Source organism: Bufo bufo, chromosome 1 (assembly GCF_905171765.1).
Source record: "Bufo bufo chromosome 1, aBufBuf1.1, whole genome shotgun sequence".
Taxonomy (NCBI): Eukaryota; Metazoa; Chordata; class Amphibia; order Anura; family Bufonidae; genus Bufo; species Bufo bufo.
The window spans coordinates 170494472-170638650 of record NC_053389.1 but is presented as its reverse complement, the minus strand read 5'-3'; the positions used below and the strand labels follow the sequence as shown (position 1 = coordinate 170638650).

The window sequence follows — 144179 nt, the reverse complement described above, 5'->3', positions numbered from 1 at the left end:
CCTCTTATGGTGGCTAATCTCCTGGGAGAACAAAAGCATCAGTCAGAAAAATTCAATTTGCCCCATCCTTCTTTTCCCCATCATCTGTGTGCGGGTCAGGAGCCTCCTATACACATCAGATTGTCAGATCGTCCCAATTAAAACAGGGAGCCTTTAGAGGCAGTACAACCCAGAGTGGGAGACAAGTTAAGTGAATAGTGAGTCCTCCCTCCTCCTTCTGCGTAAAAAAGACATGTAACTATTATAAATGGAGCAGCAAGTCAAACACGCGTATTGCCTTTCCATTCATCCTTATGGGACCTGATGGAAACAACTGAGCTCTGTACTAGACATTCTCTCTCCGGCAGTCTCATAGAGATGAATACAGTAGCAATGTACATGCTCGACTTGCCACTCATTCATTTTGGGAGGCCCTGCAGGGTACCAGGCGCCTGTTCTCATGATGGGTGTGGTCCCAGCAGTAAGCCCAATCTAATAGTTATCCAATGGAGAGGAGATAACGTTAAATTATGGGGATAGCCCTTTAGGTTGATCCGTTTCTTAAAAAATTTTGTATCCCTTCTGACCACGACTTGAACCGAGTCAGCAACGCTGTGTCCATGGACTAAGCGACATGCAGGTTGCTGTTCGCAACAGTAAGTAGTCGAGCATCTGTGAAAAGTAGTGGCACAGCAGCCACAAGGACTCATCGAAGCATAAGGAATCATCTAACTAAGTCGCTGGTGGCATATAGGCAGAACAAACTCCCCTTGAGACCCACAGCAGCATAGGCAAAAGCCAACAGTCACTTTGGCACACCCCAACTCTGGTGGAACCACAGCCATACTGTGTGACCCAAATCCATGGGTATTGTCAATGTTCAAAAAATATAAATAATGTTTCTTCAACCTCAAAAGTTCTGCGTCATTACAGAGGATACCTCCTTTACATGGGTATCATCCCGAGAAAGTATAACGGTGGCCAAGTTGCTTGTCAACCAGCTTTCCTGGAACAGTAATAAATGCTGATTGGAATTTTTATCAACTTGACAAGAGTGGAGACTCAAGGACTGATATTTATCGGGTTACAGAGCCTAGAGAGTCGGTGGCTGCATTGGCTCCTGTGTGCGTGCAGCCTCTCCTGGAAGTGATGAGGCATACTGCGGCTTGTGACTCTGGATAAAATGCCTTTGTTTTCCTACATCCCCGGCAGCGAGAACTATTCATACTGTGCTCAGTGATGGGGAAAATGGGAAATCATTGTAAAACATCGAGGAGCTGGGGAGGTGCATTCTCTGCTGACAGCAGATTCCAGCATGATCAGAGCGGGCCCAGTATCACCCTGCATACACAGTGTACCCTAACACCCTACATACACAGCGCACCATATCACCCTACATACACAGCGCACCATAACACCCTACATACACAGCGCACCATAACACCCTACATACACAGCGCACCATAACACCCTACATACACAGCGCACCATAACACCCTACATACACAGCGCACCATAACACCCTACATACACAGCGCACAATAACACCCTATATACACAGCAAACTATAACACCCTACATACACAGGGCTCCATAACACCCTGCATACAAAGGGCTCCATAACACCCTGCATACACAAAGCTCCATAACACCCTGCATACACAGGGCTCCATAACACCCTGCATACACAGGGCTCCATAACACCTGTGGGGATTTTCTCTGGTAGACAGGCTTGCGGACGCAGTATAGAGGCAACGACAACGTCTTTAACTTAAACAGTTCAGTGTTTTATTCACACATAAGGAAAGTGACAACAAAAAGTCAGTTTCAAAGAAAAACAAGTCACCTTGAGTCTGGTGTTTGTTCACACCAGGCAGCAACACATAAGTCCTTGGGTGAAACAGAAATCCACGTGCTTTCATCCAAGCAAGATAGCAGGCTTTAATCCCGGCCCAAACTCTGAGGCCCCAACACAGAGACTGGCAAAGCTCCGCTGTCAGATGGAGGATAATCCACACCCAGCTGAGACTGCTGGCTGGGTTTTATATCCCTAACCAAAACCCGGCCTGGAACGTGGGGAACAGCCACCCACCCTGCACTTTGGCTGCTCCCAGTAAGAGCCGGCCCATATCAGCTTTATAGCCACACTAAATAACTAATAGTGTCAGTCAGCACTAGCTGCCGCTGACACTTAAAATTACCATCTCTTACCTCACCGAGGCCAGGAACCTTGGTGACACATATCTTCCGCCAATGACGGCCCCTTGCGCTTTTCTACACACCCTACATGCAAAGCACTCCATATCACCCTGCACTATAACACCCTATATACACAGCAAACCATAACACCCTACATACACAGCACACCATATCACCCTGCATACAAAGCACACCATAACACCCTACATACACAGCGCACTATAACACCCTATATACATACACAGCGCACCATAACACCCTAAATACACAGCGCACTATAACACCCTATATACAGTACAGACCAAAAGTTTCGACACACCTTGTCATTCAAAGAGTTTTCTTTATTTTCATGACTAGGAAAATTGTAGATTCACACTGAAGGCATCAAAACTATGAATTAACACATGTGGAATTATATACATAACAAACAAGTGTGAAACAACTGAAAATGTCATATTCTAGGTTCTTCAAAGTAGCCACCCTTTGCTTTGATTACTGCTTAGCACACTCTTTGCATTCTCTTGATGAGCTTCAAGAGGTAGTCCCCTGAAATGGTTTTCACTTCACAGGTGTGCCCTGTCAGGTTTAATAAGTGGGATTTCTTGCCTTATAAATGGGGTTGGGACCATCAGTGGCGTTGAGGAGAAGTCAGGTGGATACACAGCTGATAGTCCTACTGAATAGACTGTTAGAATTTGTATTATGGCAAGAAAAAAGCAGCTAAGTAAAGAAAAACGAGTGGCCATCATTACTTTAAGAATAATTGGGAAAACTTTGAAAGTAAGGGCTATTTGACCATGAAGGAGAGTGATGGGGTGCTGCTCCAGATGACCTGGCCTCCACAGTCACCGGACCTGAACCCAATCGAGATGGTTTAGGGTGAGCTGGACCGCAGAGTGAAGGCAAAAGGGCCAACAAGTGCTAAGTATCTCTGGGAACTCCTTCAAGACTGTTGGAAGACCATTTCAGGGGACTACCTCTTGAAGCTCATCAAGAGAATGCCAAGAGTGTGCAAAGCAGTAATCAAAGCAAAAGGTGGCTACTTTGAAGAACCTAGAATATGACATATTTTCAGTTGTTTCACACTTGTTTGTTATGTATATAATTCCACATGTGTTAATTCATAGTTTTGATGCCTTCATAGTCATGAAAATAAAGAAAACTCTTTGAATGAGAAGGTGTGTCCAAACTTTTGGTCTGTACTGTACATTCACAGCGCACCATAACACCCTACATACTGTAGGAAGGCGCAAGGGTCCGTCATTGACGGAAGGTACGTGTCACCGAGGTTCCTGGCCTCGGTGAGATAAGAACCGGTAATTTTGTGTGTCAGCAGCAGTTAGTGCTCGCTGAGACTGTTTGGTTGTAAAGCCAATCCGGGCCGGTTCTTATTGGGAGCAGCCAAAGAGCAGGGTGGGTGGCTGTTTCCCATGTCCAGGCCAGGTTTTGGGCTGGGTTTAAAAACCCAGCCAGCAGCTCAGCTGGATGTGGTATGATCCTCCAAGTGATAGTGGAAATGTGGGAGCTCTATGGTTTTTGGGAGCTGAGGAGATTCGCCATACTGCAAGGCTGAGAGCTGCATGAGAGCCGCCTGCTGGGAGTCAGGCGCCCTAAAGCCTGCTGTGGTCTGCCTGGTGATTTATGTTATTTTGGGAACTCTTGCTATGTGAACTAACACCAGGACCCTGTAAAGCATTGTTTTTCTTTTCTGCCTTCTCTGTGTGAATAAACACTGGACTTTTGTTTTTTCAACCGTGGTCTTGCCTCTGTATTGCGTCTGCTTACCCTGCCTACCAGAGCAAATCCCTACAATACACAGCACACCATAACACCCTACATGCACAGCACACCATAGCACCCTAAATACACAGCAAACCATAACACCCTACGTACACAGCACACCATAACACCCTACATACACAGCACACCACAACACCCTACGTACACAGCACACCATAACACCCTACATACACAGCACACCATAACACCCTACATACCTACACAGCACATCATAACACCCTGCATACACAGCACACCATAACACCCTACATACACAGAAAACCATAGCAGCCTAAATACACAACACACTATAACACTCTACATTCACAGCACACCATATCCCCCTACATACACAGAAAACCATAACACCCTATACCCAATGCACCATATCACCCTACATACACAGCGCACTATAACACCCTATATACATACACAGTGCACCATAATACCCTACATACACAGCACACCATAACATCCTGAATGCACAATGCACCATAACATCCTGCATACAAAGTGCACAGTGCCAAAGTACAACTGAAAAGTACTTTGCATTTTAATTTCTCATCTGTGTTAAAGTGGTTTCCTGGGTTGCATCAGCAGCCTATAAAATATTCATTTATGGAGGTAGTTATAATTTTGTAATGTAATCCAGAGGAAAAAAATCCAGAGGAAAAAAAGCAGTCTGGTTTGAGAGCTGCACTCAGCGTGTAGCTATAGGGGTAGCAGGGGAAGCGGCTGCTTTGGGGCCCGAACTCAGAAGGGGCCCACCCAGGAGGAGAACTAAAAGATTTTATTGTCAACAGTATTATACAATGACATTATATACAGTGACACTGTAGGAAATGGACGGAGCGCCTGCCGGGTCTCGTTTGAGAGACTGATCTTGACTAGCCTCAGGAGTGGGGGTTTTTGAACGGCATGAGGAAGGGGTTATGAAGAAGTTTTGGGGGGTGGGGGGCCCGTTCAAAAATTTGCTTTGGGGCCCAGTCATTTCTAGTTACGCCACTGGCTGCACTTATACAAGCAGACAAACAGCGCGAGTTTGTGAGCATTCGCGTGTTTGATTTCAAGTGTGTGTTTGTATTAAGTGTGTGACTTTAGATTACTTGACTTAAGATTCAGGGACTTTTGGAGGGGACTACAGTAAGTTAGATTCTTATCACTGCACTATATTGTATTTTTTCTCTTTTCTTGCGTAATCCCCATTTAGTATGAGTTCCATTATTGACAGCGCAGTCCAGTGCACATCTTGTCTAATGTATGCAGTCCTGGAATAGCCGTTTGAGGGTGCATATCTTTGTTCAAAATGTGAGCAAATTGCCCGTTAAGAATCGCACATCGTGTATCTAACCAGGCGAGTTTCAACACTGAGAAGCGTTGACAATTTGGAAAAGAGTTTGCTTTTTAAAACTGTCCACTGTTCCTGCTGTGACCACGTCCTGAGGAAGTCTATTCCACAGATTCACAGTTCTTACAGTAAAGAAGCTTTGATGCTTCCGGAGACTGAACTTTTTCCTCTCCAATCGGAGGCAGTGCCCCCTTGTCTTTTGAGCGCATTTTACATGTAACAGGTTTTCACCGTATTTTTTGTATGGCCCATTTACTGTATATATTTGTATAGGTTAATCATGTTCCCCCTTAGACGTCTCTTCTCAAGAATAAATACATTCAATTCTTTTAATCTTTCTTCATAACTAAGACCCTCCATGCCCCTTATCATTTTAGTCACTCTCCTCTGTACTTTTTCCAGCTGCAGAGCGTCCTTTCTATTACTACCAAGATGCATAACTTTACATTTGTCCACATTGAACCTCATTTGCCAGGTTGATGCCCAATTACTCAGAGTGTTCAAGTCAGCTTGTAGTTTATGGACATCTTCCATAGACTGTACAGTACTACATAGCTTAGTGTTATCTGCAAAAATAGAAATGGTGATATTAATCCTGTCCTCGATATCATTAATAAATAAATTAAATAATAAAGGGCCCAGCACTGAACCTTGGGGTACACCACTTATAACCCGGGACCATTCTGAATGGGAATCCTTGACCACAACTCTCTGGACACAGAGTTTTCAATCCAATTACAAACTATACTTTCCAAGCCTATAGACCTTACTTTACCTATTAAAACGTCTATGAGGGACAGTATCAAAAGCTTTTGCAAAATCCAGAAACACTACATCCACAGCCGCCCCTCTGTCCAGGATAGTACTCACCTCCTCATAAAAACAAATCAGGTTAGTCTGACAACTTCTGTCCTTGGTAAACCCATGTTGGTTATCACTTATAATATTATTTACAGTCACATACTCCTGTATATAGTCCCTTAAGAGTCCTTCAAACATTTTTCCCACAACAGAAGTTAAACTGACTGGTCTATAATTAATCCTTAATCCTTTTTTAAATATGGGCACCACGTTTGCCTTGCGCCAATCACTTGGCACTGTACCAGTACCTAGAGAATCTTTAAAAATTCTAAACAGGGGCACAGCAATGACTGAACTGAGCTCTTTAAGCACTCTTGGGTGTAATCCATCTGAACCCGGAGCCTTGTTCACATTTACCCTATTTAAACATGTCTTGGACTATATCTACAGTTAGCCAATTGAGTATATTACTGGATGTACTAACAGCCCCAGCACCACAGATATCAGCTCCTTTCTCTTCATTTGTATATACAGAGCTAAAAAAACCATTTAGTAACTCTGCCTTTTCCTTATCTTCATTGACTACCCCTCCTTTACCATTATTTAGTGGACCTACCTGCTAAGACCTAGGTTTTTTACCATTTATATATTTAAAGAGATTTTGGGGATTTGTTTTGCTCTCTTTTGCTACCTGCTGTTAGTTTTGTATTTTTGCTAATTTTATCTCCTTTTTACAGATTTTATCTAATATAGGGTTGGATGTCGCACAAGGATATCTGAAACCCCAAAAAGAGGTGCTCATTACCTATCAAGAACACTCACTCGATAAATGTGTTGTAAGATAAGAAAGAATGTGGAACAGGGCACTCTCAGAAATTTCAGACCATTAGGAGATGCAAGAACTGTGTATTTTTATTTTATTGTTATACTAAATATTGTAAAACAATGGACCTCACTCTAAAAACATATATAAAAAATCATATATAAAATCTGAAATTTTAGTTAGTAGCAACAGTCGATATATCTAAATAGTAGCATAATAAGATCGAATTGATAAATAGCAGCAAAAATGATCGAATAAATAATACACAGTCCCAATAGCAATATATCGATGGTATTGAAAATAGGGCCAAACTGCAATAAATCGGAGGTCAATGGTAAATCCACTATTGAGATTTCAAAGTTCCTTAACTTATTCCACCAGAACCAATCCGTCCTATGAATGTTAATTAAAGTAGATTTAGTGTAAAACTCTCCTGAGCAGAGCGGCGTCCCACTCAATCAGGATGAGTAGCGGCGTCCAGCTACTTTACAGCTTGCAAGCGATTATTGAGTTACCTTTAATCCGGCTTCCATCGAATAAGACTTTACCGAACCTTGGGATATTGTTGCTCCCTGCGTTGTGCCAGTAATGTTGTCGCACTACGGTATCGGAAGTTATTTATTCTAATGAAAACCACGCTGGCGGGCTGCTGTTCAACACGTGGGCCAGTGATGTCCCGGTCCCTTTCTGTGTTGGCCGTCAAATCATGCAGGTCACTTTCGAAGATGATGGATCCCACTTATTTCGGGTCGGTTTCGGAAGGAAAACAGTAAATATGAGTTAAAGGGGTTTTCTCATCTCGGACAATGGTGGCATATTGCTAGGATATGCCCCCATTGTCTTATAGGTGCAGGTCCCACCGCTGGAACCCGCACCTATATCAAGAACGGAGCCCCGAAAGTGAAGGAGAGTGCACTGCGCATGTGCAGCCGCTCTCCATTCATTTCTATGGGGCCGCCGAAAATAGGCGAGCGCTGGCTTGGCTATTGCCGTCTGCCCCATAGAAATGAATGGGAGCATGGGCCGCGCATGCGCGGCACGCTCCTATTCACTTCTATGGGAGAGGCAGGGATTAGCGCTTGGTGGTGGACGGACCCCGGGATATCTAGGGTCCTCCAGCCACAGCGCTCCCCGCTTCGTTCTCGATATAGGTGCGGGGAGCGATATGCCACCATTGTCTAAGATGGGAATACCCCTTTAAGATTTAGACCCTGTCTGCTGTAGTTGGAGGACTATCTAGAATCAAGCCAACAACACACAAGGAAAATCTATCAAACCTTAGTTTCTTCCCTCTTGTCTTAAATTCCGATTCTTTAACTCCACTTATTCAGCAGCCCACTTAGAACAGCAAGCATTAGGTAGAGCAAGCTCAGGGTGAGTTTAGTGGTGCAATTAATAGCACCTGGAAGCACAAGCCACTCCCCTTAACCAAGCAGAGAAAAAAAATGGGTTTAAATGGCAGTATCAAAGGAGCGTCCTTAAAAATGATTTTAGGGATTTAGGTCAAAAGCTTAGGGCAAGGACCTCAAAGGTAGTGTTTTCCAAAATACTACCTGTACCACGAACAACACAAGAAAGGCAGCGGGAGATTAGGGAGGTTAACAAGTGGCTCAAGAACTGGTGAGGGGTTTGGGTTCCCGGAGAACTGGGCCGACTTCTCTGTTGGCTACAGGCTCTATCGTAGGGATGGTCTGCACCTCAATGGGGAAGGGGCAGCTGTGTTGGGGGAGAAGATGGCTAGAAGGTTGGAGAAGTGTTTAAACTAGGGACTGGGGGGAGGGTAAATACGTTATAGGATGGGAAGATAGTGCAGATAGAGACTGGGGCCAAGCTAATGGGACTTGGGGAGGAATGGAAGGAGGGACTAGAACAGCTCAGAAGGAAAACTGTAGGGTAAAAAATATACATAAACCTCTTAATTGTATGTATACTAATGCCAGAAGCCTGACTATTAAAACTGGTAAACTAGAATTAGTGATGTGTGAGGAGGACTATGACATAGTGGGAATAACTGAGACATGGCTGGATGATAGCTATGACTGGGCAGTTAATGTACAAGGTTACAGTCTGTTTAGAAAGGATTATAAAAACTGGAAAGGGGTTGGGGTCTGCTTTTATGTAAAGTCCTGTCTAAAGCCCACAGTCCGAGAAGATATAAGTGAGGGACATGAACATGTGGAGTCACTGTGGGTAGAAATAAATAAAGGCAAAAACAATAATAAAATACTAATAGGAGTTTATTATAAACCACCTAATATACCAGAGTCCACAGAAAATCTACTACTAAACGAGATAGACGAGGCGGCAGATAATAATGAGGTCGTTATTATGGGGGACTTCAACTATCCAGATATAGACTGGGAAACCTGTATATTTCATAAAGGAAACAGGTTCTTGGCAAAACCCAAAGACAATTACCTTTTCCAACTGGTTCAGGACCCGACTAAAGGAACGGCCATACTGGACCTAGTATTAACCAATAGACCTGACGGAACAACAGATGTGCAGGTCGGGGGACACCTGGGAAATAGTGACCATAAAGTAATAACCTTCCAATTATCATTCAAAAGAGTGTTTCTTCAGAGAGGAACAAAAATAACAGACTTCAACTAAATTTAGCCAACTAAGAGAGGCCATAGGCCTAACTAACTGGGACAAAGTCCTCAAAAATAAAAATACAGCCACAAAATGGGATATTAAAAAAACAAACATATTTTTAAAATCTAATTGTGAGAGGTACATAACTTATGGGAATAAAAGGTTAAGGAACAAGAAAAAAACAATGTGGATAAACAGAACTGTAAAGAAAGCAATAAATGACAAATAGAAAGCATTTAAATCACTAAAACAGGAGGGTAGCACAGAAGCACTGAAAAACTATAAGGAAAGAAATAGAATATGTAAAAAACAAATAAAAACAATAATATATGAGAGACAGTATCTGGGTTTACAACAACCTAATAAGTTAAGGACTTTTGCAAAGAAAATTGCTAGCTGACATCTATTCAATAGAGCTGGCTGCAAACCGCTGACGTAACCACTCAGCTGACCGCAGCAACACAGATACTCTTCCGGTCACATGGGACGCCACCTCCTGTACCACGTGAGACGCAGCAAGAGACGCCAGGAACCCAGGACGCCGCAGCGGAGAGAGACGCCGAGGGAGCATCGAACCACGTTCATACCAACGCCATCCAGGACCGGATCATCGCCCGCACATACCAGGGTACTGCGAACACAGAACTTTTTACAGCCGCTCTCTGAGACCCACAACTAATGGGGTAGGACTGTTTCTTAATTTATACGGCTGCTAATACTTTACCCAGGATCCAAGAGGAGGACATCAATACCTATGTTACCAACAGTTTTATTTTATATAGCTTATTTTACTTAGGTTTTAATATATTTTACATACTGTGCACATTTAAGTATTTTAAGGAAGACCTCTATACAGATTGACCACCTGTATAAGCAGGCAACCCACACCACAGAGTGGTATACATATAGTCCAATTGACTACCCATATCTTAACATTACATCAATTTGTGGCAAAGACATTACTGAATTGAAAGACTCAGTGGTGTATATTTTATATGCAACTAATAATCCTTTATGTACCACACCTGCATTGATATAAATTGATTACCTATATACCCAGCCATTTGAGTACCCTCCACCTCCTGAATCTTCTATAGTGTATCCAATATTTTGGCAATAGGTGCTGCCATTTGGAGAGAGCACCAATCCGTGAACTGCTGACAGTAGAGCCTCTGTAACTCCCTATCTACAAATATTCAAAAAGGGTCCAAATACAGAGCCCGGAAACTATAGGCCGGTAAGTTTAACATCTGTTGTGGGTAAACAATTTGAAGGTTTTCTAAGAGATGCTATCTTTGAGTACGTCAATGAAAATAAGCAAATAAAGCCATATCGGCATGGCTTCATGAGGGATTGGTCATGTCAAACTAATTTAATCAGTTTCTATGAGGAGGTAAGTAAAAAACTTGACAGCTGCAAATCAATGGATGTTGTATATCTGGACTTCTCCAAAGCATTTGACACTGTATCACATAAAAGATTAGTATATAAAATGAGAATGCTTGGACTGGGAGAAAATGTCTGTATGTGGGTAAGTAACTGGCTCAGTGATAGAAAACAGAGGGTGGTTATTAACGGTACACACTCAGATTGGGTCACTGTCACTAGTGGAGTACCATGGAGTTCAGTATTGGGCCCTATTCTCTTCAATATATTTATTAATGATCTTGTAGAAGGCTTGCACAGTAAAATGTAAATTTTAGCAGATGACACTAAACTGTGTAAAGTAATTGACACGGAAGAGGACAGTATAGTGCTACAGAGGGATCTGGATAGATTGGCTTGGGCAGAGAAGTGGCAGATGAGGTTTAACACTGACAAATGTAAGGTTATGCACATTGGAAGGAATAATGGAAGTCACCCGTACATACTAAATGGTAAAACACTGGGTAACACTGACATGGAAAAGGACCTAGGAATTTTAGTGAACAGCAAACTAAGCTGTAGAAACCAGGATCAGGCAGCTGCTGCCAAGGCCAATAAGATAATGGATTGCATGAAAAGGGGAATAGATGCTCGTGATGGAGTACTGTGTACAATTCTGGGCTCCTGTGAACAAGGCAGACATAGCAGAGCTGGAGAGAGTTCAGAGGAGGGAAACTAAACTAATAACGTGAATGGGTGGACTACAGTACCCTGAAAGATTATCAAAATTAGGGTTATTCACTTCAGGAAAAAAGATGACTGAGGGGAGATCTAATAACTAATATAAATCACAGAAAAAATGCACCAAACGGATATGCCACTGACTATACTGGCTAGTCATAAATGCAGATATTAAAAGCTGAGACTTTCGCCAATATATTCCTGTCAGGAAAATATCGGAGCCCTTCATGCACCACGTCACGGTCACTACGCTAACTATGGTGTGAACAAAGTCTGAAGGTGATGTAATCCAGCTCACAGCCAGGCTTCCACACAAACGCCTAGCAGGACAACTAGTGCAATGTGAACAAAGCCAGACTGTAAGCCACACCCATATCAGACCATGTGATGGAGGTTACCAGGTGCAAAAGAGTGTTTGAATGCCAGGTAAAGGCACATACACTACATATAAAACAAGACAAAAACACAGAAATATAGTGGCAATTCTGGAGGAACTGCTCAACCCCTAACACTGTAGCGTGTTTTTCATTGGGGGAGCAGCCCCACCGCATGTGGACCGCAGCAGACGACTATCCTTAGCAAAAAATGCATACGGTGGAGGATGTCGGCGCGGTCCACATGCACCACAAGGGCATCCTACACAAAACGGAGCATTGTACGGATGAAAATATAATCATATAAATCACAGAAAAAATGCACCAAACGGATATGCCACTGACTATACTGGCTAGTCATAAATGCAGATATTAAAAGCTGAGACTTTCGCCAATATATTCCTGTCAGGAAAATATCGGAGCCCTTCATGCACCACGTCACGGTCACTCAGCATGGCAAAGGGTCCTACCACTACACTAAAAGTCTCAGCTTTTAATATCTGCATTTATGACTAGCCAGTATAGTCAGTGGCATATCCGTTTGGTGGATCTTTTGCTCCTGGGAGCTTCCATCACATGGTCTGATATGGGTGTGGCTTACAGTCTGGCTTTGTTCACATTGCACTAGTTGTCCTGCTAGGCGGTTGTGTGGAAGCTTGGCTGTGAGCTGGATTACATCACCTTCAGACCTTGTTCACACCATAGTTAGCGTAGTGGTAGGACCCTTTGCCATGCTGAGTGACCGTGACGTGGTGCATGAAGGGCTCCGATATTTTCCTGACAGGAATATATTGGCGAAAGTCTCAGCTTTTAATATCTGCATTTATGACTAGCCAGTATAGTCAGTGGCATATCCGTTTGGTGCATTTTTTCAGTGATTTATATGATTATATTTTCATCCGCACAATGCTCCGTTTTGTGTAGGATGCCCTTGTGGTGCATGTGGACCGCGCCGACATCCTCCACCGTATGCATTTTTTGCTGGGGATAGACGTCTGCTGCGGTCCACATGCGGTGGGGCTGCTCCCCCAATGAAAAACACGCTACAGTGTTAGGGGTTGAGCAGCTCCTCAAGAATTGCCACTATATTTCTGTGTTTTTGAGATCTAATAACTAAGTATTAATATATCAGGGGTCAGAACAGAGATCTCTGCCATCATCTATTTATCCCCAGGACTGTGACTGTGACAAGGGGACATCCTCTGCGTCTGGAGGAAAGAAGGTTTGTACACAAACATAGAAGAGGATTCTTTACGGTAAGAGCAGTGATACTCTCTGCCTGAGGAGTTGGTGATGGTGAGTTCACAAAAAGAGTTTAAGAGGGGCCTGGATGTATTTCTGGATTGTAATAATATTACAGGCTATAGCTACTAGAGATGGGTCGTTGATCCAGGGAGTTATTCTGATTGCCTGATTGGAGTCGGGAAGGAATTTTTTCACCTTAAGTGGTGAAAATTGGCTTCTATCTCGCAGGTTATTTTTTTCCTTTCTCTGGATCAACTTGCAGGATAACAGGCCAAACTTTTTCGGCCTTATAAACTATGTTACTATGTTAATTACATAATAACATAGTATATAAGGCCAAAAAAAGACATTTGTCCATCCCGTTCGGCCTGTTATTCTGCAAGTTGATTCAGAGGCAGGCAAAAAAAAAAAAAAGTGAGGTAGAAGCCAATTTTCCCCAATTAAGGAGTGTGACGAATACCATACCTCGTGCCCGATTGGCGTCGCCTACGTCGAGCTCACGAGACACGGTATGGTCACAGGTTACCAAAAACGTGACGTTACGCCCTCCAGAGGAGCAGGTAAGGTCAGCTTGGTACAGTTTGCACATACACCTCCTGTCTACGCTGGCACAGAGAGGCAACAAGCTGAGAGAGCCTTTTCACGGCTGCAGTGAAAACAGCGCTGTCTCAGCTCGGACAATCTGCCACCAGCTTCTCGTTTAATATAAGCCTGGTCCGCTAACGGTATTATATAGGGTGAGAAACCAATCCGCGGTAGCTTATAACTAGGCCAAAACACGGACGTGGGATTCGTGATCGAGATACAAGACAGCACAAGATTAAATTATATATTTAATGGCCGTAAGGGCACACTAGATATAACACAATATACACAGAGAACATATACAGTGGTCTGAGGTTACAGATACTGGTTATATGGGCACAACAGGGTAAAGCAGAGTAAAAGTCAGTTACCGGGTAATATGAAAGTTCCTTTGGGTTGTGAGGTGTTCTTGGCTGTAGTCACATGAAGGGCCGTGATCTCAGCTAGTTCCTGGGTCCCCCTAAACACATTACACGATGTGACCCTTCTTCAGAGAAAGACACCGCCCGCTGGCTTGCATGGGCTTATGACCTGTAGCCGGCGCTCCCCTCCCCGCCTATGGGTAGGGTCCACGCCTCCTTCTCTGGTGCTGGGAGCAAATGACCCATAAAACCCCTTAGGGCTCATAGCCGCAGACCAGAATGTCGCGGGAAGATGGTTCTGGGCCCAATTGATCCGCCAGGGTTCCGGCTACAACTAGAGTCCAAACATGGTACCGGTATTTGGTTTCAGTGGGGAGATATGGATATCTCCTTTCCCTGGCACCCCCCCCCCCATCAAACAAAGACCATGGGCACGTACATTGTGGCCACCAGGACACAAATATGTATCCGGTTTGCGCCTGCGATGGCCGGGCGATTCATAATTCCTTATGAAATGTAAGTGCCAACATGTCTGAGAGGTAGCATTGATCCTGGCAAGGGCTGATACCTCCTGCTGGGGGGTTTTCCTGCAGGATTTAGCTTGCCTCCAAACTGGCTGATTGAGGTGTGACATTTTCCACCTGGGGCCTCCTTGAAGCCTGGACCCCTGGGGCTTTCTTCCTTGCTAGCTGACAATCAGATGGCTGGGGGGGTGGGAACTTATTTTGCATGTACACTGATGTACATGCCAAAAGGTGAATCAAATGACAATCAGGGCTGCCAGTGACGAATAATCCATATTCCTGACAAGGGGAAAAAAATTCCTTCCCGACTCCAATCAGAATAACTCTTTGGATCAATGACCCATCTCTATTAGCTATAGCCTGTAATATTATTACACTCCATAAATACATCCAGGCTCCTCTTGAACTCTTTTAGTGAACTCACCATCATCACCTCCTCAGGCAGAGAGTTCCATAGTCTCACTGTTCTTTTCTATGTTTCTATGTGTACAAACGTTCTTTCCTCCAGACACAGAGGATGTCCTCTTGTCACAGTTACAGTCCTGGGGATAAATAGATGATGGGAGAGATCTCTGTACTGACCCCTGATATATTTATACATAGTAATTAGATCTCCACTCAGTCGTCTTTTTTCTAAAGTGAATAACCCTAATGTTGATTATCTTTCAGGGTACTGTAGTCGCCTCATTCCAGTTATTACTTTAGTTGCCCCCCTCTGTACCCTCTCCAGCTCTGCTATGTCTGCCTTGTTCACAGGAGCCCAGAACTGTACACAGTACTCCATGTGTGGTCTGACTAGTGATTTGTAAAGTGGTAGGACTATGTTCTCATCATGGGCATCTATGCCCCTTTTGATGTAACCCATTATATTATTGGCCTTGGCAGCAGCTGCCTGACACTGGTTTTTACAGCTTAGTTTGCTGTTCACTAAAATTCCTAGGTCCTTTTCCATGTCAGTGTTACCCAGTGTTTTACCATTTAGTATGTACAGGTGACTTGCATTATTCCTTCTCATGTGCATAACCTTACATTTGTCAATGTTAAACCTCATCTGCCACTTATCTGCCCAAGCCTCCAATCTATCCATATCTGACATTTTACTGTGAAAGTCTTCTACAAGATCATTAATAAATATATTGAAGAGAATAGGGCCCAATACTAAACTCTGCGGTACTCCACTAGTGACAGTGACCCAATCTGAGTGTGTACCGTTAATAACCACCCTCTGTTTTCTTTTACTGAGCCAGTTACTTACCCACATACAGACATTTTCCCCCAGTCCAAGCATTCTCATTTTATATACTAACCTTTTATGCGGTACAGTGTCAAATGCTTTGGAGAAGTCCAGATATACGACATCCATTGATTCGCCACTGTCAAATCTAGAACATACCTCCTCAAAGAAACTAATTAAATTATTTTACCTTTTTTGCTCCTATCTTCTGTTCTGGGCTGTGGTCACATGACCACGTCCAGGCAGCGCTTTCTTATTTCTTGTGATGTTATGTCCATGGGCGTGTCAATTATTGGGGAGTGTCTATGTAACTAGCTGGGTGGGAGGAGCTATAAACTAGCTGGGTGTTGTTAGGGGTGATGCTGGAGCTACGGCAGAGAAAGGAGAAGTGCATCATGGGGATTGGTTTGGATACAGTAAAAGGAAGTGCTGTATACGTAGCAGGAGAGTCCAAATTGAAAAAAGAAAGCATGGGGAAGATGTACATGAGGTAAAAAACTATATAACGCAAGTATATCTGATGAAAACCATAATAATCCCAGAAAACCTCTTTAAGATCTCAACTTGCTCACTTTGGAAGCAGTTGCTGGGATGGTGTGAGCCGAAGAACGGCTGGCACAGAGTCGGAGTGCTCTAAGGCTTGCCAGGGGCCTCTTTACTCAAGTCAAGCAGAGTGATTAGACTTGTGGAGCTAATGCTGGGCATCTTCCTCATCACTACATGTGCACGTTCATGTGAACATATATGTATGGGAGGATCTTGAATGTTTGGCAGACAGCTATCTAATGTGTATGGCCATCTTTAGAAGGGCAGTAGAAGTCCAGAGGGTTCGGGTGCCTTTACATGTGGCAGATTTTGCTGCAGAAATTTCTGTGACTGAAAATCATTTCCATTAATCTTAATGGGGTTGTTTTGGTGGGAAGCACATGGATTTCTGCAAGCTGCATTCAGATGAATGTAAGTGGTTTTCAGTCGCAGAAATTTTCTCAATAAAATCTGCCGCGTGTGAAGCCAACCTTGTTGTTGGGAGACGAGTTCAAACAATACAGAGTCATCCCTCCTGAAGGTCCAACTGTGAGGGTACCTCTGAATAGGGTGTATATATTGCAGATTTTCTGCCATGGAGTTGGAGCTATGAAATCCTTGAGATGGTTTCATGTCTTTTTTCCAAAATGCTGCGATTTTTTTTTTTTTTTATATTTAAAAAACGCTGCCACCAGAAGTTTTGTTGGCCAATAGGAAATTATAAGACAACCCAGAAACACTACTTTGAAGTTGCAGTGATGTTTTAATACTTGCATACCCTTTACTTCCACTGGTAAATTGTTGTAAAATACTTGGACAGGAGACAAATTTGTGCTACTGTTCTCTACTGATATGTTGCAATAAACCTGCAGTTGTATATAATGTTGGAAAACTTTTCATTTTATCGACATAAAATCCACATATGCACCCAAAATTCTAATCATTAGCTGCATTCAGTGAAAGCTGGAAGCTTTAGGGACTTGACAAGTTGTTTTTTTGTGTTTCTTGGAACAGCAAAAACGTTACGTGCTGACACTTCCTCTGTATAAAGGTCCACACCCGCACCCCTTATCTGGAGTCACCGCTATTATATCCAGTCCTCCTGCTAGTTTCGTGCTCTTATCAGCCGTGGGCACAATACTAAGGATTAATTTACTAACTAGGGATATATATACAGTACAAATATATATATATATATATATATATATAGGAAGTAAAAAATAGCCAGCAGCACTCCAGGAAATCAAAGGCAAACAGTGGTTTATTAGACCCAAAGTCAAGCGACGTTTTCGACAGCTTGTTGCTGTCTTTGTCAAGCATAGTGCACATGTGACACAAACGTGGTTTAAATAGGGATGTCAATCCACAATATATTAACATCAATCAAATACATTATAGTATAAATATACACCGTATAATCTGAAAGTGATTACCAACTATACATATATTGAAGAGCCGATATCCGGCAAACATAGTGCATAAAAGGTAGTAAAACATTAATATAACATATCCTGTTTACTGTGAAAAAAAACATAATTGGTGCAGGTGATTGTGCTAATGAAGTGAATTAAAAAACTCACTGTCCGGTGGGGAACTGTATGCTGCATGGATCGTGTGCAGTGGCGTCCCAGTTCTCACACTGCGCATGCGCGAGAACGGTAAGTCTCGCGATAGCCGCGATGGCCAAAGATTGAAAAGCAACCTATACCAAAATGGCCATTGCGGTCTCACATGTATTGTGCGCATGTCCGGTAAGTGCTCGGTGCCGCCCAGCAATCACTACACTAACGTAGTCATAGAAACAAGTAGCTACAAAACAATACAGATAAATGCTAACAGCAGATTATGCAATCAGAAAGGAGCATCGGCGATACTGACCACCGGTCCACAGGGCAAAGCCTGTGAGACCAGTGGGCACAGCGCCAAGCACCACTACGATCGCAATTGAGATGCAAAAATTTGCGAGATGGTGCATCACTCAATAGTGACGGTTCAGGATAAGAGCCATCAGTACAGGAGGGAGAGATGAACATTTATTCATTTATTAGAATGTCAAAAAAAGAAAAAATGCTAATACAAATCTACAAAAAATTAAGCAGAACATGAATGACCCATTGCAATCACGATATATGACGTGCCATACAGCACCCCAATCACGGCAGTGAAGCTGAAACGAACCTAAAAACAAAAGAGAATATTTTAGCATGATTCTCATACAAAATTATACTTGATTATGTGTATATACATGTGCTTTGAACCCACAGCAAGGAATCGGGATATAGCAATCACAAGAGAGAGACACTAATTGTGAACAGTATAGAATAAACTAGTCACACCTTAAAGTCCACGTTAAGCCCATTGGGTCTCAACGTTTTCAACGTGTAAATCCAATACAATTCTCGTTTTTTGAGGAGAGCTTGTCGGTCTCCCCCCCGTCTCCCTAATTCAATTTGCTCCAAAATGCGGAATCTCAAATCGTTCTGTGTGTGTCCCGCTTCCTTAAAATGTTTAGACACGGGTAGATCTAATTTTTCCTTTCTAATAGAGTAACGGTGCTGGTTCAACCGTGTCTTTACATCCCACGTGGTCTCACCAACATACCACTTCCCACACGGGCAGGTAAGCTGGTAGACCACGTAGGATGAATCACAGGTCAGAAATTGTGTGATTTTCATCATCCCATTCGATGCCGGATTGAAGAATGTATCTCCTTTGATCATTAATTTACAATTTATGCAATGGTAACATGGGTAGTAACCAGTGCGAGTGGAGCCACACATTGTTCTCACACTCGCTCTGGTGCTACCCACGTCTGCCCTCACCAATCTGTCACCCAAATTCCTCCCTCTCCGATAGGAAAACAAAGGGGGAGTTTGGAATTCAGCGACAAGGGGGAAACTATTCCCAATCAACTTCCAGTGTCTCCGAATGACGCCCGCAATTTGTGAGCTGTCAGTCGAAAAGCTGGAAATGAAAGGGATACGTGGAATTGAAGGATCACTCTGGGACTTGGTGATAGTGGATTGAATCTCAACTTTCTTGATACTATCCCTAATTAATTTCTTAGGATATCCACGTGTGGCAAATTTATTGCCCATTTCCTCAAATCTAGTATGTCTCACTTGATTATCCTTAACTATCTGTTGTACCCGTAGGAACTGGCTGAATGGTAGAGACCAGATCATGGAACGAGGATGATGGCTATCATAACGTAGCAGAGTGTTCCTATCAGTAGGTTTCACAAATAAATCTGTACTCAAACCTCGTCCCATGATCCGGACCTCTGTGTCAAGGAACTGAAGTTTGTCATTAGACTGGACCATGGTAAATTTCACAGTAGGATCAACCTGATTAAGAAATGAGTGGAAAGCGAGGAGGTCCAACGTGTCGCCCGTCCACACCAAGAAGATATCATCAATATAGCGCCACCACCCCAGAACCTGTCTGAAGTGGTGGCTGCCATAGATGAATGACTCCTCAAGGTGGGCCATGTAGATGTTTGCATAAGTGGGCGCCACGTTGGACCCCATCGCGGTTCCACGCATCTGAACAAAAAAATCATCCTGGAAAAGAAAATAGTTCTTTGTCAGAACAAATCTTAGCAATGTAAGCAGGAAAGTACGGCATGTCATGGAATATTCTGAGTTGACAAGGCACATCTCTACAGCCTGTAGGCCGCGCTCATGGTCGATCAACGTGTACAGACTGCACACGTCGAACGAAACCAGGATCGCGCCCACAGGAATTTCAAGATTATCTATCTTGGATAGAAAGTCACCCGTATCTCTAATAAAGGACTTAGTAGAGGAAGCAAAACGGCCCAACATTCTATCCAAGAAAATGGCGACATTATAAAAGAGGGACTCTCTGCCGGAAACAATTGGGCGACCCGGGGGGGCGACACCCCCTTGTGGATTTTAGGCAGGGTGTATAACAAAGGCGTACAAGGCTTATCACGATACAAATAGCAAAACAATTTATCATCAATAATATCTGCCTCACGGGCCTGATTTAAAATATCACGTAGTTCCCTTAGCAGACCAAATTTGGGATCCTGTGCTACTCGTTTATATACTTGTGAATCATCCAGTTGGCCCTGGATCTCCCAGATGTATTCGCTGGTGTCCATGACCACAACCCCACCACCCTTATCCGCAGATTTGATGGTGAGGCTGTGGTCGGAGGCCAGAGAGCGCATCGCGGTGATCTCACTGCCGGTGATATTAGCAAATCTGAGGTCATTATTTTCAGAAGCACGTTTTAATTCGTCGAGGTCCCTCCGTATGGCCAAAGAAAACGCTTCAATAACAGGGTGATCTATAACAGGGTTGAAGTTGCTTTTGACATACAGCCCTGTATTGCTCAATGATAACTCAGTTGGCCTGTCTCCTTCACATCTCATGACCTGGTTCTGTGTAGAGAACCAAATTTTGAGTTTAATGCTCCGCAAAAATCTGTGTATGTCAAGCTCTATGTTAAACCAATCAGTCTTGGACACAGGACAAAAAGAGAGACCCCTGTCCAAGACGGATTGCTGTGCATCGTTCAAGACCAAAGAAGAAAGGTTTACCACTATGTCCGTTTTTTGTTTACCCCCTTCTGGGGTCTGAGATTTTTGTTCCTGTCCTCGCCATTTTCTGTGGCGTTTACCGCCCCTCCTGGTTCTATGGGATCCATGCCCAGTCCTAAAAAAGATTTTGGTAGTGTTGCTTGTAGATTGGATTCTCCCCGTTCATGGCTTTTACTACGAGGTTGAGATTGAGGTCGTGTGTGTCTTTTATCCGAGGAGTAATTCTGTCTTCTATCACCTCCTCTAGAGCTCCTAGGGTCACGTTGCCATACATATACAAAACCTCGTGTATAGTCCTCCATGTCGCGTGACCATTTTTGGCGTTTCTTGTCTTGCAATTCACTTCTTAGTTTATCAAAGTGTGGTAGACAAGACGCAATGTATAAAGCATAATCTTCAGCTGACATTAATTCCTTCAACGCCACTGTAACTTTCTGTAGAGCATCTTGTATGGATGTAATCTCCTTCTGCAAGAACTCAATATTGAGCAATATCATGTCAAATGCAAATTTGTTACATATGTGGGAAAATCTGGTACAAAAATCGACATCGTTTGGAAATAAATCCGGTCGCAACTGCGACCTCATACCACGTGGGATCCTGTGGTTTTGGTGGTACTCACACAGCGTAATCATGTGGAGCTCCAGATTGATGAGACGCTTGGAATCATACTCAAAGCGTTTCTTGGTGTCCAGTAATGAGGGCGTGAACAAAAAGGTTGTGTCTCTCGCTGTGCGTTGCAGAATCCTCAGTTCGTCCTCCTTGCTGTAAGTGAAGACATCTGGGTCGAGGTTTTCAAAAGGTGTAGCCATATTAGGTGCAAGGCGTCCTCCGGTGCAGAAAGAAAACTTGGAAAAATGAGGAGGCAGCATTGAGCACTACAGGGCTGTATGTCAAAAGCAACTTCAACCCTGTTATAGATCACCCTGCTATTGAAGCGTTTTCTTTGGCCATACGGAGGGACCTCGACAAATTAAAACGTGCTTCTGAAAATAATGACCTCAGATTTGCTAATATCACCGGCAGTGAGATCACCGCGATGCGCTCTCTGGCCTCCGACCACAGCCTCACCATCAAATCTGCGGATAAGGGTGGTGGGGTTGTGGTCATGGACACCAGCGAATACATCCGGGAGATCCAGGGCCAACTGGATGATTCACAAGTATATAAACGAGTAGCACAGGATCCCAAATTTGGTCTGCTAAGGGAACTACGTGATATTTTAAATCAGGCCCGTGAGGCAGATATTATTGATGATAAATTGTTTTGCTATTTGTATCGTGATAAGCCTTGTACGCCTTTGTTATACACCCTGCCTAAAATCCACAAGGGGGTGTCGCCCCCCCGGGTCGCCCAATTGTTTCCGGCAGAGAGTCCCTCTTTTATAATGTCGCCATTTTCTTGGATAGAATGTTGGGCCGTTTTGCTTCCTCTACTAAGTCCTTTATTAGAGATACGGGTGACTTTCTATCCAAGATAGATAATCTTGAAATTCCTGTGGGCGCGATCCTGGTTTCGTTCGACGTGTGCAGTCTGTACACGTCGATCGACCATGAGCGCGGCCTACAGGCTGTAGAGATGTGCCTTGTCAACTCAGAATATTCCATGACATGCCGTACTTTCCTGCTTACATTGCTAAGATTTGTTCTGACAAAGAACTATTTTCTTTTCCAGGATGATTTTTTTGTTCAGATGCGTGGAACCGCGATGGGGTCCAATGTGGCGCCCACTTATGCAAACATCTACATGGCCCACCTTGAGGAGTCATTCATCTATGGCAGCCACCACTTCAGACAGGTTCTGGGGTGGTGGCGCTATATTGATGATATCTTCTTGGTGTGGACGGGCGACACGTTGGACCTCCTCGCTTTCCACTCATTTCTTAATCAGGTTGATCCTACTGTGAAATTTACCATGGTCCAGTCTAATGACAAACTTCAGTTCCTTGACACAGAGGTCCGGATCATGGGACGAGGTTTGAGTACAGATTTATTTGTGAAACCTACTGATAGGAACACTCTGCTACGTTATGATAGCCATCATCCTCGTTCCATGATCCGGTCTCTACCATTCAGCCAGTTCCTACGGGTACAACAGATAGTTAAGGATAATCAAGTGAGACATACTAGATTTGAGGAAATGGGCAATAAATTTGCCACACGTGGATATCCTAAGAAATTAATTAGGGATAGTATCAAGAAAGTTGAGATTCAATCCACTATCACCAAGTCCCAGAGTGATCCTTCAATTCCACGTATCCCTTTCATTTCCAGCTTTTCGACTGACAGCTCACAAATTGCGGGCGTCATTCGGAGACACTGGAAGTTGATTGGGAATAGTTTCCCCCTTGTCGCTGAATTCCAAACTCCCCCTTTGTTTTCCTATCGGAGAGGGAGGAATTTGGGTGACAGATTGGTGAGGGCAGACGTGGGTAGCACCAGAGCGAGTGTGAGAACAATGTGTGGCTCCACTCGCACTGGTTACTACCCATGTTACCATTGCATAAATTGTAAATTAATGATCAAAGGAGATACATTCTTCAATCCGGCATCGAATGGGATGATGAAAATCACACAATTTCTGACCTGTGATTCATCCTACGTGGTCTACCAGCTTACCTGCCCATGTGGGAAGTGGTATGTTGGTGAGACCACGTGGGATGTAAAGACACGGTTGAACCAGCACCGTTACTCTATTAGGAAGGAAAAATTAGATCTACCCGTGTCTAAACATTTTAAGGAAGCGGGACACACACAGAACGATTTGAGATTCCGCATTTTGGAGCAAATTGAATTAGGCAGACGGGGGGGGGAGACCGTCAAGCTCTCCTCAAAAAACGAGAATTGTATTGGATTTACACATTGAAAACGTTGAGACCCAATGGGCTTAACGTGGACTTTAAGGTGTGACTAGTTTATTCTATACTGTTCACAATTAGTGTCTCTCTCTTGTGATTGCTATATCCCGATTCCTTGCTGTGGGTTCAAAGCACATGTATATACACATACATACCCGTATGTTTAATCAAGTATAATTTTGTATGAGAATCATGCTAAAATATTCTCTTTTGTTTTTAGGTTCGTTTCAGCTTCACTGCCGTGATTGGGGCGCTGTATGGCACGTCATATATCATGATTGCAATGGGTCATTCATGTTCTGCTTAATTTTTTTTGCATATAATATACTTTGTTTATTGATATATCGTTCATGTGTTTTGTTGTCCATTGTGCATCGGAGGTCCACCCATCCAGCTTCTATATATTTATATAATTTTTTTTGATATTTGGATTTGTATTAGCATTTTTTCTTTTTTTGACATTCTAATAAATGTGCGAGATGGTGGCGCACCCTGATGAGGGATTAATGATAGTCCGAGAATACCTCCCGGTGACGTTCATCTCTCCCTCCTGTACTGATGGCTCTTATCCTGATCCGTCACTATTGAGTGATGCACCATCTCGCAAATTTTTGCATCTCAATTGCGATCGTAGTGGTGCTTGGCGCTGTACCCACTGGTCTCACAGGCTGTGCCCTGTGGACCGGTGGTCAGTATCGCCGATGCTCCTTTCTGATCGCATAATCTGCTGTTAGCATTTATCTGTATTGTTTTGTTGCTACTTGTTTCTATGACTACGTTAGTGTAGTGATTGCTGGGCGGCACCGAGCACTTACCGGAGATGCGCACAATACATGTGAGACCGCAATGGCCATTTTGGTATAGGTTGCTTTTCAATCTTTGGCCATCGCGGCTATTGCGAGACTTACCGTTCTCACGCATGCGCAGTGTGAGAACCGGGACGCCACTGCACACGATCCATGCAGCATACAGTTCCCCACCGGACAGTGAGTTTTTTAATTCACTTCATTAGCACAATCACCTGCACCAATTATGTTTTTTTTCACAGTAAACAGGATATGTTATATTAATGTTTTACTACCTTTTATGCACTATGTTTGCCGGATATCGGCTCTTCAATATATGTATAGTTGGTAATCACTTTCAGATTATACGGTGTATATTTATACTATAATGTATTTGATTGATGTTAATATATTGTGGATTGACATCCCTATTTAAACCACGTTTGTGTCACATGTGCACTATGCTTGACAAAGACAGCAACAAGCTGTCGAAAACGTCGCTTGACTTTGGGTCTAATAAACCACTGTTTGCCTTTGATTTCCTGGAGTGCTGCTGGCTATTTTTTACTTCCAATTTATTGGACCTAGGTGCTGGTCCACATCGGCCGGACGTGCACCCCTTGTTTACACAGTGTGCTGGCTCCTCATTTTTCCAAGTTTTTATATATATATATATATATATATATATATATATGTACATACACATCAGATCTTCAGAGAGGAGCTTGGCAGCTGCTGTGGAGCGCTATGTAAGATCTATGCCAGGTTCCCTAAATATTCCAGTTGTATACTGGGGGCCGAACCTTCTGCTATCGGATGTATACCCAGGGCACCCTCCACTATCAACTGTAAACTGGGGGATCAGGAGACCTCGAAATAGGTGATGGGTTCAAACATTTGTAGAACATTTTACTGTACATTGATGAAGCTATGGTTACATAAAATCTGTGACCCATTAATGTGAGGTGTTGCCCCTCCACGATGAGTTATTACTCATCACTCACCCCTTTTATTATGCTCTGGGGGATATTACTGAACGCTGACATGGGTCTATGTGGTCTCCACCTTCCCACACAACTTCTGCTGCATATATGAACATGTTCAGTATGAAATGTCATGAGCCATGGAAGTGACTATTCAGGATGCTGCATTTCCTGTGACACCTGGTGATGTCACAGGTGACGGCTCGGAACCCTCCCACTACCTGCATCTCATACGTATTTCAGTTCATGCCTGAGTCACCTCCTAGTAAATACAGACACGTCTACAAGCCAAAGTTTCCCTACCCGAAGCGTCACCTCCCCACCCTGGTTATAAATATCTCCACCCTTCTCAAGATCTTGTAGCCTCAGGGAAGGTGGACTATTTAACTTCTGTAATAACTGCAGTTGAGGAGTCACATGTAAAGTTGGCCATAAATTTCTGATAGCTGTCAGCCGAACAAGTGTTAAACCCACAGCTGACTCCCATATACACATGTTGTCACGGGGAAACTCCTGTCAAGACCTTTCTGGTGGTGGCTTATTTCCGGTGAGAAAAAAGAAAAAAATCTTTACTCCAACATCTGCCATCAAGGGGAGAGTCAGGATATCCCTATACACATTAGATGGTTGACAGAGCTGCCAAAATTGGTTGGTTCAGATGACACCTTGTTGGTTCATCTGGGTTGTATGGCCTGAAAAGTTTTATGAATACAGTAGTGCTGGTGTTAGGGATATGTTACTAGCAAAACAATCTTGAGCCTGCACTGCTGCTCTGGGTAGCAACGCTAATGCAGAGGTTCTACTTCCGCTATTGGAGCAGTGACTGTGTGTGCGCTGCTACACTTAGATATGAATCCATTCACTCATATCTACATAGCAGACCGAGAAAAGTCATCAGTTGAGGTGGGTTGTGGTGTTATTAAGCCCATTCACACGACCATATTTTTGGTCAACATTTTATGCGGATAGGATGCGCAACCGTATATCTATTCAGTAGCCCCACAAAAAAGATAGAATATGTCCTATTCTTGTCCATTTTTTGGACAAGGATAGGCATTGTTACTGCAAAAAAGAAAAACTATGCAACATGGACGTCATCCATATTTTTGGTGGATCCGCGTTTTGCAGACCGCAAAATACCCATGGTCCTGTGAATGTATAACAACACATGACATCTGTGAGGCAAAAAGTTCATCATGCATTAGTGCCTACACTAAGTACTGTGCTGTTATTTTCCCCATTAAATTGCAAAGATCATTCAGGAACACTCGACCTTGTTCTGGGGCTGGAGACGTTGCAATCAGTGCTTGCTCTCTGCCTCTCAGTTGCCATTATGTTTAGAGGATAATCAATCAGCTGCTATTGAGGAAATATCGTCACCTTGGAGTGAACCTTCTATTCTCAAGACACTTCTTATACACAGCCAAGGCCTCAACTATACCCAAAGCAGAACCTCAGACCTCACTGCACCTCCCCCTCACGGCCTGATTTTGCAGAAAGATAGAGAGAAAAAGTTACCGGATAAAAGGAAAATCTATAAAGAAACTGAAGTAATGCATTTATAATTGAATATTCATACCAACTTACTGCCCACAGGTGCTGATTAGGGCAACTAAACCTGATCTGCCCAATCTGTCAGTGACCCCACTCTCACAGTCAAAGGTGCTGAGAACGCTCGTGTACACTTTTATACAGTATAATAACAAGTCATTTTTAAAAGTTTATTACAAATAAAGAATTTTTCACAATTTCTCTGTTGTGTATGAATTCCTCAGTTTTCAAGATTTCTGCTTTCGGTAATTAAACAGGAGTAATTATTGTGGCAAGCGCAGCACTATAAAGTGCCTTTTGCGCTGTGGCATTAGAAGAATTTTGGTATCTCTGACTTTTAGTTTAACCAGACTGTCTATTACTCTGTAATTCCTCTAGCGCCGTTCTATGGAAACACTAGGTTTAAAAGAGCACACCAAATGCTTGAAATAACTTCTTTATTAATTTCAACTTTTCTTCATATATAACACTGCCGCTGCAGATAGTCCATGTACATAACACGTGTTGAAACGATATCACAAAATGGCAGTATGCATAAGATGGTTCAACTGTTCAATCTTGTCATTTAACATAAAATGGTGGATATATTTCTCTCTTGAGTATCTGTACTCTCACTTTAAGTTATTTAAGCACTTTATGATCTCTCTGAGAGTTACAGTACAGACTAAAAGTTTGGACACACCTTCTCATTCAAAGGGTTTTCTTTATTTTCATGATTATGAAGGCATCAAAACTATGAATTAACACATGTGGAATTATATACATAACAAACAAGTGTGAAACAACTGAAAATATGTCATATTCTAGGTTCTTCAAAGTAGCCACCTTTTGCTTTGATTACTGCTTTGCACACTCATGGCATTCTCTTGATGAGCTTCAAGAGGTAGTCCCCTGAAATGGTTTTCACTTCACAGGTGTGCCCTGTCAGGTTTAATAAGTGGGATTTCTTGCCTTATAAATGGGGTTGGGACCATCAGTTGCGTTGAGGAGAAGTCAGGTGGATGGATACACAGCTGATAGTCCTACTGAATAGACTGTTAGAATTTGTATTATGGCAAGAAAAAAGCAGCTAAGTAAAGAAAAACGAGTGGCCATCATGAAATGAAGGTCAGTCAGTCAGCCGAAAAATTGGGGAAACTTTGAAAGTAAGGGCTATTTGACTATGAAGGAGAGTGATGGGGTGCTGCGCCAGATGACCTGGCCTCCACAGTCACTGGACCTGAACCCAATTGAGATGGTTTGGGGGTGAGCTGAACCGCAGAGTGAAGGCAAAAGGGCCAACAAGTGCTAAGCATCTCTGGGAACTCCTTCAAGACTGTTGGAAGACCATTTCAGGGGACTACCTCTTGAAGCTCATCAAGAGAATGCCAAGAGTGTGCAAAGCAGTAATCAAAGCAAAAGGTGGCTACTTTGAAGAACCTAGAATATTACGTATTTTCAGTTGTTTCACACTTGTTTGTTATGTATATACAGTCAGGTCTATAAATATTGGGACATCGACACAATTCTAACTTTTTTTACTCTCTGTATTCACTCTGGTGAAGTCTTCTCTTGATTGTTGGCTTTGAAACACATACACCTACCTCCTGGAGAGTGTTCTTGATCTGGCCAACTGTTGTGAAAGGTGTTTTCTTCACCAGGGAAAGAATTCTTCGTCAATGGATTTGAAATGAAACGAACAAGATGTGCTTTAACTGCAGACTGTCAGCTTTAATTTGAGGGTATTTACATCCAAATCAGATAAACGGTGTAGGAATTACAACAGTTTGCATATGTGCCTCCCACTTGTTAAGGAACCAAAAGTAATGGGACAATTGCCTTCTCAGCTGTTCCATGGCCAGGTGTGTGTTATTCCCTCATTATCCCAATTATAATGAGCAGATAAAAAGGTCCAGAGTTCATGTGTGCTATTTGCATTTGGAATCTGTTGCTGTCAACTCTCAAGATGAAATCCAAAGAGCTGTCACTATCAGTGAAGCAAGCCATCATTAGGCTGAAAAAACAAAACAAACCCATCAGAGAGATAGCAAAAACATTAGGCATGGCCAAAACAACTGTTTGGAACATTCTTAAAAAGATGGATCGCACTGGTGAGCTTAGCAACACCAAAAGACCAGGAAGACCACGGAAAACAACTGTGGTGGATAGTAACATAGTATATAAGGCCGAAAAAAGACATTTGTCCATCCAGTTCGGCCTGTTATCCTGCAAGTTGATCCAGAGGAAGGCAAAAAAAAAACAAACCTGTGAGGCAGAAGCCAATTTTCTCCACTTTAGGGGAATAAAAAATTCCTTCCCGACTCCAATCAGGCAATCAGAATAACTCCCTGGATCAACGACCCCTCTCTAGTAGCTATAGCCTGTAATATTATTAAGCTCCAGAAAAACGTCCAGGCCCCTCTTGAATTCCTTTATTGTACTCACCATCACCACCTCCTCAGGCAGAGAGTTCCATAGTCTCACTGCTCTTACCGTAAAGAATCCTCTTCTATGTTTGTGTACAAACCTTCTTTCCTCCACACGCAGAGGATGTCCCCTCGTCACAGTCACAGTCCTGGGGATAAATAGCTGATGGGATAGATCTCTGTACTGACCCCTGATATATTTATACATATTAATTAGATCTCCCCTCAGTCGTCTTTTTTCTAAAGTGAATAACCCTATGTCACGGAACCATGAACCAGACGTACAACAAGAGATAAGTGAAAATAAGAAGGCTTTATTGAAAATAAAGCTGTAAAGCAAAAGTCCAAACGGATGGTGAAACCGAGCAGAGTCTTTGCGAAGCCAGAGGTCAGGAACCAGAAGGGTAGTCAGACGAAGCCAGGATCAGGAACCAGCAGGGTAGTCAGACGAAGCCTGGATCAGGAACCAGCAGGGTAGTCAGACGAAGCCAGGATCAGGAACCAGCAGGGTAGACAGACGAAGCCAGGATCAGGAACCAAAGCAGCAGCAGTCTTAGAAGCATGTGAACACAAGAGGACCAAGTGTCATGGTCTTACCTTCTTGCTGTTCTCCTTCGTTTGACATGTGCTGGCGGCCATCTTGGTTTCTGGGTTTCTTGTAGCCTTCCACCCTGCGGCTCCTCCTTCCCACTGGGAGGAGCTGGATGCCTAGCTCATATATATAGGAGGTCTGTGGCTTCAGTTCCTTGCTTGGTCCTCTTGTGTTCACATGCTTCTAAGACTGCTGCTGCTTCTGGTTCCTGATCCTGGCTTCGTCTGACTACCCTGCTGGTTCCTGATCCTGGCTTCGTCTGACTACCCTGCTGGTTCCTGATCCTGGCTTCGTCTGACTACCCTTCTGGTTCCTGACCTCTGGCTTCGCAAAGACTCTGCTCGGTTTCACCATCCGTTTGGACTTTTGCTTTACAGCTTTATTTTCAATAAAGCCTTCTTATTTTCTCTTATCTCTTGTTGTACGTCTGGTTCATGGTTCCGTGACATTAGGACCAAGCCATGAATTCTGACGGTACAGGGCCATCCTCGCTACCCACGCTGGTTGCCAGACTTGATCAGCAGGATCACCTGTTGGGTCGGTTCGCTGTGGCGTTGCAAACCCTGCTTGAACGCACGGCTCATTTCGCTCCCGTTGCCGATGGGTCGGTTGTCGCTCCTGGGCTCGCTCCTACTGCCGCTCCGGTTGTTGCGCCAGAGTCTACCCCGACACCTGTTGTTGCGCCTGCGGTGTTTCGGGGTATGACCGGTTCTGCCCCTCTTCCACAGCGCTTTGGGGGAGAGCCAACTCAGTGCCGAGGTTTCCTTAACCAGGTGGGCATTTATTTCGAGTTGCTGCCACATGCCTTTCCTACTGAGAGATCAAAGGTGGGCCCCCCCCCCCCCCCCCCCCCCCCCCCCCCCCCCCCTTCCACTTCTTGATCTCGCTGCTCTCGGACAAGGCCTTGGCCTGGGCCAGCCCTTTATGGGAGAACAACAATCCGGTGGTTGCCGAGTTTTCCGGTTTTGTTGCTTCTCTTCGGAAGGTATTCGATGTGCCGGCTCGTGCTGCCTCTGCTGCGAAGCTCCTTATGTCCATCAGACAGGGTTCACGATCCGTAGCTGAATACGCCATTGAGTTTTTACCCTGGCAGCAGAGGTGGGCTGGAATAATGAGGCTCTGGTCGCTGCTTTCTCTCATGGTCTCTCGGATGCCTTGAAGGATGAGGTTGCAGCTAAGGACCTACCAGTTGAGCTCGAGTCTCTTATTTCTTTCCTGATTTTGATTGACACCAGACTCAGGGAGAGACCTTCCTTTAAGGAGAACCTGCGGAGGTCTTCTAACAGATTGGTGCCTACGTTTGCTGTCCCACCCGTGCCTCCCTCTCCTCCCACGCCTCCTGGGGATGACTTGTCTGGGGGTGAACCCATGCAGCTGGGGTTTGCTCGCCTGTCCGAGGGGGAGAGGGCACTCCGGAGACGGAGGGCCGATGCATGTACTGTGGTCTCGGTGGGCATTTTCGGTTGGCATGTCCGAACCGTCCGGGAAACGCTCGTACCTGAGATCCTGTCGGGGGCAGATCTTGGGTGGAGTCTCCTCGTCCCCGGTTTCCCGTGTTGACAAACCACTGATCACTGTTGTCCTCTCCTGGGTCGGGGGCTCGGTGACGACCCAGGAGTTGGTGGACTCTGGTGCTGGTGGTTTGTTCATTGATAGTGTGTTCGCTGCCGCCAATTCCATTCCTCTGCAGGCTCGAGGTTCCCCACTGGCTCTTGAGGCGATAGACGGCAGACCCCTTCTGCCGCCACACGTGACTCATGAGACCCTTCCAGTGGGGATAGCCATTGGTGCCGTTCACAGAGAGTCGGTCTGCCTCCAGGTTATTTCGTCTCCACACTACTCGGTGGTCTTGGGGTACCCTGGCTCCAGAAGCATAATCCGACTTTCGATTGGAGATCGGTCGAGATCCTCTCGTGGTCACCGCAGTGTGGGGCTAGTTGCATCCATGGGTCTGTCAAGTTGCTGTGTACTTCCTCGGACTCTCTGTTGCCTCCTGAATACGAGGAGTACCGGGATGTATTCGATAAGGTGCGCGCGGTTGCCCTACTCCGCACCGCCCATACGATTGTGCCATAGAGTTACAATCTGGTGCCGTTCCTCCTCGTGGCAAAGTCTATCCACTGTCGGTAGCGGAGAATGAGGCCATGGAGGAGTACGTGAGGGAGGCGCTTTCACGCGGACACATTCGCAAATCTTCGTCCCCGGCAGGGGCTGGATTTTTCTTGTGAAAAAGAAGGGCGGTGAGTTGAGGCCTTGCATCGATTACAGGGGTCTCAATCGCATCACGATCAAGAACGCTTACCCGATACCCTTGATTTCCGAGCTGTTCGATCGCCTTAAAGGGGCCACGGTCTTTACCAAACTCGACCTGAGGGCGGCATATAACCTGGTAAGGATCAAGGCGGGCGATGAGTGGAAGACCGCGTTTAACACCAGGACCGGTCATTATGAATCCTTGGTTATGCCCTTTGGGTTGTGCAATGGCCCGCAGTCTTTCAGGAATTCATCAACGATGTTTTCCGTGACCTGTTGCAGCAGTGTGTGGTGGTCTATTTGGATGACATCTTGGTATATTCTGAATCCATGGAGGCCCACATTCTGGATGTCAGACGAGTGTTGCAACGGTTACGAGAGAACAAGCTGTTCGGTAAGCTTGAGAAATGCGAATTTCACCGATCCCAGGTAACCTTCTTAGGTTACATCATTTCCGCTGAGGGGTTCTCCATGGATCCTGAGAAGGTTTCGGCTGTCTTACAGTGGCCCCAGCCCAGTGGTCTTCGTTCCCTGCAGCGCTTTTTGGGCTTCGCCAATTATTATCGGAAGTTCATCAGGGACTTTTCCATGCTGGCCAAGCCTCTCACGGATCTGACCAGGAAGGGCAGTAATTCCCAGGTCTGGCCGCTCGAGGCCATCCGAGCTTTTGAGGCCCTAAAGTCCGCCTTTGTGTCGGCTCCGATTCTGTCGCATCCCAACCCTGGGTTGCCCTTTGTCCTCGAGGTGGACGCGTCTGAGACGGGAGTAGGCGCCCTTCTGTCTCAGCGTAGAACACCAGAGGGTCCTCTGCTTCCTTGTGGGTTTTACTCCGGAAACTGTCTTCCGGGAGTGCAACTATCAGATTGGTGACAGGGAGTTATTGGCCATCGTGCAGGCCCTTAAAGAATGGAGGCACTTGCTCGAGGGTTCGGTGGTTCCGGTTCTCATCCTGACGGACCACAAGAATCTGACCTACCTTTCTGAGGCCAAGAGATTGACACCACGTCAGGCCAGATGGGCTCTGTTCTTGTCACGTTTTAATTACGTGGTCTCCTACTACCCGGTTCCAAGAACATCAGGGCGGATGCCTTATCACGGCAGTACTCCGAGCTGTCCAGGGAGGAGTCGATTCCGACTTCGGTCATACCTCCGAATCAGATCCTGGCCGCCATTCGCACCAGCCTGACCTCTCCCCTGGGTGAGCAGATTTTGGCGGCTCAATCTGGTGCTCCCTCTGGGAGACCCAACGGCAGATGTTTGTGCCTGAGGAGTTGCGCACTCGGTTGTTGCGAACCTACCATAACTCCAAGACCGCGGGGCATCCTGGAAAGAATCAGCTGTCCTGGGCTGTTTCACGTCTGTTCTGGTGGCCTTCCCTACGTTCCGACATCGCCGCATATGTAGCGGCATGCTCCGTTTGTGCCCAGAGTAAGTCCCTCGGCACCTTCCGTTGGGCCTTCTGCAACCCATAGCCACCGGGGAGCGCCCATGGTCACACCTGGGGATGGATTTCATTGTGGACCTCCCTGCATACGAGGCCATACGGTCATTCTCATGATTGTGGATCGGTTTTCCAAAATGTGCCACTGTGTTCCTCTCAAGAAGTTACCCTCTGCACAAGAGTTGGCCACGATTTTTGCCAGGGAGGTCTTCCGGTTGCACGGTTTGCCTAAGGAGATTGTGTCGGATCGGGGGAGTCAGTTTGTGTCCAGGTTCTGGCGCGCCTTTTGCTCCCAGTTGGGGATTCATCTCTCCTTCTCCTCGGCCTACCACCCTCAGTCCAATGGGGCCGCAGAACGATCCAATCAGGCCTTGGAGCAATTCCTTCGTTGCTATGTCTCCGATCACCAAGACAATTGGGTTGACCTCCTGCCTTGGGCTGAGTTTGCCAGGAACACGGCGGTGAACTCTTCCTCTGGGACGTCTCCCTTCATGGCCAATTATGGGTTCCAACCTGCCGTGTTACCGGAGGTATTCTCTCCCCAGGATATTCCGGCTGTGGAGGATCACCTTTCCGTCCTACGTGCTTCTTGGGTACAGATCCAGAAGTCCCTTGAGGTCTCTGCGCAGCGCCAGAGACTCCAGGCTGATCGCAGACGAGCGCCTGCTCCTTCCTACCAGGTCGGAGACCGTGTATGGTTGTCCACCGCAACCTCAACCTTCGAGTGCCCACTCCCAAGCTGGCGCCTCGCTTTGTTGGTCCCTTCCGAGTGCTTCGCAGGGTAAACCGGTAGCCTATGCCCTTGCGCTTCCTCCTGGCATGCGGATCTCCAACGTGTTTCATGTCTCCCTGTTGAAGCCACTGGTGTGTAATCGTTTCACTTCCTCGGTTCCTCGGCCTCGTCCGGTCCAAGTGGGCAATCGTGAGGAATATGAGGTGAGCAATATCCTGGACTCACGCCTGGTCCGCGGTCGGTTGCAGTTTTTGGTCCATTGGCGTGGTTATGGTCCAGAGGAGCGTTCCTGGGTTCCCTCCGCAGATGTCCATGCTCCTGCCTTGTTCCGAGCCTTCCACGCACGCTTCCCTCAGAAACCGTTTTGTGCTCGCGGGGGAGGGGCCCTTGAGGGGGAGGTACTGTCATGGTCTTACCTTCTTGCTGTTCTCCTTCGTTTGACATGTGCTGGCGGCCATCTTGGTTTCTGGGTTTCTTGTAGCCTTCCACCCTGCGGCTCCTCCTTCCCACTGGGAGGAGCTGGATGCCTAGCTCATATATATAGGAGGTCTGTGGCTTCAGTTCCTTGCTTGGTCCTCTTGTGTTCACATGCTTCTAAGACTGCTGCTGCTTCTGGTTCCTGATCCTGGCTTCGTCTGACTACCCTGCTGGTTCCTGATCCTGGCTTCGTCTGACTACCCTGCTGGTTCCTGATCCTGGCTTCGTCTGACTACCCTTCTGGTTCCTGACCTCTGGCTTCGCAAAGACTCTGCTCGGTTTCACCATCCGTTTGGACTTTTGCTTTACAGCTTTATTTTCAATAAAGCCTTCTTATTTTTCTCTTATCTCTTGTTGTACGTCTGGTTCATGGTTCCGTGACATTAGGACCAAGCCATGAATTCTGACGGTACAGGGCCATCCTCGCTACCCACGCTGGTTGCCAGACTTGATCAGCAGGATCACCTGTTGGGTCGGTTCGCTGTGGCGTTGCAAACCCTGCTTGAACGCACGGCTCATTTCGCTCCCCGTTGCCGATGGGTCGGTTGTCGCTCCTGGGCCGCTCCTACTGCCGCTCCGGTTGTTGCGCCAGAGTCTACCCCGACACCTGTTGTTGCGCCTGCGGTGTTTCGGGGTATGACCGGTTCTGCCCCTCTTCCACAGCGCTTTGGGGGAGAGCCAACTCAGTGCCGAGGTTTCCTTAACCAGGTGGGCATTTATTTCGAGTTGCTGCCACATGCCTTTCCTACTGAGAGATCAAAGGTGGGCTTCTTGATCTCGCTGCTCTCGGACAAGGCCTTGGCCTGGGCCAGCCCTTTATGGGAGACAACAATCCGGTGGTTGCCGAGTTTTCCGGTTTTGTTGCTTCTCTTCAGGAAGGTATTCGATGTGCCGGCTCGTGCTGCCTCTGCTGCGAAGCTCCTTATGGTCCATCAGACAGGGTTTCACGATCCGTAGCTGAATACGCCATTGAGTTTCGTACCAAGGCAGCAGAGGTGGGCTGGAATAATGAGGCTCTGGTCGCTGCTTTCTCTCATGGTCTCTCGGATGCCTTGAAGGATGAGGTTGCAGCTAAGGACCTACCAGTTGAGCTCGAGTCTCTTATTTCTTTCCTGATTTTGATTGACACCAGACTCAGGAGAGACCTTCCTTTAAGGAGAACCTGCGGAGGTCTTCTAACAGATTGGTGCCTACGTTTGCTGTCCCACCCGTGCCTCCCTCTCCTCCCACGCCTCCTGGGGATGACTTGTCTGGGGGTTGAACCCATGCAGCTGGGGTTTGCTCGCCTGTCCGAGGGGGAGAGGGCACTCCGGAGACGCGAGGGCCCGATGCATGTACTGTGGTCTCGGTGGGCATTTTCGGTTGGCATGTCCGAACCGTCGGGAAACGCTCGTACCTGAGATCCTGTCGGGGGCAGATCTTGGGTGGAGTCTCCTCGTCCCCCGGTTTCCCGTGTTGACAAACCACTGATCACTGTTGTCCTCTCCTGGGTCGGGGGCTCGGTGACGACCCAGGCGTTGGTGGACTCTGGTGCTGGAGGTTTGTTTCATTGATAGTGTGTTCGCTGCCGCCAATTCCATTCCTCTGCAGGCTCGAGGTTCCCCACTGGCTCTTGAGGCGATAGACGGCAGACCCCTTCTGCCGCCACACGTGACTCATGAGACCCTTCCAGTGGGGATAGCCATTGGTGCCGTTCACAGAGAGTCGGTCTGCCTCCAGGTTATTTCGTCTCCACACTACTCGGTGGTCTTGGGGTACCCCTGGCTCCAGAAGCATAATCCGACTTTCGATTGGAGATCGGTCGAGATCCTCTCGTGGTCACCGCAGTGTGGGGCTAGTTGCATCCATGGGTCTGTCAAGTTGCTGTGTACTTCCTCGGACTCTCTGTTGCCTCCTGAATACGAGGAGTACCGGGATGTATTCGATAAGGTGCGCGCGGTTGCCCTACCTCCGCACCGCCCATTACGATTGTGCCATAGAGTTACAATCTGGTGCCGTTCCTCCTCGTGGCAAAGTCTATCCACTGTCGGTAGCGGAGAATGAGGCCATGGAGGAGTACGTGAGGGAGGCGCTTTCACGCGGACACATTCGCAAATCTTCGTCCCGGCAGGGGCTGGATTTTTCTTTGTGAAAAAGAAGGGCGGTGAGTTGAGGCCTTGCATCGATTACAGGGGTCTCAATCGCATCACGATCAAGAACGCTTACCCGATACCCTTGATTTCCGAGCTGTTCGATCGCCTTAAAGGGGCCACGGTCTTTACCAAACTCGACCTGAGGGCGGCATATAACCTGGTAAGGATCAAGGCGGGCGATGAGTGGAAGACCGCGTTTAACACCAGGACCGGTCATTACTGAATCCTTGGTTATGCCCTTTGGGTTGTGCAATGCGCCCGCAGTCTTTCAGGAATTCATCAACGATGTTTCCGTGACCTGTTGCAGCAGTGTGTGGTAGGTCTATTTGGATGACATCTTGGTATATTCTGAATCCATGGAGGCCCACATTCTGGATGTCAGACGAGTGTTGCAACGGTTACGAGAGACAAGCTGTTCGGTAAGCTTGAGAAATGCGAATTTCACCGATCCCAGGTAACCTTCTTAGGTTACATCATTTCCGCTGAGGGGTTCTCCATGGATCCTGAGAAGGTTTCGGCTGTCTTACAGTGGCCCCAGCCAGTGGTCTTCGTTCCCTGCAGCGCTTTTTGGGCTTCGCCAATTATTATCGGAAGTTCATCAGGGACTTTTCATGCTGGCCAAGCCTCTCACGGATCTGACCAGGAAGGGCAGTAATTCCCAGGTCTGGCCGCTCGAGGGCCATCCGAGCTTTTGAGGCCCTAAAGTCCGCCTTTGTGTCGGCTCCGATTCTGTGCATCCCAACCCTGGGTTGCCCTTTGTCCTCGAGGTGGACGCGTCTGAGACGGGAGTAGGCGCCCTTCTGTCTCAGCGTAGAACACCAGAGGGTCCTCTGCTTCCTTGTGGGTTTTACTCCCGGAAACTGTCCTTCGCGGAGTGCAACTATCAGATTGGTGACAGGGAGTTATTGGCCATCGTGCAGGCCCTTAAAGAATGGAGGCACTTGCTCGAGGGTTCGGTGGTTCCGGTTCTCATCCTGACGGACCACAAGAATCTGACCTACCTTTCTGAGGCCAAGAGATTGACACCACGTCCAGGCCAGATGGGCTCTGTTCTTGTCACGTTTTAATTACGTGTCTCCTACCTCCGGTTCCAAGAACATCAGGGCGGATGCCTTATCACGGCAGTACTCCGAGCTGTCCAGGGAGGAGTCGATTCCGACTTCGGTCATACCTCCGAATCAGATCCTGGCCGCCATTCGCACCAGCCTGACCTCTCCCCTGGGTGAGCAGATTTTGGCGGCTCAATCTGGTGCTCCCTCTGGGAGACCCAACGGCAGATGTTTTGTGCCTGAGGAGTTGCGCACTCGGTTGTTGCGAACCTACCATAACTCCAAGACCGCGGGGCATCCTGGAAAGAATCAGCTGTCCTGGGCTGTTTCACGTCTGTTCTGGTGGCCTTCCCTACGTTCCGACATCGCCGCATATGTAGCGGCATGCTCCGTTTGTGCCCAGAGTAAGTCCCCTCGGCACCTTCCGTTGGGCCTTCTGCAACCCATAGCCACCGGGAGCGCCCATGGTCACACCTGGGGATGGATTTCATTGTGGACCTCCCTGCATCCCGAGGCCATACGGTCATTCTCATGATTGTGGATCGGTTTTCCAAAATGTGCCACTGTGTTCCTCTCAAGAAGTTACCCTCTGCACAAGAGTTGGCCACGATTTTTGCCAGGGAGGTCTTCCGGTTGCACGGTTTGCCCAAGGAGATTGTGTCGGATCGGGGGAGTCAGTTTGTGTCAGGTTCTGGCGCGCCTTTTGCTCCCAGTTGGGGATTCATCTCTCCTTCTCCTCGGCTACCACCCTCAGTCCAATGGGGCCGCAGAACGATCCAATCAGGCCTTGGAGCAATTCCTTCGTTGCTATGTCTCCGATCACCAAGACAATTGGGTTGACCTCCTGCCTTGGGCTGAGTTTGCCAGGAACACGGCGGTGAACTCTTCCTCGGGACGTCTCCCTTCATGGCCAATTATGGGTTCCAACCTGCCGTGTTACCGGAGGTATTCTCTCCCCAGGATATTCCGGCTGTGGAGGATCACCTTTCCGTCCTACGTGCTTCTTGGGTACAGATCCAGAAGTCCCTTGAGGTCTCTGCGCAGCGCCAGAGACTCCAGGCTGATCGCAGACGAGCGCCTGCTCCTTCCTACCAGGTCGGAGACCGTGTATGGTGTCCACCCGCAACCTCACCCTTCGAGTGCCCACTCCCAAGCTGGCGCCTCGCTTTGTTGGTCCCTTCCGAGTGCTTCGCAGGGTAAACCCGGTAGCCTATGCCTTGCGCTTCCTCCTGGCATGCGGATCTCCAACGTGTTCATGTCTCCCTGTTGAAGCCACTGGTGTGTAATCGTTTCACTTCCTCGGTTCCTCGGCCTCGTCCGGTCCAAGTGGGCAATCGTGAGGATATTGAGGTGAGCAATATCCTGGACTCAGCCCTGGTCCGCGGTCGGTTGCAGTTTTTGGTCCATTGGCGTGGTTATGGTCCAGAGGAGCGTTCCTGGGTTCCCTCCGCAGATGTCCATGCTCCTGCCTTGCTCCGAGCCTTCCACGCACAGCTTCCCACAGAAACCGTTTTGTGCTCCGCGGAGGAGGGCCCTTGAGGGGGAGGTACTGTCATGGTCTTACCTTCTTGCTGTTCTCCTTCGTTTGACATGTGCTGGCGGCCATCTTGGTTTCTGGGTTTCTTGTAGCCTTCCACCCTGCGGCTCCTCCTTCCCACTGGGAGGAGCTGGATGCCTAGCTCATATATATAGGAGGTCTGTGGCTTCAGTTCCTTGCTTGGTCCTCTTGTGTTCACATGCTTCTAAGACTGCTGCTGCTTCTGGTTCCTGATCCTGGCTTCGTCTGACTACCCTGCTGGTTCCTGATTCCTGGCTTCGTCTGACTACCCTGCTGGTTCCTGATCCTGGCTTCGTCTGACTACCCTTCTGGTTCCTGACCTCTAGCTTCGCAAAGTCTGCTCGGTTTCACCATCCGTTTGACTTTTGCTTTACAGCTTTATTTTCAATAAAGCCTTCTTATTTTTCTCTTATCTCTTGTTGTACGTCTGGTTCATGGTTCCGTGACACCAAGCAAGGAAATGAAGCCACAGACCTCCTATATTATATGAGCTAGGCATCCAGCTCCTCCCAGGGGAAGGAGGAGCCGCAGGGTGGAAGGCTACAAGAAACCCGAAACCAAGATGGCCGCCAGCACATGTCAAACGAAGGAGAGCAGCAAGCAGGTAAGACCATGACAGTACCTCCCCCTCAAGGGCCCTCCTCCGCGGAGCACAAAAACGGTTTCTGAGGGAAGCGTGCGTGGAAGGCTCGGAGCAAGGCAGGAGCATGGACATCTGCGGAGGGAACCCAGGAACGCTCCTCTGGACCATAACCACGCCAATGACCAAAAACTGCACCGACCGCGGACAGGCGTGAGTCCAGGATATTGCTCACCTCATATTCATCACGATTGCCCACTTGGACCCGGACCGAGGAAGTGAAACGATTAACACCAGTGGCTTCAACAGGGAGACATGAAACACGTTGGAGATCCGCATGCCAGGAGAAGCGCAAGGGCATAGGCTACCGGGTTTACCTGCGAAGCACTCGGAAGGGACCAACAAAGCGAGGCGCCAGCTTGGGAGTGGGCACTCGAAGGTTGAGGTTGCGGGTGGACAACCATACACGGTCTCCGACTGGTAGGAAGGAGCAGGCGCTAGTCTCGCGATCAGCCTGGAGTCTCTGGCGCTGCGCAGAGACCTCAAGGGACTTCTGGATCTGTACCCAAGAAGCACGTAGGACGGAAAGGTGATCCTCCACAGCCGGAATATCCTGGGGAGAGAATACCTCCGGTAACACGGCAGGTTGGAACCCATAATTGGCCATGAAGGGAGACGTCCCAGAGGAAGAGTTCACCGCCGTGTTCCTGGCAAACTCAGCCCAAGGCAGGAGGTCAACCCAATTGTCTTGGTGATCGGAGACATAGCAACGAAGGAATTGCTCCAAGGCTGATTGGATCGTTCTGCGGCCCCATTGGACTGAGGGTGTAGGCCGAGGAGAAGGAGAGATGAATCCCCAACTGGGAGCAAAAGGCGCGCCAGAACCTGGACACAAACTGACTCCCCCGATCCGACACAATCTCCTTAGGCAAACCGTGCAACCGGAAGACCTCCCTGGCAAAAATCGTGGCCAACTCTTGTGCAGAGGGTAACTTCTTGAGAGGAACACAGTGGCACATTTTGGAAAACCGATCCACAATCATGAGAATGACCGTATGGCCTCGGGATTGCAGGGAGGTCCACAATGAAATCCATCCCCAGGTGTGACCATGGCGCTCCCGGTGGCTATGGGTTGCAGAAGGCCCAACGGAAGGTGCCGAGGGACTTACTCTGGGCACAAACGGAGCATGCCGCTAAATATGCGGCGATGTCGGAACGTAGGGAAGGCCACCAGAACAGACGTGAAACAGCCCAGGACAGCTGATTCTTTCCAGGATGCCCCGCGGTCTTGGAGTTATGGTAGGTTCGCAACAACCGAGTGCGCAACTCCTCAGGCACAAAACATCTGCCGTTGGGTCTCCCAGAGGGAGCACCAGATTGAGCCGCCAAAATCTGCTCACCCAGGGAGAGGTCAGGCTGGTGCGAATGGCGGCCAGGATCTGATTCGGAGGTATGACCGAAGTCGGAATCGACTCCTCCCTGGACAGCTCGGAGTACTGCCGTGATAAGGCATCCGCCCTGATGTTCTTGGAACCGGGTAGGTAGGAGACCACGTAATTAAAACGTGACAAGAACAGAGCCCATCTGGCCTGACGTGGTGTCAATCTCTTGGCCTCAGAAAGGTAGGTCAGATTCTTGTGGTCGTCAGGATGAGAACCGGAACCACCGAACCCTCGAGCAAGTGCCTCCATTCTTTAAGGGCCTGCACGATGGCCAATAACTCCTTTCACCAATCTGATAGTTGCACTCCGCGGAAGACAGTTTCCGGGAGTAAAACCCACAAGGAAGCAGAGGACCCTCTGGTGTTCTACGCTGAGACAGAAGGGCGCCTACTCCCGTCTCAGACGCGTCCACCTCGAGGACAAAGGGCAACCCAGGGTTGGGATGCGACAGAATCGGAGCCGACACAAAGGCGGACTTTAGGGCCTCAAAAGCTCGGATGGCCTCGAGCGGCAGACCTGGGAATTACTGCCCTTCCTGGTCAGATCCGTGAGAGGCTTGGCCAGCATGGAAAAGTCCCTGATGAACTTCGATAATAATTGGCGAAGCCCAAAAAGCGCTGCAGGGAACGAAGACCACTGGGCTGGGGCCACTGTAAGACAGCCGAAACCTTCTCAGGATCCATGGAGAACCCCTCAGCGGAAATGATGTAACCTAAGAAGTTTACCTGGGATCGGTGAAATTCACATTTCTCAAGCTTACCGAACAGCTTGTTCTCTCGTAACCGTTGCAACACTCGTCTGACATCCAGAATGTGGGCCTCCATGGATTCAGAATATACCAAGATGTCATCCAAATAGACCACCACACACTGCTGCAACAGGTCACGGAAAACATCGTTGATGAATTCCTGAAAGACTGCGGGCGCATTGCACAACCCAAAGGGCATAACCAAGGATTCGTAATGACCGGTCCTGGTGTTAAACGCGGTCTTCCACTCATCGCCCGCCTTGATCCTTACCAGGTTATATGCCGCCCTCAGGTCGAGTTTGGTAAAGACCGTGGCCCCTTTAAGGCGATCGAACAGCTCGGAAATCAAGGGTATCGGGTAAGCGTTCTTGATCGTGATGCGATTGAGACCCCTGTAATCGATGCAAGGCCTCAACTCACCGCCCTTCTTTTTCACAAAGAAAAATCCAGCCCCTGCCGGGGACGAAGATTTGCGAATGTGTCCGCGTGAAAGCGCCTCCCTCACGTACTCCTCCATGGCCTCATTCTCCGCTACCGACAGTGGATAGACTTTGCCACGAGGAGGAACGGCACCAGATTGTAACTCTATGGCACAATCGTATGGGCGGTGCGGAGGTAGGGCAACCGCGCGCACCTTATCGAATACATCCCGGTACTCCTCGTATTTAGGAGGCAACAGAGAGTCCGAGGAAGTACACAGCAACTTGACAGACCCATGGATGCAACTAGCCCCACACTGCGGTGACCACGAGAGGATCTCGACCGATCTCCAATCGAAAGTCGGATTATGCTTCTGGAGCCAGGGGTACCCCAAGACCATCGAGTAGTGTGGAGACGAAATAACCTGGAGGCAGACCGACTCTCTGTGAACGGCACCAATGGCTATCCCCACTGGAAGGGTCTCATGAGTCACGTGTGGCGGCAGGAGGGGTCTGCCGTCTATCGCCTCAAGAGCCAGTGGGGAACCTCGAGCCTGCAGAGGAATGGAATTGGCGGCAGCGAACACACTATCAATGAACAAACCACCAGCACCAGAGTCCACCAACGCCTGGGTCGTCACCGAGCCCCCGACCCAGGAGAGGACAACAGTGATCAGTGGTTTGTCAACACGGGAAACCGGGGACGAGGAGACTCCACCCAAGATCTGCCCCCGACAGATCTCAGGGTACGAGCGTTTCCCGGACGGTTCGGACATGCCAACCGAAAATGCCCACCGAGACCACAGTACATGCATCGGCCCTCGCGTCTCCGGAGTGCCCTCTCCCCCTCGGACAGGCGAGCAAACCCCAGCTGCATGGGTTCACCCCAGACAAGTCATCCCCAGGAGGCGTGGGAGGAGAGGGAGGCACGGGTGGGACAGCAAACGTAGGCACCAATCTGTTAGAAGACCTCCGCAGGTTCTCCTTAAAGGAAGGTCTCTCCCTGAGTCTGGTGTCAATCAAAATCAGGAAAGAAATAAGAGACTCGAGCTCAACTGGTAGGTCCTTAGCTGCAACCTCATCCTTCAAGGCATCCGAGAGACCATGAGAGAAAGCAGCGACCAGAGCCTCATTATTCCAGCCCACCTCTGCTGCCAGGGTACGAAACTCAATGGCGTATTCAGCTACGGATCGTGAACCCTGTCTGATGGACATAAGGAGCTTCGCAGCAGAGGCAGCACGAGCCGGCACATCGAATACCTTCCGAAGAGAAGCAACAAAACCGGAAAACTCGGCAACCACCGGATTGTTGTTCTCCCATAAAGGGCTGGCCCAGGCCAAGGCCTTGTCCGAGAGCAGCGAGATCAAGAAGCCCACCTTTGATCTCTCAGTAGGAAAGGCATGTGGCAGCAACTCGAAATAAATGCCCACCTGGTTAAGGAAACCTCGGCACTGAGTTGGCTCTCCCCCAAAGCGCTGTGGAAGAGGGCAGAACCGGTCATACCCCGAAACACCGCAGGCGCAACAACAGGTGTCGGGGTAGACTCTGGCGCAACAACCGGAGCGGCAGTAGGAGCGAGCCCAGGAGCGACAACCGACCCATCGGCAATGGGAGCGAAATGAGCCGTGCGTTCAAGCAGGGTTTGCAACGCCACAGCGAACCGACCCAACAGGTGATCCTGCTGATCAAGTCTGGCAACCAGCGTGGGTAGCGAGGATGGCCCTGTACCGTCAGAATTCATGGCTTGGTCCTAATGTCACGGAACCATGAACCAGACGTACAACAAGAGATAAGTGAAAATAAGAAGGCTTTATTGAAAATAAAGCTGTAAAGCAAAAGTCCAAACGGATGGTGAAACCGAGCAGAGTCTTTGCGAAGCCAGAGGTCAGGAACCAGAAGGGTAGTCAGACGAAGCCAGGATCAGGAACCAGCAGGGTAGTCAGACGAAGCCAGGATCAGGAACCAGCAGGGTAGTCAGACGAAGCCAGGATCAGGAACCAGCAGGGTAGTCAGACGAAGCCAGGATCAGGAACCAGAAGCAGCAGCAGTCTTAGAAGCATGTGAACACAAGAGGACCAAGCAAGGAACTGAAGCCACAGACCTCCTATATATATGAGCTAGGCATCCAGCTCCTCCCAGGGGAAGGAGGAGCCGCAGGGTGGAAGGCTACAAGAAACCCAGAAACCAAGATGGCCGCCAGCACATGTCAAACGAAGGAGAGCAGCAAGCAGGTAAGACCATGACACCCTAATTTTGATAATCTTTCAGGGTACTGTAGTTGCCCCATTCCAGTTATTACTTTAGTTGCCCTCCTCTGAACCCTCTCCAGCTCTGCTATGTCTGCCTTGTATACAGGAGCCCAGAACTGTACACAGTACTCCATGTGTGGTCTGACTAGTGATTTGTAAAGTGGTAGGACTATGTTCTTATCACGGGAATCTATGCCCCTTCTGATGCAACCCATTATCTTGTTGGCCTTGGCAGCAGCTGCCTCACACTGGTTTTTGCAGCTTAGTTTGCTGTTTATTAAAATTCCTAGATCCTTCTCCATGTCAGTGTTACAGAGTGTTTTACCATTTAGTATGTACGGGTGACTTGCATTTTTCCTTCCCATGTGCATAACTTTACATTTATCAGTGTTAAACCTCATCTGCCACTTATCTGCCCAAGCCTCCAATCTATCCAGATCCCTCTGTAGTAGTATACTGTCCTCATCAGTGTAAATTACTTTACACAGTTTAGGGCTCTTTCACACCTGCGTTCTTGTCTTCCGGCATAGAGTTCCGTCGTCGGGGCTCTATGCCGGAAGAATCCTGATCAGGATCATCCTAATGCATTCTGAATGGAGAGTAATCCGTTCAGGATGCATCAGGATGTCTTCAGTTCCGGAACGGAACGTTTTTTGGCCGGAGAAAATACCGCAGCATGCTGCGCTTTTTGCTCCGGCCAAAAATCCGGAACACTTGCCGCAAGGCCGGATCCGGAATTAATGCCCATTGAAAGGCATTGATCCGGATCCGGCCTTAAGCTAAACGTCGTTTCGGCGCATTGCCGGAGCCGACATTTAGCTTTTTCTGAATGGTTACCATGGCTGCCGGGACGCTAAAGTCCTGGCAGCCATGGTAAAGTGTAGCGGGAGCGGGGGAGCAGTGTACTTACCGTCCGTGCGGCTCCCCGGGCGCTCCAGAGTGACGTCAGGGCGCCCCAAGCGCATGGATCATGTGATCACATGGATCACGTCATCCATGCGCATGGGGCGCTCTGACGTCACTCTGGAGCGCCCCGGGAGCCGCACGGACTGTAAGTATACCGCTCCCCCGCTCCCCACTACTACTTTGGCAACCAGGACTTTAATAGCGTCCTGGGTGCCATAGTAACACTGAACGCATTTGGAAGACGGTTCCGTCTTCAAATGCTTTCAGTACACTTGCGTTTTTCCGGATCCGGCGTGTAATTCCGGCAAGTGGAGTACACGCCGGATCCGGACAACGCAAGTGTGAAAGAGGCCTTAGTGTCATCTGCGAAAATTGATACTTTACTATGCAAGCCTTCTACAAGATCATTAATAAATATACTGAAGAGAATAGGGCCCAATACTGACCCCTGAGGTACCCCACTAGTGACAGTGACCCAATCTGAGTGTGTACCGTTAATAACCACCCTCTGTTTTCTATCATTGAGCCAGTTACTTACCCACTGACGAAGAATTCTTTCCCTGGTGAAGAAAACACCTTTCACAACAGTTGGCCAGATCAAGAACACTCTCCAGGAGGTAGGTGTATGTGTTTCAAAGCCAACAATCAAGAGAAGACTTCACCAGAGTGAATACAGAGAGTTCACCACAAGATGTAAACCATTGGTGAGCCTCAAAAACAGGAAGGCCAGATTATAGTTTGCCAAACGACATCTCAAAAAGCCTTCACAGTTCTGGAACAACATCCTATGGACAGATGAGACCAATATCAACTTGTACCAGAGTGATGGGAAGAGAAGAGTATGGAGAAGGAAAGGAACTGCTCATGATCCTAAGAATACCACCTCATCAGTGAAGCATGGTGGTGGTAGTATCATGTCGTGGGCATGTTGGCTGCCAATGGAACTGGTTCTCTTGTATTTATTGATGATGTGACTACTGACAAAAGCAGCAGGATGAATTCTGAAGTGTTTCGGGCAATATTATCTGCTCATATTCAGCCAAATGCTTCAGAACTCATTGGACTGCGCTTCACAGTGCAGATGGACAATGACCCAAAGCATACTGCAAAAGCAACCAAAGAGTTTTTTAAGGGAAAGAAGTGGAATGTTATGCAATGGCCAAGTCAATTACCTGACCTGAATCCGATTGAGCATGCATTTCACTTGCTGAAGACAAAACTGAAGGGAAAATGTCCCAAGAACAAGCAGGAACTGAAGAGAGTTGCAGTAGAGGCCTGGCAGAGCATCACCAGGGATGAAACCCAGCATCTGGTGATGTCTGAGCGTTCCAGACTTCAGGATGTAATTGACTGCAAAGAATTTGCAACCAAGTATTAAAAAGTGAAAGTTTGGTTTATGATTATTATTCTGTCCCATTACTTTTGGTCACTTAACAAGTGGGAGGCACATATGCAAACTGTTGTAATTCCTACACCGTTCACCTGATTTGAATGTAAATACCCTCAAATTAAAGCTGACAGTCTGCAGTTAAAGCACATCTTGTTCGTTTCATTTCAAATCCATTGTGGTGGTGTATAGAGCCAAAAATGTTAGAATTGTGTCGATGTCCCAATATTTATGGACCTGACTGTAATTCCACATGTGTTAATTCATAGTTTTGATGCCTTCATAGTCATAAAAATAAAGAAAACTCTTTGAATGAGAAGGTGTGTCCAAACTTTTGGTCTGTACTGGATATCTGAGGTCTAACTAATAGTTCACTTGCTGAATTTGGTCACAATTTGCAATATGCAGTTAGCAGTAACTATTTGCAGATTGGTTATGTATGATCTGGTATGGTTGTATGCAATTTGGATTGCAATATGGAATTTGAATTGTGAACTTTGTAGTTTGCAATTGGTGGAACTGTAAGTAAACACACATATAATTAGTTCAGTATACAGTTCTAATCACTATATTAACAGTAGGAACATTATACAACTGTTTTAAATACCTATTTTGGCCTCTCTGCTTCCATAAAACACAGCTCTTAGTGGAGTGAATGTCTGTTCATCTTCTCTCTCTGGTGAATAATAATTTCTAGCAGCTCCTGCTAGGGAATTTCCCACACAGGCTGTGTGTGAGGCTGGCTGTGATTGGCCAAGACTCCTGCTGTGTATGAGGCTGGCTGTGATTGGTCTAGACTCCTGCCCAGCAATAACAGTTTAACTCTATGCTTTGTTGTTTCTGCTGTGTCATTGAGCTTACCTCACATCCATATAATGAATCTTAAAGACATATTATCTTTTCTGCTTCTGTGAACACAATAAATACCAGTTTTAAGACATCAAAACATGATGTCACTGTAAATAACTCTGCTTTTGTCTTTAACACACAAACATAAGAACTGTATTAAGGTTATTGGCAGGTTTAGCTGTATAAATATATAAGCTATATTAGCAACCTAGGACAGGTCTTAGCTGGCCAGCTATACTCCCACCAAAATTACCTATAATTCTATGTTCTTAGTAGGACTTGAACATGAATTTGAGAAATTTTCCATCAGGTTCTCAACTTCCAAGTGTCTTTTATCACTTTCAAGTAGAACAACTAACTTCTGTATAGGACGTTCCAACTTGAGTGGAGTAGTGAGAAGTTTTCCTTTTTTGTCAAATTTTGAGTCTCCTATTTGCAACAACACTCTTCTTACTAGTTTGTATTCATCCTTTTGAACTTCTAGACCTTTGGCCAATTTCCATTGACTTCTAGGTAAATCTTCTTCTTTCACTAGCACTATGTCATCAACTTGGACATTTCTTCTGGGTGTTTGCCATTTACTTCTTAGCATCAGAATGGCTAAGTACTCTTTTCTCCATCTATTCCAAAACAGTTCTGATAGATATTGAACGCTTCGCCATCTCCTTTTGGCATATAAATCCTCTTTGGTGAACTTGCCAGGTGGTGGCTGTATGTAATCAGACTTAAGGTGAAGTAGATGGTTGGGAGTTAAAGGGTCCAAACTTGTTGGATCGTTGATATTATCAACTGTAAGTGGACGACTGTTAACAATAGACATTACTTCATAGAATAGGGTCCTAAGTGAATCATCATCTATTCTTCCGGCGTTCCTTTTCAACACTGAACTTAACACATTTCTTACCGTTCTGATTTGTCTTCCCAACACTCCTCCTGTATAGCTTGTATGTGGAGCATTCAAGTCAAAATCACACTGTTTCTCTAACAAATACTCAGTTACTTTTTCTTTATCGATCTCTTTTAGAGCTTATTTTAATTCATTCTTTGCTCCGACAAAATTAGATCCTTGGTCAGATCTAAGCTCTCTGACGGTACCTCTAATGGCTATGAAACATCTTAAGCCATTGATAAATGCGTCAGTTGACGTAACTTCTAACATTTTCAGGTGAATTGCTCTGGAGCTTAGACTTGTAAATATTAGTAAATATCTATTGTACTCCTTGCGGTTCTATTTGGTGATGAATGGGCCAAAACAATCCATGCCGCTATAAAGAAATGGTGGTGATGGGTTTACACAATCTTCCGGTAAATCTGCCATTCTTTGTTCTTCGGTAGGTCTACGTGCCTTTCTGCAGACTACACATTTACTTATATACTTTGCTATAACTTTGCTTCCTTTCACAATCCAGTAACCACCTTCTCTCAAACAGCTTTGGGTAAAGCTTCTTCCTTGATGCAAGGATTTGTTGTGGTAGTGATCAATAATTAATCTTGTGAAGGTAGAGTTTTTGGGTAGAATTGCTGGATGCTTCACTCTGAAGGGTAACGATGCATTTTCTAGTCTCCCTCCCACCTTCATTGCTTACTGATGCTGAAACTACGGCTGCTGTCAGTTCAAGCCTTGGTATTGTCTGAATACTGGTAGGTGCAACTCTGGCCTTCCCCATAACCAGGGCACAGTGTATCTTTTCTTCTCCTATTACTCTGCTGTAGGAGCACTGACCATAACTACTGGAATCTGAAAAGTGATGAAGTTCTATTTTCTTGTACTTTCCAAAATAATGAGTTACAAAACATCTGGGTATCCGAACTTCTCTCAAGTTTTGCAAATCTCTTATCCAACTCTCCCACCTTAGCCTCAAATTTTCAGGTATGGGCTCGTCCAATCCCAACTTCTGTCTGCAGAATTCTTGTAGTATTTCTTTTGCTCTGAGGATTACTGGGGCCAAGAATCCCAATGGATCACATATAGAAGCCACTGAGTAAAAGAATGGTATGCCTAGTTGCAATTTTCTCTGCAATAGATACTTTAAAGAACTTGTCATTTTCTGCATTCCATCCCAATCCAAGTACGTTCTGAACTGAAAGATGACCATAATTGAGATCTACATTCTTTATTGTTGATGCACGTTCAGAGTCACTGATGGATTCCAGTACCTCTCTGTTGTTTGAGATATTTATGAAGGCGCAGGTTTCCTCTTGCGCATAACTCTTGGCTTTCTTTCGCTAGTTTGAGTGCAGATTCTGTGGACTCTAGACTCATAAGACCATCATCTACATAAAAGTTTTTCTTCAGAAAATTTGCTGCTGATGGGCAATCCTTTGCATTCTGATTGGCCAGGTACTTCATACCATAATTGGCGCAACCTGGAGATGATTCTGCTCCAAACAAGTGTACTTTCATTCTGTATTCTGCTGGCTTTGTTTCTGTATCTCCATCCTCCCTCTATAGAAATCTCATGAAGTCTCTATCTTCATTTTTCACATGAAACGGGTGGAAAAACTCTTTTCAACGTCACACATGACCGCTATGGGATACTTTTTGAATCTACAGAGTACTCCAGGCAGAGTGTTTGTAAGATCTGGTCCTTTTAGTAGATGATCGTTCAATGCAACACCATTGTACTCTGCTAAGCAATCAAATACTAATCTAATCTTATCTGGTTTCTTTGAGTGGTAAACACCTTGATGTGGGATGTACCCCACTTTTCCTTCTTTAGGTTTGTTATTAACTTTCTCTGCATGTTCTTCTTCGAGGATGCCTTCCATGAATTTCAAATATTCATTCTTGAGTTTGGGATCTCTACCCATCTTTTTCTTCAAACATTTCAATCTTGCTAGGGTAAGATTTCTGTTATTTGGCAGACAAGGTCATTCTCTAAAAGGTGACCTTGTTGATTCTGCTGAATACTTTCTTCTAGAGTGTGTACGAACTTTAGGACTTCTTGGGATACACTCTTTTCTTTAGAACTTTTGTCTGCAAAGTCGGATTCAAGGATCTTGATTACTTTTGCTTGACTTACAGTTGGTAACTCTTGGACAGATATTTGATGACACAATCCTGTCGCTGGTCTTGAGATTGAGATCTGCTGTTTTCCTCCAACAACACCCCATCCTAGATCAGTTTGAACAGCGTTGGGTTCACCCTTTCCTCCTGTGATTACCTTTTGTGGTACCAAGGCTTTGGGACAATCGTACCCTATCAACAGTCCAACACCAAACTCCTTCAGTGGGGACATTTTATGAGATATGACAGATAGGTGCTCCCATTCACAGGTAGGTATGCGATCTTGATCTAGAGTTATATCGTCTTTTGTATAAGCTGGAGGTAGATCTAATGTGAAGTTTGAATGAAGTCCTCTAACTCTCAGTCCTTTGACTATTCACTAATGTGTTTCTCCCCATCATTGTGGTGAGTTTGAGCTTCACTGTTTCTGTAGCCACTTGCAATTTCTTGCAGATTTCTTGATCAATGAAGGTGACGTCACTCTGGGCATCCAGTAGCGCATAGGCGTATACCTTCTTGTTTCTCCTTTTAAGATTTAAAATGCATACTGGTACAACCATTGATGTGCCATTGCTTTCTCCTTCCCTCACTCTGCAAGAGAATACTGATACTTTATTTTCTTCCTCAGTATCTTTAGGTATTGAGGATTTATCTTTCTTTGGATGTTCTTCATGTAGTGGTGTAGGATAGTGTCCTTTGCAAACGCTGCATGTGGTCTTTTTCTTACACTCCTTAGTAACATGGCCTTTTCTTAGACATCTGAGGGACTTATCCTTCAATTGTTGGCACTTGTGTATGGAGTGGTTCTCTCCACAGAACATACATTTGAAGGTAGTCTGAAGATTTGTCGGTTCTCTATCTACTGATCCAAGTAGTGACTTTGGACTTGTTCTCGTAGGTATCTGGACCTTTAGCTGCTGTGTTGGTTGCAAAGCTAGTTGCTCTTGCGCGTCTTATCTCTCTTTCAGTCCTTTCCTCTAAGGATTTTAAGATGTAAGGCACTGTTACTGGATTACATGATATCCGTGCTTCCTCATTGATGAACTCAGAGAACTTTTTAAAACTTGGGAAGTCCTTACCTAGATCTAACTGTTTAGTCACATAGCGATTCTATCTAGAAGCCACTTCTTCAGGTAGCTTAGTTAGCATCCTGTGGTTTTGTAGATAGTCGTTCAGTACTTCCAGTCCTTGAACATGTGTGATGGCATTGCTGCATGCTTGCAGGAAGTCACCATACTTTTGGAGTCTGAAGACCTATTTTAGGCCAGTTATTCAGTATCTCTAAAAAGGCTCTTTGTACTAAAAAAGGATGACCATATCTTGCATTCAATATTTCCCAAGCTTGCTTGTAGGCTTCTTCGTCTCTTCTATAGAAGTGACCTTCAAGAACTTCCTTGGCTTCTCTACAACATATGTCTTAAGGTGGATTAACTTGTCGACTGGACTGAAGCAATGATGCTCAATGATCATTTCAAAGCTTGCCTTCCACTCTAGGAACTTCAGTACGTCTCCTGAAAATACAGTAGGTTCCGGAACGGGAAGTCTAGCTACGACTGGTTCTCTGTGTTCTTGCTGGGACAATGGTTGTAACATTCTCCTGAGCACTGCAGTGACATCTAGGAATAGAATCATCCAGTTCTTTTTTCTCATTTAGTTCTGAATTATGGGAGTCCTCTTCTTCATTTTTTCCATTATAGACATTTCATCTGTTGGCGCTGTACCTTGATTTCAGCCACCAGTTGGCTGTCACGGATGGTGTACAGGAAACAAGACAATGTAATACAATCAATGACTCACTGGATCCACAACTAAGGAACAAAAGGGAGACCCCTGCATAAGATCTGCAACTTTCCCTCACTGCTCAGCCTATGCGAACACCCCAAAGGTGGATGGGCGCATATCCACGTACCTCAGCTATCTAATACCTGAATACCCTACAATAGTGAAGGGACACGACCACCGGCTCCCTACACTAGACACGGAGGGAGTCAGGGTCTCCTAAAATCCAGCAGACAGAAAATAACAAATAAAGGAATAACACTTATCTTGCAGATGGCTGGGAAATAGAAACAGCATGCACACACACTCCAGGAAGTTGTATAAGCCGCACACTACTGCATTCTGGGGAGGAACTTAAAGGGCAGCAATCAGTCCAACTGCATGACAGCTGAGATAGACTAACGAGATGAGGAACTAAACCAAAACAAAGAAATTCAAGGAGGAGGATCTGGAAAGCTCCTGTCAGAGCTTCTCAACTGTCTGGCTGTGACATTGGCGCTGCGCCTTGATGGCAGCTTCCATCTCAATTTCTGCTCTCTTGACAGCAAGTTGTTCAGCTAATTCCTTTCTTTTGGCTGAAGTACTTGAGGATTCTGATATATGGGTGACACTTCTGCTAGCGAAGGAAGTCACACTTGAGATTGTGGTTCCCCCTAAGGACCTAGCATAGTCTCTCATAAAAAAAGCTCATTCATTCTCCTTCTTACTTTAACTTCATCATAGTTTTGTACAGATGATAGTTCTCTCATGAGCTTTACTAAATCTTTAGTGACCGCATTACATGTGTCTATGTTCCTTACAATATCCTGGGAAGGTGTCATAGACGACCGCAGGTTGACATCGGTTGACATATGCTGCCATCAGCTTTAATTCGGATTCTTCTACCATCTACCAGATCACTCAGGTTCCTTTTTATACTTTCTTGTTTTAGCTTTCTACGAATTTCTTTAATGTATAATTTCCACCTCTCATACATTCGGGGGAACCTTTTCTCTTTTAAAACTGCTTCTTTCTCCAAATTTTCAAGTATTTTTGGGGTAGGTTTTCTGGCACGTAATGAACATCTTAGTTCATCTGCTTGGGCTATATTTGTTTGAGGCAAGACTAATGCTGCATCAGACTCTACCTCAGACAGGTTCCCTTGCTCTTCAACTTCTACTCTTTCTATCTTTGTATCCTTTAATAGTGGCATGGTAATACTAGGCTCAGACACTTTACTTTAAATGCTATAACAATCAATACGAATATTAAAGGACCTTTTACTTTAAATGCAATATTGACAAATGCAGAAATAAATGACTGACTTAAAAATGGAATAGCAATAGATGCAGGCAATAAATGACTTTCACTTTAAATACTTTTAAGTCCATATACTACAAACTGTCCTTTGTTTTTACTTTAAAGTCTCTTATTTCTGAACACAAACAATGTCTCTTTATGCCAAAGCCTATATGCAATAATAAGTAATAAAAGGAAAGCTCTGACATTATTCTGAAGAGCAGGAACAAATGTCAGTCCTAAAGGAGAGGTGTCTTTTCTTGCTGTGATGCGATGCTCTGCGCTGACTTGCGATGCTCTGTGCACACTTGCGATGCGCTGGCTTGGATACGCTGCTGCAGGCTTTGGGCCTAGTGGCAGGAAACTAGCTGGCTGCAGTACATGGTCTCTCCGTGGATAGTGGTGCGGGCACTCTAGCTCTGGACTTTGGCCTCCCACCATGTGTCTCTTTCTCTCTCTAGGGATCGCAGGAGGGTTGGCGCTCTTTCTCCGACTATCTTGCCTTTGCCGTTCTGCCACTTTAAGAGTCGGCTGCAGTTGGACTAATGCACACATCCTATGACATCTATGGTAGCTCAGCTGAAGTGTTTTTGCTTGCTCACTCAGGGAACAGTTGCTATGCGGCATTATATGCTGGCGCTCTGCTGCTCTAATGCGCTCTTTACTGTGAAAGTTGAGGAGCACTATCGCTTCGCCCTCTGAGGGTAATAGTTCCACTGTGGCAGGCGCAGCACTATTAAGTGCCTTTTGCGCTGTGGCATTAGAAGAATTTTGGCATCTCTGACTTTTAGTCTAACCAGACTGTCTATTACTCTGTAATTCCTCTAGAGCCGTTCTATGGAAACAGTAGGTTTAAAGAGCACACCAAATACTTGAAATAACTTCTTTATTAACTTCAACTTTTCTTCATATATAACATTACCGCCTCTGCAGCAGATAGTCCATGTACATAACACGTGTTGAAACGATATCACAAAATGGCAATATGCATAAGATGGTGGTTCAACTGTTCAATCTTGTCATTCAACATAAAATGGTGGATATATTTCTCTCTTGAGTATCTGTACTCTCACTTTAACCACTTGCCGCCGCGCTAACGCCGAAAGGCGTCATTTCTGCGGCGCTCCCAGGTCACACTAACGCCGATTGGCGTCATCTCGCGTAAGCCGAGATTTCCTGTGAACGCGCGCACACAGGATCGGATCCGCAAAACACATACAGGCATCTCCCTGGAGCCTTCCAGGGGGGGTGATCACCCCATATAGACTCCCTGATCACCCCCCCCTGTCATTGATCACCCCCCCCTGTCAGGCTGCATTCAGATGTCCGTATGATTTTTACGGATCCACGGATACATGGATCGGATCCGCAAAACACATACGGACATCTGAATGGAGCCTTATAGGGGGGTGATCAATGACAGGGGGGTGATCACCCCATATAGACTCCCTGATCACCCCCCTGTCATTGATCACCCCCCTTTCCAAAATGGGGTGACATGTGGGGTATTTATACTGCCCTGGCATTTTAGGGGCCCTAAAGCGTGAGAAGAAGTCTAGGATCCAAATGTCTAAAAATGCCCTCATAAAAGGAATGTGGGCCCCTTTGCGCATCTAGGCTGCAAAAAAGTGTCACACATCTGGTATCGCCGTACTCAGGAGAAGTTGGGCAATGTGTTTTGGGGTGTCATTTTACATATACCCATGCTGGGTGAGAGAAATATCTTGGCAAAAGACAACTTTTCCCATTTTTTTATACAAAGTTGGCATTTGACCAAGATATTAATCTCACCCAGCATGGGTATATGTAAAATGACACCCCAAAACACATTCCCCAACTTCTCCTGAATACGGCGATACCACATGTGTGGCACTTTTTTGCAGCCTAGGTGGGCAAAGGGGCCCACATTCCAAATAGCACCTTTCGGATTTCACCGGTCATTTTTTACACATTTTGATTTCAAACTACTTAACACACATTTGGGCCCCTAGAATGCCAGGGCAGTATAACTACCCCACAAGTGACCCCATTTTGGAAAGAAGACACCCCAAGGTATTCGCTGATGGGCATAGTGAGTTCATAGACGTTTTTATTTTTTGTCACAAGTTAGTGGAATATGAGACTTTGTAAGAAAAAAAAAATAAAAAATCATCATTTTCCACTAACTTGTGACAAAAAATAAAAAGTTCTATGAACTCACTATGCCCGTCAGCGAATACCTTAGGGTGTCTACTTTCCGAAATGGGGTCATTTTTGGGGTGTTTGTACTGTCTGGGCATTGTAGAACCTCAGGAAACATGACAGGTGCTCAGAAAGTCAGAGCTGCTTCAAAAAGCGGAAATTCACATTTTTGTACCATAGTTTGTAAACGCTATAACTTTTACCCAAACCATTTTTTTTTTTACCCAAACATTTTTTTTTTATCAAAGACATGTAGAACAATAAATTTAGAGCAAAATTTATATATGGATGTCGTTTTTTTTGCAAAATTTTACAACTGAAAGTGAAAAATGTCATTTTTTTGCAAAAAATCGTTAATTTCGATTAATAACAAAAAAAGTAAAAAGGTCAGCAGCAATGAAATACCACCAAATGAAAGCTCTATTAGTGAGAAGAAAAGGAGGTAAAATTCATTTGGGTGGTAAGTTGCATGACCGAGCAATAAACCACTAAAGTTGTGGAGTGCCGATTTGTAAAAAAGGGCCTGGTCTTTAGGGGGGTATAAACCTGTGGTCCTTAAGTGGTTAAGTTATTTAAGCACTTTATGATCTCTCTGAGAGGTATATCTGAGGTCTAACTAATAGTTCACTTGCTGAATTTGGTCACAATTTGCAATATGCAGTTAGCAGTAACTATTTGCAGATTGGTTAAGTATGATCTGATATGGTTGTATGCAATTTGGATTGCAATATGGAATTTGAATTGTGAACTTTGTAGTTTGCAATTGGTGGAACTGTAAGTAAACACACATATAGCTGGTTCAGCATACAGTTCCAATCACTATATTAACAGTAGGAATATTATATAACTGTTTTAAATACCTCTTTGGCCTATCTGCTTCCATAAAACACAGCTCTTAGTGGAGTGAATGTCTGTTCATCTTCTCTCTCTAGTAATACAGGCTGTGTGTGAGGCTGGCTGTGATTGGCCAAGACTCCTGCTGTGTGTGAGGCTGGCTGTGATTGGTCTAGACTCCTGCCCAGCAACAACAGTTTACCTCTATGCTTTCTGTTGTTTCTGCTGTGTCTTTGAGCTTACCTCACATCCATATAATGAATCTTAAAGGCATATTATCTTTTCTGCTTCTGTGAACACAATATATAACAGTTTTATGACATCCAAACATGAAGTCACTGTAAATAACTCTGCTTTTGTCTTTAACACACAAACATAGGAATTGTATTAAAGTTATTGGCAGGTTTAGCTGTATAAACATATAAACTATATAGCAACCTAGGACAGGTCTTAGCTGGCCAGCTACAATTATCGTTCACTTTTGGGACTCATTATAATGACAGAACTATTTTTAGAGGTCGGTCCTGTAATGAACCATGCACTTTTATTTGCAGAAATCATTAAGACCCCATACACATTAGTGTACTGTCAGTCGAATCCGATGGCCGAGACTCTAATGTCTATGGGGAGCTCCAGACACTGGGGGAGAGAAGGATGGCACTAAGTAAATACTTGTGCCTGATCCTTTGGTTCTCCCAGGAAATAGGCTTTCATCTCTCTCCCTATTGAATACACATACTTGTTTGGCCGAACCTAACATGTATGCGCATGAGGTAGTCAGGAAAGACAGCTGCTGAATGTAGATAGGGACCTTTAGGGTAAATGCATACGTTCAGGATTTATGTGCGTACAATCCGCACTGAAATCCGCAGATGTTCGCAGGGAAATCCTGAAAGTTACAAAAATAGCTTTTTTTTAAAGTTTTTTTTATATTTTTTATGGTGTTTATCGGACAGGGTGGATCATGTGATGTATTTATAGAGCCGGTCATTACGGACGCGGCGATACCTAATATGTGTGTGTTTTCTTATTTACTTACAAACTTTATAAATTTTATTAAAAACACTAACTTAAAGGGTTTCTGTCACCCCACAAAACTCTTTTTTTATTTTTTTTGGATAGTTAGATTCCTTATAGGGCGATATAGGAGAATATAATAGTCTTACTTACTTTCATGCGGCCGATTCTTTATAAAACGAAGTTTTATAATATGTAAATGAGGGCTCTACCAGCAAGTAGGGCGTCTACTTGCTGGTAGCCGCAGCAGCAATCCGCCCCCTCGCCGTGTTGATTGACAGGGCCAGCCGGGATCTCCTCCTCCGGCCGGCCCTGTCAGTAATTCAAAAATCGCGCGCCTCTGGTCATTCGGCGCAGGCGCTCTGAGATGAGGAGGCTCGTCTCCTCAGTGCGCCTGCGCCGATGACATCACCGAAAGAGAAGACGTCATCGGCGCACTGAGGGAGTGCTGAGGAGACGAGCCTCCTCATCTCAGAGCGCCTGCGCCGAATGACCAGAGGCGCGCGATTTTTGAAATACTGACAGGGCCGGCCGGAGGAGGAGATCCCGGCTGGCCCTGTCAATCAACACGGCGAGGGGGCGGATTGCTGCTGCGGCTACCAGCAAGTAGACGCCCTACTTACCTGGTAGAGCCCTCATTTACATATTATAAAACTTCGTTTTATAAAGAATCGGCCGCATGAAAGTAAGTAAGACTATTATATTCTCCTATATCGCCCTATAAGGAATCTAACTATCCAAAAAAAAAAAAATGAGTTTTGTGGGGTGACAGAAACCCTTTAAAAAAATTAACTCTTATTTCTTTATTTTATTTCTGACATTCACTTTTGGGGGTCTGATCCCCTCTGGAATGCATTACAATACATCTGTATTGTAATGCATTGCCTGTTCGTGTACTACAGTGAGTAATACACTAACAGGTTGCCTAGGAGACCCAGCCTGAGGCTGGATCTCCTCCGCACCCGTAGAAGGCAGGTCTCGATGCCGTGCAAGGCATTGGGCAGCCTTTGCACGGCATCGGGCTGCCTTCTGACACAACAAGTCCCCGCCACAGCAGCCCAGGGACTCGATGCGCTCCCACACCCGACACAAACCCCTGCTATGTTGCGGTCAGTGCGGACTGTGGCATAGAAGGGGTTAATCCGCTGCCATCGGCTTTTACAGCTAAGCCGGCAGATACAGCAGGGGCCCGGCTATCAGGGACTGCTGGCTCCCTGGAGTGATCGGGCGCGCACTGCTCCGGTGCCCGCCCAATCACCATGAAGTACTATTACGTCAAATTGCGGGAACGCAGTGGCTTCCATGACGTTATAGTAAGTCATGTGTCGGGAAGGGGTTAAGGGTGTATTATACACCCCGATGCCGCTAGAGACTGTCGGGAGGGAAGAGTTTGCTTATTCATTGGGCATTTAGAGGCAGTATTAGATTGCCAGGTGATTGCTAACTGGCAGCTCAAGGGGAGTGTCCTTTCTCAGGGCACGTGTCTTTCTTCTGTAGCACTCTCCTTATCACATCTCAGGAGGCAGTTGAGGGATGAAACTGAGCATGTGCAGACTTCTCAGTGAGCAGGACAAAGAAATAAGAATAAAAACAGCAGGTGCCGCAAAACAGATACATGAACTCATTAGCTATAAAAAAAAATTGTGATTACTAGCCATCCCATTCACTTCAATGGGTCGGTTCGTTCCTATACACTTGAAATAAATGGGATGGCTTGTAATTACATCTGCTCACCGCTGTGATGTTGACGGCGAGCAGGTAAATTAAGAAGAGAAGGCTGCGCTCACACGGAGTGCGGCCTTCTCTTCCACCAGCTGATTGGCGGAGGTCATCAATATTAAAATCCCAGAAAACCCCTTTAGTTACATACAATTGCAATATGACTCATTCATCTGACTAAAGAATTTAAAGGGAAATCCCTTCTGTGCGATACTAAGCACCGCCACTATACTATGCATGGCGCTGTGCTTGGTGAGCATGGAGAGGGCCGCGGTGCTCACAGGAGCGACGGTGTCTTCTCATACAGCTCATCGGCGGGGGTCCCAGAAGATGGCGCAATTATCGCACCAATCTTTGCCAGCTCATAGCATGCGTAGATTTTATTTTCTGCCATGTGGACTGCCAGAAGATGTGCCAAATTTTTTAAGATTCAGAACGCATTTTTTTTAAGAGAATCTGTCACTCGTCACTGTTAAACCAGACAAAATAGGGGAGATTATTTCAGTTTCCTACATCACTCTTCTGTGCGCTGGAGTGAGATGCACAGAATTTATTAGGAGGTGCAAAGCTTAGACACATCTCTGGCCCTCCTTCTGCCAGAAACTCAAATCTACGCCAGCTAGGAGCTATAATTTATACCAGTTTCTGGCGTAAATTATACTGAATCTGGCAGGCCCCAAAGGCTCTGCCCTTCCTGCTAAGCCCCACCCACTTTAAACAGTTTAACCCCTTAAGGACTTAGGACGTACCGGTACGGCATGGGTTCCGAATCCTTAAGGACCCATGACGTACCGGTACGTCATGGCTTTAATTTGCTATTCCGGCGCCGCGGGGGTTAATTGGAACGGGATTTCGGCTGAAATCATTCAGCCGGCATCCCGTAACAATGCAGGGGGGGGGTCATTTGACCCCCCCGTATCGACGATCGCAGAATACCGCAGGTCAATTCAGACCTGCGGTTTTCTGCGTTTCCGGTCCATTCGGGTGTCCTGTGACCCGATGAACCGGAAAAAGACTGCGATCGGTGGCGTAATTATACACCACCTATCGCAGTCCGAGGATTTGGAGAGGCGGTGCTGGCCCTGGTGCTGAACACTGCTGTCCAGGGTGCTGATTGGTGCAGGGGAGAGAGGGGCGAGATTCAAACTTCCTGCGCTCCTCTCTCCCCTCCTCTTCCTGTCCAGCACCCTGACCGTGCAGCACCGTTCAGCACCAGCTCCTGCGTCCCCCTAATCGCCATCCATCACCCTCCAGCACCCATCGCCACCCAGGTAGGTTAGGGTCAGTGAGGGAGGGGCACCGTTAGGAAGGGAAAAGTTAGTTAGGAAAAAAAAAAAAACTTTTACACTAAACTTTCTTTGATCCATCTATCAGACCCCAAAACCCCCCCTGCCACTGGAAACTTTGAAATTTGCAAATTTTTCTAAATTTTTGGTAAAATTTTTATTTTTTTATGCAAAAAAATTAACTTTTTTGACCCAATTTTAGCAGTGTCATGAAGTACAATATGTGACGAAAAAACAATCTCAGAACGGCCTGGGTAAGTCAAAGCGTTTTAAAGTTATCAGCACTTAAAGTGACACTGGTCAGATTTGCAAAAAATGGCCAAGTCCTTAAGGTGAAATAGGGCTGAGTCCTTAAGGGGTTAATATATCTCCCTCTATGACTTGTAGGGCTAGCTCAGCAGAATGTAATAATATCTTTAATTTAATGATCTGTTGCATAAAAACACTTTTGATCAATATGCAAATGAGCAGTTAAACGGGTTGTCTCACTTCAGCAAATGGCATTTATCACATAGAGGAAGTTAATACAAGGCACTTACTAATGTATTGTGATTGTCCATATTGCCTACTTTGCTGGCTGGATTCATTTTTCCATCACATTATAGACTGCTCGTTTCCAGAGATTACAACCACCCTGTAATTCAGCAGTGCTGGCCGTGCTTGCACACTTAAAGTGTTAAAGTATGGCCACAACTGCTGGATTACAGGGTTGTCATAACCCCTTGAAACGATCAGTGTATAATGTGATCGAAAAATTAATCAAGCCAGCAAAGGAGGCAATATGGACAATCATAATACATTAGTATACCAACCAACTTTTGAAAATTGCAAAGAGGGACAATATTGTGCGGACTCTAACTCCGCCCAAAGTAAAACTATACACACCCAGTCCCTTTAAAGGGGTTATCCAATTTCTCAAAAAACACATATGCCGGGCCCCTCACAGGTAATCTACTTACCCAGCTCCCGGCTGCTGCTTCTCCCTGTACACAAATTAAAACATCCGGTGTCGGCGGGAGAAGCCAATGGCAAGCAGGGACGGGGACGAGCCTCCCTAGCATCGCAGGTGATGCTAGGGAAGCTCGTCCCCGCTAGCCGGGAGTGGGGTAAGTATATTACCTGTGAAGGGCCCGGCATATGTGTTTTTTTTGTTGAGAAATTAGATAACCCCTTTAATGCCTCCACATAGTAATTATTTCTCCTTTGTGCCAGCACACAGTAGTAATGCCCACGGTGTCCCCTTCACAATAGTAATGCCCACATGTGCAAACTTTACAGTAGTTATGCCCATATGTGCCCTCTTCACAGTAGTAATGCCTCCATGTTCCCCCTTCACAGTAGTAATGTCCACTCTTCACAGTAGTTATGCCCAGATATGTGCCCTTTCACACCTGGTTCCTCTGATTATCACAGCTCAGCTGCCGTCGCTCCCCAGCAGGCAGGACACTGTCACACTGCGCGTTGCTCGGCTGTGTAGAAGGAGCACACAGGATGATTCCCAGCCAGCACTGCTCCTTTTACACAGTCCAGCACATCGTGCATCGTGCTGCTGCTGGGGAGTGCCGGCAACTAAGCAGAATGGTGAAGTGGGGAGCAGACGGCTCCCTGATCCGCCATTACAATCAGCTGTCTCTGTGTCCTATGGACGCAGAGACAGCTGAGAGCAGGACATACCTCAGCCATTCCAGGACCGCTACTAAAATCCAGGACGTTTGGGAGGTATGCATTAGTGCCTTGTATTAACTTTGTCAATATGATAAATGCAATTTGCTGAAGTGAGCACATCCCCTTTAAGCCGTTATAGAGACTTCCTCACGTATCATTTCTGGGTAACAGGTAGGATATCATCTCTCACGGTGTCATATATCAATGCTGGGGTCCTGGGCTGAGGACTGGATTACGCTAGGGGCCACACACAGACTTGTACGACAATTTCCATACAAGGTCCTGTAAAAAGTAATGGTCAGGTTACTTACACCCATGTTTGGTACAATTTTATCCTGCACTTTATGTGCAAAACACAAGAAGCCTAATACACACTTATAAAAAGGGACTCTAACGATAATGACAGAGCCATCATTCATGTAACACTCCAATACTACAACTGGTATCTTCTGCACACCAGTATACTAGTGCTCAGAGACTTGCCCCATCAGAATAAACATGGAGGGCAGTTATATACACTCATTAATGGGGGAAAAATTACACACCAAAAAGATGTTGGAACCGAATGAAACTTTCTATGTGTGGATGTAATGATGATATATGTAAGTGATTACAATATTACAACAAAGGATGTTTATTAGGGAAAACTGTACAATAGAAAGGAGGCTCTAGGACCTCTTGGGCCGCCTCTAGGCTGAATACAAAATGAGATACAGTTAGGCATGGAGACATATAGGTTCTGTATGGTATCCTGCGGCACATGTTGTTCATGACACCACTGCAAACGAAGGCGACAGTGCCTGTCTGTCTGTCAATGGCAGGAAATGTAATGTCTGCCATGACACCAAATTTCCTTCTGATAAGAACCTGGAAATGGTCTGGGCAGAGACAGGGGTGTGTAAGGAAGGTGCCACCTGTGAGACCTGCTTGTGTCCGTCAGCGGTTCAAATGATCCTCTCTATTGGTGGTCTGGCTGGGCTAGGTTCCCACATGTGCATGCCCTCACGTAACCTCAACTCTCAACACCTAGGTCAGAATCGCCTAGATGACAGGCAAATCGTTGAGATGCCCATCCTGCTTCTCTCAGTCCATTGATATTCCCCCTCTCAAAGTTGGTTAACCTGGCAAAATGTATTTGACTGTGGCATGTCTAGCAGTCAATGATCGTTCACCAAGATGTGCACTACCCAAAAGTAGCCACTGAGAGCTTTTTTTATACAGCAGCGGGGGGCAGCACCTTTACAGCCTCTTGTGGCAAGACCCAGTGTCCAATCAGACCACACCTATGATCATTTACAGTGGGGGAAATAATTATTTGACCCCTCACTGATTTTGTAAGTTTGTCCAATGACAAAGAAATGAAAAGTCTCAGAACAGTATCATTTCAATGGTAGGTTTATTGTAACAGTGGCAGATAGCACATCAAAAGGAAAATCGAAAAAATAACTTTAAATAAAAGATAGCAACTGATTTGCATTTCATTGAGTGAAATAAGTATTTGAACCCTCTAACAAAAAAAGACTTAATACTTGGTGGAAAAACCCTTGTTTGCAAGCACAGAGGTCAAACGTTTCTTGTAATTGATGACCAAGTTTGCGCACATTTTAGGAGGAATGTTGGTCCACTCCTCTTTGCAGATCATCTCTAAATCCCTAAGGTTTCGAGGCTGTCTCTGTGCAACTCTGAGCTTGAGCTCCCTCCATAGGTTTTCGATTGGATTAAGGTCCGGAGACTGACTAGGCCACTCCATGACCTTAATGTGCTTCTTCTTGAGCCACTCCTTTGTTGCCTTTGCTGTATGTTTTGGGTCATTGTCGTGCTGGAACACCCATCCACGACCCATTTTCAGTTTCCTGGCAGAGGGAAGGAGGTTGTCGCTCAGGATTTCACGATACATGGCTCCGTCCATTTTCCCGTTTATGCGAATAAGTTGTCCTGTGCCCTTAGCAGAAAAACACCCCCAAAGCAAAATGTTTCCACCCCCATGCTTGACGGTGGGGACGGTGTTTTTGGGGTCATAGGCAGCATTTTTCTTCCTCCAAACACAGCGAGTTGAGTTAATGCCAAAGAGCTCTATTTTGGTCTCATCAGACCACAGCACCTTCTCCCAGTCACTCTCTGAATCATTCAGGTGTTCATTGGCAAACTTCAGACGGGCCTGCACATGTGCCTTCCTGAGCAGGGGGACCTTGCGAGCCCTGCAGGATTTTAATCCATTGCGGTGTAATGTGTTTCCAATGGTTTTCTTGGTGACTGTGGTCCCTGCTAATTTGAGGTCATTAACTAACTCCTCCCGTGTAGTTCTAGGATGGTTTTTCACCTTTCTCAGAACCATTGACACCCCACGAGGTGAGATCTTGCGTGGAGCCCCAGAGCGAGGTCGATTGATGGTCATTTTGTGCTCCTTCCATTTTCGAACAATCGCACCAACAGTTGTCACCTTCTCTCCCAGCTTCTTGCTAATGGTTTTGTAGCCCATTCCAGCCTTGTGCAGGTCTACAATTTTGTCTCTGACATCCTTGGACAGCTCTTTGGTCTTTCCCATGTTGGAGAGTTTGGAGTCTGCTTGATTGATTGATTCTGTGGACAGGTGTCTTTTATACAGGTGACTAGTTAAGACAGGTGTCCTTAATGAGGGTGACTAATTGAGTAGAAGTGTCTAACCACTCTGTGGGAGCCAGAACTCTTAATGGTTGGTAGGGGTTCAAATACTTATTTCACTCAATGAAATGCAAATCAGTTGCTATCTTTTATTTAAAGTTTTTTTTTTCGATTTTCCTTTTGATGTGCTATCTGCCACTGTTACAATAAACCTACCATTGAAATGATACTGTTCTGAGACTTTTCATTTCTTTGTCATTGGACAAACTTACAAAATCAGTGAGGGGTCAAATAATTATTTCCCCCACTGTACATATCTGCCTGAGACATAACTGCATACTGGTTTTTACAGCAATCCGACATTTCTATCTGGGTACTTTTATTTTTGTCAATGAGTGCAATACATATAAGCTCTTTACTGCCACCAAGTGGTGCTAATGAGCATAATCATTAACCACTTGAGTCACACAGTCAAGCCTCATCCACACGACCGTTGTGTGTTTTGTGGTCCGCAAAACACGGATGGCGTCCGTGTCCGCTCCGCAATTTGCAGAACGGCATGGACAGCCATTAATATAACTGCCTATTCTTGTCCGCAAAACGGACAAGACTAGGACAGGTTTTATTTTTTTTGCGGACCACGGAACGGATGCGGACCAAAAGAATGTTCGTGTGCATGAGGCCTAACTCTGTTATCAAGCATGAAGCTGGAATGTGGCACAGATATGATACTTGAGGTCACATGTTTACCATGTGAGGTGCTGCTGTAAAAGGGCACTGACCAGGGAAGGAACTTTTTCTCCAAATCCTGTTTGTTCCAACTAAAACAACTGTATGTTCCAGGAGTTTCCATTTCACCGAACATAACACAATGTCTATAGCCGGAATATCTCTCGTCTCGTCTGCCCTCGTCATTCTTCATCTCATGCCATACTCGGAGCTCTGCGGCAGACCAAGCATCATAAGGCTACATTCACAAGACTGTATATGTTTTGCGGATCAGCAAAACACTGATACCGGCCGTGTGAATGTAGCCGGCCCTATGACAGAAATGCCTATTCTTGACCGCGGACAAGAATAGGACATGCTCTATCTTTTTTGCGGGGCCCCGAATCAGAACTACGGATGGGGACAGAACACAGTGTGCTGTCAGCATCTTTTGCGGCCCCATTGAAATGAATGGGTCCGCACCCCTTCTGCAAAATTGCGGAACGGATGCGGACCTAAAAATACGGTTGTGTGAATGCAACCTAAGGCCTTATGCACACGACAGTATGTATTTTGCGATCCGCAAAAAATACAGATGATGTCCGTGTGCATTCCGTATTTTCCGGAGAGGGACAGCTGGCCCCTAATAGAACAGTACTATCCTTGTCCGTAATGCGGACAATAATAGGACATGTTCTATTTTTTTGCGGAAGGGAAATACGGAAACGGAATGCACACAGAGTAAGGGTCCATTCACACGTCCGTTTTGGTGTTCGGCATCCGTTCCGATTAAAAACGGAACATTATGCAGATCCATTCATTTTCAATGGAATCCGCAAATAATCGGACAGCACTCATGGTGCTCTCCGATTCCGTTATTCGGATCCTGGAAAAAAATATACCCTGTCCTACTATTTGTCCGATTTTGCGTTCCGTCATCCCATTCTAGTCAATGGATCCGTCAAAAATGCGGATGACATGCTAAAAGCATCCTCATGTCATCCAGATTTTCGGATCCGCAAAAAACAGGAACGTTTATCTGGAAAGGTATAAATACTGACGTGTGAATGCACCCTAACTTCCGTTTTTTTTTTGGTGGACACATTCAAATGAATGGTTCCATATACGGTCCGCATGAGGACTTATAGTGATGGCCAGGCTGCTTGGTCTGCCAGCTGGCCACTATGTGCCATTACCAGCTACATTAAATTCCTCACATTTTTGCCTACTAAAATCCACTCCATCGTTTTAGTACATCTTGGAGCTTTGCCAGTATTCAGGGGTAGATAAGAGACAGCAAACACTATTGAGGAGATGCACCTGGCAGGCATGCTGTGTGTGATGTGTCCTACTGAAAGCACATGTTGTGTCTACCCCTGTGAGTATCTTCTGTGCCTTAGGCCTCTTTCACATGAACATGTGCGCTCCGTGGCCGTATTGCGGACCGCATTTGCGGATCTGCAATACACGGGCACCGTTCCATGTGCATTCCGCATCAAATCCGGAGAATGGAACCCTACGGAAGCACTACAGAATGCTTCCATGGGGTTTCGTCCCGTACTTCCATTGCGCAAAAAGATAAAACATGTCCTATCTTGTCCGGATCGCGGACAAGAGGCCTTACTGGCTCTGTGGTTGCATGGAACCTAACAGAAAGATTATACCCTAAAATAGTCTACAAACATCACTAAACCGTCCTGATATTGGCCACTGGATGGCACAAACACTGACCAGAACTTCTGTAGGGAGGATGGAGCCTCGTGAGCACTGCCTTTTCACAGAAGACTGCGCCAACGTGATTTCCTTTTCTGGAACTGCATTCCAGGGTCAATTCCTGAATTTTAGCTTGTACAATCATTTAGACAGGGTCCAAAATGTAGCTATAGCCATGTGCTATTTTCTTCTTACGGGAAACAACCAAAGTTGCCAGAGGGATTTCACTGCGATTTGCATTTGAGTCCATACCGTCAAGTAGTCACAGCCTAAGGTCCCTTGCAGACGAGCGTTCCTCCTGCAGCGAGTCCGCATCGCAGCACCCGGCCTGACCTCCCAGCTCTGATGGGATTCACATAGCATCGTATTGATTTATGATGCTATGTAACCCTTACAGTTCTGGAATGTATTGGATAACACTGGCAGCATTATGCCAGTGTTATCCAATACATTCCAGAACTGTAAGGCCTCTTTCACACAGGCGTTGCGGAAAAAGGTGCGGGTGCGTTGCGGGAACATGCACGATTTTGTAATGCGTTTTGCACTCGCGTGAGAAAAATCGTGCATGTTTGGTACCCAAACCCGAACTTCTTCACAGAAGTTCGGGCTTGGGATCGGTGTTCTGTAGATTGTATTATTTTCCCTTATAACATGGTTATAAGGGGAAATAATAGCATTCTGAAAACAGAATGCATAGTACAATAGCGCTCGAGGGGTTAAAAAAATAAATAAAAAATAATTAAACTCACCTTAATCCACTTGCTCGCGCAGCCCGGCATCTTTTCTGTCTTCTTTTTTGCTGTGTGCAGAAAAAGGACCTGTGGTGACGTCACTCCGGTCATCACATGGTCCATCACATCCATCACATCACCATGGTAAAAGATCGTGTGATGGGCCATGTGATGACCGGAGTGACGTCACCACAGGTCCCTTTCCTGCACACAGCAAAAAAGAAGACAGAAGAGAAGCCGAGCTGCGCGATCAAGTGGATTAATTAATTATATTTTATTTATTTTTTAACCCCTCCAGCCCTATTGTACTAAGCATTCTGTATTCAGAATGCTATTATTTTCCCTTATAACCATGTTATAAGGGAAAATAATAATCGGGTCCCCATCCCGATCGTCTCCTAGCAACCGTGCGTGAAAATCGCACCGCATCCGCACTTGCTTGCGGATGCTTGTGATTTTCACGCAACCCTATTCATTTCTATGGGGCCTGCGTTATGTGAAAAAACGCACAAAGAGGAGCATGCTGCGATTTTCACGCAACGCACAAGTGATGCGTGAAAATCACTGCTCGTGTGCACAGCCCCATAGAAATGAATGGGTCCGGATTCAGTGCGGGTGCAATGCATTGAACTCACGCATCGCATCCGAGCAGAATACTCGCCCGTGTGAAAGGGGCCTAAGGGTTACATAGCATCATATATCAATATAATGCTATGTGACCCCCGGGAGCGTTGGGAGGTCAGGCGGGGAGCTGCATTGTGGACTCGCTGCGGGACGCACGCTCGTCTGCAAGGGTCCTAAGGGTCTATTCACATGACCATATACGTTTTGCGATTTGCAAAATATGGATGTAGTCCATGTACATCTTGCACTTTTTGTGGGCTCCATTGTAACAATGCCTACTCTTGTCCACAAAACAGACAAGAATAGGACATGTTTTATCTTTTTTTTACAGGGTCGTGGAATGGACACGGTGTGCTTTCTGCATTTTTTGTGGCCCCATTGAAATAAATGGGTCCGCATCTGATCTGCAAAAAAAAAAAGGGACTGAAAATACGGTCATGTGAATAACTCCTTCCAACATATTTTGCTCTGAGCTACCACAGAATTTAACTTGACCACGATAATAAAAAAATAAAAAAACCTGGCCCACATTTACTAATGTGAGCGCCCCTAGATTTTGGCATCAAAAGTAGCGCAATTTGGTTTAGAGAAAGTTTCAGTGCTTAGTCGATAAGGGGAGTGGTTTATAGGAAAGGGGCGTGGTCTATAATGCAACTTTTTGCTCCAAAACGGCGCTACAATCCTGGCATTACATTCTGTTTCAAAATAATGTCTCATTCACACAATCTGTGTTTGGTCAGTGATTTCGAGCCAAAAGCAGGTGCGGCTCTAAACACAGAACAGTAGCAGATCTTTCACTTAGGCTGGGTTCACACGAGCGTTGCGGGAAAATGTGCGGGTGCGTTGCAGGAACACCCGTGATTTTTCCGCGCGAGTGCAAAACATTGTAAAAATCGCGCATGTTTGGTACCCAAACCCGAACTTCTTCACAGAAGTTCGGGCTTGGGATCGGTGTTCTGTAGATTGTATTATTTCCCCTTATAACAGTTATAAGGGAAAATAATAGCATTCTGAAAACAGAATGCATAGTAAAATAGCGCTGGAGGGGTTAAAAAAATAAATAAATAATAATTTAACTCACCTTAGTCCACTTGATCGCGTAGCCCGGCATCTCCTTCTGTCTCCTTTGCTGAACAGGACCTGTGGTGACGTCACTCCGGTCATCACATGATCCATCACCATGGTAAAAGATCATGTGATGGATCATGTGATGACCGGAGTGATGTCACCAAAGGTCCTTTACCTGTAATTAATGCTCACCACAGGTCCTGTTCAGCAAAGGAGACAGAAGGAGATGTCAGGCTACGCGATCAAGTGGACTAAGGCAAGTTAAATTATTTTTTATTTTTTTTTAACCCCTCCAGCGCTATTTTACTATGCATTCTGTATTCAGAATGCTATTATTTCCCTTATAACCATGTTATAAGGGAAAATAATAATGATCGGGTCCCCATCCCGATCGTCTCCTAGCAACCGTGCGTGAAAATCGCACCGCATCCGCACTTGCTTGCGGATGCTTGCGATTTTCACGCAACCCCATTCACTTCTATGGGGCCTGCGTTGCGTGAAAAACGCAGAATATAGAGCATGCTGCGATTTTCACGCAACACACAAGTGATGCGTGAAAATCACCGCTCATCTGAACAGCCCCATTGAAATGAATGGGTCGGGATTCAGTGCGGGTGCAATACGTTCACCTACCGCATTGCACCCGCGCGGAAATCTCGCCCGTGTGAACGCAGCCTTAGGGCTCATTCACAGAAACATTTTTTTGCATTCCGTATACGGGCCGTTTTTTGCGTTCCGTATACGGAACCATTAATTTCAATGGTTAAGCAAAAAAAAAAAAACAGAATGTACTCTATATGCATTCCGTTTCCGTATTTCTGTTGAAAGATAGAACATCTCCTATTATTGCCCGCAAATCACGCTCCGTGGCTCCATTCAAGTCAATGGGTCCGCAAAAAAAAAAAGGAACACATACGGCATGTACTCCGTATGTCTTCTGTATCCGTGCCGTTTTTGCAGAACCATCTACTAAAAATGTTATGCCCAGCCCAATTTTTTTCTATGCAATTACTGTATAATGTATATGCCATACGGAAAAATGGAACGGAGCCAGAAACACTACTGGAAAAAAAAAAAGAAAGGAAAAACTAATCTGGGAAAAACGGCCCACAAAACACTGATAAAGACATACGGTCTTGTGAACAAGCACTTATACAGGGGAAAAAAGGACAATGCAGCAGCACTCTACAAACACAAATAAAGTGCAGATCTTTCACTTATACCTTATGTCTGTGGAGGTTCCAATCTTGGTTTTGGCTCACAATCACTGATGGAAATCACTGACCAAACACTGATGTGTGAATAAGGCTTAAGCCAACCAGTAGTAGGGTACTTTCACACTTGCGGCAGAGGATTCCGGCAGGCAGTTCCGTCGCCGAAACTGCCTGCCAGATCCGGCCGCAAACTGATGGCATTTGTTAGACGGATCCGGATCCGTCTCTCCGGTGTCATCCGGAAAAATGGATACGGTATTTATTTTTTTCACAGGTTTAAAGGTCTGCGCATGCGCGGACCGGAAGAATGGATACGTCAATGCGGCAATTTTAATGCCGGATCCAATGGAATTTCCATTCCAATGTGTTCAGGATTTTTGGCCGGAGAGAAAAATACAGCATGCTGCGGTATTTTCTCTGGACAAAAAATGTAAGAAGGACTGAACTGATGCATCCTGAACAGATTACTCTCCATTCAGAATGCATTAGGATAAAACTCTATGACGGAGCTCAATACCGGAAACGAAAAACGCTAGTGTGAAAGTACCCGAAGTCCGAGAAAAGTGCCTGTAGCTGGCCAGCTAAGACCTGTCCTAGGTTTCTAATATAGCTTATATGTGTATACAGTTAGACCTGCCAATAACCTTAATACAGTTCCTATGTTTGTGTGTTAAAAACAAAAGCAGAGTTATTTACAGTGACTTCATGTTTGGATGTCATATAACTGTTATATATTGTGTTCACAGAAACAGAAAAGATAATATGCCTTTAAGATTCATTATATAATGTAAGGGAAGCTCAATGACCCATCAGAAACAACGGAAAGCATAGAGTTAAACTGTTGTTGCTGGGCAGGAGTCTTGACCAATCACAGCCAGTGTGGGAAATTCTCCTAGCAGGAGCTGCTGGAATCATTACACCAGAGGAGAGAAGCTAAACAGACATTCACTCCACTAAGATGTGTTTTATGGAAGCAGAGAGGCCAAAATAGGTATAACCGTTATATAAACTTCCTACTGTTAGTATAGTGATTAGAACTGTATACTGAACTGGTTATATGTATGTTTACTTACAGTTCTACCATACAAACTACTGAGCCATACAATAGCAAACTACAAAGATCACAATCTAAATTCAAATTCCATATTGCAATCCAAATTTCATATAACCATATCAGATCATACTTAACCAATCTGCAAATAGTTACTGCTAACTGCATTTTGCGACCAAATTCAGCAAGTAGAACTATTAGTTAGACCTCAGATATACCTCTCAGAGGGGAAAGGTAATACCACAGCACTCGATGCGGTATATCTCACAATTTTATTAATGCATTCAAAATAAATAAGGGCCAGACAGAATGGTCATGCGATGAAGCTCATATCACATAGGAAGTTTCGGTCAGGAAAGACCTTCCTTTGACATCTGAGGAGTCTAAATGTTCGAGAACTGAAAGTCTGGCCATCTGATGCGGTCCACACACCCAGACTTCTGGCCCTCGGACATCCATATGGCTGGGGAAGGGCTTGCCTGACCAAAACGTTCTACATGATATGAGCTTTACCTGACACTGCATGACCGTTCTATCTGGATCCTATTGGTTTTGAAGGCATTAAAGGACATCAGTCAGCATATTTGTTCCTATGACACTGGCTGACCCATTACATGTGCGCTTGGCAGCTGAAGGCATCTCTGTTGGTCCAGTATTCATATCTGCCCACACTGCAGGGTTGCCAACCAGAATTTATATTTTCTCTGTACAGATTATCCCAAAATCACAGACAGCCAACATTTTTTACGGACAAATTGGAAAACCATAATGAATGATAAAGATTACACATTTATTACCAGCATTTACTGATTAGCTGTAAAAAAAGATGAAAATTATGACTCCAGTCAAGTACCACCAGCCTAAAAAACACATCTATTTTTTTCATGGACACAGGAAAAAAAAGTCACCTCTTTTTATAGACTGTCCAGAAATTCCTGGACGGTTGGCAACCCTGACAGATTGCAGAGAAAAATGATGTTTTGATATATGCCAATGAGCCTCTAGGAGCAACAGGGGCGCTGCCGTTACACCTAGAGGCTCCACTTTCTGCAACTGCCGCACCCTCTCCACTTTGATTGACAGGGCCGAGTGTTATGATGTTTACATTCCCTGGTCCTGTCAAAGTGCAGAGGGTGCGGCAGTTCTAGAGAGCTGAGCCTCTAGGTGTAATGGTAACGCCCCCGTTGCTCATAGAGGCTCATTTGCATATATTAAAACTTTATTTTTCTCAGCAATGCGGACACATAGGAACATGGGACAGACACAGATGTCGTCAGCTGCCAAGCGCACATGTAACAGGTCAGCCAGTGTCATAGGTACAGATCTGCTGACAGATGTCCTCTAAGAAAAATGCGAGATGTACTGCTTTGGCGTTTCACAGCATCTTCACTTGGAATGAGTATTTCATGCAGAAAAATAACAGAAAGCTTGTCCTTCCGAGCCAATCAGGCATACAAATGGTGGGGTGGGGGGGGGGGGGGCAGGCAGGGCTCAGCCGTGTTACATGGAAGCAGGCCTGTAATCTGATTATATTCAAAAGACCAGAGGGGGCTGAGCCTTCTCTATCAGATGGGTTGTACCCTATTTTCACTACATTGCTATAAATGGTGGCTCAGAGGTTATACCTGCATTCAGGCATTACAAGGAGAGCACAGGTAGCAGGCACACCAGTATTGTAAATGGCACATGGTAGGTGGAGGGCCCTGGTACAGATTGGGCCCATTAGCTTTACATTACCACATTCACCCAGTGTGGCCCTTATCATCTGCTCTTATGAGCTCCATTGTTTTTTCCCCACATCCTGCAGTTCCACTAGTGCCCTCTAGGGGCGCACTGCCTGAAGGTCTAATGTATGTGCACAAGTGACGCTCTCTCTGATTGGTCGCCGATCCCTTTCTCTACTTGAGCTGAAGAATATATTTAGAAGTGGAAAATCCCCGATAACCCCACTACCCGGTTAATATTAATACTGTCATGGATCAAGGGCACTCTCACATCATATTCACAGTCTTCATAAACCCACAAAACCTTATTACTTCCTACAGAGGGAGCGAACCAATCAGTAGTCGATATTCTGTGGTTGCTAGGCAGATTATGCTAATGCGGGGAAAGACACCATCTCTGCAGCTACCATTCTGAGGTAAGAACGGGTTGGGAATTTTCATTTAAATTAAGAAATGTAATGGCTGAAGCGGGGCGGACCGGGCGCCATGGGCCCTCAGATACCCCGAGGTAGGTCGGGGAGGGGATATAAGCGGCTGGCAGCTTGTCGGGCACGTTTCAGCTGGTATTGGTTTCCTCCTCGTCCCGCTCGGTGCTGTGGGCTGGAGCCGGGGTTGTTGTCGTTTTAGTCCCACCCAAAATGGCGACACAGCTTCCTTCCCCTTTACCCCAAGGCTGTTTGCGCTTCGGTTGTGGTTCGGCAATAGCTGGTAGCCGTGATGGGTGTCACTGGTCCTGGCAGAGCCCCGCCAGACCCGTGTGGTGTAGGCCTCTCGCCCGAGGTCGCCCCGCCGACCAGCGCGTTGTGGTATAGTCCATCCCCCGCCCCCTTAGAGCTGATGGGACGCCGCATCTTACCCGCACCGGCCGGGGGGAGCTGCGGGGAATCTGGGGACTTGGGGACCAGGGCTATAGAAAAGAGAAGGGAGAGTTCTAGGGCTGTCTGGCCTGTACAGGTCCGGGCATATACAGGACGGGTTCATTGCTGGTTGAGGTGCAGTTGGGGCGGTGGACGACCCTAACCCCCCAGGTCCCCCCCACCACCCAAAGGATGGGGCTGACCGCTGCCTCACCGCTCTCAGAGCCTTCCCGCCGCATTCATCTAGTTAGGAGCTGCTTAGCAGTCCCCGGAACAGCATGGAACATAACGGCGGGGCCCTGGTGCGAGCATAACGTGATACCTGAGCCCCTATGTATCAACATGGGGCCCAAAGACTGTACCTGGCCGCCTCAGCCGGGTCTCATCCTGGTCCCCTATGTGTCAGTGTGTGGGCTGTGTATTAGGTGTCCATGTATAACCTTGGTGCCCCCCAAAAACATAAGGGGCCCCATGTGTCAATCTGATCTGTTGACTATGTAAGGGGCCCTGTGCATCACCCAGTAATTTGTATAAGGGGCCCTGTGAGTTGTTTAATATATGAGGGGCCCTTTGTGCCACCCTGTGATCTGTATATTACATAGCGGGCCTTGTGTGCCACCCTGTGATCTGTATCATGTATAAGGGCCCTATGCGTCTTGTCCTGTGATCTGTAGAATATAAAACCGGGGGCCCTCTTGAGTCATCAGTGGCCCCATATAACACTACCGGTCCTGGGACTGCTCGAGAAGCCGGTCGGGGGTGTGCAGCACATTTATGGCGCGCGCTGGTTTATAGGTCCCATATATATGGAGTCACTGGGGGAGAGACCTATCAAAGTTGGTGCAAAGGAAAACAAACGCGTTTAAAGTACACAAATAAACCCTTTATGTAAACGGACGCCTGTGATGTGCTGAAAAAAACGTATTTTTAAAATGGCATCTTTCTGAGGCATCCGTTAATGTATACTTTTTTATGTGCGTTAAATGTATGACAAAAACGTAATGTGTTCTAAGCCTTTGTTGCCCCTAGCAACCAATCAGAATTCTTTCATTTTCAGATTTCATTAGGAAGATGAAAGGTTCTAGCAGAGTGGTTGCTATTGGCAACTAAGCCACTTTTCCTTTGCATCTGTTTTGATAAATATCCCCCATTGTCCATCGATTTTTCAGCCTCTTCATGAAAACGGCAGATTTGACAGCCAGGTTGCTATGGGTGTCAAGCAGCATGTCCCTAGTAACCCGTTTTAGATTCTACACTTTTTTCAGGCTCCTGATGTTGATGACGTATCCTCAAAATAGATCATTAATATAGAATTGGTGAGGGTCCGACACGCTGCAGCCCACCGATTAGCTGTTCCCTGCAGACTCTGGCACTGTGAATGGAACAGGAACCACCGCTATGTTCAAAGTTAGGAAACTGCAGTCCGAATCCCATTGAAGTGAATAGAAGCTGAGCTGCAGTAACCCAGCATGACCACTGCACTAAGAACGGCGCTGTGCTTCATTTTCCATTCACAGTGCTGGAGGCTGCAGGGAACAGCTGATCGGTGGGGGGGCTGCATGACAGACCCTCACCAATTGAATATTAAAAGGCATCAGTGTTGGTCCCATGTTCATGTTCGCATTGCTGAGAAAAAGGATGGTTTAATATATGCAAATGAGCCTCTAGGAGCAACGGGGGCGTTGCCGTTACACCTAGAGGCTCTGCTGTCTCTGCACTTTGATAGGGCCAGGCATTGAAAACATCATCACGCCTGGCGCTGTCAATCAAGGTGGAGAGGGCACAGCCCGGACATTGTAGAAACGCTTGTTAGTGATTACCTGCTGGTGTAAGGCTGGTTTCACACGAGCGAGTGTCACGCTCCTGACCTCCCAGCACTGCCGGGGTCGCATAGGATTATATTGATTTATGATGCTATGTAACCCTTGCAGTTCTGGAATGTATTGGATAACACTGACATAATGCTGTCAGTGTTATCCAATACATTACAGGGGGCTTCTCCCCATACTGTGTAGGAGATCGCTGCATGGATATACAGCTTTCTCCTCCACTGACGAGCAAGTGATTGTGTGGGAGGAAACACTTTCTTCCTGACAGTCGTCTGCTCAATTGAGCTGTGTGAAGGGGCGCTAAAGATCGGTGCAGGATCACTAAAGTATGCATACAATTTAGGTCTCATGCACACGACCGTATGTATTTTGCGGTCCGCAAAAACGGATCCACAAAAAATACGGATGACGTCCGTGTGCATTACGTATTTTGCGGAACGGAACAGCTGACCCCTAAAAGAACAGTCCTATCCTTGTCCGTAATGCGGACAATAATAGGACATGTTCTATTTTTTTGCAGAACGGAAACGGGATGCACACGGAGTAACTTCAAAAAAACGCAACGGACACGGAAAGAAAATACGTTTGTGTGCATGAGGCCGTAGAGTAATTCTACATGACCAACTGCAACTCCGTGTTCACAATGGTTCTACCTTTTTCTTACATACTGCATTATTGATGTGTCCCTTTTTGTTTTATTAGGTTGAATTTCCATGTTCAGGCTTTTTGATGCAGTTTTTGAAGCTAAAGCCAGGAACGGATCACAAACAGAGGACACATAAAGGAAAGACTAAGGGAAAGATTTACTAATCCTAAAGATGGCCTAAACTTAAGCCTGTATTACACTCGTCGATTTTTCGGCCGATAATCGCTAATGAGCGTCCACATGAACGCTTGTTAGCGATCTTCTCGCAGTGTAATACTGCTTAAAAATCAGCATTTGCCGGCGGCAGATTGTACTTTCTAATAGTGATCTGCTGCCGGCAAACCACTAGACAGTATGGGGACAAGAGATGGCATAGCGTCCGCTCCTCGCCATACAGTGGAGGAGATCACTGCATAGCAGCAGTCTCCTCCGTTAGCTAGTGATTGCCGGGAGGGAACTCTTCCTTCCCGACAATCACTTGCTGATCTGTCTGTCTAATACAGGCTTTAGACCGGCTGTCTAGACCTGCAGCAGATTCATCACAGGGGCTCAGGCTGGATGATGAATGTGGTGCAGGGACAGACACTTTTCTCTGACTCTATGCCAACTGTTTGGCTTATGTCGAGACCGAATTTCACACCAGAATTGCGCAATTTTAGCGCAAAGTGTCACATTTTATACCACGTTTCTTTCTCCATGAAGCCACAACCCTTTTTCAGACTAGGCACTGGAACTTTCTCTAGTTGTGCCACATTGCGCCACGGCTTGGCACAATTTATGCCAATCAATCTTCTCATTTTGAATCTACATCTGGCTTTGTCTGCAAAAACTATATTAAAAGAAACCTGAATGTGAAAACCCAGCCTACAGCCTCATTCGCACATCAGTGTTCCACGTACAGCACACGTACCCATTGTTTTACCGTGGTCCATGGTCTTAGCACGGATGCATTCACCATTTTCTCCGTGTTCACGGATCCATCACGCCCATTGTAACCTAAGGGTCCGTGAAAACCACAGATGCCATCCGTGTTTCATGGATCATTAGGAAGAGATGCTCTGAATCTTTCACTGGCAGCTGTGAATGAGGCAGTTACAGGGAACATTTTTGACACAATCTGCACAATTTCAGCTGCATGGCTTGCACAGTTGAAGCTTATGATTAAAAAAAAAAAAAACCTTGTAAATGAACCCAATATAGGGGGGTGTACAGTTTCTTTTGGAAACATTGCTTTAAAAATCAGACAATGTGTTGTGCTCTGGCAATGTTTAAGACACATAATGACTAGCAAATTGCTGAGGACTATCTGTGTCCAGCAGGTGGATGATATCCCCTCCCCCTCCATGCTCCTTATGTGGTCAACTCAGAAATACTGGCAGCGATCTCCTGGTACACTACCCAAAAGTAGCCTCTGAGAGCCTTTTTTTTTTTTACAGGACACCACCTTTCTGTGGCAAGACCCAGTGTCTAATCAGACAAAACCTGTAATAGTTTACATAACTCCATGCCACGTTTTGCAGCAAAATAGTGTATTTTAGCTACTTGCGTTTGTGCTGCGTTCTTTATAAATGATAAGTTCTTAGGCTGCATTAACACATCCATTTCAGAGATCTGGTGCAGATGCCAGCTGTCAGCCTGCCAAAAATAAAAAGAAAAGGTGCATGCAACTTTTTTTGTCTGGCCGAAACCCAGAATTTATGCCGGAAATCTCATTGCATTGCGGTGAAGTAGAGGATCCAGCAGGCTGCTCTGCATGCAGCACTAATCTTATTGTCAAAATGACAAGACTCCACATTAGGACCCATGATGGATGACTATTGCTATATAAATTACATTCTGCACTACCAAGCATACAGGAGAAGACAGCACTACATACCTATTACATCCATTGATGTCTCCTCTGATCTAGGCCTCTTGCACACGAATGTATTTTCTCTCCGTGTCCATTCCATTTTTTTTGTGGACTGTATGCGGAACCATTCACTTCAATGGGTCCGCAAAAAAACGGAAGTTACTCTGTGTGCATTCCGTTTCCGTATGGCCGTATTTCCGTTCTGCAAAAAAATAGAACATGTCCTATTATTGTCCCCATTACGGACAAGGATAGTACTGTTCGATGAAGGGCCAGCTGTTCCGTTCCGCAAAATACAGAATGCACACGGATGTCATCCATATTTTTTGTGGATCCAGTTTTCGCGGACCGCAAAATGCATACGGTTGTGTGCAAGAGGCCGTAGATGTTCTTTCCTCATCTTCTCCATTCAGATCAGACTGCCATGATGTCTTCTTTCAGCCATGACCAATCTCTGCCGAGTTTCCCACACAGGCATCTTAGTTTCCTACTTTTCCATCATCCTCCCCACCAACTGAACATCCCATCCTGCCACCCAAATACTGTTCCTGCTATGCTCCCAATACTAGACTCCAAAACAGATAGCCCTGTGTAAATTCTAGTACCACACAGATAGTGCCTCCTTTAATAATTATTGCCACACGGTGCCCTCAAGAATAATTGCATCCAGCAAATAATGTTCATGAGAAGAATAATGCGATCAACATAGTGTCCGCATAAATAATTGTGCTAAGCTGATACTGTGCCAGGGTGACCCCCACAGTAATAATTCTCCCAAAGGTCCCACCAATAGTAATAATTCTTTCCCTATGAGCCTTTGAAAACAATGAGCAACAACTTTTCTGGCACTGTGCTCTGGACCTGGATGTTCATCTAGAACATGATTATGTGAGAGGAAATCTCTAATTCGTCATCTTGAGTCTTTCTTCAAGAGCATTAAAAAATAAAATTTCCGTCTGTCAAATTAGAAATTCAAAGGGACGGTCCACTTTTGCAGCCAATGGGGGATTTATCATGAGGGGGAAATTTGAAGCCAGTTTTGCTACATGTCTCCTGTTACTTGATAAATGTATCTCCTCATTAGACCTCACACTTTTGTCTAGAGAAGCTCCTCCAATTTCTCTACTCCACCCTCCTTATGGAGTGAGAGTGCGACTTTAAAAAAGAAGAAAAAAAGTATCAATTATAAATCTGGAGTAAAACTCACCCACTTTTCCACCCATATTACACAACTGGAGTGGTTCAAAAAAGTTTGAAAATTTTGCACAATCGCTTACGTTTTGCGCGAGTGCAAAAGGTCGCAAAAGCCCTATTATGTCGACCTTTCACCCCAGAGTTCTGGCGTGAAGGTATGATAAATCAGGGCCAATGTGTTTTTGTTTTATTCAATCTATTTAAAAAGCAAGATGAAGTAACTTTACAATAGGTCTTAAAGGGGCTGCACACACACAACACTTATCGCCTATTCACATTTTGGGGATAAGTGATCACATCTGAAGGATCTTTTTCAGGCCGCAATATTGAAATCTTGGCCTTAAAACACGACCGTGATCACAGTTTTAGCTGTGATTTAACCTTAATAGAGCAGTCAAACTGTATTTGTAGCTCTTAAGCCCGTGTAGAGGAGGGACAAGTGCGGAAGGAGAGGAGGAGGATCACAGACCTTTCTATTTGGACTTACGCAATAAACCTTCATGTTATCTAAATATAAATTGCAGAGCATCACATATGATGGGGTCCTTGTTTATTTTTTTTAATTAATAAAAGGAGTGAGAATCACTCCTCTACATCTAATTATCTGTTTGGTCCCTTAGGCCTCTTTCACACGGGCGTCCTGTTTTTGGCCGGATAAGATGTGGGTGCGTCGCGGGAAAATGCTTGATTTTTTTTTTTTAAATTTTCCCCGCGCGAGTGCAAAACATTTTAATGCGTTTTGCACGCGTGTGAGAAAAATCGGCATGTTTGGTACCCAAACCCGAACTTCTTCACAGAAGTTCGGGTTTGGGTTAGGTGTTGTGTAGATTTTATTATTTTCCCTTATAACATGGTTATAAGGGAAAATAATAGCATTCTTAATACAGAATGCATAGTACAGTAGGGCTGTAGGGGTTGAAATTTTTTTTTTTAACTCACCTTAATCCACTTGTTCGCGCAGCCCGGCTTCTCTTCTGTCTTCATCTTTGCTGTGCAGTAGGAATAAGACCTTTGATGACATCACTGCGCTCATCACATGGTCCATCACACGATCCATCACCATGGTGATGGATCGTGTGACGGACCATGTGATGAGCGCATAATAATAATTTAACTCACCTTAGTCCACTTGATCGCGCTGCTCGGCTTCTCGTCTGTCTCCTTTGTTGAACAGGACCTGTGGTGAGCATTCATTACAGGAACAGGACCTGTGGTGACGGCACTCCGGTCATCACATGATCCATCACCATGGTAAAAGATCATGTGATGGATCATGTGATGACCGGAGTGACGTCACCACAGGTCCTGTTCCTGTAATGAATGCTCACCACAGGTCCTGTTCAACAAAGGAGACAGACGAGAAGCCGAGCAGCGCGATCAAGTGGACTAAGGTGAGTTAAATTTTATTTTTTTATTTTTTAACCCCTCCAGCGCTATTTTACTATGCATTCTGTATTCAGAATGCTATTATTTTCCCTTATAACCATGTTATAAGGGAAAATAATAATGATCGGGTCTCCATCCCGATCGTCTCCTAGCAACCGTGCGTGAAAATCGCACCGTGTCCGCACAAAGAGGAGCATGCTGCGATTTTCACGCAACGCACAAGTGATGTGTGAAAATCACTGCTCATGTGCACAGCCCCATAGAAATGAATGGGTCGGTATTCAGTGCGGGTGCAATGCGTTCAACTCACGCATCGCATCCGTGCGGAATACTCGCCCGTGTGAAAGGGGCCTTAGAGTCATGTTCTGGAGATAGGTGTGGGTCCCACCTTTAGGACCTAGTCCTATAAGATATTTACCTTATTTATCCTACAGATATGCCATAAATTATCCAGATGGGACAACCCATTTAAGAGGTCTCTAATTATACTGGGAAACCATAAAATTTCCTTGCATCACCATTTTCTGAAACCCATAACTTTTTTATATTTCTATCTACACAACTTTGTGAAGACTCCGTTTTTTGCAGGTGAGCAGTAGTTTTATTGGTACCATTTTGGGAAACATGACACTTTTTGATCGCTTTTTATTCAGTGATACTAGTTAAGTTCATTATTGTTTATGTTTTTATACAGAATTTTTAATTTATATAAAAAATCCTTTCTATTTGAATTGTAGTCCCCTTAGGGGATTTGAACATTTTGTGCATTGATACCATAGACTGCAATAGTAGATTATTGGAGTCTGCAGCAGAGCTTAATTGGGTTGTCCGGGTTCAGAGCTGAACCCGGACATCCCTCCATTTCCACCCCGGCAGCCCCCCTGACATGACCATCGGAGCAGTTCATGCTCCGATGCTCTCCTTTGCCCTGCGCTAAATTGCACAGGGCAAAGGCATTTTTAGGAGGCTCTCCATGGGGCTGACAGGAACCCCGGTGACGTCACCGGCACTGATAGGCGGGATTTAGCTCTGCCCTAGCCAGTAAAACGGCTAGGGCAGAGCTAAAGCCCGCCCCTCAGAGCCGGTGACGTCACCGAACACACTGCTGGGCGGAAGTTACCGCCCGGCAGTGTGTTATTGAAAACAAAAAAGCCCATGCCCTAGCGTTTAGTGCTAGCCTCAGGGGGGCTGTCTGGGTGAAAAAAAAAGGGTATGTCCGGGTTCACAACCCCTTTTAATAGACTATTTGCTATGGCAGCCGTAGGAGCCTTCACAAGGCCTCAGGCTGCCATACCAATCGATCAGAGCCCCACTGTTTCACAGCAGGGGAGATGCTCTGGTCGCTATTGACCACAACATCTGGCAGTGATCATAGTTATCCCGGTCATTGCAGCTGGGTGTCAGCTATGTTACACAGTTGGAACCTGTGGTGTATGGAGCGGAATTACTAAGGCTAATTTCACACTTGCGGCAGAGTGATCCCGCAAGCAGTTCCGTTGCCGGAACTGCCTGCCTGATTCGGAAATCTGCATGCAAACGAACAGCGTTTGTAGACTGACCCGGATGCGGATCCGTCTTACAAATGCATTGCAAGAACGGATCCGTTATATATTTTTTTCACATTTTTACCGGTATGCGCAGCCGCCCTCCACAGAGCAGGGTAATAAACGGAGTGTGCACTGCGCAGCCGCCCTCTATTCATTTCTATGGGGCCGCCGAAAACAGTGCATGCGCAGACCGGAAGGACGGATCCAGCATTTTTAATACCGGATCCAGCACAAATACATTTCAATGTAAATTAATGCCGGATCTGGCATTCCGGCAACTGATCCGGAATTTTGGACAGAGATAATACCGCAGCATGCTGCAATATTTCCTCCGTCCAAAACGCCGTTCAGTGACTGAACTGAAGACATACTGATGCATCCTGAATGGATTTCTCCATTCAGAATGCATGGGGATGAAACTGATCAGTTCTTTTCCGTTATTGAGCCCCTATGACGGAACTCAGTGCCGGAAAAGAAAAACGCTAGTGTGAAAGTAGCCTAACAAAAGATGTACAGTTATGTCATTTTGCATTAAGGGGTTAGTAACAAGAAGCTATTTACTCACCATTGGCGCATTCTACCATTTCTTGTAAGGAGCTTTATTATTGGCTGTGTCTGGCGCCAGCGCCCCCTTGCATTACGCATGAGACACTTTATAAGTCATAAAAATTGATTTTACAAGCGTCATTGCGATCTCTGCCTCAGATGCTGTCGTCAGTGCTGAATGTGGAAGTTTTTTTTTAAGGGGTATTCCCATCACAGACAATGGGGGCATATCACTAGGATATGCCCCCATTGTCTGATAGGTGCGGGTCCCACCTCTGAGACCTGCACCTACAATGAGAACGGAGTGGGGTAATGAACGGAAGGTGAACTGCGCATGCGCAGCTACCCTCCATTCATTTCTATGGGGCCGCTGAAAATAGCCATAGAAATTAATGAGAGCAGGGGCCGCGCATGCGCGGTGCGCTCCCATTCACTTCTATGGGAGCAGCGCTTGGTGGTGGATGGACCCCGGGAAATCCGGGGTCCTCCAGCCACATCTCTCCCTGCTCCATCCTTGTTGTAGGTGCGGATCCCAGAGGTGGGACCCACAACTATCAGACAATGGCATATCCTAGCGATATGCCCTCATTGTCTGTGATGGAAATACCCCTTTAAATCTTAAAGAATACCTGAGTTTTCAAAAAAGTGTGAATAATAGCTGTGCTTTATTGTAGAATCATAATTGTAAAGCAGCAGGTCTTTTTGGTCTTCCCTAATGTCTTAGGAAGGGGGATCAGACTTAAGACACACAGGAACCTTTCTGCTCTTCAAAAGTTGTGTAGGGGCAGTGTTTCTCTCAGACTCGGCTAACCGTCACACTCCCTCATGTCCTGTGAACTGGCTCTGTTACTAGGGATGGATCTAGACCAGTGAAGGGGAACCTTTTAGAGACAGAGTGCCCAAACTGCAACCCAAAAACCCACTTATTTATCGCAAAGTGCAAACACAGTGATTTACCCTGAATACTACATACCAATATGGTATATCTTCCATGTACTTGATCATTTAGCTATAATAGCCTGCCTACATTCAGTGCGCTGCCTGTGCTGTTCATAGTGCGCCCTGCGCTGATGAATGGCAGGTAAAGTCTAAGGCATATTGGTACACCATAGACTTTTTCCAGGGTGCGGGTGCCCACAGAGAGGGCTCTGAGTGCCGCCTCTGGCACCTGTGCCATAGGTTTGCCAACACTGATCTAGTCTAACAACATGCAGTGGACTGCAGATTAGGTGGAAGCAAGACCCCTAGTGGCCATGACTTTACAAAAGGTCTTTTTTTTTTTTTTTTTAAAGGGAGTCTGTCACCTCCATATGGCCATATACAGTGCTTACATTGTCCTATAGCACACCTATACATGAATGTAATAGTGCCTTTTTCTTTACACTTGCAGAAGCTTGAAAAACAAAGTTTAACTCATGCAAATGAGCACTCGGAAGTGCCCAGGGGCGGCGTTCACTGTGTTGGAGCTCAGGGTGCTCTGCCTTTTTTCATTGTTTTCCCTGTCCCAGCCTCTGCCTAAGCCCACCCTCCTATTCCCTTGCGTCATCCTTCAGTCCTGCCGAGATCCTGCGCACTGCCCCGCCGGGGCATGCGCACTGCGATGCCTATTGTGGGCACGGCATCGCTTTAACTACGGCGCATGTGCAGTGGTTAAATGTCTTGCGCCATTCGCTGGCGCATGTGCAGTGGTTAAAGCGATGCCGTGCCCACAATGGGCATCTCGGTGCGCGGGATCTCGGCCGGACCGAAGGATGACGCAAGGGAATAGGAAAGCGGACAGAGCAGCCTGGGCTCCAACACAGTGAACGCCGCCCCTGGACACTTGCGAGTGCTCATTTGCATATGAATCAAAGTTAGTTAGTTTTTTAAGAAAAAGACAAAGGTACTATAACATTCATGTATAGGTGTGCTATAGGACAATGTAAGCGCTGTATATGGCCATATGGAGGTGACAGATCCCTTTAATGAGGTGATTTAGAAATGTGTTAATTACATAATTCTTTCTTAACTGTGTGAAAGTACAGTGATTCTTTAAGTACCAAGCTAGGCAGCATCTTTGACAGGTTAAGCCACCTGGGGAGGGTTTTAACATTAATGTGATTGTTAGGGAGCCTTCACACATTAGTTTTTAATGGTGTTATGTGCGTTACAAACTCGGCTCCAGCTGTTATCAGAAGTTCTATGGCAAATATGAAACGCTGGACACAGGATTTTTTTTATTTACTAGATTTTTTTTCTTTAGTAGGTGGTGTTTTTAGTCTTCAGATGTGTCCGATACTGTACGGAAATGCCTCTCTGCACGATTGTATGAAACCTGTCCTTAGCAGGGAAATGGTTAAAACTGAGGTGAGCGAATCGGATTCTTTCAAAATCAGCCTTCTGGAGCAGCACCCCCCTCATTGATTGACAGGAACCCAGACGCCGGCTGCACCTACACAGTCGGTATCTCCGCTGCCCAGGTAGCAGCAGATCCTCTGCTTTTGCCGATACTGGGAGCATCTCTTCAGGTGTGAGAGTGACAGGAACAGGCGAAATGTTCGGCCCTGTCAATCAAGGGGGGAGGATGGCAGCCCTATAAGCAGGGGGGCTCCGATTTTGAACAAATTAAATTCATTAGAATCCACTCCTCTCTAGCTAAAACATCTTGCAGTTTGGAGGAGGTGTCAGAAATCTGCGCCCCCTTGACAATACTTTGCTATAAAACGGTCACACATTTGTAATGGTGCCGTTCTCCTGGTAGTTGGGGTATATTCTAGAAGGCAGAAGAAGTAGCTTGTCATACAGTTATGCTTTTAGGGGACCACTGTGTCATGGTGGAAATGTGAGAGCCCCGAAGTCCTCCTTGTCTATGTTCTGCCACCATTTGTGTCCCGCCTGCTCCTTCCTCCCTCTCAGCCATTTTCCTCCCATCTAGAATGTAAGCGGTGAGGAAATGAATGGTAGGAATCCTGTCCGGATTTATGGGAAGGCATGGAAGCGTGGCGAATGGAGGAAAATGAGCGAGTCAGGCAGGAGCGCCTAGTGAAGATAAACCGTGGACATAAACACATTGGCAAGGCCTGGCAATGAATCAGCCCCGCAGCTGCCAGTGCTTATAAATGGGGTGAGGCGTGAGGGTTTATGGCTCTGGCGGATACCCCTGTTCAATACATTGAGACCGTCGTACATCAGATTATAAGAATGTGACTGCATTTCTGTGGGATTGTCTGGATTATTCTTTATTAGTAATCTGTCTGTGTGGAAGTCTGCCATATCTGTATGGGGATCAGAGGGCCACATATGATGTTCACCAGGGCTAAGCGGGGTGTTGGCACAGCAGTTTTACCTTTTTTAGGGTAAATGCGCACGTTGCAGATTCTTGCGCAGGAAAACCTCGGCGTAATACAAGTACCAGCAAAGTGAATGAGATTTCTGTTTAGAAAACCTCAAGCCTTGTTCTTTGCTTCATTCATGTTCTTCATGGACCTGTATATTTTTTCCCATCGTGATGTTTTATTAATATATTTTCTGTCTGTACATAATAATCAATACCCCGGCACTTGGCTTCATTTCGATGCCAGAAAAGTCCTGCAGCAGAACATCAGAAGCTGATGGCCTATATGGTATGCAGCCTCATTCATCTGGCAAGGATGGCTGAGTAGTTTTACTCCCTTCTCCTCAGATACTGATCCAGGCACCCAGGTGCAGGCGGCGGTTTCTGCGTGGGAGGCTCCTGCAGGATTTGGCTTTTCTACAATTGTCTGATTATTGCTTCTTCGCCTGCTCTGCGCTATTCGTAATGTCTATGACCCAGGGAGCCACATACCAGGCTGCAGCATCCAGCGGTGCCACCTTACCTCTGCACGACTGTGTGTGTGGTGCAGCAAACCCCAGCGCTGTATTCCATGGTTTATATTACTTATGTATTTGGCAATTGCATGAATGACCATTTCCTCATAAACATGGTATCATTGGAATTTCTACCTTGCTGCATTGTCCGTGTAGGCAGCAGAACACATTGCTCTTGTCCTGCCTGCTCTGTATTGTGCTGATGGATTTGCTCTCTTATTATGGAAGTGCTAATTATGCAACTCCTTCTGAAGATGTTGGCATCTATTGCACCCTAAGGGTACATGCACACGTTCAGGATTCATGTGCGGAGAATCCGCACTGAAATCCGCAGGTGTTCGCAGGCAAATCTGTGCGGTCAATCCGCATTAATTGGTGCGGATTTGCGTGCGGATTTGGTGCGGATTCAGTGCGGATTTTCCGCATGCGGATTTCACTAAGTGAATGAAGAAAATCCGGTCCGGAAAAATAAAATTAATTGACATGTCGCGGATTTTAAAATCCGCACCGCAGGTCAAAATCCGCGCGGAAAAAATCTGCATCGTGTGCATTGAGAATTTCAAATTCTCATAGAATACAATGGACATGACCTACGGTGCGGATTTTCCGCACGCAAATCCGCGCGGAAAATCCGCACGCAATCCTGATCGTGTGCAGGGGGCCTAAGGGCTTCTGACTTAAAGGGTTTCTGTCACCCCATTAAACAGTTTTTTTTTTTTTTTCATTAATAATAATCCCTATAGTGCGATCTCTTGATACATAATAAAATTAATCATTTTGATTCAGTAGATTTAGCTAAAAAACGATTTTTAAAATATGCTAATTACCTTGCTACCAGCAAGTAGGGCGGCTACTTGCTGGTAGCTGCCGCATCCTCCGTTCGTAATAACGCCCCCTCGGCATGCTGATTGACAGGGCCAGGGAAGGGAATCCTTCTCTGCTGGCGCTGTTCGAATTCGAAATCTCGCGCCTGCGCCGTACCTGGCTTCAATCGGCGCAGGCGCACTGAGAGGCGGCCGCTCTGCTCGACCGCTCCATCCTCAATGCGCCTGCGTCGATGACGTCATCGCATACACCCGGAAGAGAAGACGCCGGCCAGGTACGGCGCAGGCGCGAGATTTCGAATTCGAACAGCGCCAGCAGAGAAGGATTCCCTTCCCTGGCCCTGTCAATCAGCATGCCGAGGGGGCGTTATTACGAACGGAGGATGCGGCAGCTACCAGCAAGTAGCCGCCCTACTTGCTGGTAGCAAGGTAATTAGCATATTTTAAAAATCGTTTTTTAGCTAAATCTACTGAATCAAAATGATTAATTTTATTATGTATCAAGAGATCGCACTATAGGGATTATTATTAATGAAAAAAAACAAAAACTGTTTAATGGGGTGACAGAAACCCTTTAAAGGGCTTGCAGCAGATTGATCCAGTGGCTCACCGTATGGAACGTTTGGTCCACGTGCACACAGTGCATATTACACAAGGATCTACAGTAGTAATACAGCTAAGTAGATGAGAGTCTAAAATCTCATGTACACAGTGCAGGAATTGAGGTGCGGTATGGATTATGAAATCAGCACGGAAATTGCTTGCGCAGATTGCAAAGGGTGAGATTGGGGCAAATCTGAATGAAAATGTGCAAAATGTGCTATTTTCACATTGCGGATCCAGCAGAAAATGGTGGGAATCGGCTGGACATAAAACGCTGCGTGTAGCAGTTTTTGTCTGGCTGATTCTCTGCCTATTTGCTGGGTAGCAGCCGGATCGCTGCTGGACCCCATTATAGTCAATGGGTTCTGGCGGGTAGGTGGCAATATAAGGCAAAGCCGGATCCAGTGATCTCCGGAACAGGCTACCAGGGAGGCAGCCGCAGGTGTGAAACTAGCCTTACACACGCAGATTTGGGTGCAGAAATACTGCGGAAGCCACATAAACGACACTACCATGTCCATTTATCCATAGGGCTCTTTCACACGAGCGAGTGAAAACCAGGAGTGAGGCCTACACAGAGATCAAGTATAATGGAAAGATTTTCACCAGTTTTGGCTCACAATCACTGATGGAAATCACTTGTGTGAATAAGGCCGAATGCACACGGATGTGAGCGGTCCGTGGTATCCGGGCCTGGCATCCTGCTGACAGCAGAAGCGCATGGCGTCATTGGTTGCTATGACGCTGTGCGCTTCATGCCGCCGCTGCACTACAGTAATACACTCGTATGATCTATACCAGTATATTACTGTAGTGCAGTGGCGGCATGAAGCGCACGGCGTCATAGCAAACAATGACGCTGTGCGCTCCTGCTGTCAGCAGGATGCCAGGCCCGGATACCACGGACCGCTCACGTCCGTGAGGCCCGTTCAGCAGCTGCAATAGCCCCACCAGCTTATGTTAGTTGGGGATCCATTTGCAGCACCCCCGATTTCTCTGCTGGATGGTACAAGCGCATCCAGTTCTGTCCTGAACCAATCAACATCAAACGAGTGAATCAACGCGGCAGATGGAGCAGTTCTGCTCAGCACCAGAGACTCTCTTATGGAATGAGATTGCAAATATTTCATCAAATATCAAGCTTTTCATCCTGAACCGTGTTAGACGCTGAGGTCTAAAAATAATAAGTCTTCACTCAATATCATCAAAAGCCCTTGTCAGCTGGAAGCTCCCCGGCTGCTCATTAAAATGCGGAACAGTCGGAAAGTTGCGGTTGTTTAGTGGGATTAGGGAAATGAAGTTATGAGATTCTGCCGGGTCGGTGCGTCGCTGGGATTAGATCAAACATGTAGGTAAGAGCTGGAGGAGTCTTACGGCAGAGCTTATATTAAACTCCGCTCTGGGAATGAAGTCTGACAATGGCCTTCAGCTTCATCATCTTACGTTAAATGTCTTAGCTTGCCCAAACATTTAAAGGGGTTATCCCATGATTAATGCATAAAACAATTGGACATCACACAGCACGTGACAATCTCTTTCTAACAAAGCTATAACCAGCCCTGTACCTCACATGGATCCAGAGATCTCCCCATTCATTGCTCCAGTTGATCTGCTAGATTTAATTTCTAGCTGGCAGCTCAGGGGTGTGTGTCCTTTCTGCTACAGCTGGTGGCAGTTGAAAAATGGATCTGAGAACGTGCTGCCACCTCGGTGAGGCGGACAGAGAAATTGAAAAAAGATCAAACAGCAGGTGGCGCTATACGGACTGATTTTAATAAATAGCTCAGTGGCTGTACAACATTTATAATACATGCAAAAGTATTCAGATCCAGGTGCTGGACAACCCCTTTTAAAGGGGTTGTCCGGGTTCAGAGCTGAACCCAGACATACCCTTATTTTCACCCAGACAGCCCCCCTGAAGCTAGCATCGGAGCTAAATCGCGCAGGGCACGGGCTCTTTTGTTTTCAAGAACACACTGCCGGGCGGTAACTTCCGCCTGGCAGTGTGTTCCGTGATGTCACCGGCTCTGTGGGGCGGGCTTTAGCTCTGCCCTAGCCGTTTTACTGGATAAGGCAGAGCTAAATCCCGCCCATCAGTGCCGGTGACGTCACCGGGGTTCCTGGCAGCCCCATGGAGAGCCCTGGTACGCAGGGCAAAGGAGAGCATCGGAGCATGAACTGCTCCGATGCTCATGTCAGGGGGGCTGCCGGGGTGAAAATGGAGGGATGTCCGGGTTCAGCTCTGAACCTGGACAACCCTTTTAATGGCAGGTCTGTTATTTGCCTAGTGAAATGATCTGATGGGCATGTTAACTATAAGTTGTGTGTCTGTAGATGTTGATTGTAGGTGATTTCACGGAATTGTACTTTCTTGCAGCCATGTCACTCAGACTGACCATACTGTTTATGAGTGGAGACACTGTAGACAGATGAGCTCTCTGTATTCAGATCCCGAGGTGGAGAGTAGTCGCTGAGTTGGACCTCTTCATTCATAATGGATTCCAAGCAAGAAAGTCCTGATGTGTGGCCTCCTGCAGAAGACGAGACGTCCAATACTACCCAGGTAACCATCTTCTTAAGGCCTTTAAACGCACAAATGTAGGCCGTCCGTGCCTGTATTGCGAACCGCAGATGGTTGATCTGCAGTATACGGGCACTAGCCATCTGCACTCTGTATCACGATGCGGACCCATTGACATGTTCTATTTTTCTGCAGAGGCACGGATCGGAAGCCCAATGAAGCACTACAAATCCGTGGGATTTCACTCCATGCCTCTGCGCGGCAAAAAAAATTGAACATGTCCTAATTTTTTTCCCCCCAGATCGCAGACCCATTCAAGTCAATGGGTCCACATCCGCAAGCAGCGTGCACGTGGACGGTGCCTGTGCATTCCAGACCGCTATTTGCGGTCCACGATATGGGAATGGATGGCCTACATAGGTGTGTGCATTAGGCCTTACGGTAACTAAACCTTTGTTTAAAAAAATTAAGCTGCAAAAAACGCCATTCAGAGTGCTCTGCCCCTTCAGCTTTCATTGGCTCTACTTGGCATTTTGAGTGTGTGGCGTACAGATCCATAGAAAGCACACCCGCTGAAAGAGCAGAGCTAATGGGATACGGAGGGGTGGAGCGCTCTGAGTGGCACTTCTGCACCCTCTTTTTTTTCAATAAAGGTTTAGTTTTATCAACTGCATGGTCTTACTTATTCCCATACATCTTTCTATGGCCTGAATGGGAGGAATAATTCAGGATAATCTCTAATAACTTCAAATGAACCACTAGGAACATCTGATAAGAAATGAAAAAGAGCCATATTCAATTCAGCTGTCGGCAGAACCACAGTTTGGCCAACAGTCGTCTCTCCTGATACCCCCATACATCTACAATATCAGTTGCTGAGTATGTATGTGTTTTTAGTGGAGAGAGGTGAGAGGTTGCTGCCAGGATCAATTGGAGGAGGCAAATCTCCCAGGAGAAGAAAAGAATCTGTTGAAAAAATTTAGTTTGCTCAATCTTCTCCTCCAACATAATCTGTTGGGAACTCCCCAAACACATCAGATTATCAGCTGTCCCCACAAAAGCGGCAAGATCAGTTGACAATACACTGTGTATGGGAACTTTTAGGGTGGTGTGCTACATACAATGAAAAAAACTCTGTTACACAATGGCTGCTGCTTCCCTGCTCGCCTGCTCCGGCGCCTACAGGTTCTGGTGGCTCAGACCCGCCAGCCTCTCTCTCCTAATTTCCAGCGTGCTAGGATGCTGGACTAGCTCTGTCCATCCATGCAGGATGTGGCTTGCTTGCTGGCTAGGGTTCTCTTTGTCCATATTGCGCATGCTCCCTCCCGCTCTTAAAAAGGCCAGTGTGTGCACCTTATTTTTCCCCATCTGCAAAGATGTGCTGTTCTAGATTTCTCTGCCCATCTACCAACGTCTTCCAGTTTCCTGGATTTTGACCTTATCTCTGCCTGATCTCCATTATGATCATGATCTGCCTGCCTTGACCTTGGCCTGTACCTGACTACGGTTTTTGCTGAAATCTCTCTGCACTAGTGTCTCTTGACCTCTGTGGTAGCAACCTACTCCCCTGCAGCGAAGTCCAGATCCCTGTACAGGGTTTAAAGGATGAAGCCATGGGGGAAGGTGTGGCATTTAGAGAACGCCCTTAGCAGTAGTCCTAAGACAGATCTGTTCAAGTGACACAGCGGATCCACATCCACTTTGTAACACTCAAGAATAGAAATAATAATCCATCTGTAAGGCTGGGTTCAAAATTGCAGTGTGTGTTCTGTTAGGAGTCTCTGCCGCAGATTCCTGGAAAAATGCAGGACAAAAACTGTTAGAAACACACACACACCCTACACTATAGATGAGGTCTCTAGCTTTTACCTTTGCCATTTTCATTTATTTTCCGTCTGCAGGTGCATTTTGTTCGAGATGGGGGAGCTGTTGCACAGATAGTCTACAGTGATGACCAGGATCGGCCACCGCAGCAGGTGGTTTACACTGCAGATGGCTCTTCGTTCACTTCAGTGGAAGCCTCAGAACACACCTTGGTGTATATTCACCCTGTGGACGGCTCACAGGTATGAAGGGTAAATGTAAAAAAATAACAAAAAACTACTAGCTTTTTGTGAATCACAAAAAAAAAAAAAAAATCGACAGTATACATTAAGTGCTCCAGGAGACATATTGTCTAACCCTTAGACCACTCTGGATGGGACGGAGGCTCCTGTAGCAGAAGACCTCCTCTAATGCAGGTGGAAATTAGATAAACTATGGCCCTCCCCTCAGCTAGGTCCTGCTGTTTGGTTTGCGGACCAGCCAAAATGAAAACTATTAAAAGGAGATATCTTTCTAGATTTCTGCTAAATTTTGTGATGCGATCTTTTTTTTTTTTTGTATTCTTTGTCACTTGATTAAGTCTTAGAAGATTTCTTACTGTTCTTTTTCATTAGTAAGGCTGGTTTCACACGGGCGTTGGCGGGAACATGCGCGATTTTTCCGCGCGAGTGCGTTTTGCACTTTTGTGAGAAAAATCGGCATGTTTGGTACCCAAATCCGAACGGGGTTGTGTAGATTGTATTATTTTCCCTTATAACATGATTATAAGGGAAAATAATAGCATTCTTAATACAGAATGCATAGTGCAATAGCGCTGGAGGGGTTAAAAAATAAATAAAAAAATAAATAAAAAAATTAACTCACCTTAATTCACTTGTTCGCGCAGCCCGGCTTCTCTTCTGTCTTCTTCTTTGCTGTGTACAGGAAAAGGACCTGTGGTGACGTCACTCCGGTCATCACATGGTCTATCACATGATCCATCACCATGGTAAAAAAATCATGTGATGGACCATGTGATGACCGGAGTGACGTCACCACAGGTCCTTTTCCTGTACACAGCAAAGAAGAAGACAGAAGAGAAGCCGGGCTGCGCGAGCAAGTGGATTAAGGTGAGTTAAATTCTTTTTTTTTTTTTTAACCCCTCCAGCGCTATTGTACTATGCATTCTGTATTACGAAAATAATAATGATCGGGTCTCCATCCCGATCGTCTCCTAACAACCGTGCGTGAAAATCGCACCGCATCCGCACTTGCTTGCGGATGCTTGCGATTTTCACGCAGCCCTATTCACTTCTATGGGGCCTGCGTTGCGTGATAAACGCACAATATAGAGCATGCTGCGATTTTCACGCAACGCACATGTGCACAGCCCCATAGAAATGAATGGGTCCGGATTCAGTGCGGGTGCAATGCGTTCACCTCACGCATTGCACCCGTGCGGAAAACTCGCCCGTGTGAAAGGGGCCTAATTGTTAGATGCCCCCTAATGATCTTATTAAGCAGACAGGAATAATTTCATATTCTACTAAATATTCACATACTCAACCGTTTAATTGCGGTTGTTCTGAAATTATTTAAAAGTCCATTTAAAAAAAAAAATTTACTGCTTAGTTTTGTTTTAACCACAGCCTTATTCATTGTATTTTTGGGATTATAATTTCCCCATTGATTTCAGTGCTTGTGAGGGGTAACTGGTTTTTCCATGGAACAAGTTCTAGGAACATCATGTCAGGTACATATATTAACATAGTAGGAATCTATATTCTCTTTTAGACGCTTTTTACTGACCAGCCCCAGGTTGCGTATGTCCAGCAAGATGCCACCACACAACAGGTAATAAGACGTTATAACTCCGGTTGTAAACTACATTTCTCACTCTACTGGTGTTTGCACTGTGTGATTGTATATATCTCTGTTCAAGTAAATCTTGGATTATGTTGCAGGTTACGGTATTGCTGCCACCATCACGAACCATGAATGCTGCAAACCTAGCTCTGCTCAGCAGTGTCCCCGAATCTGCTCAAACTATGTCATTAGAACCAGTGCCACAGGTAAAGAGTCATACTGAATAAAAACTGTGGATAGGGGAGGGAATAATTAACTAATCACTAGGGGTCCGACTGCTAGGTCCTGCACTGGGGGTTCATTCCTCCATCCTGATGGAGCAGCAGGTCGAGCATGCACCCTGCTGCTCCATTTATTCTCTATGGGACTGCCAGAGATAACTGAGTACAGCTCAGGATTGGGGAGTGTCCCAGCAATCAGATCCCCACCAATCATTTTGTTATCTATTTGTTAGCTGTTTGATTCCTGGGAGCACAGCACTCCCAAGAGAAAGCTTTTCAGATGCTTTGGTCATAGTTGACCTCAGCATCTGAGGAGTTAAACATCTGTGGTCAGCGTTAACACTGATCGCAGGCATTCGCCTCGAGTGTCTGCTTGACAAATTAGGCTACTTTCACACTTGCGTTTGGGGTTGCGCTTGTGAAATCCGTTTGAGGGCTCTCACAAGCGGCCCCGAACGGATCCGTTCATCCCCAATGCATTCTGAATGGATAAGGATCCGTTCAGAATGCATCAGTTTGGCTCCGTTCCGCCTCCATTCCGCTCTGGAGGCGGACACCAAAACGCAGCTTGCAGCGTTTTGGTGTCCGCCTGGCCGTGCGGAGCCAAACGGATCCGTCCTGACTTACAATGCAAGTCAATGGGGACGGATCCTTTTGACGTTGACACAATATGGTGCAATTGCAAACGGATCCGTCCCCCATTGACTTTCAATGTAAAGACAGGAGTGCCTATTAATATACCATCGGATCGGAGTTTTCTCCAATCCGATGGTGTATTTTAACTTGAAGCGTCCCCATCACCATGGGAACGCCTCTATGTTAGAATATACCATCGGATTTGAGTTAGATCGTGAAAACTCAGATCCGACAGTATATTCTAACACAGAGGCGTTCCCATAGTGATGGGGACGCTTCAAGTTAGAATATACTAAGAACTGTGTACATAACTGCTGCCTGGCAGCCCCCGATCTCTTACAGGGGGCTGTGATCCGCACAGTTAACCCCTCAGGTGCCGCACCTGAAGGGTTAATTGTGCGTATAATAGCCCCCTGTAAGAGATCCCTCCCCAGTTTTAAATTCATTGGTGGCCAGTGCGGCCCCCCCTCCCTCCCCAGTATTAAATTCATTGGTGGCCAGTGCGGCCCCCCTGCCTCCCCAGTATTAAATTCATTGGTGGCCAGTGCGGCCCCCCTCCCTCCCCAGTATTAAATTCATTGGTGGCCAGTGCGGCCCCCCCTCCCTCCTTCCCCAGTATTAAATTCATTGGTGGCCAGTGCGGCCTCCCCCCCCCCCCCCCCATTAATTAAAATCCCCCCCCCCATCATTGGTTGCAGGGGAGAGTTCCGATCGGAGTCCCAGTTTAATCGCTGGGGCTCCGATCGGTTACCATGGCAGCCAAGATGCTACTGCAGTCCTGGCTGCCATGGTTACTTAGCAATTTTAGAAGCATTATACTTACCTGCGCTGTCTGTGGCCGGCCGGTCGCTCCTCCTACTGGTAAGTGAAAGGTCTGTGCTATTAGCAATGCGCTGCACAGACCTTTCACTTACCAGTAGGAGGAGCGCCCGGCCGGCCACAGACAGCGCAGGTAAGTATAATGCTTCTAAAATTGCTAAGTAACCATGGCAGCCAGGACTGCAGTAGCGTCTTGGCTGCCATGGTAACCGATCGGAGACCCAGCGATTAAACTGGGACTCCGATCGGAACTCTCCGCTGCCACCAATGATGGGGGAAGGGGGGGTGATTTTAATTAGGTTGGGGGGAGAGGGGAGGCCGCACTGGCCACCAATGAATTTAATACTGGGGAGGGGGGCCGCACTGGCCACCAATGAATTTAATACTGGGGAGGGAGGGGGGGCCGCACTGGCCACCAATGAATTTAAAACTGGGGAGGGAGGGGGGTCTGGCCCCTGCTGTCTGGCAGCACCTGATCTCTTACAGGGGGCTATGATACGCACAATTAACCCCTCAGGTGCGGCACCTGAGGGGTTAATTGTGCGGATCACAGCCCCCTGTAAGAGATCGGGTGTTGCCAGGCAGCAGGGGGCAGTTATGTACACAGTTCTTAGTATATTCTAACTTACTGATGGGCGTGCTTTAGCGCTGCCCTAGCCTGTAAAACGTCTAGGACAGCGCTAAAGCCCACCCATCAGAGCCGGTGACGTCACCGAACACTCTGCTGGGTGAAGCCTCCACCCGGCAGTGTGTTATTGTAAATAAAAGAGCTCCGATGCTAACATCAGGGGAGCTGTCTGGGTGAAATTATTTAAGAAATTTTGGATCAGGATTCATACAGGATGGTATTGGTGGGTCCGCCCCACGATTACTAGAATAAGTAAGTGGCTATTGGCCTTACAGTACTTTTTTTTAAAAGGGTATTCCCATCTGGACATTTATAGCATATCTTTTGGATTTGCTATAAATATTCGATAGTTGCTGCTCCCATTTCTTGTTCCCATCCCAAGAACGGGTCCCCGACCTGAATGGAGAGCAAGTGGTGCTTGCGTAACTTTCTCCATTCCCTGCTATGAGACTTCGGAAAATAATCAAGCACTGGATCAGCTATTTTTGGAAGTCCCATAACGGTGAATGGATGAGTGGCCACGTATGTGCAGTGTCCTCTCCATTTATTGCCCAGGGCAATGCCTAGCTATTTTCAGAAGTCCCATAGCAGTGAAAGGAAAAGATTTTGCAAATGCCCCCATTCTTGAGACAGGAATGGGCCCAGAAGTGGAACCCACATCTGTTGGACATTTATGGTATATTCTATCTATTTACAATAAATGCACAGATGGGAATACTCATTTAATGAAGCCAGTCAGGACAATGGAGCATAGTGGTTGGTTTATTCTAGCCCTGACTGATATTATTATTAGGCACTCCTCAGTTCTGAAACTGGCTCCTCATTGTGACCTTCTGATGTGACTCTTTTCTCATTTAATATACTGTAGAACAGGGGTGCACAACCTTTTTTGGTCTGGGGGCCGCATTGTCACATCGCACTTTTTCAAGGGGCCGCCAAAAAAAAAAAAAATAGTTAATCAGCGGTTGTTTGCATCAGCCTATTACACAGGCTAATGCAAAGTGACTGGGGAGGAATGATCACTACCACAGTCATTCCTCCCTCATTCACTTCTGTTGATTATCGGTAGCACATTCCTGATTACACGGTGAGATGTGCCGACGATAATTGTACATCTTTCATCCTGATAAAATATGCAAATCCGCCGACAAACGAGTGATTCCTTGTTTATCAGCTAATCAGTACGATTATACCGGCCAGATATCCGGAATGATCGCTCCTATGAACACTTGTTCCCAGTAATTGTCCTAAATATCGTGCCGTGTTACAGGGGCTTAGAGATTTCCTGGTAAAAATGATTTTTAACACGTTTCTGCAGCATGGGCCTGAAACAGAAGATTTCATACTTTCCTGCTCCCGCTGTCTCCATCTTCTGGTTCTGTTTACATCCGGATGGCTATGGATATAATCACTTGTACCTCTCCAGCCAATGACTGGCTTCAGTGGTGATGTGGCCACAAGCAGCATTTCACCATTGAAGCCAGTCATTTGCTGGAGAGGTGCTCCGGGACAGGAGGATGGAGACAGCGAAAGCAGCACGGAGCAGGAAAGTAGGAATCTTCTGTGTCAGGGACTATTCTACAGGAACTTATTAAAAATCATTTTAACTAGGAAACTCCTTTAAGTGGCGACGTCTCCTTCCTGCCTCCTATTCACAAATGAGTGCTTTACACTGCAGAGGATGGCGCTCACTGGTTATTGCCGCCTCCTGCCACCTGGATATACTGTAGGTGCCCTGCAATAACCAGTAAGCATTTTCCCTGAGGGCTCACGCACACGGCCATTGTTTTAGTCCGCATCTAAACCGCATTTTTTTTATGTGGCTTGGATGTGGACTCATTCACTTCAACGGGGCCGCAAAAGATGCGGACAGCACTCCATGTGCTGTCCGCATCCGTTACTCCATTCTGCAAAATGCAGAACACTCATGGCTGGTGTCCTGCGGACCAAAAGAAAAGGTACGGTCGTGTGTATGAGGCCTTACTAAAACAAACAAGTGGAAGTAATGTATCAAAATATCATTTATTATAAAATATATAAGGTATGGAGAGACAACAGGATGGTATACAGAGTACGGAGAAGCACAGGGCCAATGACACCAAGAAACTACCAGTAAATCTGTGCAGTGTAGGGCACAGGTAGGTACGACCAAAAAATCAGGGCGTAAAGCTCAAGGATAACCAGGATAGTAAGACACATAAGGGTTGCCCCCAATAGGGCTATGTACACAAGGTACAAAGGACCATATCTGGTGAACCATGAGCCATTACACATATACACCAAAGTACATAGGCACCGAGACAGACCAATATGAACGTGAATCCAAAAATAGGAATCAATGTCTAAATCTCAAGGATAACATGCACCTAGATACAAGGGACCCACTATGGATATATACAGGGGTGCCCTATAGGAAGTGTGGGGCTGTACTAGTGACAGGACGTACCTGAAGACATGGTAGCAAGGTGGATGTCAGACCCTGAGCGCGAGACCTCGACGCGCGTTTCACCTCAGCGGCTTCGTCAGGAGGTACTGAATAATGAATAGGCAGGGTATATATAGGCTAGAATGGGGGTGGGATGATGGAGGAGAATTACCTGGATGCGGCACACCTGCGGTCCACACAATCGGGCGCGGAGAACACCATGATCCACGGCGCCATCTCTCAGCGCGTCCACACTGCGCACCGCGCATGCGCGGCGCTAGCAGACGTCACGGAGCGCGTCGAGATGGCGTCGTGCAGCGCATGCGCACCCCGCGACCCAGTGGAACGCAGGTGACCCGCAACTCGCGGCTGTAAATAGGGAACCATAGACGGGCCCGATCACATGAATACTGTGACCAATACTACGGGAAGCACACTCTCTATATCCATATTAGGTCCCGTATAGTCCGGGGCGCATAGCATCAGCGGGAAAGATCTACCGGTAAAATAAAAAGGTGAAAATATAAATATAAAAAGTAATGTATGTGGACCTAATCCATTGGTTTAGCTGTGTATAGAATAAGACTAAGACCCGCCCACACAGTGGGACATCGGGTAAAAGAAAAGTGATGTACAGGGGACCCATATTAAATGGAACCGAAGTACTGTTTATAAATCGTGAAAAGAATATATATATATATATAGATGGTGCAAAGAAAGGAGAAAAAATATTAAAAACATCATATGTGAATAAATATAAATACCATCAGTGATATGCATATAATCGATAAAATCCATGATCAAAAGAACATAATCAAAAATGCTCATAGTTGACAATATAGTATATAATATGACACATGATTAGAACACAATCTATATAAATCTAAAGTAGATACAATACTACCATCTATAATGGGTATGCGATCACTACCGTGATGTACGCATGATCAAACATGATGAGGCCTTACTAGCCAGGAAAGCACTTATTGGTTAACCCTTTAATGACCAGGCCTGAAAAGGCCTTAATGACCAGTCACTTTTTTGTGATTTAGCGCACATGGTTCAAACACTTGTAACTTTTTTTTTTTGGACTACCAAAATAACTTTTAAAGCTTTTTATTACATAACAAAGGGCTTTTTAATATATATTTTTTGTTTTATTAGGGGAAAACTGTACTTTTATTTTGTCTTTTTTATTCAGACTATAGTTCCCTATATGTGTTGGATCGTTTTATTATACAATATGTATAGTTTTACATAAATGGGGTGATAATTGTAATGGTTTTGGTTGGTGTGGGCGTTTTTTTTTTTTTAATGTATTTTACAATTTCTTATTTTTTCATAACTTATTTTTGCGACAAAAAGACCTTTTGGGGACCCTGACTTTTTTTTATTTTGCACATTTTCCTTTTTTTCCCTTTTATTTGTATTTTATTTATTTATTTAGTAATTTTTAAGATCACTTTATTATTTATTTAAAAAAAATATTTTTGCCACATAATATGACAGTGAACAATTTTATTTTTCACTTTTTGCCTTTATAGTTTCCTTTTTTTGTATTTGATTTATTTATTTATTTTACATCTTTTTGCTAAAATAAAAAAATAAAAATTTTTATATATTTTTTGCAGCATTGTATGTCCTCCAAGTGGTCTTTAAAATACTTTTTTTGCACTTTTTTTTGCACTTTTTATTAGTATTTTTTAGTGTTTTCAAATATTTTTTTTTTTTTGCACTATTTCCACTGTAACTGGAGCATCCAAAGGAGCCCCAGTTACAAGGAAAACCAGCTTCCTGGCGAGGCTTTGTACAGGGCAGAGCTGGTGAGGCTCTGCATTCCTCTGCCCCTGACACCCGGCGATCACGTGTGCGTCGCTCACCTGTGGGAGTAGGCAGAAGCGCTAATACACTGCTTCTGCCTTCTCCTCAGGTCTCGTGCTGTCTCTGACAGCCGGGGACCGGTCCTGCTACAGTGCAGGAGCTGTAACCCTGCAATTGTGTGGCTCCGGGCAGAAATACAGCTGATCGCACGATCAGCTAGCTGTGTGTCTGCCCAGCAGGACGGGGGGCTGCAAACCATGGCTCTGGGGGCCGCAGGTTGTGCACCCCTGCTGTAAAAGCTTTACAAAAACAGACCCTATTAGCAGTGTGGCTAAATCCGCATTCACACTTCTCTGATCTGCTGTTCTGTATATTTTTTTTATGGGTTCCTTGTATGAGGGAGAGGGGAAATGTTCCTAAATAGTTCCTGAGATTTGCAAAAGTATGGATCTCTCTTACGGTGCCTTAAAGTATTCATTCCCCTTGAACTTTCCACATTTCTTAACATCACACCCACAAACTTAAATGTATTTTATTGGGATTTTATGTGACAGACCAACACAAAGTAGCAAGTATGTGTGAAGTGAAAAAAAAAAATGATACATGGTTTTCAAAAATTTTAATAAATAGAAATCTAAAAAGTGTGGCGTGCATTTGTATTCAGCTCCCCCCCGAGTTAATACTTTGTTCGGACCACTTTTCACTGCAATTACAGCTGCAAGTCTTTTGGGGTATGTCTCTACCAGCTTTGCACATCTAGAGGCTGAAATTTCTCACCTTCTTTGCAAAATAGCTCAAGCTCAGTCAGAGTGTCTGTGAACGGCAGTTTTCAAGTTTTGCCACAGATTCTCAACCAGCTTCCCTGTCTCTGCTGAAGAAAAGCATCACACAGCATGATGCTGCCATCGCCATGTTTCATGGTGGGGATGGTGTGTTCAGTGTGATGTGCAGTGTTAGTTTTCTGCCACACAAAGCGTTTTGAATTTAAGCCAGAAAGTTCAACTTTAGCCTCATCTGACCAGAACACCTTCTTCCTCATGTTTGCTGTGTCCCCTAAATGGCTTGTGGCAAATGGGACTTCTTATGGCTTGCTTTCACAAATGGCTTTCTTCTTGCCACTCTTCCATAAGGGCCAGATTTGTGGAGTAATAGGAAGACTAATAGTTGTCCTGTGGACAGATTCTCCCACCTGATCTGTGGATCTCTGCAGCTCCTCCCGTGATGGGCCTCTTGGCTGCTTCTGTAATGAGTGCTCTCCTTGCCTGGGCTGTCAGGTTAGGTCGACAGCCATGTCTTGGTAGGTTTGCAGTTGTGCCATAAGCCTTCCGTTCTCGGTAGATTGAACAGTGCTCTGTGAGATTTTCAGACCTTGGTACATTTTTTCTTTTCACTTTACACATACTTGCTACTTTGTGTTGGACTATCACATAACATCCCAATAAAATACATTTAAGTTTGTGGTTGTAATGTGGAAAAGTTCAAGGGGTATGAATACTTTTTCAAGGCACTGTACCTGGCTAGATTGCAGCCTAAAGTACTATAGAAGCTGCATGCTTTCTGCAGTTAAAGGTCATAAATAAATATAGATTATGCATTTCTTCTTCCATGTGCAGCCATCGTTGTCAGTACATGACAGCAGCTTACCTCCTGTGGACGGTACAGCAGATATGACCACACTGCAGAACTCAAGTGCTCATTCTCAAGCAAAGGATGATGACGATGAGGAAGACGAGGATGATGATGATGAGGATGATGATGATGAGGAAGAAGACGATGAAGAAGAGGATTCTGATGAGTGGGAACCAGATCCACCTCGACCCTTTGATCCCAATGATCTGTGTAAGTTCTTAAAGAGCTTTTATTTATTTTTATTTCTCTGTTTTTGTGATTTTATTCAATGCAGATTTTCAGTTTCAGGATTCATTATCCTCCGGAACAATTTCATTATACAACACCACAATTCAGTGCAGCATTCTGACCGCACGGTGCCATTGTGTGGCACTGATGGTTCTGCTAATTCCATGTATAGAGCATTTAATATGCCCAGTCTAACCTGTGTTTGTGACTTATCTAGGACTTTTCCTGTTGTAACTTGTTAAAATGTTGTGGTATTCCTGACGCACACCTCCTTCACATGTTCTGGGAATGTACTTCTCTAGGCCCTTTCTGGCGGGCAGTACTGGATGTTATTTTTGAGGTATATAGGATTAAACTCCCTGCTGAACTTTTAAGGCTACTTTTACACTCTCGTTTTGGCTTTCCGTTTCTGAGATCCGTCATGGGTTCTCACAAGCGGTCCAAAACGGATCAGTATTGCCCTAATGCATTCTGAATGGAAAAGGATCCGCTCAGAATGCATCAGTTTGCCTCCGATCAGTCTCCATTCCGCTCTGAAGGCGGACACCAAAACACTGCTTGCAGTATTTTGCTGTCCGCTTGACTAAACTGAGCCAAACGGATCCGTCCTGGCACACAATGTAAGTCAATGGGGACCAATCCGTTTTCTCTGACACAATCTGGCACAATAGAAAACGGATCTGTCTCCCATTGACTTTCAATGGAGTTCATGACTGATCCGTCTTGGCTATGTTACAGATAATACAAACAGATCCGTTTTTTTGACGGATGCATGTGGTTGTATTATTGTAACAGATCCGTTTTGGCAGATCCATGACGGATCTGCCCAAAACGCGAGTGTGAAAGTAGCCTAACATGTATATTGGGTCTACTGCAGAATGATTCCACAGAGGGACCCAACATTGGTATAAGTAGATTATTATATCAAGCCAGGAAACTAATAGCCAAATACTGGATCAGCGCCAATGTACCAACCAAGGAGGAGCATGTATGAATGAGATAATCGGGCTCGAGAGGGGAGTGTATTATAAGAGAAGCACCCTCAAAAACGTTGACTCTATTTGCGGTCTGTGGATGACAACACCGAGACTGCCCTCCAGGCGCCTATTATCTCTTCAGTTGGGGAGGGGTATTACACGGTAAAGACAGGGTCGGTTGGTTTACTTTTATTGGACCTTTAGGAACTGCATGTGCTAAAAATGCATGATTATAGGTCGGGAAGAGAGAGAGAGTTATGGCCTAAGTGCATTTTGGTGTGGTTCAAGGAGGGGGGGGGGGGGTTGGGTTTAGGAAATTGGATATGTTTTGGTTGATTGTGGATGTACCTAATCTGGGTCTCTATACTTTTGCACATGAATCTGTGTTATCTTTGTTTCTGTATAAATGCTAAAGAAAATCAAGAAAAAAAATTATTTGATTAAAAAAATAATAATACTTGTTAAAATGTTTTCTTGTGTTCTGCAGGGTGCGAGGAATGCAATAATGCCCATCCCTCTGTGTGTCCTAAACATGGAGCCCTCCATCCAATTCCTAACCGCCCTGTTTTAACCCGAGCCCGAGCCAGTCTGCCTTTAGTCCTATACATTGATCGCTTTCTTGGTGGGGTTTACTCCAAACGCCGTATTCCCAAACGCACACAGTTTGGGCCTTTGGAAGGACCTTTAGTTAAAAAGTCAGAGCTAAAGGATACCTACATCCATCTGAAGGTAGGTGATTATATAGAATAATGTTGAATTAGCCACTTCACTTCTTTCCACTGGCATATGTGACTTTCCATTAGGATGTGAAAAGGTGCCCACCTGGGGATAGTGGTGTGGGGCTCCCCTTCTCTCATCCTGCCTAATTGCCACCACAGATTTGGTCACAGTAGTGGGGAGCGAGTGGTGTTGGTATTTTTTAATTGGGTAAGTTAACTCCTTGGATGCCTCGGTATATAGCAGCAGTGCCATATAAGGTGTTTGAAAGAGGCAGGGAACTGTGTCACCCATCGGTGATGCTTTGACAGTGGCCACTGAGTCTGCCATGGCCATCTACCAGAGGTGTTGCATAATAGTCAGATTTAGGGTCCATTCACACGTCCGTTGTTTCTTTCCTGATCTGTTCCGTTTTTTGCGGAACAGATCTGGACCAGATCTGTACCCATTCATTTTCAATGGGTCCTGAAAAAAATCGGACAGCTCAATGGCTGATTTTTTTCAGGACCCATTGAAAAGGAATGGGTACAGATCTGGTCCAGATCTGTTCCGCAAAAAACGGAACAGATCAGGAAAGAAACAACGGACGTGTGAATGGACCATAATACTGACAGAGAATAATGCTCTGGAATACTATATTTTCCAAAGCAATATGTAATAATTGGATTGCAGATTCTAGTCCCCTAGGTGGACAAAAAAATTCCATAAAAAAGTAAAATAGAAAATATTTTTTTTTCATGCAGTGTAACAGATACCGTTATATAGTATGGCCACAACTGTAAAAGCCAATAGAAAAAAATAACACATGGTGTGAATTAGAGAAACAAAAAAAATACTGCTAAAAATACAACTGTTCTCATAAAAAAAACTGTATGGGAATGTTGACAGAGAAATTAAAAAGCAAAAATACTAAATGTAGAAAAACTATGTAAATGTTGTATTGCTGTAATTATACCCACTCAATAAATAAATCAAGTTAGAAGTTATGTACTGCACAGTAAATAAAATAAAAAAACGTAATAATGTAATTAAGTACAGGTCGTCCCACAAAAACAAGTCCGCATACAGCTTTCTTTTTAAAAGCCATATAGCTCTTGGAATATGATGATAAAAAAAATAAAATGCTTGAACATAAAGATCCAAAATAGACCTTTTCTTATTTTTTTTATGCAGTTGCCAAGAGTCAGTTTGAGGTAACTGAATATTGTGTTGTGGTAGAGGCACTGGTAATGAAGAGAACTTTAGAGATGATATTCTGTTGCATAATAATTGTTTTATATTTTAGGTTTTATTGAATTCTCTGGAGACTCAGGAGCCGTATCAAGAAGATCTTTGGTTTGATTTATCTGAGGAGAGCCTCTGTAACTGGATGATGTTTGTACGTCCGGCGCAAAATCACTTGGAACAGAACCTGGTGGCCTATCAGTACGGACAGCACATATACTACACTACAATTAAGAATATTGAACCCAAACAGGAGTTGAGGGTATGCGACCTCCTTTTGATCATAGGTGATTGTGGGTAGAGGCCTGAAAAGTGAGTAATGTACCATGTTTTTGGCCTAGTATCAAACATGCACAGTTGAGTCACATTATTCTGCCCACCAGCTAATATCCAGAATAACCTCTGTGGGCAGCACTGACAGCAGCTAGAAATGGTAGGTTGTCCCAGGTATCTGAAGCCGTGCTGAGTGCAGTGCATCCCACAGCTGCTGGGGTGCATGGAGGAGGATCCATAGAGTGAACACAACAATCAAGGTAGTCCCAAAGATGCTCAATTGGGTTAAAGTCTGGCGAATTAGGGGGCCAGGATAGTACTTTGAAGTTTTTGTCATGCTCTTAACCAACGTCGGACATTTCTAGCCATGTAACATGTCGCATTGTCTTCCTGGAAGATCCCATCTGCCCCAGGGAAGACTATCTGCAATGATGGATTCATACCCAAATCAGTTGAGAGTGCCTTCCATGTGGAGTGATGGGCCCAGAGAATGCCACAGAAACATTCTCCAGACCATAACGCTGCCACCGCCAGCTTGTGTTCTTCCAGCACTGGTTGCAGGGTGTTTCTTCTCTGATGTTTTTACCTGACATGACAACGTCCATGCGTTCAATGAAGCAGAAAACATGACTCATTCGAGAAGGCAACCCTTCACCAATCAGCAGAGGTCCAATTCCGATACTGCCGATACTGCCCAAAAACGTCTTTTCTGCCGATACAACTTCATTAGTAAAAGTGCAGTGACCAGCTATCTGCTTTGGAGCCCCATACACTGTAGGGTTCACTGAACTGTTGTTTTAGACACACATCTGGTTCATTCTGGCGCTGAGCTGCTCCACTGTAGTGTGTCTGTCCATCCTCGTGCACCTTCGTAGCCAATGTTCACCTTTCACATCAATGACACGTGGCGCTCCACAGTTTCCATGTCACTTATTCACAGTGGTGCCTTTTGTCCACTCACCATACACTTTTTCACCACGGCAGCACGTGAACAGTTCACAAATTGTGCAGTTTCAGAAATGCTGCTACCCTTGGCCTGAAAGACAATTATCCCTTTTTGCAACTTGGATAAATCGCCCCTTTTACCCAGGACAGGAACAAAGGATATGTGTGCAGACAGCCTATTACACACCTTATATACCCACCAAGCCAGCTCATGACACGTGACTTCCTTTATGAGCTACGTGCTGCCAATGTCGAAAGTAGGAAGTGGTCACAATAATTTGCCTCGACAGTGTATGTTCTGCACAATAGAAAATTGAATATTGGAGGTTTATCAGCTAGTACTATATTTTTATTACATTACATTATTCATTCAATCTCTTAATAGGTTTGGTATGCTGCGTCATATGCAGAGTTTGTAAATCAAAAGATTCATGACATTTCACAGGAGGAAAGGAAAGGTAAGTCGTCAACCAGTCCATTATCTCAGACGTCTGAGCTCGGATTATAAGTGTTAAATGAGCAGTGGATTATTTACCTTACCAATCAGAATGTGGAGCTAGTTCATATAGAATATCTATTTGTAGACACACTGCACATGCGTTCTCCCGTGCCCAATCCCTTATCTCCCATAGGAGTAAGAGGCATCTGATTTGTTTGACACCTGCTTATCCCCATGCTTACAGGGGTATTCCAGTAGGTAAAAGTTATCCCCTATCCACAGATAACTATCAGATCGGTGGGAGACCAATCACGAGAACGGGGGCTGCGTGCCCCCTGCTGCTCCCCTGAAATGACTAGAGGAGTCGGTCGCACATGTGCGTGGTCGTTCCATTCATCTCTATGGGAGTTTCGTAGATAGCCAAGTAGAGCGTTTGGCTATTTCCAGAACTCCAATAACTCCAGTTATTTTAGAGGAGCAGCAGGGGGTATGGGGCGCCCCTTCTTGTGATTGGTGGGGGTCCCAGTGGTAGGACCCCCAACAATCTGATAGTTATCCCCTATCCTGTGGATAGGGGATAACTTTTACCTACCGGAATACCAGTTTAAAATAAAGTGCATGTTTAGCGGTGTCAGATTTGCATATTAAGGGTGGATTAGCGCATAGCTTTTTCATTTTTTAATTAATTTTTTTTCTCCCTTTTTTTAATTTATTTTTTGGTTTTGCATCTGCAATTTTTGGTACTTTGGTGTTTTTTCAGCAAAAAAAAAAAAAAAGTTTCATATGTCAGCCGAAAGTCTATAGGAAATATGAAACGCTGGACACAAAACTTTTCTTTTTTTAAAGCATTTTTTTTCAAATCATCCATTTGTTTAGGAAAAAAAAACATAAAAATCCATAAAAAATGCATAAGGTGTGCAAAGAGAATGCTGTCTATTTTTTTTGGTGCTATAAAGGAGCTCTGTAATAGGAGTTTTTTAATGTAAATTTTCTGACCATTTAAAGGGGTTGTCTCATTTAATCAAATAGCATTTATCATGCAGATAAAGTTAATACCAGCCACTTACTAATGTATTGTGATTGTCCATATTGCTTCCTTTGCTGGCTGGATTCATTTTTTCATCACATTATACACTGCTCATTTCCATGGTTACGAACACCCTGCACTTCAGCTGCGGTGGCCATGCTTTCACACTATAGGAAAAAGCACCAGCCTATGTGCGCTCCGACAGTGCCAGCCACCAGAGGCCGGTGCTTTTTTCTGTAGTGTGCAAGTACAGCCACCGCTGCTGATGAGGGTGGTTTCTACATGATAAATGCCACTTGCTGAAGTGACACAACCCCTTTAATATTCCACCATTGTGCGCACAAGAAGAGTCCTATCATATGTTTTATCTTTGTTTCTATTCTTTAGTTTTGAGGGAGCAAGAGAAGAATTGGCCGTGTTATGAGTGTAATCGTCGCTTTATGAGCTCAGAGCAACTACAGCAGCACCTAAACTCCCACGATGAGAAACTGGATTTTTTCAGCAGGTGAATATTCTATGGGCTGTAGATGCTTAGGGTAGCAGAACAACTTTGTGCTGTGTCTATTCTGTTTGTGTGGCTTGTACAGACATGTAATTGGAGGCCTTACCACCCATATGGGTTACCTTTTTTTAGGCCCCACATATACGGGGCATGGACCATGGCTGCTTGTGGCATGCTTATGTTAGAAAGATGTTACACTATGCTGCGTGACTTATTCTGTAATGTTCCTTTATGTATTTCCAAAATACCAGGGCAAAGGGACGTGGTCGAGGTAAGACGAGGAGGAAATTTGGACCTGGAAGGAGACCGGGGAGGCCTCCAAAATTTATGCGTTTGGAAATGACAGGCGAAAAGTGCAGTCTTGGAAGTCAGGTACTTGATAATAAAGCTCCTAGTACAGACATATTTGTTATATGATTGAACTGATTCTGCCCTAAAGGGGTTTTCTGGGATTTTGATACTTGGTCTGGCACCTAGGACTCCTGCCAATCAGCTGTTCGAGAAGACACTGTGCGCTCCTGTAAGCGTCGCCTGCTTCTCGCAGCTTACCAAGCACAGTGCCGTACATTGTATCGCGCTCAGTCCCAATGAAGTGAATGGGGCTAAGCGCGATACCAAGCACAGCCGCTATACAATGTGCGGCACTGTGCTTGGTGAGCTGCGAGAAGGTAGTGGCGCTCACAGGACTGTCTTTGCCTTCTCAAACAGCTGATCGGCAGGGGTCCCAGGTGTCAGACCCCACCAGTCAGATAATGATACCCTATCCTGAGGATAGGTCATCGGTATCCAAATCCTGGAAAACCCCTTTAACTCCTTCAGGACCTTGGACGAGAATGCTCGTCCTAACTTGCAGGTACTTAACCCTAGGACAAGAATGCTCGTCCTAGTGCATTAACGCGCTGCCCCACAACTGCTGCCGCGATCAGCAGCAGGGGCCCGGCTGATACTGACAGCCGGGCCCCTGCTGTATCTGCCAGCATCGTTGAAAACACTGATGTTTGCGGCAGCTCGTACATCCCCATTGAGTCCCCGTGCTGCGGTGACGGGGAACCGAGGGTTGCTATGGCAGCCCCGATGCCTTGAACAGGCATCGGGACTGCCAGCTACGGAAGCCCAGGAGATCCAGCCCCAGGGCTGGGTCTCCTAGGCAACTGTTAGCGTCTTACAGTGTAAGACACTGACCGTTCAATACAACAGAATACAGATGTATTGTGCTGTATTGAAACAGGGATCAAACCCTGTCCCATAGTGGGACAAAAAATAAAGTGAAAAAATAAGTTAAAAAAAGAAATTAAAAGTTTCAAGTAAAAAAAGAAAAACGTAATTTTCCCCAAATAAAGTAAAAAAATTTTTTGTAAAAAATAGGGAAAAAAATGAAAAGTAGACATATTGGGTATCGCCGCATCCGTATCGACCGGCTCTATAAACATATCACATGACCTAACCCCTCAGATGAACACCGTAAAAATAAAAACTGTGCTAAATAAACCTTTTTTTGTCACCTTACATCACAAAAAGTGTAAGCGATCAAAAAGTCATACGCACCCCAAAATAGTGCCAATCAAACCGTCATCTCATCCTGCAAAAATCGTACCCTACCTTAGATAATCGCCCAAAAACGTAAAAAACTATGGCTCTCGGACTATGGAGACACTAAAGCATGATTTTTTTTTTTGTTTCAAAAATGAAATCATTGTGTAAAACTTACATAAAAAAAAAAAGTTGACATATTAGGCATCGCCGCATCTGTAAGAACCTGCTCTATAAAAATATCACATGACCTAACCCCTCAGATGAACACCGTAAAAAAAAACGGTGTAAAAAAATAAAAATTTTTGTCACCTTACATCACAAAAAGTGTAATAGCAAGCAATCAAAAAGTCATACGCACCCCAAAATAGTGCCAATCAAACCGTCATCTCATCCCACAAAAATCATACCCTACCTAAGATAATCGCCCAATAACTGAAAAAACTATGGCTCTCAAACTATGGAGACACTAAAACATTTTTTTTGTTTCAAAAATGAAATCATTGTGTAAAACTTAAATAAATGTAAAAAAAGTTGTCATATTTTGGTATTGTCGCGTCTGTGACAACCTGCTCTATAAAAATATCACATGATCTAACCTGTCAGATGAATTTTGTAAATAACAAAAAATAAAAACTGTGCCAAAACAGCTATTTCTTGTTACCTTGCCTCACAAAAAGTGTAATATAGAGCAACCAAAAATCATATGTACCCTAAAATAGTACCAACAAAACTGCCACCTTATCCCGTAGTTTCCAAAATGGGATCACTTTTTTGGAGTTTCTACTCTAGGGGTGCATCAGGGGGGCTTCAAATGGGACATGGTGTCAAAAAACCAGTCCAGCAAAATCTGCCTTCCAAAAACCGTATGGCATGCCTTTCCTTCTGCGCCCTGCCGTGTGCCCTTAGAGCAGTTTACGATTACATATGGGGTGTTTCTGTAAACTACAGAATCAGGGCCATAAATATAGAGTTTTGTTTGGCTGTTAACCCTTGCTTTGTAACTGGGAAAAAATGGATTCAAATGGAAAATCTGCCAAAAAAGTGATATTTTTACATTTTATCTCTATTTTCCATTAATTCTTATGGAAGACCTAAAGGGTTAACAACGTTTGTAAAATCAGTTTTGAATACCTTGAGGGGTTTTTATTGTAAAATGGGGTCATTTTTGGGTGGTTTCTAATATGTAAGCCTCATAAAGTGACTTTAGACTTGAACTGGTCCTGAAAAAGTGGGTTTTAGAAATTTTCTTAAAAATTTGAAGATTTGCTTCTAAACTTCTAAGCCTTGTAACGTCCCCAAAAAATAAAATGGCATTCACAAAATGATCCAAACATGAAGTAGACATATGGGGAATGTCAAGTAATAACTATTTTTGGAGGTATTACTATCTATTATAAAAGTAGAGAAAATGAAATTTGGAAATTTGCTAATTTTTCAAAATTTTTGGTAAATTTGGATTTTTTTTTATAAATAATAATTTTTTTATTTTATTTTTTACTCAATTTTACCTCTCTCATGAAGTACAATATGTGACGAGAAAACTATTTCAGAATGGCCTGGATAAGTAAAATCATTTTAAAGTTATCACCACATAAAGTGACACATGTCAGATTTGCAAAGAAATGGCCTGGTCCTTAGGGTGAAAAATGGCAGGGTCCTTAAGGGGTTAAGTACTACTTTTTCATAGGCTTTTTCTGGACATAAAAAAAAAAAATTATGTAATGACTGAACATTGTTCGTCAAAGAAGAGCAGGCAGCTTGAATTGCAGCTAGGACTATATTAGTCAGGAATTTCATTTAAATTTTTACACTCTAGGATGGTTTGTGTAAAATAAAATAAAATTATAGTATGTCCCATAAAACCCTGAGGACATTGATACTAAAGATAAGGAGCAGACATCATGGTGACAAACGCCGTCAGGACTGAACTCACATTGTAGCTGCTGTTTCTTTGGATTTTCTGTATCTCTCATTTCCCATTCCCAAGTGTAGACTGGGGTTATGGAAGTAGCTTGACCCATAATAAAATATTTGTTATGGCAGTGGTTAAAAACTGAGACCCCTACATGGGAAGACGTTCTGGGGACAATTAAGCATTTGCTTTACATGGAGAGACTGGACATAGAAAGAAACAAAGAAAAGACAATGGTCAAGTTTATTAAAAAATGGAAAAAATGTATTGAAGCAGCACTATCAGAGGTAGAGATTCGAGAACTAATGTCTCCTTTCCAACTGACGAAGTGGTATCTAGAAGCCCAAATAGGAAAGTTAGAAAAGTTGGCAGGTGAGGAAGGTAGAAATTCTCCTGATGAAATAAGATACGGGTAAATATAAAAATTCTTTCTGCATGGAACAAAAAAAGGAACAAAAAGGGAAAAGGGGGGAGGTTAGAGTTTAAAGGTTGGGGGGTGGGATGGTTTGGGGGGCAAATGTAACCAGAAGAAAAAAAATCAAGATTAATGTACAATGTAAATGTTTATCTTTGACATCTTGTTTATATTGGAAAATGAGGAATGATCTTGTCATATTTCTTGATTGCAATAAAAAGAATTAAAAAAATAATATTTATGTGAGCAATTTGCCGAACATTCCCTATGATGTGTATATTGGGCTACTTTTACCCTCGCGTTTTGGGTGGGTCCCTCATGGATCTGCAAAAACGGATTCGTTACAGCAGGGGTGCACAACCTGCGGCCCAGGGGCCACATGCAGCCCATGATACCATGTACGGCCACCAACCATCTGGTGACAGACATGTATGTCTATGTTTTGTGGCTGCTCACATGTATTTTGACATTAGATTTGACTCCTGGAACTGTAACTAGACATTAATGGTATATACAGTATGTTCAATATGCCATAAATACAGTATTTCAGTTGTTAATACCGCTTTACATTTTATTTTCAGCCCTTGACGTTGGTTCAGTCTGACAATGTGGCCCCCAACCAGAAAACATTGTGCACCCCTGCGTTACAATAATACAACTGCATGCATCCGTCATGAACGGATCCGTTTGTATTATCTGTAACATAGCCAAGACTGATCCGTCATGAACTCCATTGAAAGTCAATGGAGGACAGATCCGTTTTCTATTGTGCCAGATTGTGTCAGTGAAAACTGATCAGTCCCCATTGACTTACATTGTGTGCCAGGACGGATCCGTTTGGCTCAGTTTCTTCAAGCGGACAGCAAAATACTGCAGGCAACGTTTGGGTTCCGCCTCCAGAGCGGAATGGAGACTGAACTGATACAAACTGATGCATTCTGAGCGGATCCTTTTCCATTCAGAAGGCATTAGGGCAAACCTGATCCATTTTGGACCGCTTGTGAGAGCCCTGAACGGATCTCACAAATGGAAAGCCAAAACGCCAGTGTGAAAGTAGCCTTGAAGCCATTGTGTACAACATTAACTAAGGTCCTGGATAAGAATACTTTGTTAAATGTTTGCCATAATGTACTCGAGGCACCTTGGCTCACATGATATTTTTCTTTGTCTTACAGGACCTTCTACACTTCCAGAATAAACAGCCACAGTTTGAAGACAGTAGCCCGTCCACAATGAATGGCCTTGACCTGTCAGGACTATCCCTGGTCCCAGCAACACAAAGTACTGTGGATCCCCAGGCAGAGAGCCAACTTTTACAGCCTCATTCATCTGTGCAGTCCATAGAAACCACATTGGAAAGTACCTTGACCGCTGAAGACATGCGAAGAGCCAAACGCATCCGGGTATTAACCATATCCTCCATTACATGGTCTATAATCAATATTCATTTGAAAATAATTCGCTCCTATATAATAGATACACCCCTAATGAAGCCAAAGAAATGACATATAGAACAATCATCTATAAATTTGCTTGGACTGAGATATATATATATCTTATATTATATTAAAATATATTTAATCGTTCTTGATATATCCACACAAAAACCCTATAAAATCAAATAAAAAAACAGCACCAGAAGAAACAAGGCTACCATTAATCAATATGAGTCAATATAGTAAGAAATTATTGTGTAGTGGATTGACAATCAAATACATATATGCCAAGAAAACGTATAAAATACAAAAATGTATATAAGTATACTGGGTGGTAACAATTATTAATTATTAATAAATATAAATAGATTAGCAGGACATACAGTGCCTTGAAAAGGTATTCATACCCCTTTGAACTTTTCCAAATTTTTTCGATACACCTACAAACCTAAATGTATTTTATTGGCATTTTATGTGATAGACCAACACAAAGGTGGTCCCACAAAGTATTGACTCAAGGGGGCCGAATACAAATGCACGCCACACTTTCCAGATTTATATTTAGTAAAAATTTTGAAAAGCATGTATTTTCTTTCACTTCATACATACCAATGGCAATAAAATACATTTAAGTTTATGGGTGTAACCTGGAAAAATGTTCAAGTTCAAGGGGTATGGATAGTTTTCAAGGCACTGTATTAAGCTAAAATTAATTCAAAAATATAGTATATATTAGTAATAATATAAAAAATAAGTATACAAATTAATTTAGCAAAACATATCTCGAAAAATATTACTTATTGCAATAAGCTGGAAATATGATACAGTAATATAATATGAACTAATTAATCAAGCAATACATATAATCGCATACAGAAAAAAGGCTGAAGACAAATAGGTACCCAAGATTGCTAAACCTGGTTACTGACCAGATGATGCCATATGACAGGGAGTCCCACTTTTTTAATCTGGAAAGAAACCAGATTTTTTTTGTTTTATGCTAAAATCTTGATAAATGTTCATAGCTGAAAGTGGCTGTCTTCCCGTGAACATCATTTTGTTTTTTCAGTCTAAATAGATCCCAAAATGTTCTATATTCTTGTAGTGTCCAGAACGCTCTTAATCCCAGAGCTATATGATAAGATTCTAACCGTATTGTGGATCCCACACTTGCATTTTGCATTAACCCTCCCCAGCCCTAAGCTTAGACGTAGACTCGCTGTCTACAGACAAGTATCCAGCTGTAACCTGTCTTTCTCTCTCCACATGCTGACCTGTCAGCTGGAGCTGCAGGTAGGTTAAAACTGGTTCACCTGCTGTTTGCAATGGCAGGGTAGGCAAAGCCATGAACACAGTTCTTCATTTTAATTTTCTGCTTACTCCCACCCACCACCGTTCACTCTTCACCATCGATTTTTCTATAATCCCACTCCATTTCAGTAACAGACAATTGGTTCGGCTTTTTGCAGAATGCCGCCCTGCAGCATCTTTTTATCCGAAAGACGTACCGGCCATTCAAATGCCTGCAGTGTGGAAAGGCCTTCAGGGAAAAGGAGAAACTTGACCAACATTTGCGCTTCCATGGCCGAGATGGCAATTGTCCTCTGACCTGTGACATCTGCAACAAGGGTTTTATCAGCACCAGTTCCCTGGAGAACCACATGAAGTTCCATCTGGACCAGAAGACTTATTCCTGTATCTTTTGCACAGACTCCTTTGACCGTTTGGATCTTCTGAAAGACCATGTTGCTGTGCACATAGTGAACGGCAGCTTCAGCTGCCCAACCTGCAAAAAACGCTTCTCTGACTTCATTCAGGTCAGAGACATGATTTACCCTCATTTGCAGCTGGCTTACATATTCTTCTGTTTTTCTCTTACATTAATAAAAAATGACAGTATGCTAACGCAAAATGTGTATGTCAGGCATTTATGATTGCTCATATATGCATTACCAGGTGAAGAAACACGTGCGGAGCTTCCACTCTGAAAAAATTTACCAGTGCACGGAATGTGATAAGGCCTTCTGCAGGCCAGACAAGCTACGTCTGCACATGCTCAGACACTCTGACCGAAAGGACTTCCTCTGTTCTACATGTGGCAAGCAGTTTAAGGTGAGTTCTGGTCTATAGAAAGACTCAGCCAACTACCCATGTCATAAGAATGATTTCTGCCTTTGTACATTAAACCCTGTTTTCACCTTCCTGCCCACACCATTTTTTGCAAATCTGACATATGTGTCATGAGTAATAACTTTGAAACGCTTTTACTTATCCAAGCCATTCTGAGATTGTTTTCTCGTGACACATTGTACTTCACGACAGTGGTAAATTTGAGCCGATATATTTCACCTTTTATTTATAATAAAAAGAAAATCCCAAATTTACCAGAAATTGGAAAAAATTCTCAATTTTCTAAATTAGAATTTCTCTGCTTTCAAGACAGATAGTAATACCCCATAAAATAGTTATCAATCAACATTCCCTATATGTCTACTTTATGTTGGCATCATTTTTAAATGTCCTATAATCTTTTTAGGACATAAGCACCAATTCAGTTATAAAGTGATTTTGAGGAGCTTACATAATAGAAGCCACCCATAATTGACGCTATTTTAGAAATTACACCCCTCAAGTTATTCAAAACTGATGTTACAAACTTAACCCTTCAGGTGTTCCACAAGAATTAAAGGAAAATGGAGGTGATATTTAAAAAAGATTTTACTAGACTGGTTTTTGGGCACCATTTTGTATTTGAAGAGACCCCCTACAGGGGATACCCTCAAAAAGTGACCACATTTTGAAAACGACACTCCTCAAAATAATGTATTAAGGGGTGTACTGAGAACTTTGACCCCATTGACGGAATTTAGAAACACTTGGCTGTGAAAATGAAAAGTTTCATTTCTTCCAGTAAAATGTTGCACATGGTAGGACTCAGAAGGGAATGAGCGCCATATGGCTTTTGCAGTGCAGATATTGATTGGTTTATGGGAGCCATTGTTTTTTATTTTTTAGGAGATTGTCTTATGTGGGGGTTCATTTTTTGCGGGATGAGGTGACTTTTTCATTGGTACCATTTTGGGATACATATGACTTTTTGATCACTCTATATTACGCATTTTGTAAGGTGAGGTGACAAAAAATGACCGTTCTGGAACAGTTTTTATTTATTTTACAGCGTTCACCTGACCGGGTACATCATGTGATTATTTTTATAGAGCCAGTTGTTTTACAGACGTGGCGATACCTAATATGCCTATTATTTTTGTTAAGTTTTACACATTAAAACATTTTTGAAAAGAAAAATATCTTGTTTTTGTTTTGCCATTTTCTGAGAGCTATATTTTTTTAATTTTTTGAACGATTGATTTATGTAGGGTCTTATTTTTTTGGGATGAGATGACTGTTTGATTAGTACCATTTTGTGGTACATACGACTTTTTGATCGCTTAGTATTACACCAAAAAATGGCTGTTTTGGCACTGTATTTATTTAGTGTTTTTTACTGCATTCACCTGACTGGGTGGATCATGTGATATTTTTATACAGCTTGTCGATACCGACGCAGCGATACCTAATATGTCTATATTTTTTTCTTTTTTTTCCTATTTATGGGAAAGGGTGTTTAACTTGTTTTTTAACTTGGAACTTTTATTATTTTTTTTATTATGTTTTTTTTCAAACTTTTTTTTTCTTGTTCCACTGTGGAACTTTTGGGGGTCTGATGCCCTCCACAATGCATTACAATACATGTGTATTGTAACGTATTGTCTGTCAGTGTATTACCAGTGTAATACACTTACAGCCTGCTTGCCTGTGAGACCCAGGGGGCTGGGTCTCACAGGCTTACGTGGAAGGCAGCCACAATGCCTATGGAAGGCATCGGGCTGTCTTCACAGCCATCGGGTCCCCATCACCGCTGCGTGGAGACCCAATGGGGACGAGGAGGGAGACCCCTCCCTCCACTAACCCTGTACATGCCGCGGTCCACACTGATCGTGGCATACAGAGGCTTAAAGTGGCGGCATGGATGTTTTCAACGATTCGAAAAGAAAGAGAACCATCTCGCTAGCACCACCTTTTGGACGTGGCTTAATAGGAGTCAATATTTGACTTTCTAGCAAGCTTTGGGATATCTGGCCTGGCTATATTCCCTTGTTAAATCCCTTGCTGGAAAGTCAGATCTTTGGGGCCACTTCCAATGGGTGGCGCTAGCGAGAGAGTTCTTAGGATAATACCTCTTTTCATATCCATTTCCCATGCAGCATTGCCACTAAGTCTCTATACCATCTTACTTCCAGTAGGTCTCCAGACAGGGCTGGTCTCTAAGGAGATTCAGCACCATGCCTAAAATATATAGAGAAATTACTGCAATAGAAGTGCCCAAGTAAAATGTTAATATTAAAATTGCCTTATATGGGTGAAAGCATTAAAGGTTGTCCTGCTTCAAATTGTATTTTAAATACTCACAACCCAGCGGGACCTGTCAGGGAAAAAAAATACTTACTGGCCCCCCGTGTCCACCATTGTCCTTACTTTGCTTTGGTCCCAGCATGTAAACTTTCAGCACGGATGGGGGTAAAGTGCGCTTCTGCAGCCAGTGACTGGGCCGCAGAGGTGACAGGTCCCCAAGTGGCACATTACTGCAGTCACTTTCTACTTGGGGACACATGACCGCTGTGGCCAGTCGTTGGCTGCAGCAACGCACGTTGACTCTGTCAGTGCTGGTAGGTTACATTTTGGGGCTGAAACAAAGTAAATACAGCGACCAATTATACTTCCCGTGACAAGGGGGTGGGGAGTAATGAATACACACTTGGAAGCTGGAAACCCCTTTAAAGGGAACCTGTCTCCTGGATTTTGGGTATAGCGCTGAGGACATGGTTTGCTAGATGGCCACTAGCGCATCCGCAATATCCAGACTCCATTGCTCTGTGTGCTTTTATTGTGTAAAAAAACCGATTTGTTACCTATGCAAATTAACCTGAGATGAGTCAGAGCTTGAAAATATGACTCTTCTCTGGTCACACAAGTAAGGCTACTTTCACACTAGCGTTCGGGTGTCCGCTCGTGAGCTCCGTTTGAAGGGGCTCACGAGCGGTCCCGAACGCATCCGTCTGGCAGCAATGCATTCTCAATGGAGGCGGATCCACTGAGAATGCATCCGCCTGCCAGCGTTCAGCCTCCGCTCCGCTCAGTGAGCGGACACCTGAACGCTGCTTGCAGCGTTCGGGTGTCCGCCTGGCCGTGCGGAGGCGAGCGGATCCGTCCAGACTTACAATGTAAGTCAATGGGGACGGATCCGCTTGAAGATGACACCATATGGCTCAATCTTCAAGCGGATCCGTTCCCCATTGACTTACAATGTAAAGTCTGAACGGATCCGCTCAGGCTACTTTCATACTTAGAAAATTTTCTAAGTTTTAATGCAGACGCATCCGTTCTGAACGGATGCGAACGTCTGCATTAAAGGAGCGGATCCGTCTGATGAAACATCAGACGGATCCGCTCCGAACGCTCGTGTGAAAGTAGCCTATGATATGACTCTTGTATGTTAATTTGCATATGTATCAAATCGTTTTTTTTACACAATAAAAGCACACAGAGCTATGGGGTCTGGGTATTGCGGATCTGCTAGCGGCCATCTAGCAACCCATGTCCTCAGCTCTATACACAAAATCCCGGTGACGGGTTCCCTTTAAGACTAAATGGTGACTGAAAAAGTCGATCAGAAATTTATACGGTTACACAGTTAGAACATTTTGATAGTTGCAAGGTCGCTTGCGTATTTTTCCCCCTAAAGCAGGGATGCTCAACCTGCGGCCTTCCAGCTGTTGTAAAACTACAACTCCCACCATGCCCTTCTGTAGGCCAAAAGCTGTAGGCTGTCCGGGAATGATGGGAGTTGTAGTTTTGCAACAGCTGGAGGGCCGCAGGTTGAGCATGCTTGCCCTAAGGGGAATAATGTAAGGTGCATTGCGGCAGTGACTTACCTTCACTGTGGTGCAGCTTTCAGTCGTTGTGTATTTTGTAGCCTAATGATTTTCCTGTGGCACTGTCAAGAAGAAAAGTGATGGCACATTGCTAGGATCTGGGACCATCCGAGAACCTGAGACTAGGAACATAAAAACAAAAATAATGGCAGTGACGTATCTAATCAGCGCTCATCAGATCCCATTGACTACAATGGGGTCCCCTGGGTTTTTGTCATGGTGTCTGTGGAGGACAAGCTTACCTGGGCGCTCACTTATCAGTCTACTGACTTTACTTAGAATCATTTTATTTCCAGCTGCACACTAAAGGTCATGTGCTTGTACAGTTAACACAAGATTTCTGGTTATTTCAGAGAAAGGACAAGCTGAGGGAACACATGCAGCGCATGCACAATCCGGAGAGAGAAGCCAAGAAAGCAGATCGCACAGGGCGCACCAAGGCATTCAAGCCACGCATCGCCTCCACAGACTATGAAAGCTTCATGTTCAAGTGTCGCGTGTGTATGATGGGCTTCCGGAGAAGGGGCATGTTGGTAGGGAAGATGTACAGTCATACACTCCTGGTCTCTTTGTGCCCTGTGTTCTCACATGATTAACTCTCACATGTTCTTATTTCATCTCAGGTCAATCATTTGTCAAAGAGGCATCCAGAAATGAAGATAGAAGAAGTTCCTGAGCTCACATTGCCAATTATCAAACCCAACCGCGACTACTATTGTCAGTACTGTGAGAAGGTAAGTCGCAGTACCTCTGCCTGCCTCCCTGGAGATGAGACACTTTAGTATCTATGCGGTGATAGAACTTTCTGACTGGGCTGTTTTCCTACTGCAGGTTTACAAAAGCGCAAGCAAGAGGAAGGCACACATCCTGAAGAACCACCCGGGAGCAGAGCTCCCTCCCAGTATCAGAAAGCTCCGTCCTGCCGGACCTGGAGAGCCGGACCCCATGTTAAGTACTCATACCCAACTAACTGGGACAATTGCAACACCCCCCGTTTGCTGCCCACACTGTGCCAAGCAATACAGTAGTAAGGTGAGTGAGATCTTGTTTCTTCCATGACCATGCTAATCTATTAGGCCGGGGCAAGTCGGAAACCTAAATTATTTGCTAATGGTTAAAAGTTGGAAGTAACGATTTACTGTGGGTTTTAGGATGCTATTTGGCTTCACTCTTGTATACTACTCCTGAGGCTACATGTGGACGTGTTATCTTACAGCTACATACACACGTTTATTTCAGACTAAGATGGTTCAACATATACGTAAGAAACATCCAGAGTTTGCACTGCTGCCCGTCAGCACACAGACTACCATGATAAATGCAGCCCCTACAGTGCTGACAGCTGATGGCGCCAGTGGAGAAACTGTGGTGGTAAGTAGCTGGTGCTTCCGTTATACATGTGATGAAGGTGACCAATGCGGATTTGATTTCTACACTGCTGCGGTCTTATTATATAACGACTGTCCTGTAACCTCCTGAAATGCTTTTTCTACAGACAACAGATCTTCTGACACAGGCAATGACTGAGCTGTCACAGACTCTGACTACAGAATACCGCACAGCCCAGGGTGACTATCAGCGCATACAGTATATCCCAGTGTCACAAGCAACAGCTGGCATGCAGCAACCTCAGCATATACAGCTACAGGTGGTGCAGGTTGCCCAGGTAAAAATCTGTGCCCTTATGCCATTCACTAAGCAATCTCCTAACACCAAGGATACATTTCTGTTGAATATATATAATCTATTTTTTAATCTCCTACTCAGGCTCCGTCACCCCACCAGACCCAGCATTCCACTGTAGACATGGGGCAGCTGCATGAATCCCAAGGATACAGTCAGCATGCCATCCAGGTCCAGCATATCCAGGTGACTGAGCCTTCCCCAGGCACCCAGGCCTCTTCTCAGGTTACTGCACATACTGTTTCTATTCATAGCACTATAGCAGGCATGCTCAACCTGCGCGCCCTCCAGCTGTTGCAAAACTACAACTCCCAGCATGCCCGAACAGCCTACAGCTATCAGCCTACAGCAGGGCATTGTGGGAGTTGTAGTTTTACAACAGCTGGAGGGCCGCAGGTTGAGCATCCCTGCACTATAGAGATTGATGGGGTTTTCTTTGCCGAATGTTCATGTTTCTGGTTGTGTATTTTCAGGTAGGGGCACAGACTCTCAGTCCCTCATCGCAGGAAGCAGAGCAAGAGGTCAGTCCTTCAGACATGCAGACCCCGACCTCCCAGACTCAGACTAACTCGACAGTGCAACATGCCTACCTGCAAAGTGGTTGGAACTCTTTCCGAGGTTACCGTAAGTTGTTGAGAGATGAGACTGTTCCTAATCCTCTTGCAACAAACCAAAAGGTGCTTAATGCACTTAGGCTGCTGATAAATGGACAGATGAGCACTTAGACTTACCTCTAATTGGAGGATCTGATAGCAGCTTGTTAATTTTGCATAGCTTTAATATTTTTTTTACTAAAGTAGAGGCACATGCTATTGGTAACTATAATTGCTTGCTTCCAGCTGCAGATTTGGGAGGGAAGTTTTATTTATTGGTTGTGGTATGTGGAGAAGTTAATAATCATTTACTTGATTGTTGTTTAGTTTTCTCTGTTTAATCTTATTTCTTAGCTTCGGAGATCCAGATGATGACATTACCTCAGGGTCAGTATGTCATTACAGAGGCGGCTGTGGGCACCTCGGTTACCCCAGTAAACAGTGGCCAAGTTAAGGTATGTTTATGCAGAATTTATCCCCTTAAATGCTATGTTCACCTTTGGAGGCAATTTTTGTTTATGATTGCATTTTATTCATTTTTGGCTAGAAATCATATTTCCAGTTGATTTTATTCAAAATATTGAGCTACTCTGTCACAAAGGGTTAACTGTTTTTCTAGCTGTGTGACTGGTAGTTTCACTTTGTGCCTAATAACGCTCATCTCTAAGCTACTAAGAGGTCATAAACACTTATTTAAGCCACATTCCTATCAGTAAGATAACTGAGCTATAATGAGTGTTTATAAGGTAAGAGAAAAGAGATAAGGAGCCCAAAAATCCACAGGCAGCTAGTAGAGCATCTCAGCTATGTACACAAAAAAGGATTCCATTTTTTTTTTTAAATAAAGACCAATTTAAAAAATGATTTTCTCGCCCATATTCCTTGGGGGACACAGGAAACCATGGGTATAGCTCTGCTCCCTAGGAGGCGTGACACTAAGCGAAAGCTGTAAGCCCCTCCTCCATCAGCTATACCCTTCAGCCTGGAGAAGAGACTGCCAGTTTTTGCTTAGTGTCCAAGGAGGCAAGACACCCCCTGCTTATGCAGGGTTGTTATCCTATGATTTTTATTTTTTACGTATTTGTTATTTTTAACTCGGTTTTTTTCTACCTACAGGGACAACAGAGGCGCATTGGACCCCTCTGTTTCTCCCGGGGTTGAGTTGCGCCAGTGCCGGTAATTCCGCACTGCCGCCTCCCCCACAGAAGACAAGGTGGACCAGGGCAGCCTCGCTCCCCTGCGTCCCGCCAGCTCAGGGTCGCCCGCACGCCAAGTCCCTCCCCCGGCTTCCTGCCACCGCGGTGCCAGGAGCTGAAGGGGCGACCCCCGCTGGATGGACTGAGGGCGAAGACAGCGTATGGTGAGAGTGGCTGCTCCAGCCTCCCCTTCCTCCCTCCCACCGCTGCTACCAACATGGCCACTGTTACATGACCACTACTACACCCCCCGCCCCCCCCCCCCCCGCCCCCCCCCGCATATCGGGACGTTACCGGGCATAGTGGAGGGCAGTCTATCTGGGCAGGTCCTAGAACGCTGCCTTACAGGGGACGGCTGCAGACATGCAAGCCGTCTGCTACATCTAGGCGCGGTGGGAGCCGTTTTTCCTGGCATGAACGGCGCCATGTCATGGCCGGCACTTCAACATCCTTGGGGGTTAAAATCATTTTGCCGCGCGCGCGGCTCTGCTCGGCTTCAGCGCGGCAGAGGGGGGGCGGAGCTTCCTTACACATTCAGCTCCGTGCTGCTGCGCTCCGCTACTTCCGGGTTCATCTCTCTGCCGTGCGATACTGAAGCCTTTCAGCTCCGTGCTGCTGCCTCTCCTCCACAGCCTCCTCAGTCTGTTCCCCTTACAGCTGCCGCTTGTATCATCGGGTCTGGTAGGACTGTTTAACCCCCTCCGTGCCACAGTACTGTTGCTTTAAAGTGCAACATCTTTCCACCATGTCAGACCCTTCTGCAGCCGCCAAGCCATGGTACCATGCCTGTACCGCTTGTAGGGAACCCTTTCCCCGGGGGCAGTCTGATCCGCACTGTACTGCATGCCGAGCTCCACCGCAGCCTCAGTCGCCCGCTGTGTCGCTCCCTGCTTCCTCTGACCCGCCTGACTGGGCTAGATCCCTGTCCCAGGCCGTGGAAAGCCTCACTCATGTCGTGGGCCGCCTAATAGACAGGCCACCTACCCCGCAGGACGCCACTCTGACTGTCGCGCCCTCCGGGTCCACTGCTTCTGCCGCTGCAGCGGGTTCATCCTCTCCTAGTGACCCCTCCCGAGCTAGGCACTCTCAGAAGCGTATTAGAGTAGAGCGAGCCTCCTCCTCGGATGCCTCCCTCTCCCCGCCACGCGTGCGCACCCAGACGAGCCTCTCCTCTCCAAAGGATTCGCTCTCTGAAGGTGAATTGGCGGCTTCAGATTTGGAAATGGACTCGGCCCTGCCGTCCAAGCTAGCCTCAGCGATGGGTCAACTCATCTCTGATATACGTGACACCTTTAAGGTGCAGGATGACCCCCCTAGCTCGGACGCAGCTAGCGTCTCCTTTATCAGACCCAGGCAGGCCTCAAAAGTCTTTCCAATCCACTCTGATTTCTCCTCCGTGGTGTCTAAGGCTTGGGCTCGCCCGGACGCCCGTTTTGTCAACCCAAAGAAGCTGGACATTTGCTATCCTTTTCCAGCCGATGTCGTGGCCACCTGGTCTTCCCCACCCAAGGTAGACCCCCCTGTGGCCCGGCTGTCAAAGAACACGGCCATCCCTGTTCCCGACGGGTCCTCTCTTCAGTCAGCGGAGGACCGTCGCATGGAGACCCTGTCCAAGGGCATTTTTGCTGCCTCCGGTTCTGCCCTCAGACCGGTTTTTGCCTCTGCTTGGGCAGGGAAAGCAATCTCTGCTTGGGGTACGCAGCTGGAACAGGAGTTGGACTCGGACATCCCCATCCAGGACCTACGTTCCTTGGCCCAGCTTATTATTCGGGCCGGGAATTTTGTCTGTGAGGCCTCCCTTGATGCGGGAGCCCTTATTGCGCGCTCCTCCGCCCTGGCAGTTGCCGTCAGGAGGGAGCTCTGGCTGAAGGTCTGGAAAGCGGACGCTGCCTCCAAACGTTCCTTGGCGGGGCTACCGTTTGCGGGTTCCCGCCTCTTCGGGGTCCGCTTAGACGAACTTATTTCAGAGGCCACGGGTGGTAAAAGCACCCATCTTCCTCAACCCCAAGCCAGGGGCGCCCCCCGCGGACGCCCTGGTGCGTCTCGTTTTCGGTCCTCCCGCAGGGCCTCTGGGGCTCCCACCACAGCTGCCGCTTCGGCTCCTCCCCAGGACAAGCGTAGGAAGCCGTTTTTTCGGGCGCAGCCCTCCTGGCGCAAGCCGCAGGCTGCCCGCACACCCGCAGCAAAACAGTCCTCTGCCTGAAGGCGCGCCCCCACCCACCCGGGTGGGGGGCCGGCTCCTCCTTTTCAAGGACGTCTGGATGGCTCACGTCTCCGACGCCTGGGCCCTCGAAATTGTGTCCTCCGGATACAAAATCGAATTTGCATCCTTCCCTCCGGATCGGTTCTTTCGCTCCCGCCCCACGCGAGACCCGAAAGACGCGGCCGCGTTCTCCGCGGCCGTTCAAGCTTTATTGGACAGGGGGGTGATTACCCCCGTTCCTCTAGAGGAAAGATTCCAAGGGTTCTACTCGAACCTCTTTGTAGTTCCCAAGAAGGGAGGTTCGGTGCGGCCCATTTTGGACCTCAAAAAGCTCAACCGTTTTCTCCTCCTTCGACGGTTTCGGATGGAGTCCCTCCGCTCCGCGGTGGCTTCCCTGGAGCAGGGAGATTTCATGTCTTCCATCGATATACAGGATGCCTACCTCCATGTTCCGGTAGCCCAGTGTCACCATCGCTTCCTTCGATTCGCCGTGGGGGACCTCCACTTCCAATTTGTCGCCCTTCCCTTTGGACTGGCAACAGCCCCCCGGGTGTTCACCAAGGTCCTGGCCCCGGTTTTAGCCTTACTCCGTTCCAGGGGTGTTTTTCTGCTACCGTACTTGGACGATATCCTCATCAAGGCTCCGTCCCTTTCTCAAGCGGTTGCCAGCGTGGATCTCACTCTAGAGACTCTGGCGAGGTTTGGTTGGGTCATCAACTTCCCCAAGTCCTCCCTTCCCCCCTCCAGACAACTGGTCTTCCTGGGGATGCTTTTAGACACGGGAGCGGCGGAGGTACGTCTTCCCTCGGAAAAACGTCTGATCCTCCGTGGGGCGGTTCGGGGTCTCCTTCTCCACCGTCGACCGTCCTTCCGCTTCTGCATGCGGGTATTGGGGCAGATGGTTGCCTGCTTCGAGGCGATCCCATTTGCGCAGTTTCACTCCCGCCCTCTCCAACGGGCGATCCTCTCCTCCTGGGACAAATCGCCGCAGTCTCTGGATCATCCCTTCCATCTGTCGCCTCCGGTGCGGTCATCTCTCCGCTGGTGGTTACAGTCCCCTCTTCTGGGCAGGTCCTTTCTGCCACTCAACTGGTTGGTGGTTACAACCGATGCCAGTCTCTCGGGCTGGGGAGGCGTGTTTCCTCCCCGATCCGTCCAGGGCATTTGGTCTCCATCGGAGTCCAAACTCTCGATCAATGTCCTGGAACTGAGAGCGGCCCTTCTGTCTCTACGACACTGGACTCATCTGCTGAAGGGTCATCCAGTTCGTGTACAATCAGACAACGCCACGGCCGTGGCGTACATAAACCACCAGGGGGGCACTCGCAGCGCTGCAGCGATGCGGGAGGTCACCAGCATTCTCCGTTGGGCGGAAGCCCACGTCCCGGCCCTATCTGCAATTTTTATTCCAGGGGTGGACAATTGGGCGGCGGACTTCCTCAGTCGCACCACCGTCGACCCCGGCGAGTGGTCTCTTCACCCGGAGGTATTCGAGGCCATTTGCCTTCGTTGGGGCATTCCGGACGTGGACCTCATGGCCTCAAAATTCAATCACAAGGTCCCCGCCTATCTGTCCAGGGCCAGGGATCCGGGAGCTTGCGGAGCCGACGCCCTCGTTCTTCCTTGGCGAGGCTTCGCGCGCCCATACATATTCCCTCCCATCCCTCTCCTGCCCAAGGTCCTTCGGAAGATCGCGGCGGAAGGCGTCTCGGTGATTCTGGTCGCTCCGGACTGGCCCCGCCGGTCTTGGTATGCCGACCTCATGCTGCTCCTGGCAGACGCGCCCTGGCCACTGCCCGCCAGGGAAGATCTTCTCTCTCAGGGACCGATCTTCCACCCGCGTTTAGGGTCCCTACGTTTGACGGCGTGGTTGTTGAGACCACCGTCCTGACACGTAGGGGTTTTTTCTGCGGATGTCGTCCGCACCATGATCCGCGCCCGTAAGCCGTCCTCTTCTAGGATCTATTATAGGACCTGGAGGACTTTTTTGGGGTTCTGTGCCGATCTGGGGATTCCTCCGCTCCGCTTTTCTCTCCCCACCGTTTTGTCCTTCCTGCAGAGCGGACTGGCCCAAGGTCTAGGCCTTAGTTCTTTGAAGGGTCAGGTATCTGCGCTGTCCATTTTGTTTCAGCGCCCACTGGCCCCCCTTGGTCCTGTCAAGACCTTCCTTCAGGGCGTGGCTCACGCGGTTCCCCCGTATCGCCCTCCGGTACCGCCCTGGGACCTGAACCTGGTTCTCTCAGCGCTCCAGGCTTCTCCTTTCGAGCCTCTGCGGACGGTTTCCTTGCGACTTCTGTCCTGCAAGGTTATTTTCCTTGTAGCCATCACCTCTCTTCGGAGGGTGTCCGAATTGGCTGCACTCTCCTGTCTGGAACCTTTCCTAGTGTTCCACCAGGACAAGGTGGTTCTTCGTCCGGTCCCTTCCTTCCTTCCTAAGGTGGTCTCCGCCTTTCATCTGAACGAGGACATCGTTCTCCCCTCTTTGTGTCCTTCCCCTTCCCATCCGCGGGAGAGGAAGCTTCATCGCCTGGACGTTGTCAGGGCGCTCAAGATTTACCTGGAAGTAACCAGCTCTTTCAGGCATACTGACTCGCTCTTTGTGGTCCCGGAAGGGTCGCGCAGAGGGATGGCGGCATCCAAAGTTGCTATCGCTCGTTTTGTCAAGATGGCTGTTACTGAGGCTTATCTCGCCAAGGGCAGGGTTCCTCCCCTTGGTGTTACCGCTCACTCCACTAGAGCGGTCGGGGCTTCCTGGGCTCAGAGAAATCGGGCTTCTTCGGAGCAGATTTGCAAGGCGGCCACTTGGTCCTCCTTGCACACCTTCACCAAGTTCTACAGGGTGCATACTCATGCGTCGGCTGACGCTGCTTTAGGCCGTCTGGTGTTGCAGGCGGCAGTTGATTGATGCCTCTGGCGTTGGTTGAGTTTGTTCTGGTCCCTCCCTTCTGGGACTGCTCTGGAACGTCCCATGGTTTCCTGTGTCCCCCAAGGAATATGGGCGAGAAAAGGAGACTTTTGTATTACTTACCAGTAAAGTCTCTTTCTCGCTCTTCCTTGGGGGACACAGCACCCGCCCTTCATTGGGTTACAGTTGTGGTTCCGGCTTGGTTGCCCCCGTTGGGGCGCGACAGTTCTTTTTCCGGTTGGTGGTTATTTTTCACTACTTGGACACGCAACTGGCAGTCTCTTCTCCAGGCTGAAGGGTATAGCTGATGGAGGAGGGGCTTACAGCTTTCGCTTAGTGTCACGCCTCCTAGGGAGCAGAGCTATACCCATGGTTTCCTGTGTCCCCCAAGGAAGAGCGAGAAAGAGACTTTACTGGTAAGTAATACAAAAGTCTCCTTTTTAGCTCAAAATAAGTATAACACAATAATAATAATAAAAAATTGCCCCCAAAGGTGTACATAGCCTTTAAAGGGAACCTGTCATCAACTTTATGCTGATCTCACTGAGGGCAGCACAAACTAGTGACAGAAATGCTGATGTCAGCGGTGTGTCACTCATGAGCTAGAAGTAAGTGGTTGCGGAGAGCCAGCATCATAATCATTACAGCCCAGGCCTTGAAGAGTCAAATCTACCTGAGAAGAGAGTCATGGTTATTCCTAATCTCCTGCTCTCCCCAATCTGCTGCTGATTGTCAGTTCTCTCCTAGAGAGAAAGGGAGAACACTACGTAGAAGACGGTCAGTCATCAGCAGGTGGGCGGGAAAGCAGGAATACATGAATAGCCAGGACTCTTCTCAGGTGGCCATGACTCTTTTCCAGGCCCAGTCTGCATTGATTGTGATGTTGGTTCTCGGCAACCACTTACTTTTAACTTTTAAATGACAAATCGCTGAAATCAACTCACCTGTCTCTACTTTATGCTGCTGTTATTATGGGCAGCATAAAGTTGATGACAGGTTCCCTTTAATCCTCTTTTTAGGCTACTTTCACACTTGCGTTTACATTTTCCGGTATTGAGATCCGGCAGAGGATCTAAAAACCGGAGAAAAACGCTTCCGTTTTGTTCCCATTCATTGTCAATGGGGACAAAATGAAACTGAACAGAACGGAATGCTCCAAAATGCATTCCTTTCCGTTTGGTTGCGTTCCCATAGCGGAGAGCAAACCGGAGCAAGCTGCGGTTTTCTTTCCGTCATGGGATGCAGGGCAAAACTGATCTGACATGACCCACAATGCAAGTCAGTGGTGTTCATATTATCAGTAACGGAAGCATTTTTGCTGATCCCTGCCGGATCAGGCAAAAACGCAAGTGTGAAAGTAGCCTTAGATGTCATGGACTTGCTAATATGATGTCTGCCTCTTGTAGACACACTACGTCATCTCTGATGGGCAGACCGATCTGGACATGAAGAAGGCTGCTGCTCTAACAGAGGAGGTGGTCACCAACCAAGACCACATGGAGCAAACCTCTGCCAATCCATCACAAACCACACAATACATCATCACCACCACCACCAACATGAACGGGAGCAGTGAGATGCATATCGGCAAGCCCTGATGTGAGGCTGCACATGGACCGCTATAGCAATGGCTCAGAGCCTGTGCTAGGACACCCTCACTACAAGATTTCTGTCGTGTGAACTATGGCAATATATTGTTCTCTCTCACCGCTTTGAAAGAGTCTTAACTGTGACAATTTGCAGCATAGTTTGGCACACACAATTCTGTCCCTTTAAACCCATCCTAATACTTCAGGGGTTTACGGGCAGTGGTCCGCCTGTTATCCGGCTGTCCAGCACGGCATCACCTTGCCTTCTCTCATTCCATGTAGTCATGCCCCATAGGTGTACATAAAAAGGGGATGAGTTACAACAGCAGAGTGTTCCTAATGGAAAGGTCCAGGTGGTCCTGCGGTCGGCTGTAGCAGGTACGGGCATAAACTGAGTGACTGTGGAAAATGATTTTAAAAAGACGCTTCAGCCATATTGTTTCCCAGTAACGTCATCCTATGGTTGTTCCTCGGGATATACTGGAATCACATGTACAGCATTGGAAAGATTTATTTTTATTTTTTTGCTGCAGTTCTTTTTTTTTTTTTACTTTTAGAAACCTGCTGAAAGCTCGGTTTTATCAACTTACATTAAATTCATTTTCAGACGTAAGCGTCTCAGGCTTCATTTACGTGCGGTATTTCCGAAGTGCCGCCTTGTGTGTGATTACACCAGTATACTGACCAAGTCTTCGAGGGAAGCAGCAGTTGCTGTGTATTGGTTACAAGACCATCGCAATGTCTCCTGTTTTCCACTAGAGCCTCTCTGGCTGAACAGGATGCTGGTAAATTCTCCTCCGGTCCCATCTACGCTCGCTTATCAGGGCGACACTGTGGTCCTGACGTGATGTAATTTCTGTAAAATAATTTTATAGTCCCAGAATGATTGACCTCTGTCCCCAAAGTGCAAGATACTGTGAAGATTACGACCTCTCTATAGGTCTGTCCACGACTAGAACACAAGGGAGGATGGACAGAACTGGAAAGTGTTTTCCGCCTGGTTGGAATCGCCGTTCTCCGTTTCTAAAACAGGAATGTATTTTAACAGTTGTAACTTGAAATGTATGAAAACATATTCCTCTGTTCTACACGTTTTCAAGTATATTTATAAAGTATTTATTTTTACCTGGGCCTCATCCTGCTGCATTAAACATGTTTTTTTCCATCGTGGATTAGTTCACTGACAGTTTTTGCATTTGGTGTCTCTTGAAGGGTGAAGAAAGCGGCTGTTGTATATTATGATGATGAATCTTTAGACCCTGTCTTATCAGAGAGGCTCAGGCTGCTGCATTCACCATGCTTTACATTGCAGCTTTGCCTGTTCAGAGTGGCAGAATGATTCATCAGTGAGGGGGAAAAAAGATCATTGGTAAACTTCTCCACACAGACTGAGCAGGGTGAGGCCACGTTCCCACACATTCAGGAGAAAAATGGGAAGGCATCTTGGTACAAAGGAAGGTTTGTTTCTAAGGGCTCTTTCACACTTGCGTTGTCCGGATCCGGCGTGTACTCCATTTGCCGGAATTACACGCCGGATCCGGAAAAACGCGAGTGAACTGAAAGCATTTGAAGACGGATTCGTCTTCAAAATGCGTTCAGTGTTACTATGGCACCCAGGACGCTATTAAAGTCCTGGTTGCCATAGTAGTAGTGGGGAGCAGGGAAGCAGTATACTTACCGTCCGTGCGGCTCCCGGGGCGCTCCAGAATGACGTCAGAGCGCCCCATGCGCATGGATGACGTGTCTATGCGATCACGTCATCCATGCGCGTGGGGCGCCCTGACGTCACTCTGGAGCGCCCGGGGAGCCGCACGGACGGTAAGTATACTGCTCCCCTGCTCCCCACTACACTTTACCATGGCTGCCAGGACTTTAGCGTCCTGGGAGCCATGGTAACCATTCAGAAAAAGCTAAACGTCGGATCCGGCAATGCGCCGAAACAACGTTTAGCTTAAGGCCGGATCCGGATTAATGCCTTTCAATGGGCATTAATTCCGGATCCGGCCTTGCGGCAAGTGTTCCGGATTTTTGGCCGGAGCAAAAAGCGCAGCATGCGCGTTCCGGAACCCCGACGACGGAACGCTATGCCGGAAGAAAAGAACGCAAGTGTGAAAGGGCCCTAATCTGTGACTGTTTTGAATCATGGAAACCATCAACAAGCAGGTTAGCTGCTGCCCGATCTATTTGTGACTCAAAACATATGAACATCTAAGAAATCTGTAGTCTGTTCTCATCTCAAAACCAAAAAATCCAAGGGACAATATATATCACAAAAATCTCCTATTTAAAGGGCATAAAAGCCAGATTAGCAAAAAAACACAAAAAAAAATGTGAATCATACCAAGTCTATGTGGATATCGCTGTTGCTTTCTGGTATCAGCGGTTTGTTAGGTGATAGTTCAGCACTGAGGTGGATGGAGCATGGAACACGCCACCTGCAAGCATGCATGCTATCAACTATAGCTGAACCCGGACATACCCTTATTTTCACCCAGGTAGCCGCCCTGAGGCTAGCATCGGAGCATCTCACGCTCCGATGCGCTCCCGTGCCCTGCGCTAGATCGTACAGGGCATGGGCTCTTTTGTTTATCATAACACACTGCTGGGCGGCAGCTTCCGCCCGGCAGTGTGTTCGGTGACGTCACAGGCTCTGATGGGCAGGCTTTAGTGCTGCCCTAGCTGTTTTACTGGCTAGGGCAGCGCTAAAGCCCGCCCATCAGTGCCGGTGACTTCACCGGGCTTTCTAGCAAGCCCCATGGAGAGCCCCGATACGTCACCGGAACTGTCTTTGCCCTGCGCGATTTAGAACTTCTCCGATGCTCAAGTCAGGGGGGCTGCCTGGGTGAAAATGGAGGTCAGAGCTGAACCCGGACAATCCCTTTAAATATCTCAGGCAGGGTGCTGAATCTCCTTAAAGAGACCAGTCCTGTATGGAGACTTAAAGGTGTTATTCCATGCCTAATGTAAAGGATTCTGGCTGGCTCAGTGTGATGCCATGGAAGCAGCTTAGGGTGCTGGCCAAAGAGACCAGTCCTGTATGGAGATTTAGGGTGGGTTCGCACTTGCGTTATGGCATCCTGTTATAGGTTCCGTTGATAATGGAATTCTATGACAGAATGCAAAACGGAAGCCTTTAAGAGGCATTCCGTTTTGATCCGTCATAATAGAAGTCTATAGGCAAACATAGCGGATCTGTCTGGTTTCCGTTATGCAGGACGGAAAACACAATCCTGTCGACAAAGTCCGTTATATTTCGTTATAAACTGAACCCATAACGGAATGCCATAACGCAAATGCGAACCCACCCTACTTATTGGCAGTCCTACTCTGTACTGATGAGGGGCAAGCACCTGAAACAGCTGTCTACAGATGGACATCTGGCCTGGCAATATTCCTTTGACAAATATCAAGGCTTGTTTGAAAGTTATACTGGAAGGGCAATTTTTAAGGGCTAGAAGGGTTTGTAGCACAGATGGGGAATATTGTCAGTAACATAGTTTGTAAGGCTGAAGAAAGACATCTGTCCATCCTGTTATCCTGCAAGTTGATCCAGAGAAAGGCAAAACAAAAAACCCTGGGGGTAGAAGCCCATTTTCCTCATTTTAGGGGAAAAAATGACTTCCCGACTTCAGTCAGGCAGTCAGAATAACTCCCTGGATCAACAACCCCTCTCTAGTAGCTATAGCCTGTAATATTATTACACTCCAGAAATACATCCAGGCCCCTCTTGAATTCCTTTATTGTACTCACCATCACCACCTCCTCAGGCAGAGAGTTCCATAGTCTCACCGCTCTTACCGTAAAGAATCCTCTTCTATGTTTGTGTACAAACCTTCTTTTCTCCAGACGCAGAGGATGTCCCCTCGTCACAGTCACAGTCCTGGGGATAAATAGATGATGGGATAGATCTCTGTACTGACCCCTGATATATTTATACATAGTTATTAGATCTCCCCTCAGTCGTCTTTTTTCTAAAGTGAATAACCCTAATTTTGATAATCTTTCAGGGTACTGTAGTCCCCCCATTCCAGTTATTACTTTAGTTGCCCTCATCTGAACCCTCTCCAGCTCTGCTATGTCTGCCTTGTTCACAGGAGCCCAGAACTATACACAGTACTCCATGTGTGGTCTGACTAGCGATTTGTAAAGTGGTAGGAATATGTTCTCATCACGGGCATCTATGCCCCTTTTGATGCAACCCATTAACCCAGTACAAAGAGATATCCAGAAGGAAAGGCTAGGAGTGTTGGTAGAGAATTTGGGGTTTCAGCAAAAGAATGGTTTAGTTGTAAGAAAGATATGGATAACCTTTTATTTATATCCACATATTAAAGGGATTCTCCGGGAACTAAGAACATTAAAATAATTAAATATTAATTTATTGTAAATATATTCCCAAATAACTTGTATTAGTTATAATGGCTCATTTTGTCTGGGGAGCAATCATTAGGAGAAATAAAATGGCCACTGTCCTATTATTACACACAAAACCCGTCCTAATCAGACAGGAGGACAAGTTACTGCACAACATTGAGCTAAAGAGCTGCCTCATCCTCCTCTCTGCATGTCAGGGATTATGATCCTGAATACAGATGATAAGATCTTCAGCTGAGTCTCTGTAGGAATGGAATTCATGAGGAGACATGAAGTAAAGAGAATGGACAGGACAGTGGTAATGGAGACTGCATACAAGAGCTGCTGCTCATTAGCCACATCCCCACCTCCTCTCTGTACTTGTCTCCTCATAAACTCCATTCCCACAGAGATTCAGCTGAAGATCTTATCATCTGCATTTAGGATCATAATCCCTGACAAGCAGAGTAGAGAGGAAGATGCGGCAGCTTTTTAGCTCAGTGTTGTGAAGTAACTTGTCCTCCTGTGGGATTAGGACAGGTTTTGTGTGTACTAATAGGACAGCGGCCATTTTATTTCCCCCTGATTGTTCCCCAGAGAAAACGAGCCATTATAACTAATGAAAGGTATTTGGGAATATATTTAGAATAATGTAAGTATTTTCATTTTCTTAATTCCCGGAGAACCCCTTTTTAATGTCACTCTAATCTGATTAAGAATTGATTTTGAAACATTTGAATTTGCTGAAATGACACTAAATATTGTGTACTTTTTCAGGATTGCCAACTATTTAGTACGTGCAGGAATAAGGAAACAAATATTTCTATGTTCACAGAATATGTATACAGGTATCTCCCTCTTTGCATATTCTTTTCCCACAGAGCATTGCCAATGAGTCTTCATACAGGACTGGTCTTTTTAAGGAGATTCAGCATCCTGCCTAAGTATGTTCACGGAGGAAAGGGACCTTTCCCTGTTTAAATTGTCAAAAATCGTAACAGTATCATCAAGGGTGATTTTGTCTGTCATTCAAGTTAGGGCAGGTTCGCATTGGCGTTATGGAGTTCTGTTATAGTTTCCGTTCTAACGGAATTTTAGGACAGAATGCAAAACGGAAGCCTATTGGAGGCATTCTGTTTTGCTCCATCCTAATACATGTCTATGGGGATGCATAACGGTTCCGTTATACATGACGGAAAAAAATTGTCCTGTCGACTGTTATAACTGAACCTATAATGGAATTCTGTAACGCCAATGCGAACCCGCCCTAAGAGGCATGAGGTTCCTATAAAAGGGTTCTGCGCGTGCAATAGTCGGAATGTGATCAAGTGACCTTGCAAAAAAGTTAATGTTGGACAAACCTCTAGGTGTTCCCAGGTTCGGATCAATGAACATCGATGCGCTTTTAATTGTTCTAAAAAAAAATCGGGAGTAACCACTGTGGCTCGACATTTTAGTGAGATGGGACATGGCGTATATCAGGGATGTCCAACCTGCAACCCTCCAGCTGTTGCAAAGCTACAACTCCCACCATGCCCTGCTGTAGGTTGTCCTGGGACCCGATGGACACCCGGGACCCCTAAGGATACCGCACATGATGACCGCGGCAGTGCAACGGTAATGCACTGGCGCATTACCCTTGCACTGCCGCGGTCATCATGTGCGGTATCCTTAGGGGTCCCGAGTGTCCATCGGGTCCCCGGACAACCTACATTACCCTTGCACTGCCGCTGTCATCATGTGCGGTACCCTTAGGGGTCCCGGGTGTCCCCGGACAACCTACAGCAGGGCATGGTGGGAGTTGTAGGGGTTCGGCTATCGGTGACTGACAGACCCCTGCAGCTGAACGGGGGGGTGTAGGATCAGCGCGCCGTACCTGTACGGCGCTGGTATTTCAGACCCAGTTCCCAGTGCCGTACATGTACCTACAGGTGAAATAGTAAGAGCCCGAATTATGCAGCTTCAACACTTTTTTGTAGTGTGGGGCAGATTGCCCCACATAAGTGGAGTTTACAGAGTGATTTTCATAAAATGGTTAAATAAATGATACAATGTGAAATGCCTTGGTTTTTAATTATTATATGTATGTCTGTGATTGTATTAGTTCTATGCTATTGCTCTGATGTACAGACAGGTCCATAAATATTAGGACATCAACACAATTCTAACATTTGTGGCTCTATACACCACCACAATCGATTTGAAAGGAAATGAACAAGATGTGCTTTAACTGCAGACTGTCAGCTTTAATTTGAGGGTATTTACATCCAAATCAGGTGAACGGTGTAGGAATTACAACAGTTTGCATATGTGCCTCCCACTTGTTAAGGAACCAAAAGTAATGGGACAATTGGCTTCTCAGCTGTTCCATGGCCAGGTCTGTGTTATTTCCTCATTATCCCAATTACAATGAGCAGATAAAAGGTCCAGAGTTTATTTCAAGTGTGCTATTTGCATTTGGAATCTGTTGCTGTCAACTCTCAAGATGAGATCCAAAGAGCTGTCACTATCAGTGAAGCAAGCCATCATTAGGCTGAAAAAACAAAACAAACCCTTCAGAGAGATAGCAAAAACATTAGGCGTGGCCAAAACAACTGTTTGGAACATTCTTAAAAAGAAGGAACACATCGGTGAGCTCAGCAACACCAAAAGACCCGGAAGACCACGGAAAACAACTGTGGTAGATGACCGAAGAATTCTTTCCCTGGTGAAGAAAACGCCCTTCACAACAGTTGGCCAGATCAAGAACACTCTCCAGGAGGTAGGTGTATGTGTGTCAAAGTCAACAATCAAGATAAGACTTCACCAGAGTGAATACAGAGGGTTCACCACAAGATGTAAACCATTGGTGAGCCTCAAAAACAGGAAGGCCAGATTAGAGTTTGCCAAATGACATCTAGAAAAGCCTTCACAGTTCTGGAACAACATCCTATAGACAGATGAGACCAAGATCAACTTGTACCAGAGTGATGGGAAGAGAAGAGTATGGAGAAGGAAAGGAACTGCTCATGATCCTAAGCATACCACCTCATCAGTGAAGCATGGTGGTGGTAGTGTCATGGTGTGGGCATGTATGGCTGCCAATGGAACTGGTTCTCTTGTATTTATTGCTGATGTGACAAAAGTAGCAGGATGAATTCTGAAGTGTTTCGGGCAATATTATCTGCTCATATTCAGCCAAATGCTTCAGAACTCATTGGACGGCGCTTCACAGTGCAGATGGACAATGACCCAAAGCATACTGCAAAAGCAACCAAAGAGTTTTTTAAGGGAAAGAAGTGGAATGTTATGCAATGGCCAAGTCAATCACCTGACCTGAATCCGATTGAGCATGTATTTCACTTGCTGAAGACAAAACTGAAGGGAAAATGCCGCAAGAAGAAGCAGGAACTGAAGACAGTGGCAATAGAGGCCTGGCAGAGCAACACCAGGGATGAAACCCAGCATCTGGTGATGTCTATGCGTTCCAGACTTCAGACTGTAATTGACTGCAAAGGATTTGCAACCAAGTATTAAAAAGTGAAAGTTTGATTTATGATTATTATTCTGTCCCATTACTTTTGGTCCCTTAACAAGTGGGAGGCACATATGCAAACTGTTGTGATTCCTACACCGTTCACCTGATTTGGATGTAAATACCCTCAAATTAAAGCTGACAGTCTGCAGTTAAAGCACATCTTGTTTGTTTCATTTCAAATCCATTGTGGTGGTGTATAGAGCCAAAAATATTAGAATTGTGTCGGTGTCCCAATATTTACGGACCTGACTGTATATTCATGTAACATTTTAACTGTTCGCTATTTAATAGTTGGTAGCATGCTTGAGAAAGGGGGTGGAGACTCACAAAATGTCGCCGATGGCGTGCTCCATACGCCACCAACCTCTGTGCTGAACTATCACCTAACAAACCGCTGATACCAGAAAGCAACAGCGACATCTACATGGACTTGGTATGATTTTTGTGATTATTTTGGTCCCCTTGCATTTTTTATATTGATTCACTGAGCACGGACTGACGGATCCTGTAAGCAAGGACGTAAGCGGTTTGGATTGATTTGGCAGCGTATTGACTGCATAATGCATATTTGACTGAGGTATTCTCATCTCAGACATATCTACAGGGTATGGCCTCTATCACTCAACTGTATGGTTTTTTCTGTATTTTGCGGTCCGCTGGCCCCTGATAGAACAGTCCTATCCTTGTCCGTTATGCGGACAATAATAGGACATGTTCTATCTTTGAACGGAAAGGAAATGGAAGGCAGGCCAATATTCAGAGAGGAATGCACACAAAAAGAATACCCAATCCATTAATACCGTAGCAGCTTTTGTTAGTCAACCAAACAAAATCCTCCTATTAATAAAAACATCTTTATTGATATTAGTATTAAAAATAAATTCCCCCTATATCATCAAATAATACAAAGAAGAATCTGGGAATACTAGTAAGGCTGGGTTCACATTTGAGCGTTTTACAGCGCGTTCAAACGCGCTGTAAAACGCTCAACACATGAAAACCAATGCTTCCCTATGGCCCTAGTTCTCACTTGAGCGTTTTACAGCACGTTTGAACGCGCTGAAAAACGCCCTACGCTCAAAAAAGTTCTTGAGCTTCTTTGGGGCGTTTTGTTGCGCGTTTGCGGCCATAGGACACTGCTGTCAATCACACAAACGTGCGGAATACGCGCGTTGACTATGGACAAAAACACGCGACAAAAACGTGCGTTAAACGCGCATATCAAATACGCTCAAGTATGAACCCAGCCTAAGATGCATGCTAATGGACCAAGGGGATGAATGCAAGACACATGCAATAAAGAATACACGTGTTTATTTCTAACGGTAATCTGTTTTCCCTTAGTCCTAATAGCAACACAATAATTGGGTATTTTTGCCCCTGTGTACTAATAGGACAAATTAACTTGAACACTCTGAGCCTATATAAAGACATCTAGCCCTCCCTACCTTGTGTTTATAAAAAAAAAAAAAATACTTGGGAATGGGAAGCTTGTGCTGCTGTTAGGACTAAGGAAAACAGATTAAAGGGGTTATCCAATTTCTTAAAACCTCCCCACATATACTGGGCCCTTCACCGGTAATATACTTACCCCGTTCTCGGCGCCGCTCCTGGTCCCCGCACTGCCGTTGCTGCTTCTCCCTGCACACAGATGAAAACATCCAGTGTCGGGGGGAGCCTCCCTAGTGTCACCAGCAATGCTGGGCAAGAAGTAGCAAAAAGTAACCCCATAGGAAGACCCCTCTTATGTGGAAGAACTCAAAATCAACCGTCCAAGAGAAGTTTCCTCCTGGAACCGGAAATTCAACATACAATGCAACCTCCAAGCTGCATATCAAATCAGATCCAGCAGGACCAGACTTTATTCAGCCCAAGAGGTGGTACAGGGGGCTGTAGTACAGGGGGCTGTAACAAAATGAGGTGGATCAGAGTTCTGAATATAGTAAGCAATAAACTCTCTGCCAAGGGTTGGTAAGGTAGTTCTTAAGCATTTGTTTCTCCCAGAAATGATTAAGCGCTCAACCGTCCTGATCTCTTTATTCTGTCACATGACAGCTGCAGCCAATCACTGTCAACTGTGCGGCATGTCACCCAGTCATGTACTGCATGGGTGACAGGTCACCGCTGAGGCCTATGATTGGCTGCAGCAGTCACATCATGTTCCTCAACATGATCTTGATTCCTAGAGTCCTGGGACCTATCAAGGTGGCCGTGGAGCGATGCGGCAGGGATCAGGTAAATACGAACCACACTGCAGGTACAGTGACTCTGAAGAGATCTGTTAAAAAGTTTAGTCTTGGATAACCCCTTAAAAGCTGAGCATACACACTAAGTAGCTGTCAGCCGACTCCCTACCAAATCCTCCATACACATACATGTTCGGTTCAGTCGCACATGTATGTGCATTCTATGGGGACAGTAGAGAAAGCTACTGACAGTTTTGGCAGCAGCTTAGCTCCTGGAAGAACAAAAGGAGTGGAGGAAAATATTCATGGCGCCCGATCCTTCTCTTCCATGACATCATCTGTTAGGCCTCATACACACGACAGTTGTGTGTTTTGCAATCCGCAAAACACAGATGGTGTCCGTGTGCGTTCCGCAATTTGCGGAACGGCGCGGACAGCCATTATTATAACTGCCTATTCTTGTCCACAAAACGGACAAGAATAGGACAGGTTATATTTTTTTGCGGACCACGGCCCCATTGAAGTGAACGGGTCCGCATCCAAGCCGCAAATACTGCGGCTCGGATGCGGACCAAAACAACGGCCGTGTGCATGAGGCCTTAGAGTGACGACTGAAAAACACAAGGTGAGGAGGGCTTATATGGGCTCAGGCTGCTGTAGTTGATTAGTGATTCATAAAAAATAAAATCATCAGTCCTACTAATACACGGGGGCAGAAATACCCCATTATTGTGCTTCTGGTGGTATGTAAGGGAAATAGCTTTACATACACCAACACAGCTAGCACTATAGCACTATGAAGAAATACACGCATGCTTCCCTCAGTACTTGCTTGCTTGTCCATCCACCACATTTAAGTTCCAGAAGGTGGACTGGGACTGGGTGGTCATCACTAATGTCTTTGTACAGACAGCCAGGAGATTGTCGGGAGGGAAGCCATTACATGCAGCGATCTCCTCCTCAGTATAGGGAGGAGAGATCATTGTTCACCGGCAGCAGAGCGCAATTACACACCACAATCTGCCGCCTGCAAATGACTTTGAAACCTGTTGAAAGATTAAACGCTCATCGGGCAATCCGCGGCAGTATTACAGCTGTTTCACACGAGCGAGTCCATTGCGGGAATCGCGCTCCATTCTGGACTTGCAATGATTTATAATGCTGTGTGCCTCTGTGTGACCCTATGGCTGCCCGTATTGTGGCCTGCAAACAGCGGGTCCACAATATGCGGGCACCGGCCTTGTGCTCACTGCATCACGGATGCGGACCCAATTTGGAAGGTGCGGAACGGAGGCACGGAACCCCACGGTAGCACTATGGAGTGCTTCTGTGGGGTTTTCTTTCCATACCTCCGCACCGCAAAAAAAAAAAAAAAAAGACTTTCTATTTTTTTGCGGTACGGACGGATCATGGACCCATTTAAGTTGAATGGGAATTGTAGTTTCACAACAGCTGGACTCAGTGCTGGTGGTTGCTGCCCTAGGCAGATACAAGGGAACATGGTCTACAAGGGTGAGTCTGTAAAGACTTGAACCCCTGCCCCCTGCCCAGCTTCTGGGACTTGGAGACGGCAGGTAGACAAAAGAAGCGCCTGCTGAGAGGTTGGTTTTTTGCATATTTTCAGATTGCTGTAGTGCTAGATATCCCAGGGCTGGTATACAGGTTCTATGTATTCTTCATAGCCTGCCTCTGACTAGTGCACTCCTATCTGGGGGCTGTGAGCTCAGCTGTGGATGCTGGGGGTGATCATAGCAGCTTGTGGACAAACTACTAGGAGAAACGGGTCAAGAAGAGTACAGAATTCTGAGTGATACTGCCTGCTGAAGTATCTGAACCTGTTGTGTGATACTGCCTGCTGAAGTATCTAAACCTATTGGGTGATACTGCCTGCTAAAGTATCTAAACCTATTGGGTGATACTGCCTGCTGAAGTATCTGAACCTATTGGGTGATACTGCCTGCTGAAGTATCTGAACCTATTGTGTGATACTGCCTGCTGAAGTATCTGAACCTATTGTGTGATACTGCCTGCTGAAGTATCTGAACCTATTGTGTGATACTGCCTGCTGAAGTATCTGAACCTATTGTGTGATACTGCCTGCTGAAGTATCTGAACCTATTGTGTGATACTGCCTGCTGAAGTATCTGAACCTATTGTGTGATACTGCATGCTGAAGTATCTGAACCTATTGTGTGATACTGCA

General features: G+C 45.6%; 1 protein-coding gene across 3 annotated transcripts; it reads left to right on the top strand.

The window, feature by feature from the left end:
- Window positions 1-74514: 74514 nt before the first annotated feature.
- Window positions 74515-133076, top strand: PRDM10 (PR/SET domain 10). Of its 3 annotated transcripts, none has more exons than XM_040432016.1 (23): window positions 74515-75065; window positions 92139-92324; window positions 94184-94348; window positions 95880-95939; window positions 96050-96157; window positions 104115-104340; window positions 105823-106064; window positions 107338-107538; window positions 108880-108952; window positions 110348-110465; window positions 110714-110834; window positions 115498-115725; window positions 117228-117575; window positions 117715-117870; window positions 122105-122284; window positions 122375-122485; window positions 122583-122783; window positions 122991-123122; window positions 123247-123417; window positions 123519-123620; window positions 123908-124058; window positions 124382-124482; window positions 131738-133076. In XM_040432016.1, exons 2-23 carry the CDS (start codon window positions 92256-92258, stop codon window positions 131927-131929), a joined length of 3456 nt encoding a protein of 1151 aa, XP_040287950.1. In that variant the 5' UTR covers window positions 74515-75065; window positions 92139-92255; the 3' UTR covers window positions 131930-133076. The 3 variants fall into 3 exon arrangements, with proteins under 3 accessions (XP_040287950.1, XP_040287936.1, XP_040287945.1); XM_040432002.1 differs by having other exon boundaries at window positions 123519-123659; XM_040432011.1 differs by having other exon boundaries at window positions 74515-75157; window positions 123519-123659.
- The last annotated feature ends 11103 nt before the right edge of the window (window positions 133077-144179 follow it).

Bases quoted from the DNA above. Each gene is read 5' to 3' on its own strand.
- PRDM10 (XM_040432002.1), top strand. From the start codon at position 92,256: ATGGATTCCAAGCAAGAAAGTCCTGATGTGTGGCCTCCTGCAGAAGAC. The intron at 104,341-105,822 runs GTAAGTTCTTAA...TGTGTTCTGCAG, and splicing joins CTTTGATCCCAATGATCTGT to GGTGCGAGGAATGCAATAAT. The intron at 110,466-110,713 runs GTGAATATTCTA...CCAAAATACCAG, and splicing joins AAACTGGATTTTTTCAGCAG to GGCAAAGGGACGTGGTCGAG.